The sequence below is a fragment of the Arvicola amphibius genome, chromosome 1, assembly GCF_903992535.2.
Source record: "Arvicola amphibius chromosome 1, mArvAmp1.2, whole genome shotgun sequence".
NCBI lineage: Eukaryota > Metazoa > Chordata > Mammalia > Rodentia > Cricetidae > Arvicola > Arvicola amphibius.
Genome location: NC_052047.1, coordinates 36,702,899 through 36,847,077, shown reverse-complemented (window position 1 = coordinate 36,847,077; position 144,179 = coordinate 36,702,899). Strand labels below are relative to the sequence as shown.

General features: G+C 42.0%; 1 protein-coding gene across 5 annotated transcripts; it reads left to right on the top strand.

The window, feature by feature from the left end:
• Positions 1–42,042: 42,042 nt before the first annotated feature.
• N4bp2 (NEDD4 binding protein 2) lies at positions 42,043–119,182 on the top strand. Of its 5 annotated transcripts, none has more exons than XM_038322264.2 (19): positions 42,043–42,291; positions 54,899–54,958; positions 63,530–63,594; positions 65,471–65,726; positions 69,054–70,215; positions 71,846–71,970; positions 74,476–74,564; positions 78,598–78,674; positions 83,309–83,464; positions 86,139–88,483; positions 89,055–89,140; positions 89,470–89,515; positions 91,234–91,421; positions 94,523–94,641; positions 96,294–96,432; positions 106,013–106,201; positions 107,900–108,068; positions 114,465–114,588; positions 115,676–119,182. In XM_038322264.2, exons 4-19 carry the CDS (start codon positions 65,498–65,500, stop codon positions 115,719–115,721), a joined length of 5,289 nt encoding a protein of 1,762 aa, XP_038178192.1. In that variant the 5' UTR covers positions 42,043–42,291; positions 54,899–54,958; positions 63,530–63,594; positions 65,471–65,497; the 3' UTR covers positions 115,722–119,182. The 5 variants fall into 5 exon arrangements, with proteins under 5 accessions (XP_038178192.1, XP_041910693.1, XP_041910694.1 ...); XM_042054759.1 differs by having other exon boundaries at positions 42,043–42,962; XM_042054760.1 differs by having other exon boundaries at positions 42,043–42,962; positions 65,377–65,726.
• Positions 119,183–144,179: the final 24,997 nt, after the last annotated feature.

The following is a 144,179-nucleotide window of genomic DNA, read 5'->3' as shown; positions in this document are numbered from 1 at the left end:
GATCCAGGCTTGGCTGTGCATAAATGTATTCCCAGTACTTGGGAGGTGGAGGCAGGAGGGTCAGGAGCTTAAGGTCATTTCCAGCTACATAGTGATTTCCTGTCCAGCCTGAGCTATATGACACTCATGTCAGAAATCAGACTTCTAGGCATGGTGTCTCACACCTTTAATCCCAACATTTAGGAGGCAGAGGTGAAACAGGTAGATTTCTGGGAGTTTGAGGCCAGTATGGTACTCATAGCAAATTCCAGGATAGACAGGGCTGTATAGAGAGACCCTGAAGAGAGACACAGAGAGAGAGACAGAGAGACAGAGAGAGAGACAGAGAGACAGAGAGACACAGAGAGACACAGAGAGAGAGACAGAAAGACAGAGAGAGAGAGAGAGGGAAATATGGCAGAAATTCCTGCCAACCAGCCTGGCACCAGAGGGTTAGCAAGCAACCCTACACCCCCCACCCCCCTCACCCCCACCAAGCTAGCCATAACGCCCACTGTGCCATACCTGGCCTAGCTCCAGAGTTAGCACTCAGCCCTAATTCATGCTTTGTGTTACAGATACCTTTTGTTGCCCTAGGTGAATCTTGTCTGAGAGTTTCCCATGTATACAAAGCTTAAGTAAAACTTGGTTAGGGAAACCGAAATCGTGGTACCCTCATAAATCAGTATTTGCACTTGGCATTGTAGTTTTTGAAGCTTCCTTCAGGCTGTTTTGAGATATGGAAATCTACTGACTGAAGTGTAAATATAGGGAAAATAAAAATGCCATGAGCTAAGGGAAAGAGCTTCAGTCCACCAAGGCTGGGGACCCTGCTGCTGCTAAGGCTAAATTCATTCTCAAAGTGTCTCTGAGTGGTCATTTCACAGACCCGTGTGAACCCACACACCCACGCATGACATCCCCATGACTAAGAAAAGAAGGAAGGGAGGGAGGGAGTGAGGGAGGGAGGGAGGGAGGAAGGAAGGATGAAAGAGAAATGAAAAAAGAAAAGAAAGACAAAGAAAACAAACGTGAGAACCAAATTCGGTCTTGAGCCCTGCATAAAGAAAGGAGAGAACAGCCTTCTGCAAATTGTCCTCTGACCTCACACAGAGCAGCAGCATAAACCACATACACACAAAGCAAGGAAACAAAAAAGAAGGGGGGAAAGGTAAGCAAAGATTTTAGTTAGATTTTCATTTACTCTATAAAGATTTTAGTTAGATTTTCATTTACTCTATATCTGTGTGTGTTTGTTTTTTAAATATATTTTATTCTTTGAAAATATACTTTTATACATTGTACTATAAAAATGTTTTATTTTATTAGATTTGTTCATGTATGTATGTTTTGCCTATGTGCACCACGTGTGTGCCCTAGTGTCCTTGGAGAAAAGGGCATTGAATCCCACAGAATTGAAGTTACAGATGGTTGTAAGCCACCATGTTGGTGTGGGGAATTGAACCCAGGCCCTCTGCAAAAGCAACAAGTGCTTTTAACAGCTGACCAGCCCCCACATTTATACAATGTATTTTGACCATATTCACCCACCATTACTTCCCTTTAACGTCCTCTAAAGGCCCCAAATGTCTTTTTTGGGGTGCGGTATTAGTAACCCCCGAGTCTAATGAGTGTTGCCCACATGTGCATGAGTATGGGGATCCCACAAAAGAGTGACTCTCCTTCCAAGAATGGGCACTTGAGCTCCTCCCTCATTCATGATGGGATATTGACTGTTTCAAGTCGTGTAGGTGACCCTAGTTGCTGTGAATTAACGTGTGCAGTAACCCTGCCATCTCCAGAAGCCAGCATTTCACAGCCCCCCCCCCCCGCCCATCTGCCCGCTCTCACACTCTTTCTGCTCCCTCCTCCTCAGTGGTCCCCGAGCCTTGGATGGGAACTGCTTTAAGTTTTAATAAATGTTGAACTTAGTGGGCATAATGCTGCATGCCTGTAATCCTAGGATTTGGGAGGTAGAGGCAGAAGGATCAGGAGTTCAGAGCTATCCTTGGACACACAGGGACTTATTTTATTTATTTTGCTTTGGTTTTTCAAGACAGGATTTCTCTGTGTAACAGAGCCTTGACTGTCCTGGAACCAGGCTACCCTGAGCTTACAGAGATCTGCCTGCCTCTGCCTCCTGAGTGCTAGGATCAAAGGCATTTGACGTCAGGCCTGGTGACACCGAGACTTATAAGCCAGCCTGGGTTACACAAGACCGCGTTTCAAAAGAAAGCAAGTGCCAGGCAGTGGTGATGCATGCCTTTAATTACAACTCTTGGGAGGCAGAGGCAGGCAGATCTCTGTGAGTTCGAGGCCAGCCTGGTCTACAAGAGCTAGTTCCAAGACTACAGAGAAACCCTGTCTTGAAAAATCGAGAGAGAGAGAGAGATGAGGAGAGGGAGAGAGAAGAGGGAGAGAGGAGGAGAGAGAGAGAGAGAGAGAGAGAGAGAGAGAGGAGGAGGTGTGGGACAATGGTCTGTATTTTGTCAATTAAATAAATGCTAATTGGCCAGTAGCTAGACAGGAAGTATAGGTAGGACAACCAGGCAGGAAGTAGAGGCGGGTCAATGAGAACAGGAGTATTCTGGGAAAAAGGAAGTCCTATTCTGCAGTTGTGAGCCTGCCACAGAAAAGCCAGACTTGACTGCCTCGCTGAAAAAAGGTAATTGAGCTATGTGGCTAACATAGATAAGAAACAATGGGCTAATATAAGTTATGAGAGTTAATAAGAAGCCTGAGCTAATGGGCCAATCAGTTTATAGTTAATGTAGACCTCTGTGTGATTTCTTTGGACTTAACGACTGTGGAACGGGGCAGGACACAAAACTTCAGACAACAAGAGAGAAAGAAATAAAATAAATAAATAAGCAACTCTAAGTATATAATTAAACGATATATACCAAAGAAAATTAGTTTTTTTAAAATATTTCATTAAATATTAAGAGTAAATGTTTGATTTGGATACTTATTTTACATAGCTAGATACTTTGGTCATTTTAAAATTAGTACTCAGGAGGCGCAGAAACAGGAAAAATCTCTGGAGTTCAAGGCTATCTGGTTCTACCCTAGCAAGATCCGGGACAGTCAAGGCTATATAAAGAGACCGTATCTCAAATCTAATTAATTTCTTGAATGAAAAGAGATCATGAGTGGAAAAGTTTAAGAAGGCAGCCCCTACCCTGCACCCTCAAACCACTGTGTAGCCCAGGCTAGTGTCAAACTCTGATCTTCCTGTGTAGCCTCCTGAACGCTGAGGTCACACATAAGTGCCACCCACTCATCCTCGGGTTGCACTCCGAGACCCTGTCTCAGAATCAGGGGCATTCGTTTCATGTGTTGTTGGTATCAACAAGTATCACAGAAGGACTGAGTTATAAAGAAAAGAGGTGCTGGGCCTGATGCCACATGCTTAGAATCCAGCATCAGGAGACTGAGGCAAGAGGACCAAAGTGAGTTCAAGGCTAGCCTGCACTACATAGAGTCGTCTCTCCCCACTCCCCCTCCCATAATAAACTGATCACATGTTCAAGGGTTAAGACCTCAGCTATGTAAACAAGCTTGGAGGCCAGTTTGGATTGTTTCAAGACTCTCTCAGAAGAGAGAGAGAGAGGAGGAGAGAGAAGAGGTGATGAGAGGAGGAGAGATGAGGAAGAGAGATGAGAGAGACGAGAGGAGAGGATGACGATGAGAGAGAGAGAGAGAGAACAAGCAAAAAGCAATGTTTTTGGTTATTCTATTGGTTTGTGAAGTTCTTTTATTTTGCAGGATGAAGTCTGTCTCAATTCCCAAACCATCAAAAAGCCATTAGTCTAATAAAAATGGTCATGATTTTGATGGAGAGAGACCGTTCTTAAAGTCTGTCTCAATTCCTACCACCATCAAAAAAGCCATTTAGTCTAATAAAAATGGTCATGATTTTGATGGAGAGAGACTGTTCTTAGAGGATGCCATGGAAGATACTGAGAAAGTTTACATGGATGGATTACGGTAAGGGTAAGCTAGAGCTGACATAGTGAAAGTAAGCTGAGATGAAATATAAATAAATGAATAAATAAAAGCACAAAGCGATTAAGGTGCCCAAAGCAGCTCTAAAGTGTTGATTCTGTTTATTTGAAGTTGCTTTCTCGTTTGAAATACAACTAATTAAATATATCCTATGTACCTCCACAAATATAAATAGGAATCACCCTTATATCTCTAGGTAGATAGAACTACAGCTTCTAGCTGCTGATTTGTTCTTTGGCCCTGTTTTAAAACAGGGTTTCTTTTTTTGGAGAGGGGGTTTCAGACAGGGTTTCTCTGTCGCTTTGGAGCCCTGTCCTGAAAACTAGGCTCTTGTAGACCAGGCTGGACTCGAACTCACAGGAGACTCGCCTGACTCTGCCTTCCCAAGGTTGAATTAAAGGCATGCGCCACCATTGAAATAGGGTTTCACTGTGTAGCCCCTGATCGTCCTAGAAACTCACTATGTGGACAAGCTATTGAACACAGCTTTGGTTTATTCAGTTTAGTCTGTTTGGTTCATGGAGACCCTGGTTACCTTTATATCTCTAATTACATAGAACTTTTAATCATATGTAATAAGCACCATCAAACTGAAAAAGCAAGACTTTAATTTAGTGTCTTTTCGGATATCTCTAAAATCATGCCTTAGATTTTAAAAACTTGGGGGTTGGAGATACAGCTCAGTTGTTAGGGTGCTTGCCTGCGTCTGTGGGTTCCATCCCTGGCACCACTAAGAGAATCTAAACAAACAGGTAACCTAGGAGATTGATCACGGCAGATTGCAACATCTTTGAACGGCAGACCTTTCTATAAAATGGTCCTAAAGCTTGCACACTCTCTAGGCACATGCATAAATGCTGTGACGTCTGTATCCACTGCACATTCTCCTGTATGATAAACGTGTTGCCTCAGTTTATTCTTTTTTTTAAATGATTTATTTAACTTTATGTACATTGGTGGAAGGTGTCAGATCTCGTGAACTACATTTTCAGACAGTTGTGAGCTGCCATGTGGGTGCTGGGAATTGAACTGGGTCCTCTGGAAGAGGAGTCAATGCTCTTAACCGCTGAGCCACCTCTCCAAGCCCCGCCTCAGTTTATTCTATGTGTGAGAGCATCTGCTGTGTGAGTACTGAGGCAGAGGAACTTTGTTGGTGATGTTTCTTCTCCCCAGAGGACCTCATGCTCTTCTCTAACTTCCTGGGGCAGCACTGCATGCCCCTGGTGGACAGTCACACCTGTAGGCATACAGCCATTACACAGAAAAAAAAACAGCCATACTAGAAAAAATCAGACACGGTGTTATTCATCTATAATTCCGTCAGTCCTGCATGAGGTGGGAGCAGGAGACAGACTTGTGGTGGTGTCCGCTGGAAACCTGAGTGCCTTCATCGTGCTTGTTCAGCCAGATTCAGCCTTTTAGATTCAGCAGGAGTCCTTTCTGTCTCATTTGTTTGTTAATTACTTAGATAAGGTTGCACTGTGTTGCCATAGCAAGCCTCAAACTCCTAATCTCAACTCCCCCTCCCCTTTCAGATGAGCAGCTGAGACTGCACTGAATTACCCCATGCCCAACTTGAGCTAACTTAAGGAGATTCTGATTTTTTTCTTTTTTCTTTTTTTTGTTCGTTCATGCATCCCTCCTTCTCTCGTTTTTTCCTTTTTTGGAAGATTACCCACTTAAGATTTGTTTCTTTTTATGTGCATAAATGTTTTGTCTGTATGTGTGTATGTGCACCGCTTTTGTATCTGGTGACCACAGAAGCCAGACGATGGCTCCCTGGAACTGCAGCCGTAGTCAGAACAGAACTCAGATCTTCCTCTGCGTAGAGCAGGAAGTGTTTCCTAACCGCCAAGCCATCTCTCTGGTCTCCTGTGGTTTGTTGCCGTTGTTTGTTTTTAAGGAAGGGTTTATTTTTGACTTGTGAGGCTTCTGAACTGTACTTTTTTAAAAAATCTACTTGTTATGTACTTTCCACACAAATGTTACGTGGGAAAGCTCGCTTGCCACGGTATAAGGGTCAGAGGACAACTCTGGAGTTGGTTCCTCTCCACTTTATGTGGGTTATGGGATCAACTCAGGTCCTCTCAACTTTCACAGCGAGCGCCTTCCCGCTGAGCCAGCTCTCTGGCACCCATGTTTTGTTTTTTGAGAGAGGGTTCATGTTCAGAATGGACTCAAGCTCGCCATATAGCTGACAGTGGGGTTTTGTCCTCACCAGGAGGCCCCACCCGAGAGTTATCTTCATAGGTACACACCAACATGAAGCCTCTGCCTTTGAACGAGGGTTCTAGAACACTTAAATCACTGTCTCAGAGCCAGGTGTTGGTGGTGCACACCTTTAATCCCAGCACTCGGGAGGCAGATCTCTGTGAATTTGAGACCAGCCTGGTCTACAGAGTGAGTTCCAGGACAGCCAGAGCTGTTACACAGAGAACCCCCCCCCCATCTTGAAAAACAAACAAAAACAAACAAACAAAAATCACTATCTCAGGAAACAGAGCTAAACAAAACAAAACAATCCAAAAAAGTGTACTTCTAAATAAACAAGCAATACTTTACCATTAAATAATTGCACAGTTAGCACAATGACACCCCAGAGACTGCTGTTGGTTGGCAGTCAGCCTCCACCAATGCTTGGCTCAAAGCACATGTCACCTGATGGGCAAAAGTCCAAAGCAGGATTTTAAAAGCAGTTTAGGTCATCCCGGGCTTTTCAGGAATCCCTCTCCATTTGAGAACAGCACCACCAGCAGCGACAAGAGCGGCTGGAACAGATAGTACACTACCGAGGTTAGACAAAATTGAGGAGCATTTTAATAAGGATAATCTACAAACATTTATTCGTTTATTTATTGAGATAGGCTCTCACTATGTACCCCATGCCAGTCTACAATGTGCTGAGAATCCTGGACAACCTCCACCTCCCAGCGCATTTCCCTGCCTTAGTCCCTAAATGTTAATGATAGGGGGATGTGCCACCATGGCCGGGTTATACAAAGAGCACAAATGTTACAGATAATTGTCCAATAACCAAATCATTATTTTATATTCTTTTTGTTAACTAAACATTTTTAAATTATTTGTTTAGTTAGTTATTATTAGAATGGGCAATTTCCATGGTACCAATATGGAGCTCAAAGGACAGCTTCGTGGAATTGGTGATCTCTCCCACCCCTTTATATGGATTCAAAATCGAACTCAAGTCATTGGGCTTGTGGGGCAAGCAAGCGCTCTTACTTCCTGAGTCATCTGCCAAGAACTGTTATGAGTAATATTTTCTGTAGTTAAAGTCAGCCAAATATCATTAAAATAATTACTGGTAGATTATTTTTTTTGTCCTGGAACTAGCACTGTAGACCAGGCTGGCCTCAAACTCAGAGATCTACCTGCTTCTGCTTCCCAAGTGCTGGCATTAAAGGTGTGCACACTACAGCCCTGCCCCCTAGCCATTTTAGAAACTGGTAGTCAGCACCATATGACTTATCCAAGAATATTCCAAAGATTTGTGCCATTTTTGCTTTCTGGATATTTCTAGAAAAATTCCAGAAACAGTTCTTGAAATATGGGCTGCCTAGATAAACAGTTTTGACAAAACTTCAGAGTTCATTTATGTAGATTTGTCTAGAGGCTAAAGAAATAATTAGAGCAAGAAATCTTGTAGGGTCTTGTAGGAGTAGTTGGGGTTATAATTCTTCTTTCCCCTTTGCTCTGATAATGTTGGGTACATTGCTCTGTAAATATTAATGAGAACATGTTGACTGATGATATGGGATGGACTCTTTTTGTTTTGTCTTCAAGATATGGTTCTGTGTGCCCTGGCTGTTCTGGAACTTGTCTCTATGAACCAGACTGACCTCAGACTCAGAGATATGCTTGCCTTGCCCCTGCCCTTGCTCCTGCTTCTGCCTCTGCCCCTTCCTCTGCAAGTGCTGCGGATTAAAGGTTGTGCTTCTTTAACATTCTGTTTCTTAATATTTTTTTCGAGACAGGGTTTCTCTGTGGCTCTGGAGCCTCTCCTGGGAACTAGCTCTTGTAGACCAGGCTGGCCTCGAACTCACAGAGATCCACCTGCCTCTGCCTCCCGAGTGCTGGGATTAAAGGCGTGCGACCACCACGCCCGGCCTGTTTCTTAATTTTAAAAATTACATTTAGTGATGATTGATGATTGATTGATTGATTGGGGTGGGGACTCATACCACAGCATGAATATGGAGGTCAGAGAGCAATTTTTGGGAGCGAGTTCCCTCTTTCTATAATATGGTCCCAGAGATCGAACTCAGGGTCAACTTTAACAGCAATTGTTTTAACCTTCCAGTCTGTTTTACTAACTGTGCAATGAATTCTAGAAGAATTAAGTTTTCTTTTTAACCTTTAAAAAAATTTTTTTGGTAAGTCTCCCATCTCCCAGCTGGCCTTGAATTTATGAAGTAGCGGAGGATGGTCTTGAACTTCTGATCCTCCCACCTCTACCTCTCCTGTGCTAGACTGTATGCTGTACTGGAGATCAGGACTTATGCATGCTAGCCAAGCACTGGCACTCTGCCAGCTGAACCACATCCTGGCTCTTACTTTTATTTTTTGGTCAAAGATTTTGCTAGGTAAACTATGGCTAGCCTGAAACTCATCATGTTGACAGGCTGCTTCCAGTTTAGGCAATCCTGCATTCACCTCAGCAGCCAGAGGGTTACAGGTATGTGCATGCTACAGGCCCAGAGGGACAGATGAGCCAGGTTCACACCTTTGATCCCAGAACGCGGAGGCAGAGCCAGGAAGCTCATCTGTGAGTTTCAGGCCAATCTGGTCTGGAGTTCCAGAGCATCCAGAGGTATATAGGGAGAGTCAACAAAGGAAAATAGAAAGAAAGAAAAATATGACAGACAAGCTGGGTGGTGGTTGCTCATGTTGTGGTCCCAGGATTAGGAAAGCACAGGCAGGGGGATTGCTTCAAGTTCATGGTGAGCCTGGTCTTCAACGAATGTTTTCAGCCTGCCTGAAAAGTGAGACCCTGTTTAAATCAAATAAATACATAATAATAAATAATAAAAATAAAATAAGTAGGGGGCTGGGGAAATGGTTCATCAGTTAAGAGCACTGGATGCTCTTCCCAAAGACCCAGGTTCAATTTCCAGCAATACTTGGCAGCTCACAACTGTCTGTAACTCTAGTTACAGGGACCCAACATCTCAAACAGACATACTTTAAGGCAAACATAAATGCACATAAAATTAAAATAAATAAGTTATTAAAAGATAAAAACAGCTTAAAATGAAATAATTTACTAACAGCTAGGTGTCAAAGATCATGTCTATGGAGGTAAGAGGACTGTAAATTTGAGTCCATCCTGGACTACATAGTGAAATCAAGGCTAGCCTGAGCTACGTAACAAACAAAACCCCTCTTTAAAAAAAAAAGTAGCCAGGTGGTGGTTATGCATGTCTTTAATCCCAGCACTTTGGGAGTTTGAGGCAAGGGGCTAAGTTTGAGGCCAGCCTGGTCTACAGATCGCGTTCCAGATAGTCAGAGGATACACAGAGAAACCCTGTCTCGGCAAAATGAATGAATGAGTGATGAATGAATGAATAAAGTGACAGACAGGATGCAGTTCTGTGGCAGATCATCTACTTAGCATCTTTGAGGTCCTTAGTTAAATTTCCAACATCACAAAACAAACCAAAGAAAACTGTTAGACAAAATCTGCATCTAATGAATAAAGCACCCAGAGTACTTAGACACAGCACTGCACCCACTATGTGTTTAATATGTTAGCCTACTATGTGCTCAACATAGTTAGCCCACTGTAAGTCGTACCACCACCGCCACACTTGCTGTGAGTTCACTTGTGTAAGGAACACGGGAGAGTAAGTAGTGTGAGCAGCAGCTGAGACCACAGGTAGACAGCAAAAGCCGGAGATAGTGACGACACCCTGGTGCCCTCAGAGACCCCCGGGGGGGGGGGGGGTTGTGAAATGACAGCTCAGCAGGGGACAAGGAAGAACTGAAAGACTATCACAAGGCAGTCCCGTTCTTCCCCTACAGCTTGCCTTCTAAAAAGACCTCCAAGAAGTCTGTTCTTCCCTGAAGAAAATAGGGACAGGGACTGGGCAGAAAGTCCCTGCAGGACTTGGGATTTCTTGATTCTGCTGGAATCTTCTTGGCCAGTTAGAGAGCTCCCTATCCCCACTGTGATGGCCCCCCACCACACACACAGCCATCCTCCTGGTTTGGGCTTTGAGTGAACCCTGAGTTGCCTGAGGAAAGGTTATACCTAACCTGAAGCAAACAGCCAGGCAAGACTTCAAGACCCACCTCTGTCACCATTCTGTTTTCTGGCACTGTAACCAGATTCAGAGTCCCAGCAGGCAAGGGAGCAAGTGTGACCCATGAGAAGGTATACTGGCCTTGGGAAAAAAGTCACTTGAATAATACTTTAGTGTAAATGGATACCCAGGGACCATATGAGAGAATCACTGTCAAAGGTGTCAGACAGTGATGGAAAGAACACAGAACTGAATCTGGCTAGTTTATTTCATGCGAACCCACTAAGAGATCCTACATTAATATTGTCACCATTGGCATTACCCAAGCCCTCACAGACGGGCACAGAAGTGCATGCCTCTAATTCCAGTAATCAGGCAGAATTCTCCCTGGCAAGGGAAGAATTTGTAGGCCAGTCTGGGCACTGTGGAATTTGCTATGTCAAAAAACATAGATGAACTTGTTTGTGTCTTTCCACAATGTCAGTATTCATTAACAATAAATTTATTTACAAGATACAATGATTATTTGGGCCTAAAAATTGCTACTTGTCCAAATATCCCTCAATGATTGTTGACAAACACAAGCTTTTTATCCTAATCTGTTTTTGTTTTAAAGTTTGTGTGTGGCATTCCATATGTTTGTGATGGGCACACATACGTTTGTGGTGTGCACACATGTTTGTGGTATGCATACACATGCATGCGAGTAGAAGTCTCAAGGTGGCTGTTTTCCTGGATCATCTCCACCTTTTTCCAAACAGATGTATTGGGGCTGGATAGATGGCTCAGTGATTAAGAGCACTTGTTGCTCCTGTGGAGGATCTGTGTTCAATTCCCAGCACCTACACGGTGACTCTCAACCATCTGTAACTCCCCCTGCTCCTGCTTCTGCCTCTGCCCCTTCCTCTGCAAGTGCTGGGATTAAAGTGTGTGCTTCTTTAACATTCTGTTTCTTAATTTTTTTTTCGAGACAGGGTTTCTCTGTGGCTCTGGAGCCTGTCCTGGAACTAGCTCTTGTAGACCAGGCTGGCCTCGAACTCAGTAACTCCAGTTTCAGGAGATCCAACGGGGCCCCCTGGGCACCAAACGCACACAGTACACACACACAAGTGCAGGCAAAACACGTTTTATTATTTTTCATTAGGAATATGTGCGCATCTGTGTGTAGGTGTGTGTGTATGAGTGAGTGAAGGGGCCCACTGAGGTCAGTGGTATATCACAGGTGGTTGGGGAGCTGTCTGATGTGAGCGCTGAGAACTGAATTCAGGTCCTCTGAATTGAGGTTAAGAGCAGTATGCATGCTGGGAGATGGTGGCGCATGCTTTTAATGCCAGCCACTCAAGAGGCAAAGGCAGGCTGATCTCTGTGAGTTTAAGGCTAGCCTGGACACAGAGCTAGTTCCAAGATATCCAGGGCTACACAAAGAAACCCTGTTTCAGAACACTTCTCTCTTCTCAAGCGACTCTAGCTTGTGCCAAGATGACATAAAACTAGCCATCAAGTGATCGCTCACTAAATCTGGAGCTTATGCATTCAGCTAGGTGGGCTGGCCCATGAGGTTCAGGGATTTCTTGTCTCCACACTGGAGGGTTGAGGTTACAGAGACACCATCATACTTGGCTTTTTGTCTGTGTTCTGGAGGTCCAAACTCAGGTCCTTGTGCTTATGTGTACAGTTAAGTAGGGGCAGTCACCATGACAGCGTTGGGTGTCTTCCCTTGTGTGTGTGTTTGTGTTCAGACAAGTGACTGTGTAGTGTATGTGTACATGTGGAGGCCAGAAGCTGATATCAGGTGTTTCCCTCAGGTGCTCTATTATTGTTATCATCATCATCATCATCATCATCATCATCTTGAAGTAGGATCTGACCCTGGAGCTGGCCAGCTCAACTAGTCGGCCACGAAACTCCTGTCTTTGCTTCTCCAGCACTGGGATTACAGGTGTGATGCACCATGCCTTGATTTTTCACACGGGTGTTAAGAATCAAATTCATGCTTGCATGGCACACTTTTTACCTACGAAGCCACCTCCCCAGTTCTCTGGTGCCTCCTTTTGTAGAGTTTAGGTGTCAGTTTTGTGTCTTTCTTCAGGCTGGTGGGTCAGATAAGTTCTCTAGCCTGGCCATCCTGATGTTTTCATATGCCTATATGGTTATATGAGGTCAATGTACTTTCATGACTTTATGGTACTGGTACTCTTTCAGATGGGCGAGATGGTGCAGGCTTTTAATCTCAACACTCAGGAGGCAAAGGAAGATGGACCTCTGTAAACTCAAGGCCACCCTGGTCTACATTTTTTTTGAGACACAGTCTCACTGTGTACCTCTGGCTGTCCTGGATCTTACTATGTAGATGAGGCTGGTCACTATACCCAGCCCCAGGTAGCCAAGGGTAGTCTTTTTTTTTTCTTTTTTCTTTTTCTTTTTCTTTTCTTTTTTTAAAGTTTTTTTGGCAGGGTTTTTCTGTGCAGCATTGGCTGATTGACTATACTGGAATTAGCTCTGTAGACCAGGCTGGCCTCAAACTCACAGAAATCCACCTTCCTCTGCCCCCCAAGTGCTGAGATTAAAGGCGTGTACTACCATTGCCCAACCAAGAGTATTCTTTTTTAGACTTATTTAATTTTATTTGGATGAGTGTTTTGTCTGCATGTCTGTATGTGCACCATATGTGTACCTGAGTGTCATATTCCCTGGAACTGGAGTTACACACAGTTGTGGGTACCAGGAACCAAAGCTGGGTCCTCTACAAGAGCAGAAATCCTCTCAAACATTGAGCCATCTCTCTAGCTTGAGGAATGAAGATACTCTAAAGGGACACTGTCCCTTTGACTATTAGACTGCTGAAAGAATATTCCTCTAAATAATTGAGACTTCTCCAAGAATCTCATGCCAGGAGAAGGAAAAGGCTTTGAAGCCTGGTGACATCTGTAGGAGGAACGTGTTCGGCAGGAGGATTTTAGGCTGACAACTTATCAGGTCTCTTTGCAGTGGAGACCAGAGCTATGATGGTGAGTGAGGCCAACCAAACCTTGGGCAGCACAGCTAAATCACACTTCTTGTCCTCCGTGCCCTCCGTTTAAGCCTAAACCTGGGCTAGAGAGGAACTCAGTGGATAATGGCACTCTCCAAGCCTGACAACCTGAGTCGATCACAAATGGTAGATGGGGTGAACCAGCCCCCAAAGTTATATTCTTTTTTTTAAATATTTATTTATTTATTTATTATGTATACAATATTCTGTCTGTGTGTATGCCTGCAGGCCAGAAGAGGGCACCAGACCCCATTACAGGTGGTTGTGAGCCACCATGTGGTTGCTGGGAATTGAACTCAGGACCCTTGGAAGAGCAGGCAATGCTCTTAACCTCTGAGCCATCTTTCCAGCCCCCCAAAGTTATATTCTGACCTCGACATGCATGCTTTGGCATGTGTGCTCCTTCTCACAAGCAAACAGATGTAGCAATAATAATAATAATAATAATAGCCAGGCCATGGTGGCACACACCTTTCGTCCAGCACTCAGGAGGCAGAGGCAGGCAGATCTCTGTGGGTTTGAGGCCATCCTGGTCTACAAGAGTTAGTTCCAGGACAGACTCCAAAGCTACAGAGAAACCTTGTCTCGAAAAACCAAAAAAAAAAAAAAAAAAAAAAAAAAAAAAAAAAAAAAAAAAAAGAACTGAAGCAATGGAGGAAGGCTGCTCATAGGCTTGTTCCTCAGGACTTCCTCAGCCTGTCTTATACACCCCAGGACCACCTGCCCAGGGGTGGCACCCCCACAATGATTTGGGTCTTCCTACACCAATCACTTATTAAGAAACTGCACCACAGGCCAACTTGGTGGGGGCATTTTCTAATTGGAGGTTCCCTCTTCCCAATGAACCTAGCTGTGTCAAGTAGACATAAAAGTAGCCAGCACAGTGGCTAAGCCTTGCTAGCTCTGACATTAACTCCGGTAACATTATTCCTTTTCACTGGGAGAAATAAGAAGATGAAAAGGACCAAATTTTAGGTGGCTATAAATTCAAAGATGACTTTCCCCCACCCCAGCCTTTAAGCTGACTCTGAGTCTTCGCTGAGTGGAAAAGTACTGGGTTCGCCCTGCGAGTCTGCTGTTACCCCGATAAGAGACAAAGGAGGGAAATCCTATCACTCTGCAGGCAGCTTCTTGGAACCAGCCCAGCAGCGGCACTGCGACTGATGACTTCTAGGAAGCAGCTGCTAGCTTTGTCCAACCTCGTGCAGATTCAAACCTCTAGCAATGGAGGGCCAGTCGCCTTAGTGCCTTGGCCCCTTCCTGTCTAAGAGAGGGAACACATGTCTTCGCTTATGAAATCTTTGCTCCATGTGATCTCAGCCTAAGTTTCCAAGTTCTAAGTTTTTGAGAAGTTAAGTTCTTGGAAGATTACGTTTGTGCAGGAGGAGCCTGAGCATCTCCGAAGAGCTCTGGGATCACTCTTCTCGCAGGCCGGACATTATTTCGGGAACTGTAATCACACTATTTCTTTAGAAAACCAAGTGCAGTGGGAGTCACTGGCTACCAGGGTGACAGAGGCCAAGCAGCTGCACTGGCTCACCAAAGGTGAGGTGGGTTGAGCTACTATAGACAAACAGCAGAGTCAAATCCGCGATCAGAACAGTCTGCTGCCCGCAAGAATGGCTGTTACGAGAGCCAGAAGACAGGGCGTACCGGTGAGGATGTGAATGCGTAAGAGCGCCATCGGTGGGAAAGGAAATTAAATCAGTACCGCCATATGGAAAACAGCATGGGAGTTCTTGAAAACATTAAAAATAGAACTACCATTTAATCCTACAATCCCACTACTGGATGTATATCCAAAGGAAAGGAAATCACAATGCTGAACCATCTACACCCTGGTGTTCAGGGCGACACCACTCAGGATAGCAGATGGCTGCAAACTGAAGGGCTGGCCGGCTAGCTGATGAGGGGGAAGAGAAAAATGCCCCACATAGAACAGATTACTGTGTAGCTGTGGAAAGGATGCAGTCCAGTTATTTGTAACAACTTAGGTATATTACGTTTCATTTTTTAAAATTTGCATTTTTAAAATTTAATTTATTTGCATTAGTGTTTTGCCTGCACACACGTTTGTGCGAGGGTGTCAGGTCTTGGAGTTACTGACAGTTGTCAACTTCCATGTGGATGTTGGGAATTGAATTCTGGTCCTCTGGAAGAATAGTCAGTGTTCTTAACCTCGGAGCCATCTCTCCAGCCCCAGGCCTTTTTTTTTTTTCCCTTAATGTATAAGGATTTTGAAATTTTCATTAATTTTGTTTCTTGAGTAAGAGTTTTTTGTATAACTCAGGCTGCTTCCAAGTTGTGATCCTCCTGCTTCAGCCTCCCAAGTGCTGGGATTATAAGCATGTACCATCACTACTGATAACTTCATATTTTTACAAAAAAAGAAATGACAGCTAGGCCCATTTACTAAGTGACTTAAACAGCTATAAACTTAGATTAGCCTCCCCACCAAAGACAAGGGTTCCCTGTTTGGCATTACCCTTATGATTGGCAATACTACAAAGTCCATGGACACGTGGGGAGAAGTAGTAGTTAGGATACATTTATTTAGGATTTAATGGAGTGTGTCTGTGTAGTTTACATTCCTGATAACATTATAATTTATCCCAGCATGGGAATGGCTTCCAGGAACTATACCATAGCAACTCACTAGTAAACATTCATGGACAGTCCTAAGACCCTGGGTTTGAGCTCTCCGGCACTGCAGATACAAAACAGAACAATACATAGTATTTAAGCTTTATTACTCCCCAAGAGATTTTGAAACATACAAATGATTCTGTAGGCCATGTTATTGTTGTTATTATTATTATTATTTTGAGACAGATTCTTTTGTAGCCCTGACTGTCCTGGAACTCTCTACGTAGACCAGTTAGCATCAAACTCACACAGATCTACCTGCCTCTGCTTCCTAAGTGCTGAGATTAAAAGTGTGTACTACTATGCCTGGCTGGCTTCTTTTTTATTTTAAAAGATATTTTATCTTATTATTTGTGTGTGTGTGTGTGTGTGTATGTGTGTGTGTGTGTACAAGTACCCACAGTGGCCCACAGAGGTCTGGAGTTAAAGGCATTTATGAGCTTCCCAGTACTGTGGAACAATCTTTTTGTACACTGTGAATATTTGTTGTTCTCATTATTGATTTAATAAAAGAGGAGTGGAGGAGAGGAGGGAGGGGGAACTGGGATTGGCATGTGAATAGATAAACAAACAAACAAACAAACAAACAAATAAATAGAGGAATGGAGAGATGGCTCAGAGGTTAAGAGCACTGACTGCTCTTCCAGAAGTCCAGAGTTCAAATATGTAATGAGATCTGGTACCCTCTTCTGCCTGCAGATAGAACACTGTATGCATAATAAATAAATTAATCTTTAGGAAAGAAAGAAAGGAGGAAAGAAAGAAAAGAGGAAAGAAAGAAAGAAAGAAAGAAAGAAAGAAAGAAAGAAAGAAAGAAAGAAAAGAAGGAAAAGAAAGGAAAAAAGGAAAAAGATTGACTGGCCAGTAGCTAAACAGGAAGAGGTTAGGCAGGAGAGCCAATCTGAGGGGACACTGGGAAGAAGGGCAGGGTCAGCAGGAGTTGCAGAGAAAGCAGAAGATGAACATGCCATGCTGAAAAAAGGTACCGCTGCTGGTAGAGTGTAGATAAGAAATATGGGTCACTTTAAGATATAAGGGCTAGTTAGTAACAAGCCTAAGCTATCTGATGAGCATTTGTAATTAATATTAAGTCTCCGTGTGGTTATTTGGGAGCCAGTTGGCAGGACAGAGCTGACTGTTCAAATACAGAGAAAGTCCACCAATAAATGACGCCCAATGCGGGCCAATGTATATCCATGTAAAACTAAAAAAAGCTTAAGGAAAGGTTCCAAACCTGCAGAAATAGAGCCAAACATGGCTTCCTAGTCTCACAGTCTTATACCAGAAACAGTACAGAGACACATCTCCCAGAAGAAGCACACCACAAAACTGTCTAATAACACACACACACACACACACACACACACACACGATTCACACACAATACTAATAAATTAAAAGCATAGAAATAGAAATTTAGAGTTGAGGATATAGCTTAGTTAGTAGAGTATTTACCTAGCATGCATAAAATCCCAAGTTAGATTCTAGCACCATAATAACCAAGTATGATGGCACAAACCTATAATCCCAGCACTCAAGAGGTAGAGGCAGGAGGTTCAGAAGTTCAAAGTCATTGTCTGCCACACAGCCACTCTAAGACCAGCCTGTGCTACATAAGTCTCCCATCCCATTTTTAAAAAAGTAAATAACTAAATAAAACAAAGCAAGGCTTACAAAATGGATACAGTAGAAAGCATTAGGAAGTAGAATCTGAGGAGTTGGCATGAACAGTTGATTTTGTGAGGCTGTTGACCAAGGAACGGGACACAGGGGCAGCCTGTGTTTACAAGGCTTAATAGAAGTATGTGTTTGATAATATTAAGTTTTGAGACGTCAAAGTGTGTGGCCTTGGAGTGGACGTGTTGAGATTGGAATTGAGATAAAGATCTGGAAAGCAGAAGATAAATCTTGTGTGTAGAGATAAATTTGACATCTGAAGCTGGGCAAGTGAATAAAATGACCTGGGAGAAAGACAAAGCTGGCAGGTTGGCCATTCAAGCCCAGTGCTTGGGAGGAAGAAACAAGAGGACCAGGAGCTGAAGACCATCAGCAGTTCTATAGCAAGTTCAAGGCCAGCCTGGGACGTGCGGGACCCCGTCACAAAAACATGAAATAAACAAACCATTCTCGAGTTCACAGCCAATCACTCTAGGAAACGTTTGACAGTTTTTGTTTTGTTTTCTCTTGTTTTTTAATCTAATCACTTAGCTGGGCGTGGTGGTGCACACCTTTAATCCCCGCACTTGGGAGGCAGATACAGGAAGATCCCTGAGTTTGAGGCCAGCCTGTTCTACAAAGTGAGTTCCAGGAAAGGCAAGGCTACACAGAAAAAAAAATGTCTCAATGAACAAAAACCAAAACCAAAATTCAAGCACTGAGAAGGAAGAGGCAGGAGGATTGATTCAAGTCATCCTTTGCTTCATGAAGAATTTGAAGCAAGTATGGGCTACATGAGACTCCATCTATGAAAAAAAAAAAGAGAATGGGAGAAAGAAAATAGCTCTAATCTGAAAACCACCAAAAATGTGTCTAAGGGGTGACTTGGAAGACCATGGATATTCAGTATTAAGAAGAACTCTTCTCTTTTTCCAAGGCTAAGACTGGCTGTGAACTAACTGTGTGACCTAGGCTAGTGTCAGACTCAGAGCAATCTTCCTGATTCAGTTTCCTGAACACGAGCCACTGCTCCTGGGTGGGACAATTATTATTACTTACTATTATTAGAATATACACATATATAGTGTATATAATACGTGTGTGCGTGAACACATATGCCACAATGCACATGTGGCAGTCGGAAGACAGCTTTATGGAGTGGTTTCTTCCACCTTTATGTAACTTCCAGGGATCAAACTCAGGTCACCAGGTTTGCTTCCCAAGTACATTTAACCTGCAGAGCTGTTTTGCCTGCCTTGGAACAATTGTGGGTAAAGCAATAACTTGGGGGGCTCTCAAGACATGGTGTGGAATGAGAGCCAAGTTCAAAAGATATCTACTGAGTTCTTTGACTTACAGAACTTTCTCAAAATGACAGGTTTTAAATGATATTTTATTTCTTCTGTGTGCTGAGGAATGGGTTTGGGTCAGAGAAGAAAGTGCAGAATTTGCTTCTCCTCTTCCACAGTGTGGGTCCTGGGGCTTGAGCTTCCCATTCAAGATCGACAAGCACCTTTATCTGCTGATTCTCCTCAAACAACAAATTTTAGAGATGGAAAACAGATCTATTATTTAATGCCTATCGTATTTACCTTAAGTTGAACTAAATGAGCTTGTTTTTAATTCCAGATAATTAAATATTAAAACACAGTGTAGTTAAATCTACTGGTAAAGCTGAAATGTATGTGAGGGTGGAATAGCGAGTAGACAGAGTTTTCCATCTAGACTGCCCAATCAGCCTTGTCCCGCTAGCCACTCCCCAAATAACCACACAGAGAATTATAAACTTCTGGCCGATAGCTCAGGCTTGTTTTTAGGTAGCTCTTATAACTTAAACCTTTCTATTCATCTATGTGCTGCCCCAAGGCTCACTTCTACATACTTCTCTTCCTGCTCGCTCTGCATCTCGTGGCAACTCCCCCAACTCCAACCTTCTCCCCTCCCCCAGCATTTTCTCTTCCCGAAAATCCTGCCTATCCATCAGCCAATCAGTTTCTTTATTAACACTGAGAGCAGCACATCTTCACAGTGCACAGAAGGATTGGTCCACAGCAGTAGCAGCTACTCTTCCCCTTGCTGTGATCCAATACCTGACTGAAAGCAGTTTAGGGAGACAGGATTTGCTGTGGCTCATACTGTAAGAGGGATTATAAGCAGTCTACCAGGACAGGAAGGCATGGTGGCAGGAACATATGGTGCCTACTCACACTGTATCCACAAACAGAAAAGAGAAATGAAAGTTGGTACTCAGTGTGCTTGCTTTTCACATACTCAGTGTAGGACCCCAGCCTATGAGATGGTGCCATCCACATGGGAAAAGAAACACATCAAGGTTTAGAATAGTGATTACCCTAAAAGAGAGAGAAGAAAGTGCTTAGGCTTCCAGTAGATCCATAACTGGAAATAAGCATAGACTAATTAAGAGTTACGAGAAGACTAATTTCTACACTGAGGAGAAAATCTAATAAAGATGAGACCAGATATAGAAGATCTAATAGACAGTAAGGCTAAAAATGGAGAAGTAGGAAAATCATTAAGAGACAGAAATTAGTCCAAAGGCAAAGCGTCATCCAGTGTGAATAACTGCACAAGCAAAAGTGGGGGAAAAAAACCTCACAATCAAGGCAAATAAATAGAAAACACCGATATGCAAATAAGCATTGACCAAACCAAATACGACAATAAAATGTTGAATCACCTCTGCAGAAATTGGTCCAAGAGGGTTAGGATTTCTGCCAGTGATCTGGAGTCATCCATTCAAATTCAAGACAAGACCAAAACAAATAAGCTCTCCATGCCAACCACGTAAGATGGCTCACTTCTAGTCACCCTAGCTCCAGCCTCCTCACATTCTCTGAATCTGATGTTTAATCCTGCGACACCTAATGTCTTCTCTGCTCTCACTAGATAACTTCCTGCTCACCTTTCAGCCTCTACCAAAAGCAAATGGTGATAACCAACTTGCGTGACAGACGCTGTGTGCAGTAAATGGCCTCTGTCTCATTCAAACAAGCTTCATTTACTTCCAGATGAGAATGGTTGAATTCATGGTTTTGAAGGCAGACCTCAGGAGGACCCTAAGAGGAGATGCAGAGGTGTAATGCAGAGGTCTGTGTGAAGACGGAACAGGTTAAGAACTTGGAATCGGGCCAGGTGGTGGTGGTGCATGCCTTTAATCCCAGCACTTGGGAGGTAGAGGCAGGTGGATCTCTGTGAATTTGAGGCTAGCCTGGTCTACAGAGCAAGCTCCAGGACAACCAGGACCATCCCACAGAGAAACCCTGTCTCGAAAAACACCACAAACAAACAAAACGCTGGATTCAGAAGTGGTGGGGTAGGAGGTAAATAGAATCAGAAAATTATGAAGGAAAGTATCTTTAAAAAGATTTCTGGGTAGTAACTTTGACAAGAAACAGTTGTGGGATATTTATACACTGTGTGAAGGTGGATTGCTGTGATTGGTGTAATTGAAAGCTGAATGGCCAAAAGCTAGGCAGGAAGTATAAGCGGGATTTCCAGGGAGAGAAAGGAGGGAGGAGGAGGAATCTAGGTATGTGTGTGGAAGATGCCAGGAGACACAGAGAGGGAACAGATGCAAGATGAGGGTGCAAGATGGAAGAGAGGTAATGCCATGTGATAGAATATAGAGCAATATAATTGGGTTAAGTTATAAGAGGTAGTTAGGAACAAGCCTAAGCTTTAAGCCGAGCTTTCATAATTAATATGAAGTCTCTGTGTCGTTATTTGGGAACTGGCTGGTAGGACAGAAAAGACTCATTATAAGAGACTCTCCTGAAATCCCAGCATGCATAGAGGCTGGCCACTTCAACCTTACATAGAACATTGTAAACTTGGGTTTTGGTGGCACACACCTGTAATCCCAGTATTCAGGAGGCTGGATCACAAATGTGAAGACAGCCTGGAATACAAAGTGAGTTCCAGATCACCATGGATACATGTGGACCCTGGGTTTTTTTTTTGTTGTTGTTTTTTTTTTTTTTAAAGGAAGGTGCTGGAGAGATGGCTCAGTAGTTAAACACACATGTTTTTTTGCAGAGGACCCTGGTTTAGCTTCCATTATTCACATGATGGTTCATGATAGTCCAAAACACCAGTTCCAGAGGATCCAACACCCTCATTTGACCTCTGTGGCATGCACGTGGTGCACACACAAAACATTCATATACATAAAATAAAAATAAATATAAAAACCAAATATGTGTCAGGGACCAGCCTTGACAAAAATACCTCTTACCAGGGTAGAGGCATGGGGATTTAAGAAATATTAGTAAAGAATATAAAGATGCGAAAGAAGATAATAAAACAGAGAAACATATAGGATAGTATCAGAAGGGAATTCCAGTGAGTACTTAAATTCACCCACGTTTAATTTCCAATTGCTTTAAATATCCCTGACCCCAGCCGGGCGGCGGTGGCGCACGCCTTTAATCCCAGCACTCGTGAGGCAGAGGCAGGCGGATCTCTGTGAGTTCGAAACCAGCCTGGTCTACAAGAGCTAGTTCCAGGACAGGCTACAAAGCTACAGAGAAACCCTGTCTCGAAAAACCAAAATAAATAAATAAATAAATAAATAAATATCCCTGACCCCTAAAGGTAGGGGTAAGACAAAAATCATACATTAACATGATACAAGGAAATGAACAGACCAGTTGAAGGTCATGGGCTACATTCACAGTTAAACATTCTGTTGCTAGAACAAAATAAGTCACTCTCACACCCTAGACTGATGGAGGAGAGTTATCTGTCTATGTTTCTTTCATTGGTTAATTAATAAAGAAAACTGCCTTGGCCCTTTAAGAGAACAGAAAATTAGGTAGGTGGAGTAGACAGAACAGAATTGTGGGAACAAGGAAGTAGAGTGGGGGAGACGCTTCAGGCATTCGCCTTAGTGAGTCTCCATGCTGCTCCTCTCCGAGATGGACACAGGTTAAGATCTCTCCTGGTAAGGCACACCTCGTGGTGCTACCCAGATTACTAAATATGGGTTAAAGGAAGATTTGAGAATTAACCAATAAGAGGCTGAAACTATGGGCCAGGCAGTGTTTTAAAAGAATACAGTTTCCGTGTAATTATTTCGGATAAAGTTAGCCGGTTGCTGGGAACTGGGCGGCGGGACGCAGTCCCGCCGCTTCACACTACACTAGACCAAAACACTCTGTAGGCAAACTCCCTGGGTGGAATCCAAAGCTCTCCTTAATGGAACTGGAACTTAGTTGGATCCGGAGACTTTTGTTTGAGGTAGGAACAAACCTACTCTTCTATTCCTGGAGCACAAGGTCTGGCTAATAGCAATACCTGGTAATGACAATGACCTTGAGAGAGCAGAAACTCTCTGACCTACACCTAGGTGGGACCTTTGTTTGAGGCAGAAACACAATAACCTTGAAGGAACTAGAGGTGAGTTCCAACTCTCTGACCTTTGATCAATGGTAGAAATAGGCTCACATTTTTGTGCCTCCACAAATAAGATGACCTCACTCAAATGAGGATTATACCAGGTATTTAAAAATAACAGTTGGCTATTATGATTATTTTGTATATAATTTGTTTTGTTTATATCTTATTCATTTCTGAGACAGGAGAGCCCAGGAAAGGATGACCTTGAATTTCTGATTGTTCTATTTCCACCTCTCATGTGCAGGCATGTTCTCCCACATCTGATTTTACAGACTGAACCCAAGGTTTCATGTGTGCTAGGCAAGCATTTTACCAACCGAACTACAGCACCAGCCCTTATTTATTTATTTATTTATTTATTTATTTATTTATTTTTGGTTTTTCGAGACAGGGTTTCTCTGCAGCTTTAGAGCCTGTCCTGGAGCTAGCTCTTGTAGACCAGGCTGGTCTCGAACTCACAGAGATCCGCCTGCCTCTGCCTCCTGAGTGCTGGGATTAAAGGCGTGCACCACCACCGCCCGTCTCAGCCCTTATTTATTTGAGACTGCATGTCACGTAGTCCACTCTGGCCTTAAACTTTCTGTGTAGCTGAGGCTGATTTGATCCTCCTTTCTTTACCTCCTAAATGCTAGGATTACAGGTATGTACCACCATGCCTGATGTCTGTGGTACTGGAGATTAAACCCAGGGCTTTGTACATGTCAGGCAATTGTTTTGCTAATTAAATTATATCATCAAGGGCTGGAGAGATACCACAGAAGTTAAGCACACTGGCTGCTCTTTTAGAGGTCCTGAGTTCAATTCCCAGGAACCATAAGGTGGTTCCCAACCATCTGTCATGAGATCAGCTGCCCTCTTCTGGTGTGTAGGTGTACATACAGACAGAGTACTCATATGCATAAAATAAATAAATAAATTTTTAAAAAGTTTTATCATCAGCTCCCTTAAATTTTGTGTGTGTGTGTGTGTGTGTGTGTGTGTGTCCTGGGCCATGGTGGCACGCACCTTTAATCCCAGCACTCCAGAGGCAGAAACAAGCAAATCTCTGTGAGTTTGAGGCCAGCCTGGTCTACAAGAGCTAGTACAGAATAGGCTCCAATACTACAAAAAAAAAACCTTGTCTCGAAAAACAAAAACAAACAAAAACCAAAAAAAAACCACCTTTCCGTTGGTGTGTGAGAAGGGTTGCGAGTAAAGACACGCACCACAGCTTTAATGATCTGATTCTGAGCATCAGGACTCACATGGTAGGAGGAGAAAGCTGGCTTCTAAAAGTCTTTCTCTGACTCAGCACAAGCACATACTAAACAAACAAGTAAGTGTAAACTGGACATCGCGCATACCTTTAGTCCCAGCACTAGGCAGAGGCGGGCGGATCTCTGTCAATCTGGTGCTAGTCTAGTTCACAGAGTGAGGTCCAGGTCAGGCAGGGTTACATAGTGAATCCCTGTCTCAAAACAAGCAAACGAAAGCAGAAATAAATGTAAAATGATTAGAATAACAACAACAACAAAACTGCCCCTAGCCAGGCAGTGGTGGCACATGCCTTTAATCCTAGTACTTGGGAGGCAGAGTCAGGCAGATTTCTGTGAGCTGGAGTCCAGCCTGGTCTACAAGAGCTAGTTCCAGGACAGGCTCTAAAGCTACAGAGAAACCCTGTCTCGAAAAACAACAAAAAAAAAAAACCAAAACAAACAAACAAAAACCCTGCCTCTGCCTTGATCAATTTGGATATGTCTACAGTTTACTGTGACATGTACAGTCATAGATGCTGGAATGCTCTACTATTCCTAAATAAGTACCATATCTTTGAAAACGCTTCTCTCTTGGCTGACAGTTCTTCTAGTGATTTATTTTACTTTATGTGTAAGGGTATTTTGCCTACATGTAAGTATGTGTACTACATGTGTATATATGTACTGCAGGTATGTATGGGTACTACATGTATGTATGTGTATTACATGCATGTATGTGTACCACATTATGCAGTGCTCTCAGTTCTCCTGAAGCTGGAGTTACAGAAGGTTGTGAGTCTGGCACCATGTGGACGCTGGGTATGGAACCCTGGTCCCCTGGGTGCTCTTAAGCCTAAACTATCTCTCCAGCCCTATCTGTCCACCCAAGCTGATGTTGCTGTATAGGGAAAGTAGGAGTGTATAGATGCTTGCAGGAAGAAACTCGGTGGTATTTTCCTGAGGCAGTAACATTCACTTTGTGTCCTGTGTGCTGAGTAGGAAAGAATGCTTCTTACTGTTTGTTTGTTTCTTTCTTTGCCTCTCTCTCTCTCTCTCTCTCTCTCTCTCTCTCTCTCTCTCTCTCTCTCTCTCTTCCAAGACAAAGTTTCTCTGTCTTCTCTGTAGCTTTTGGAACCTGTCCTGGAACTTACTCTGTAGACCAGGCTGGTCTCGAACTCACAGAGATCCGCCTGTCTCTGCTTCCCAAGTGCTAAGATTAAAGGCATACACCACCACTGCTTGGCAGTTTCCCACTGTTTTAAGTTGACTTCTGTACCCAAGATCATACTGGCTTGTGTATCTGTTGGAGGGAAAAGGGAATGGGGGTGGTGAGTGGGGATGAATTCATTTTGGCTTGTGGTCTGGGAGCTGCAAGGTTGAAGGTGTGCATCTGGTGATGATCTTCTTGCTGGCAGAGTCTTAAGCACAGGACATTGCACAACGAGAGACAGGAGTAAACAGGTCTATGTTATGAACATCTTTTTTTTTTTGGTTTTTCAAGACAGGGTTTCTCTGCAGCTTTTTTAGAGCCTGTCCTGGACCTAGCTCTCGTAGACCAGGCTGGCCTCGAACTCACAGAGATCCGCCTGCCTCTGCCTCCCGAGTGCTGGGATTAAAGGCGTGCGCCACCACCGCCCAGCTGTTATGAGCATCTTAACTAGTGCTGGGGGTGGAACTCAGGAGTAGAGTGTGTGCTTAGGATGCAGAAAGCCTGGGTTTAATTCTCAACACCAAAATTTTTACTATGGTTTTACAATAGGTCTTTCTTGTTAAAGTCCTTTTTTCTTCTCTCTCTCTCTCTCTCTCTCTCTCTCTCTCTCTCTCTCTCTCTCTCTCTCTCTCTCTCTCTCTCTCTCTCTCTCTCTCTGAAAGACATGGTCTCACTATGCAGCCCTAGTTGGCCTGAACCTCATAGAAATCCAATTCTCTTTGCTTCATGCCTATAATATCAGCACTTAGGAGGCTGAGCAGGAGTTTGAGGCCAACCTGGGCTACACAGTGTATTCCAGGTTAGCGTGGGCTACAGAGAGAGACCTTGTCTCAATGCGCTTTCTTCAAAACAGTGTTGGTCAAAAGAGGGTAATAGAGGAAACCACAGAAAATTTTGCTCAACAGAATTAGAGAAAGGGTTTGCTTTTAAAGAAAGGTCAGCCAAGTAGGGAACAGATTTATTCTTAGGGTTTACTAATAGCTGACAGAAGAAAGAGGATGACGTAGAAAGTGGGGGCACCGGGGACACGGCAGAGGTTTACCCAATATCAGCAATAATGAAAGCAACAATGCCGACCCAAGGAGGCACAGAAGGGAATCTGTGAGGGACAGGGCAGGGAAAGGAAGGAGAAGGAAGAGCCACAGTAAGAGTGGCTAAGAGGGTGGTGGGACGGCTGTCCATGCTGCCCTGTGGAGAAGTCCTTTTTCCCACTGAGGCTGATGAGAACTGGATCTGTTTGGGTTTCTAAGAGCTGGAACTAAGAAAAGGAAATCCGACATAGCAGCTAGGGTTATAGAGTACTTGACTATCATACACAGAGCCCGGGTTTAATTCCCAACATAGCATAAAGCAGGTGAGAAGATGCCCACCTGGAAACCAGGGTTCAGGAGGGACAGGCAGTAGGAGCAGAAGCTCATGGCTGTTCTCATCCACAGAGCAAATATAAGGCTAGTCTGGGCTACAAGAGATCCCTTCTCAGTTCTGTATTTTATTTATTTATTAACTGATTGATTGATTGTGACAGGATGTCTCTTTGTAGTTGCCCTGGCTATTCTGGAACTTGCTCTGTAGACTAGGCTGTCTGTCTCAGTATTAAAAAAAAATCTGGGCGGTGGTGGTGCACACCTTTAATCCCAGCACTCAGGAGGCAGAGGCAGGCGGATCTCTGTGAGTTCAAAGCCAGTCTCCGAAGCTACAAAGAGAAACCCTTTCTCCAAAAAAAAAAAAAAAAAAAAAAAAAAAAAAAAAAAAAAAAAAAAAACCAAAGCAAAACAAAGAAACAAGAGAGAGAGAGAGAGAAGGAAGGAAAGGAGTGAGGGTGATGTTAGCTCCAAAACTGATCAGTTATGGAATATCTGACAACCCTATTACAACAGGTTTAAAGTTCTGACGTTAGCCTTAGAGCCTTTGGGGCTTAGGGTTGCTAAGAGCCACCCTCTGGGTTCTTGCCTCTTATCTCACACACCTCACAGAAGCCTTCCGGATTTCATGCTTATAGCTTCTGGGAACAACAAGGCACTGTCACTGATTGACTGATGTGCTTGGCCTGAGAAAGGTGCCACTTTGAGTGCTGCCTAAGCGACAGCTGATTTTTGCCCTAGCCTGCTTCTTTGAGGGCAGGGGGCCAGTGGGCCAGAAGTTGCTGTTCTGGTGGATGAGTCAAAGACGGTAGGAGCTAAGATGGCTGTCAGAGTATCTTCAAGACAATCTCCAGATGTACAATTCCACCTGCATGCTAAAGGACACACCCTCTCGTACTAGGCCAGTTGCCACGCTTACCACCAGACTCATAAACACAGGGGAAGGATACAAAGTCCAAATTCCTAGAGCAATATCCACTCAACCCAGAGGAGGCATGACTATTCCCTCCAGTTATTGGCATATTCCTCCAAAGATATTTTTTCTTTTTTTTTTTTCTTTTGGTTTTTCAAGACAGGGTTTCTCTGTAGTTTTGGAGCCTGTCCTGGAACTAGCTCTTGTAGACCAGGCTGGCCTCAGGCCTCAGAACTCACAGAGATTCACCTGCCTCTGCTTCCTGAGGGCTGGGATTAAAGGTGTGCACCACCACTGCCCAACTCCAAAAAGTATTTTACTCTGCATTCATTAACCCTGAAGCACTAAGAGCTGGGGAGTTAATTTGCCGAAAGGATTTCTCTGTGTAACAGTTCAACGTGTGCCACCTACGCCCAGTCCAGGAAGTTGAGTTTGAAGCGTGTCTTTCAGTCGTGTTCCTGGTGAAGCCTGAAAGCCTCCTTCACTGTGTTCACCTGCTCCCTCATCTGGTTACTGGTTCCACAATTCTGAGAGGGAAAAAAAAATCAGGTCACTCTGGAGGTTTGTCACCACGGACTGCCCTAGTCACCCTCTTTCTAGGCTATATCAGCTACTCACAAAGAATCATAGGCTCAGTGGACAAAAACAACAATTTAGTCTACAGATTTGCTGGGCAGTGGCGGCGCAGGCCTTCAATCCTAGCACTCTGGAGGCAGAGACAGACGGATCTCTGTGAGTCTGAGCCGGCCTGGTTTGTAGAGTGAGTTCCAGGACAGGCTCCAAAGCTACAGAGACACCCTGCCTTGGAAAAAAAAAATTAGTGTGCAGGTCATTCTTGACTTTATTTACCATTCGGGAGTAAAGCTACACTTTCTTTCCCAAACACATGGTAAGTGAGTAGGTGCTGTCCGAAACCCAGGTAGAAGAATTAAAAGTTCAGGTCTTCTCAGACCACAGAGTGGTTCTTCGCCTCAAAATTAAAAATCAATAAATAATTAATAGGAAGGCTAGAAATATAGCTCAGTGACAGAGGACTTACCTAACATGCCCAAGGCCCTGTGTTCACACTCCAGTGCCAAGTACAAAAGAAAGAAAACAGAGTCCCCAGGGTCTAACCAAAGGACCTGAAGAAAAGAGGAACGGAGTGTGGACTGCCATTTCAAAGTTAACCACGGTTCTTATCAGGCCAGTGGAAACTGGCCTGTTTGGAAATTTTGGCCATTATCTCTACAATCCAGACTTCTCAAGAGGTTTGATGAAAGACTAATGAGCTTTTGTTGGTTTTTGGAATTTTGGTTTTGTTTGTTTGTTTTTGTTTTTTTGAGACAGGGCTTCTCTGTGTGTATCCTTGGCTGTCCTGGAACTCACTCTGGCCTCAAACTCAGAGATCTGACTGCCTCTGCCTCCCAAGTGCTGAGATCAAAGGTGTAGGCTGCCACTGCCTGGCTTTTTTCACCTTTTCTTTTCCTTGAGATAAGATATTGTTATATAGCTCAGACTGCCTTGAACTCACTAAGCAACTCAGACTGGCCTGGAACTGGAGGCAGTCTTCTTGCCTTAGGCTCCCCAGAAATTGGCATGAGTGACACCATTTTGGTTTTTCATTTGGTTTGTCAAGAAGCTTACTCTAAAACAACAGCCTTCCATGAGGCAGGGTCTCAGTACCAAGGCTGGCCTTGAACTCCTGACCTGCACCTCCCTGGTGCTGGAATGACAAGTGTCCCGACTTTAATTTAAAGACATTATTTCGGGCCGGGCGGTGGTGGCGCATGCCTTTAATCCCAGCACTCGGGAGGCAGAGGCAGGCGGATCTCTGTGAGTTCGAGGCCAGCCTGGTGGTCTACAAGAGCTAGTTCCAGGCCAGGCTCTAAAAAAGCTGCAGAGAAACCCTGTCTCGAAAAACCAAAAAAAGAAAAAAGAAAAAAAAAATTATTTCGGGGCTTGTTCTTCACAAAGTCATCAGACATTGACTTACCCAAACAGCAGCCTCTCAAGGACACCACTGAACTAAAGAGGTGGTGCTCCAAGGTTGCCTGTTCCAGATTCTGGAGAGTTCAGCACTTCAGAGTGCATTGTGTTCTCTTAGCGGACAAGAGTTCAGCCTGGAGCACCCACTTCAGGAGGCTCACAACCACCTGTAACTCCAGCTCTGGGAGATGCTACACCTCTGCTGGCTGTGGTAATCACCAGCACACATGTATGCAAACACGCAAACACACACACACACACACACAAACGTAAAGTAAATAAAAAAAAACCTATCTCACAAAAGTGGAGAGAATGGCGTTACCACTGATCTACCAACTGTACTTTTAAGAATTTGTCCTAAATAAGCGCATACACTAAATCCCACATGTACTCAAATACTTAAGAGAGAGGGGGAGCTGGGCACAGTAACCCCAGCACTAAGGGCATACACTAAATTCCACATGTATTCAGATACTTAAGAAAAAGGGGGAGCTGGGCACAGTAACCCCAGCACAGAAAGCGAGACGGGAGGAGCAGGAGTTTCGAGTCATCACCCGATGAGCTTGAGGACATCCTGGGCTACGTGAGGTCCTGACTTTATAATTAACTACTGTATAGAGTATTTCTTAATTATTTTACGTGCATTGGTGTTTTCCAGCTTGTATGGCTGTGTGAGGGTGTCGGATCCTTTGGAACCATGTGGGTGCTGGGAATTGAATCTGGGGTCTCTGAAAGAGCAGCCAGTGCTCTTAACCACTGAGCCTTCTCTCCAGCCCATGTACAGGATATTTTTCTGTGGATTTTTTTTCTGAATTTGGAAAATGAGCTCCCTCCTTGAGTTTCAGGAGCATATACCATTAGTACATAAATTTGTTTGTTCCTGGGCCTCAGATTATAGAAGGACGGTAGCAACTTTCTCTCCTTCTTGCTTGCATTGATCCTCTAACCAGATTCAGAAGTCTTCCCATCTTATTTATGTATTTAAATATGTATCTTATTTGGAGTGTAAGCGCAGAGGGCAGAGCAGGTAGGAACTGGAGCCCACAGGAGCCAGGTCTCTCCTTCAGCCTCCTAAGCCGGCTGGCCCTCGCCTGTCTTCAGGTAGGCTCCTGTGTGGCCTTCACCTCCACACCACTTTCCGTCCTGGTTTGATGACATACGCAGCCTTTCCTTTTTGCCCTCTTACATTGCTCAGATGTCTCCTTCAGCATCATCCCAAAAGGGGGACAAAGAAGTGAAACGTTAGGATAGTGTGTATGCCATATTCTAAGTTAAAATTACTCTTAATTCTGAAGTTTATGAGTAATGAACCATCATTATCTTTTGTGGAGAAGTTGAATTCATTCTGACTCACAAGGTTTTGCTCTCCTTTGTTCATCCCTTTGAAAGATTTTTACCTCCCCCTCCCACCTTTCCTTTTACCCAGTGTTTAGAAAATTTCGACTGGGTAATACCAGGAAGGGACAATCAGGAGGACTGTCAAGAATTCAAGGTGAGCTTGGGCTACATAGTAAATTTTAGGTCAGCCTGGCCTCAAGACAATTTTATTCCTAAAACAAGTTTGTTCCTGAGGTTCCTGAGATAGGTTTCATGTAGCCCAGGCTGGCCTCCAATTCTTTGTGTCCCTGAGGATGACTCAGGTACTCCTGCCTCCACTTCCCAGAGTGTTGACATCACAAGTGTGTGCCTCCACACTCAATTATGTGGTGGTGGTGGGGCTCCACTCGGTGTTTAGTGAAGACTAGACCCTCACTCTACCAAGGGCGCTGAGCCCAGCCCATTCCCTCCTTTCTCTTTCTTTCTTTGTTAAGTTTCTCTCCTTATCCCTCCCCTTTTCTTTTCCTTCTTACAGAATGTGAGTACGCGGATGTATAAAATTTTACCTGCAAGGATATAAACTTACTTTTCGAAATTTTTCCTCTGCTCCCTGGATTATTTTTGCTCTCTCTAAGATCTTTTATCGTTCTCCAGCTTGCTTGTTTTGGTGTTGGAAGCTTTCCTGTAAGCCTTGGAGGCCTGTTGATCCCTGGCTGTTTGTTCTGGTTCTCAGTGGACTTATTGCAATTCTGATTGGAGGCTGGGTGTGAGGGGGCAGGCTTGCTGCCTGTGAGATTTTTAGATGGAGGTGGCTAAGCAGCTTGAGTGGGGGTGTTCCCGCACGTGCCTGTGTATGTAGGTATTTTCTCTCTAGCAATTTAGATTCAGGAGAGAGAGTCACTTATCTCCTGCCAGGAAGAATAACCCCGACTTCTGGTGCTGCGGCCCAGAGAAAGGAAGGAAGGGAATATTTAGGGATCTGCCCACCCTGTCTCAGGCCAGACATTTGGTTCTCCTCAGATAAAGGACTTGTGGGGAGGGAAGCAGGGCCCTCTCTCCCTCACCCTCACATCCTCTTTCTCTCTCCCTGTCCTCTCCGTCTGTCCCTCTTTGCCTCTCTCCCAGGCTTCTTTTCTGCACCCCCTCCCTTTCTAACTTATTATGTAGCCCAGGCTACCCTTAAACTTTCAATCCTTGTGCCCCAGTCTCCCCAGTGTTGCAGTACAGGTGTACCCCATGTCCAGCTTACCCCTCCTGTTTGCAGGATCTCATTCCTAATAGAGTCTCTCGACATTCAGTTGCTGAGTCTTCCCAGGACGCGTGGTTTTCCTCTGCCCTCCTAGGAGCTGACTCCCTCTGTTTTCATGTTCATGTGGTGTAGGCTTGTGGGTACAGGTGTCTCCTGGTTTTACGGAAAGGAGGTTTGTTTCCATTTGTTTCGGTTGTGTTTCGGGGAAGTGTTTTAAAGAGAAGGTTAGGGCCAGTGAGAAGGTCCAGTGGATAACGTACTTGCCACCAACCCTGTCACTCAAGTTTGATCCCCAGGATCTCATGGCGTTAACTCTTCTTTAAAGTCTGATAGGCTGTCCTGGAACTCACTGTGTAGGTCAAACCGATGTTGAACTTAAGGCAATGCTCGTGTTTCAGCCTGCTCGGTGTGAGCCACACCATCCAACATGACTGAAATGAAAATGTGAGTATGTGTTAATATACATGGCTATAATTCATCATTTCTCGTCCCTAAGAGGGACTAGGGATAGGATAGTGAGGCCTTGTAGCAAGGAGCACACTTGGTGCCAGATCTCGGTTCCTCAACACTGCTCTTGAACTAGAAGAACCGAGGGTGCCTTGGAGAAGTACTTGATTCCAGGCTGGGACATATTGAACCTGAAAGGTCTTGCGGTACCAGGAAATAAAGACATGCTTGAAAAGAGAAGTGGAAATATCAAAAGGACTCATGAACTAATGACCTTTTCACTTCCAACTGCCAAACCTGGAACGATTTGAGAAACGAAATAAAGAATTATAATGTACAGCATAAAGTCAATGTGTGGTTTTGTGCTGCTTAGTATCATAGAAGGGTTTCCTACCACATACCACCAGCCCCAAATTAAAAATTTACATCTTCTTCAAATTAAAAGCTGTAAATTGAGCCTTTAATCCCAGCACTCAGGAAACAGAGGCAGGCAGATCTCTGTGAGTTTGAAGCCAGTCTGGTCTACAGAGCAAGTTCTAGGACAGCCAGGACTCTTTCACAGAAAAACTATGTCTCAAGGAAAAAAAATTAGAAATTGAGCTCTTGTAAATTGGGGACTGTTCAAGTCCTGATCAAATGTGCTAAGATCATGAGAGACCAAAGGAGCTATCATAGATGGAAGGAGACTAAGGATATATGACTAAGTGCAGTGTGGGATTCTGGAACAGAAAAAAGAACATTAGGAGAAAAGGGGGCTAAGTTCTGGTAAAGGGTAGTTGTTTGGCGAATTATGAAAGTTCTCCCATAAATGCATGTGTTGAAGATATGGTCACCAGCTGGTGGCACTATTTTGAGAAAACTTTAAGAGGTAGGCTTCATTGGAAGAAGTCAGTCACCTGGGATGTGTCCTTGAAGACTCTTTCTCCTCTCAGACTCCTCTCTGTGCCTCTTCTCAACTTCTTTTTTTTTTTCATTTTTGTTTTTGTTTTTGCTTTCTCAAGACAGGGTTTCTCTGTAGTCTGAAGCCTGTCCTGGAACTAGCTCTTGTAGACCAGGCTGGCCTCGAACTCACAAAGATCCGCCTGCCTTTGCCTCCCGAGTGCTGAGATTAAAGGCGTGCGCCACCACTACCCGGCACCTCTTTTCAACTTGTTGGCTGCCATGAGTTAAGTAGCCACTTCCACACCCTCCCCATGCCCTGATGTCTTATCTCAGACCCTGAGTAAAGGACCCAGTGTGTCTTAAACTGAACTTGTGAAAGAAGGCTCGGGAGATGACACAGATTTTAAGAGCACCGACTGCTTGCTCTCCCAGGGGACCTGGGTTTGCTCCTTAGCATCCACACGGTGGCTCACAACTGTCTACAACTGTAGTCTTATAGGATCTGATATTCTCTTCTGGTATACAGATATACATGCAGACAAAACACTCATACACATAGAATACATTTTTTTAAAAAAGGAACTTGTGGCCGGGTGTCTGGAGGCACAGACAGGTGGATCTCTGTGAGTTTGAGGCCAGCCTGGTCTACAGAGTGAGTTCAAGGACAGGCTCAAAAACAAACAAACAAACAAACAAACAAACAAACAAACAAATTTTAAAGAAGGAAATTGTGAAAGAAAGAGTGAGGCCAAATAAACCTTCAGTTCTTCCAACTTTTCCTCTCCGGCTTCTGTCATGGTGCTGTTGTATCTAGAGCAATAGTGTGGGGTAGTTATTACTACCTAATAGTACTACCCAATTATTACCCCATTAACAAGCCGGTTCTGAGGGCTGTGCTCATGCAAGCTGATAGTTTGTAACTTTGCTGTCTGTGGGACATTATCTCAAAAAGTAAAGGTTGTGGATGTGGCTCAGGCTGTAGAAGGCTTCCTTAGCATGCACAAAACCCCAGCACTGTATAAAGTGTGTGTGGTGGTATGTCAGAACATGATCCAAGAATGGAGTCATGTAAGGAGATTTCTGAGTGATTGTGAGAAAACGCAAAGAAACCAAAACAAGAGTCTTGTGACTTTGGTTTTTTCCAAAAACACAGAATTGCTCTTGGATTATGCTTTTGTACCCCTCCCAGCATATCAGATACGAATGAGTTTCCTTCAGATTATTCTTTACAGTTGCCTATTGTTACTTGTTTATATACCTCTGTGGAAAACATGCTTTTGCCATGTGTGGCTTTCGGCTACATGTGGCTTGCCCTTATGATTGTACACTTTACTCTGTGATTCCCCTTAACCCTAAGAGTATAAATTGTCTGTTGCTCTGAATGAAGTTGGCTATGCATGAGATTTTAGTCCACCTCTCAGGTACCACTGCCTCTACATTGGTAAACAGTGGTACGCACTTGTGATCCCAGCACTCAGGAGAGGGAGGTAGGAGGATCAGAAGTTCAAGGATATCCTCGGTTCTAAACCAAGTTGGAGGCAATTGCTCATATTGAGCAATATGAGACCATCTCAAAGGAAAAAGGGGGCAGGCGGAGAAGAGGGAAGATCCGGATGAAGATCTGGATACCAAGGAAAGAGCGGCTCTTGGAGGAATGATGCCCCTCCCTCAGAAGGGTTGGATAAAGTCTGAGTGGTCATGGGGGGGCACACTTACTGACTTGGTGGTGGAAGGCTGATACAGTTCGAGGACAGACTACAGCTGTACCCTCAATGCCAACTCAAAGACTCTTCCATTGAGTCCAGAATCAAGTGATGTTTGTTGACTGTGTTTGCGTGTGAGTCATTACTACGCTATGATTCAATCGTTAGTTCTAGCTGTGTGGCCTTAGGACAATTACTTACTCTGTCTGAACTTTAATTTCCTCTGAAAATGGAGATAATTACTCCAACTGTCGAGGAAGAGATTACTACGTATTTGATAAAATCTGTCTCTTTTTTTTTTTTTTTGGTTTTTCGAGACAGGGTTCTCTGTGGCTTTGGAGCCTGTTCTGGAACTAGCTCCTGTAGACCAGGCTGGTCTCGAACTCACAGAGATCCGTCTGCCTCTGCCTCCCGAGTGCTGGGATTAAAGGCGTGCACCACCACCTTCCGGCTCTGTCTCTATTTCTTATGGTAACATACTAGATAATGTTTGCCTCTTCTAAGTAGAGTTGCCACATAAATGATTGGACCTCAAGTTGCTATTCATCTGTGCTCGACGACTTGATGAAAGAATAGAACCTTTGACATTCATGTACCGAAACAAACTCTGATTGGTGATTAACTCTTCTTGTTGTTGTTTTGCACAGATCCTTATGCTGTAGAGTCCTGGAAGACATCATCTAGCCCAGGCTGACCTCAAACCTGCCTTGGTTGGTCTGCCTGTCTTAGTCTTCCAAGTGCTGGATTGTCCAGGCTGGCTTTGAACTCACTCTGCAGCTCAGGCATGCCTGAACTTGTGTTCCTTTTGTCTCAGCCTCCCATGTACCTTGGATTACATACAGTTGAAACCAGACCTGGCTCTTCCCTCTTTTCATGCATTCCTTTCTTCTTTTTTTCCTGGGAAGAATCTCTAAATTAGCCCAGGTTGGCCTCTAACTTGCAATCCTGCCTCAGCCTCCCAAGTGCTGGCATTACAAGTGTGTACCAACATCCCCAGCATTAGGTTTTTCTCCCTTTTATCAAGCTGAACTCTTATTGAGTCACACAGGTGGTTACAACCCAACACAAAGGTCCCACAAACCATCTTGTCAGGAAAGATGAGTTGAGCTGAGAACCTGTGAGGCTTGCCCTAGCTTCTCTTATTCTTTGGCCAAGAATAAAGGACATAGTTTGTTTTACATAGAACTAACTGCTAATGACTAATCTTTTCCGAGTTAGGATCCACAAAGAAAAATTATGTATTCTTAATTTCCTCTCATTGGATAGAATTGTAGGAAAATGATAACTGGGGAAAAATTTTGCTGGCATGTTTCTTCACCCCCTTGACTGGTCTGAAGACTGGAAACTAGGAGAAGCAGTGTAATGACAGGTTGTGCTTAGAAAATGGAAAAATTGAACCCCAGCTAATAAAAACCTACTACAAGATTGAGTCTTGTAGGGTTGTAAGAACTTGGATCAAGCCATCATGGCTCAGATTCCAAACCTGAACTTCTCAGATTCAATAATGTTTTTTTTTTTTTTTAAATTCAGTTCAACAAATACGTTGCTTGAATCTGTGGGTTTTTTAAATATTGTCTCTTAGAATGACTTGTAAACCAGACTGATGATTTATTATGTAAGAATATAAAGCAGGGTAAGTAGACTCCTGAGTAAATTTGGAGAATGGGGACCTTGGGAGAAGGTTGAAGGGGATGAGAGAGGCAGGGAGGGGAGCAGAGAAAAATGTAGAGCTCAATAAAAATCAATTAAAAAGGAACATAAAGCAGTTTGCTTATTTACCACCTACTTGAGACACTCTTCTTTTGTAGAAAAATCTTCAAGGGAAGCCTAGTCATAGACTGTTTTCTGATTAATGGCAAGCTGGAGCGAGATGACCAAACTAGGGTGAGCAAATTATGCCCCTACAGCTGGCACACCAATGTCTTAGTCAAAATGAGAGGAAACCATATAATCAGGCTCTCCCAAGATGCCTTCAGTTCCTAGTTATGATAGGGGACCACACAAAACTGAAGGCAGCAATCTTTCTAATAAGGATAGAATTTCTAAGAAATGCTTTGTTTTTCTTTTTTATTCTTTTCTTTCTCTGTCTCACTTTTTGAGACAAAGTCTTTGATAGCAGGCTTATCTCAAATTTGACTTGTAGCCAAGGTGACAAGGCTAGTCTTGAACCGTAGCTCTTCCTGTCTCTACCTCTCAAGTGCTGGGGTGCTGGGATTATACATGGTGAACTGATTCTTCTCTGTGATATTATCTTTCCTGGGAGTTGAAATCCTAGCTTTTTGCTACCTCTTCACTGATCCCAATGGAGGGGAAAGAAACGCTTACCAAACTGACAGACTCTGGAAGAGCAGCCTAGGCCTACAGGTCTCAACTCTTCTTTCTCTTGAGTAAATCTGCTATCAGGGGTACTCAATTCCTCCAGGGTCCAGAGGTCACCAGGGCCAACTTCTCCATCACCTAGACTCTGCTTAGTATATGGCATGCTGGCGACTGGTTCTGCCCACCTCAGTTCCCTGAGAGCCTACTTTTTTTGTTTTGTTGTTGTTGTTGTTGTTGTTTGTTTTTCGAGACAGGGTTTCTCTGTGGCTTTGGAGCCTGTCCTGGAACTAGCTCTTGTAGACCAGGCTGGCCTCGAACTCAGAGATCCGCCTGCCTCTGCCTCCCGAGTGCTGGGATTAAAGGCATACACCACCACCACTCTTATACTGCTGGAGTCACATTTCCTAGCCCCACCTCTGGGAATTTCTTGTGTCTGTCTGAAGTGGGAGTTTGCACCCAGTGCCTGCTGCTCCAGTGCTTGGCTGTATAGTAGGGTCTTTTAAGTGAGTCACGCCTTTGTGCACTGAGCCTACCCAAGGGAGCACTTTCTCCGACCCTATGTGGATATTCCAGCCTCCACGTTGGACACCATATGTAATGAGTCTTTCTCTGTCCTGCCAGCCAGCTCCCAAATAATGACATGGAGACTTATTAATTATAGAAGTTCAGCTTATAGTTTAGGCTTGTGCTTAACTAGCTCTTATAACTTAAATCTATCCATTTATATTAATCTACATTCTATCATGTGCATTATCACTCTTTCGTCTTGCACCTCCTGTGTCTCCTGCCCACCTAGATTCCTCCTCTTCTTCCTTTCTCTCTTCACCTGGAAGTCCCGCCTACACCTCCTGCCTACCTATTGACCATTTATTTGTATTTTTTTTACACCAAATCACAGCAGTATATTTTCCCACAGTGTACAAATAATCTCACAACAATACAGTTTTCTTCCTGGTTAAAGAATATACACATCATGGTTATCCTTGGTGGTGGTGGTGGTGGTGCACATGTTAAGCCCCTGTCATGATATGAAAATTCATAGTGATATGAAACAGATGATATAATCGTAGCAAGATTCCAATCTGAGATGTGGCTTATCATAAAAGCCCTCACAAAAATACAGAGCTTATCCCAGAAATGAGGACACTATCCTTGGTTGTGGGTTTTTTTTTTTTAATAATCTTTACCAATCCCCATTTCTCTCCTTTTAGGTTTAGTGTTTGCTGCATGCTTGCGTATGTTGAGAAACTGGATAAAACAAAGGTCTGCTTCTCAAGAGCACCTGTTCCAGCTCCATTTCTTTAAGAGTGGCTGGCTCATCATCATTGTCATGTTTCTGGGGACTGACCCCACGGTCTCATGCATCCTAGGCAGGTGCTCTACCTGCATTCCCAGCCCTCTTCACTGCTTTCGATATTGTGAGACAGGGCCCATGAAGATGCCTAGGCTGCTTTGGGCTTACGATCCTTCTGTCTCAGCCTTCCCTATAGCTGGGTTTCAGGCCTATGTTGACAAGCTGGCCTAAGTAGCAGGATTTGGAAGCACGGACTGTCAAATGCATAGATAAATGTTTCCTCCTATAGAATAAATACAATCTGGATATATCCTGAGACACTTGCCGTTAATTTGACTACTTACTTGTAGTCAAGTAAGTTTGGAGGTATTTAGTATTACAACACTCTTAAAACTCATTATCACATGTGTATCCTAAAGGCTCTGTGAACTTAAGAGGAAAAGCACAGAGCTAAAAGGAACCCTCCAGATTAACACACATATACTATTTACTCACTCGCTGATGTGGCTATTTGCAGGAGAGATCATTTCTCCACCTTCCAAGTGATCAGATTAGAGGGAGGCTGCCACATCTGCCATTTATCTGTGTCCCAGGGCTCTGAAATCTGGTCCTCACACTTCCATGGCGAACATTTTACCCACTGAGCCATGTATGTTCCCAACCTCTGACAACTTTAAGTGATCCTACCTACCTTTTATAGATAATTGTAGAAAATTAGATTTTCTTCATGACTGAGCCCACTCATATCTATAATTTATTGAGCTTCTAACGTGTTCATTATTTAATCAGAGAGCAGATACCATGAGTGGCAACTGAAAGATAAGGAGAGTTTGGAATATTGAAGCAATTCCCCGAGGCCACAAAACTACCATTGTCTGGATGTGGTAAAGAAGCCTGACACAAAACCACTAGAACTTATTTACTTTAGATAACAGCAGTGGGATCTACTATCGTTTCCACAGGCCTTGCTTAGCTTTCATAGTGCTGAGGCTTCACACACTAAGCAAGCACAGGGTGCTGTAACTGACCTACAACCCCAGTCCTGAGACCTGAAACAAGACACGGGATGTCAGTGTATGTTCTGCTTTCTTTTTAATAACATTCTAGCAACAATTCAGGGTGTAATTGGGAATGAAAACAATCAATAAGCTATCATGTAAGAAAAAAACCCAGACAGATTTCCTTTTGATTAGCCATCTGCTGTCACAGGGTGTGCTTACTCACTTAGCACATTTGCTTATGGCGCACAAGTATCTGAGTTTGGCAGTGGGGAAGACGAGGCGGGGTGGAAACGACCTATCTTCCAGGAACTGATAGTCCAGTAATGGAGAGCACACATATGTAAGTAACTGGAATTAACCAGAATGCTGTAAATCAGAATCAAAGACAGAGGAACATAAAGGCCCCACATACTACTTTTTGTTGGAATGAAATCATACTTCGGTTCTCAGGGCAAATATAAACAAGCAGGTTTAGAATTTACGCATTACATATGTTCAAAGTGGCTCTAGATAGAGTAATAGAATTGTGATGCTTTGGCAATTTTATTCACAAAAATCAACGTCATTTTTCAAAACATTTACCGATTTCACCATTTCCTTAAAGGTTAGTCTCTTGACTAAAATTTGAGGACTTACCTCATCAATAAAGGTATTAGCGAGTAGGCATTTTGCCTACTTCTTCACATTTACTTGGTATTTTAAATAATATTACTTTCCCATAATTAATTATAACCAATTATACTAGAGGCAATTGAAGACTGCAGAGGGTGGATCATGAGGAGTAGAACCCATCAGGAATTCAAAAGTCTTACATTTTTTCTTTGAAATTACAGGACACATGAGCTTGAAAGAGAATGTGACAAACAATCCATTTATTCCAATGCTGTCTTCCCTTTGAAAGATGTGTTGTACTTTTCCTATTGGCTTAGAATGGGAACCAATAGGGAACCAGGAGCCTTGTAGCTATTCATAAAGCAAGCCTGGCATTGCGAAAGCTGGTCAAGATTGCTTTGTTCTTTGCGTCTGACTTTCAGAATTTTATGGGGTTGACATTTTTCTTTTGAATAGTAAGCAAAAATAATTCAGCTTGGGTGGTGTTTGCCTTGAATATATATTCTCTAATGTTAATTCCTTTTTTATTGTTTAGACTTAAGATGTGATAAATCTTTAACAGATGTTCAAAAGAAAATCAAGAACTTAAATACAAGTTTATTATCATGTCGAACATACTCCAGGTGAACAAAATTAATATAAATTTGCTAGATTTGTTTCAAGTTTATAATTATTAAGGTTCTTTCATTTCAAAAGTGGTATAATTAGTTATTAGTCTCCTAATAGCTGCCTAGAAGCAGAGTTAATGTTAGGTTCTCAGCAATAGCTATGTATGCTTGGGATTCTGGATTATTACAATTTTTGTTTATGATAATATTTAGAAAAAGCCTGCAAGGTGTTTGTGTAGTAATTTTTCTAAACACTGAAACTCAAGATCTCTAAAAAGACAAAAAGAAAATGAAAATAATTTTTCCTTTTATATTCTTTTCTGTGTGGGAGATTTTTCAGAAAATTTATCATCCTAAGTCTCTGCTGAAATGTTCTAGTTTCTAGAAAAAAACCCACTAGACTTTTTTGAGTGTGAAAGCTTTCAAACCAGACTTAAAAGGGATTTTTTTACTTGTATTCTGTCCAAATTTACATTCAGTTTAAGTAATTGCCGTAACAGCATTGACAGATAATCTGTATCTTTGATGTACATGAATACTTTATCATGAGGTTAGTTTACTGCTGCGGGGATGGGGGTGGGGTGGGGCAGCGAACAAATACAAAGTAATTACAAAGAGAGAGGAAACTCCTGAAGAAAACAGAAAAGGCGAAGCGGTCAGTACCATCATTAATCAGAAGGCTAGTGTAAGACACTTTTGTACTCTGAAAGCACTGACCGTTGCATGTCAGGACAGAACAAATTAAACAGGGAAGAGCAGCAGAGTCCAGCAAGAAAAACATGGAGCGGGTTTAGGGGACGGGCTAATAATCCAGGATCCTAAGAGGGAAGGGAACACTGTTGCTTTTTCTTGGCACCTGAAAACTCCAGCTCCACGGGGGCAAAGGCTGCAGCTCTTTTGGGCTCGGGCCAGCGTGTGCCGACCGCACGTTGGCGGCGCGGGCCGGGAGCCGGCAGCCTCCGTCCGGGTCGCTGCGGCCGCGGGGCCCTTTGTTTCCCGCGGGGCGCCGCCGCCAGTCTGCCCCGAGCGAGCGGGGGCCCCCGTGGGGGACAGCGCGGGCCCCATCGCCTCGCCCCTCCGACCTCGCAGCTGCAGCCCGGCCCGCCCCAGCTCCCAGTTCCTCCCTCGCTGCCCGGGCCAAAAAAACGACCTTGTTTTGCTTTTCGGGAGAGAGGTGAGGGCTTGACCCGGCCGCGGCTCCCCGGGGCGTTTACTCAAGCCCCGCGTCACCGCGAAGGGACCCGCGCCCGCCTTCCCCGGAGCCCGAGGGGACGAAGGAAGCGCCGCAAGCTTCCGGGAGAGAGAGAGCCCTCGGGGCCCCGGGTCCCGGGCTGCGCCGCCCGCCAGGCCCGGGACTCACTTCTCAAAAGGGAGCCCGCGAGGTGACAGCACCGGTGGGCTGGGGTCTCCGGGCCAGCGCTCCGCCGTGGGCCGACACACCCGGGCCGAGCCCCGCGGGAACTGGAGCTGTGTGGCGGAGGTCACAGCCCTGAGTCGGGGCGGGGGCGGAGGGCGGCGATCCACCTGGCTACGTGGCAGCCATTGCGGCGGCCGCGAGACCCCTCCCCACGCGGCCGCCCACCCGCCCTCTCGCGGCGGGCTCCTGCGCACGGCGGGCTCCTGCGAGGCTGCTCTTCCCGGGTCGGACGGAGAGCGGCACTGTGTCCCCGCTCCGCACGCTCGCGGCTGCGTCTCTCCCCCACCCCCTCGCGGCCACAGCTGCTCGCCAGCCCCGCGCCGCGCCGGAGAGAGCGCAGTGGCGGCGGCGGGAAAGGGTTGCGGACCCGCGGCGCTCGCTCACTCGACGACGCGGCCCGGGCCTCGACGTCCCCGCTCCCGCGACAGGTAAAGACGGAGGCTGGGGGAAGACGGGACGGGACCCGGGGAGAAGGGGGCCGGAGGGAGAAAGAGAAGGAAGGAGGAGAGGGGGAATATCCCGGGAGCGCGGAGCCCACAGAGGAGGGCCCGAGGCCGGCGGCGAGCGACGCGGAGACCCGGGCAGGCGCGGGCCGGGCTCCGGGCGGAAGGGGAGTGAGGCGTCGCGGGAGGCGGGCCCTGGCGCGCGGCCCGAGGCCGAGAGAAGGCGGGCGCCGCGGCCGCTTCCCGGGCCTCCAGCGCCTGGCGGGCCTCCAGGCCGCGACACACCCCTCCCGCCCCTGGGGCTCTCCCGGTGCCTTCTCGCCCCGACTTGACCCCGCGCCCCCGCGAGCTCTCCGCCGGTTCCCAGGCCGAGCCTTCTGGGAACTTGGGCCGCCTGCCCGGGCACGTAGTGCTAGTAGAGGTGTTTATTTACTCACTCCCGGAGCACACACGCTCGCTTGCTCGCCCGCCGCCCGCGGGCTCGCCTCCCTCTGGGACTGTGCGCCTGCCACCCCGGCCCCTTCCCAGCTCCAACTTTCCCTCCCGCTCTTCGAGACCCAGTGCGAGCTCTCTGGACACCGGCTTCTAGAGAATGAGTCATACCGAGGGCAGAGTTTATCCCGTTGGCGCTTTTGGTTACGACACTTTGATTCCCCCCTTCCCCGAAAAAGAGCGGAGGAATTTATTATTATTATTATTATTATTATTATTATTATTATTATTATTATTATTTTAAGTCGAAGCCACATCTGAGCTAGGGCCCGCAGGTTTTAGGGAATCCTTCCGCAACTGTCTTTAGGAGTAGCAGCTGAAATTTGCTGCACCGACAGGTTTGTACACATTCCTGCCATGCAGTGGTTGTAACGTCTCCATAGCACAGTTCTGACGCCGGAGGGATTGGCTGCTTTTTCTACTCCATGCTGCTGAGCCAATCAGGAAGCGCGGCTTGCCTGGAGACTGGTTAACTCAGAAAAGGTGGGGATTGGTTGAGCTCGGGAAGAAAATCCCGGAGATAACCTGGCCTTTTAGAAAACAATGACTGATTTGCCGCTGCCTCCCCCGCTCCCACTTGTTTATTTTAATACGTTATCCTTTGGTAACAGTATTCGCTTTTTTAGTCCTTTCGCGAAATCGCTTCCACTGTTGTCTTTCAAATTAGCTCTCGACTGCAACTCATTTGAACTCGTATGGCTCAGGTTTCACAGAGATAATTTTTAGAAATATAAACATGCGTTTTGTGCATTAATAACTGTGATTCGGTTTTCTTTCAGCGGATTTTTGTTGTTGTTAATGGTCATAATTGAAGTCAGTTTTCAGTTACTATGCCAACGTATTATTTAAATGTTCTGCGAGGATTGGGGGGGGGACGACTACAGTGGTGGAGGTGGTGGGAAGAATTAGAAAGAAATGGCTGTTGCTCCTCTGCAGAGAGGCCGCGATTTAGTTCACAGGCGAAGAGAAAAGAAAACAACAAAAACCAATAAACACCCCAACCTGGAAAGGCATAAGAGAAAGGCTTAAGAGACCTGCCTCTCCTGTCTGTACTCTCCGGGTCTGTGCACCTGTTGACTTTAGTCGCTGTGAAGCGGAGACAGTGGCAGCACTGAACTTCGTAGAAAAATGGGCATAAGTTATGGTAAAGGCATGTGTCTTGTATACAGTTAGAGGCTAACTACTATCACTGGAGATGTGTTTTTTAAAAAATTTCCTTTTAAAACCATCATTAATCCTGATTATCTTTGCCTTTGGATATACAAAGGAAGCTTAATTTTATTTTTTGAGATAGGATCTTGATACGTGAAGCCTTGGCTGGCCTGGGACGTCCTTTATTGTTCATGTTGGCCTCGTCCTTTATTGTTCATGTTGGCCTCATCCGAAAGATCGCCTGCCTTTGCTTCTCAGGTGCTTAACTGGCCCCCGGACCCAGAGGGCAGTTTACTTACTAGTCAGCTTGACTTTTAGAAAAGAAATGCCCGTTTTCTTTGTCTTCCTTTCAATCTTTCATATGCAAAATAATGTAAGCTTGGGGAAGAGCCATCTGTTAGGTCAAGTAGTGAATCACAACATATATCTCTTAAATTCTGTTGAAAATGGTTTATGTAGGAATTGAGATCAAAGTTCTTTTGATACTCCCTGTGCTAGGCAGAGTAATACATTATTCCCTTTACTGCCTTCACGTTCATGGCAATCAAATCACACATACTGATGCCAGGTACTGTTTTAAGGACTTTATGTATAGTATTCACATTTAGTTCACCTTACTATGAAATTTGCATGCGTTGTTTTCAAAAAGTTTTGTTTTACAGGCAAGAAAAGTGGGAACTATTCAAATTGCTCAAAGTCACCCAAGCAAGGTATACAAGAAGGTTCAGGGAAACCTAGGCTTTTATGATTCTAACCTTTCTCTTAACATATTTCTGTGGGCCTTTGAAACTAGAACTTCATTTGCTTTTTATCTGAGATAGAGTCTCACTATGTTGCTAGCCTTGACTGTCCTGAACTCTATGTAGACCATGCTGGCCTCAAACTCATATAGAAATCTACCTGCCTCTACCTCCCAAGCTAGGATTAAAGGCGAATCCCACGATGTCTGGCTTAAATCTTTGATACCCAGAAAATAACTACATTTTCAAAAATCCATTCAACCTATTAATTATAAAATATGCTTACCATTTGTATGTATCAGTATAATAAATTTTCCAGGTAAGCTGACGTGTCATTGACTGTAGGGTCTACTACCAGTATGTATGTAATGTACAAATATGTCTTACGTGGATGAAATAAGATGTATCAGATTCTCACCTAGACATTTTTCCTTCCTTCACTTAGTTTCCCTGTGTATAAGGAGTATAAGGTTAAAGACTTTTGTTATTGGATTTCCTCGTATCTTCCTAGCCGTCCTCAGAAGGTCTTCTGCCCAGTGTAGGTTTTGAGGTGGTTAGAAGGAAGGCCTTTCAGAGCTGGGGACAGTTTCCTTCTTAGCCCAGCGCTCAGCGCTCAGAGCTCAGAGCTCATTGCCTTCCAGTGATTATTAATACACCTAGACTACAGTTAATCGATTCTATCTGAACACACAGAACTTAACAAAAGAATACCTCATTGATTTCTATGGGATGTTAAATTGATGAGTCAGCTGGATTTTTATGACTACCAATCAATGAATAACTAGTCAGAAATTCCATATAGTTGCTCCTACTGAAGCTGGTTAGTGCATGCCAGGTTCACTAAAAACACCTGATGGTCAACAGTCCATTGTTTTAAATATGGATTGCTGGTGCGTATCCTTTTATTTTTTTGACACAGTGTCATGTAGTCCAGACTGAACTTGATTTTAGTATGTGGCTAAGAATGATCTTGGGTCTTACTGCTGATAAAAGCTGCATCATCTTAAATGTACACCCACCACAGTCCCAATAGATGATGAAAGACATACAGGTGAACTCTAAGCGTCCAGAAATAATTCTGTTGTAGAACTTGAATGTAATTCAAATAGGGTTTCTAAACCCAAAAACAAGCTGAGAGTGGTGGTTTCTACCTGTAATCTCAGGACTTGGGAAACTGAGCCAGGAAGACTGCCACAAATGAGTTTAGGTTTAGCCTGGGCTACATAATGAGTTTCAGGCCAGTCTGAGCTAGAAATCCTACCTCAAAAAGCCAAAAAGTATGTCTGTGGGGTGGGTGAGGAGGCGCTGGAAAGGCGCTCAACAGTTAAGAGCACTGGCTCCTCTTCCAGAGGTCTTGGGTTTTATTCCCAGCACCCAGATGGCTAGCATCCTCCTTTCTCCTCCATGGGCACCAAATATCCATGTGTACAGTCATATATACAGGCAAAATAGCCATACACACTTACAAAAGAAAAGAAAGAAAGAATGAGTGGGCAGAGGGAGAAAGGCAACAAACGCTGATTATCGGTTTTTTGTTTGTTTTTGAGGCAGTGTCCCTTTACATAGTCCTGACTGTCCTAGAACTCAACTGTCCATCCAGGTGGCCTCAAGCTCACAAAAATTTCCCCTGCTTCTGTCTCCTAACTGCTGGGATTAAAGGTGCGCACCATCATGCCTGGTCCTCAATCCAGTCTTAAATAGGACATTTAATAAGTGCTTCCTGTTAATTAAATTTAAGAATTATTTGGGAGAGTGACATGAATAGGACTCAAGTTTTTGCTGTTGTTTCAGAGTGGGCAGTAACATTCATTTTCTAGGTGGGCATGGTGTCTCAGTCCTGTAATCCTAGTACTGGGGAAGCTGAGGCAGGGGGATCACTGTAAGTTCAAGGCCAGTCTAGTTTGCATAGTGATTTCAACTCTAGCTAGGGCTCTGTTGTAAGATGCTGTCTCAAAAAACCCCACAATAACAAAAGAGCCTCTGCTTACTGTCATCTTTCCCTATACGTTCTCCTGACACAGCTTTGAAAGGTAATGTTACTTACTGTAAAGGCATCTTCAGTCCTTCCCATACTACTGTATTGAGTAACATTCTCCAAAGGCTAGGATTGCTGAGAGGCTGGTATTGAATCTTAGTATTTTTGGCTTAATACCATTTCCAACATCCTAGACCAGTGGTTCTGAACCTTCTTAATGCTGTGATCCTTGAATACAGTTAAATTTTTTAAGATTCATTTATTTACTTTATGTGTATGAGTGCTCCATCTGCATGTACACTTTTATGGCAGAAGAGGACATCAAGTCCTTCTATAGATGGCTGTGAGCCACCATGTGGGTGCTGGGAATTGAACTCAGGAACTCTGAAAGAGCAGCCAGTGCTCTTAACCACTGAGCCACCTCTCCAGCCCTTAATACAGTTACTTGTGTTATAGTGACCCCCCAACCATAAAATTTCATTTCGACTTCATAACTAATTTTGCTGCTGTTACTAATTTTAGTGAAAATGTCTAAGATGCAGGGTATCTGATGTGCAACCCACAGGTTGAGAACCACTCCCCTGGAAGAATGTGGGTATTAAATAACTTTTAGTATGAACGACAGATACTTGATTTTTTTTTTTTTTTTGTTTTTTGTTTTTCCAGATAGTTTCTTTGTGTAGCAGCCCTGACTGTCCTGGAACTCACTCTGTAGACCAGGCTGTCAGAGCTCTGTCTGCCTCTGCCTTCTGAGTGCTGGGATTAAAAGCAAGCTCTACCACTGCCAGATCAGGATTTTCTGCTGTTACCATGTACTTGCTGATAATTGTGTAAATCGTTAGCCCAAAGCTCTTTTCCAGCACCTGGACATCTGTCTTGATGACATGCCCTTTGGATGTTCTTTCACGTGATTCGTACTCTACAGATCCCGAAGCTGTGATCATCAGCTGTCCTAGCCTCCAACCAAAAAAGTACACAGGACCGTCCATTTTCTCCTCATCTCTCTGGGAAGATTAAACTAGGTAGTGCATATGTGTATACACTGCTTGTCAGAAATGTAAGCTGTTCTTTGTATCCCTTTTCATTTTGCTTGTGATCAACCAATGGACCTCATTGGATATTTCTCAGATAATCTTTTGGGTATATTTCTTTATCCTTACTGTTGCCATTATAGCAACAATGTAGCATCATCTCAGCCTGTGTGCTTGAGTAACTTCTTCCCTGCTCATCCAGTGGTTTGTGTGCTTTCACTGGAGCTAGAGTCATCCTTCTAATACATTTGAGTTGAGTAGGTAACTTGGATATGGGATTTTTTTTGTTTGTTTTTTTCTGTTTTTTGAGACAAGTCTCTCTCTGTGTAGCCCTGGCTGTCCTGGCACTTGCTCTCTAGACCAGGCTGGCCTTAAACTCAGAAGATCTTGTTTCTGCCTTCTGAGTGCTGGGAATAAAGATGTGCACCACTACAGCCTTGATGGTTGTGGGACTTTAAAAAATTTTTCCTCTTGATTGCTTCATGAGCTAGCTTTGGCTTTCAGGATCCTTGTGATTGGACTCGAGACTAACTCGATCCTCCTGTGCCTTCCCCTTCCCTCAGGGAGCAAATCTTACACAGTTCCTTGCATTTTTCCTTTACCATGCTGAGTTCTTTCAATCTAAGCATTATTAGAGGCCCTTTTCTGTCTTGATTGCCTCCTTATTTCCTTGGTTACCACCACTTTTGTTTGCTAAGTCATACTTGTCTGCCATGTCTCCATGTGGGCGGTAGTCTACCAAAGAGCTCTTTGACACAAGCCTGGGGAACACAGGCCCCGTGTTTCCTTAGCACTCTGTGTTCTCGTGATCACACTGTGATTGCTTGCTTGTTTGTCATTTCACCATGTGCTAGGTTAAGGTATAACAAAATGCCTGAAAAATATGATCTGAGTTGCATTGAAATATAATAGAAAAAGCAATTAGATAGTAATTTGGGTGCTTACTTAGTAGAAAAAGAACAGAGAGAGACATTGGTTCTGATGAAAATTTTCCAAGCTGGAATGTAAAATAGTCTCTGACATCTAATTTCCATCTATTTGGTTTTCTTGTTATTAGTTAGGACATTTTGGAGTCCAGGTTCTGGAAGTGGCCTGTAGGGGTGGGTGTTATTGGCTCATGTGACAATATAATAGAAGTTGTATGGTGAAGGAGGCTATGAGGGTGGGAACGTGACCATGGCTGGACCTTTCCTGTACTTAAAATATATATGGACTTCATTTCTCCTTCTGCTAAGGATGGGACCTAGTTCCTGTCAGCTCAGGCTTATTTACTTAGTGTCTCATGTTAGTGGCTCTGTGTGCTATTTGATGACACTTCTGTAGCCTATGTTCTCTTAGTAGGATGCTGACCCCCAGTGGAGGAAGGGGTGGGAAATATATAAAGCACGTCCATTTCCATTCTTAGTTACTTGTCTGTATGAACTGGGTTTTGTAGGAAAGAGATTTTCTATATTAAGGACCTGGGTATTCCAGGTGCTGAACTGGTAAGTCTGCTGTTTGAAAGAACTAGCAGCATTTTTGGCTTATACTGGTGTACAGGATATTTATTGAGTTTTTGTTTGGTAAATAATACACATATCTTTCATAGTAATAGTTTAAAGTAGACACAAAGGTGTCAAGATAAAGGTGTGGCTAGGATGTACTGGCAGTTGAGTTGAACTCAGGCTTTGGGAGAGTGGATGACTTTTCTGGAAGAAAGTTAATTGATCTAGGAAGTATTGCTTTAGTGGGGTGGCGTAGCGGGATCTCTGGGTTGAGCACGTATAAGGCAGATACGTGGTGCTTCCTGACAGAAGCAAGTGTGCAGCTACAGATGCAATAGAGAACGTGTGAATTTAGGGGATTATGGTGAGGGAGCAGGTCATAAGAGTCCCTGAATGCATTACCAGCTTGATGGAACTTGATGTTGAAAACCAGAGAATCATGAAATTTTTTTTAATTTTATTTATTTGTTATGTATACAATATTCTGTCTGTGTGTATTCCTGCAGGCCAGAAGGGCACCAGACCCCATTACAGATGGTTGTGAGCCACCATGTGGTTGCTGGGAATTGAACGCAGGACCTTTAGAAGAGCAGGCAATGCTCTTAACCTCTGAGCCATCTCTCCAGCCCCGAATCATGAAAATTTTACGTTGAAGTAGCCATGGAATATTCACGAGGCAGTTTAGCTATGGAATTTGGGAGAGAATTCCTTAATAGAATCAGTTATAGTTGTTGAAGCTGTGAGCTTGGGTGAACCTAGACAAAGCGAGTAGAGCAAAAGGCTGATGATGTGACACAACCCGAGGAATAGTGGCAGAAGAGAGGACGTCTGTGCATGAGGCCGAGTGCCAGCTAAAGAAAACCAGTGGCGGAATCCCTGTTGTGTGCCGGGGGTGTATTCTAAGACCCTAAATGGAAGCCTGAAACTGTGTAGAGCACCAAACTGTTTATGGACTATGTTTATCTTTTTCTTCACTCCAGATTTATTAAAAGGTTCCCATGTACAAAGCACTCTACTGATTTTTTTTGCATATAAAATATGCTTTGTTTTCATCTCAAAGTTTAGTTAGGGAATGAATAATGGGTGAATAAGACGAAAGGGGCCGGCCAGGAAGATGGTTTAGGGGGAAAGGCACTCGCTGTCAAGGCTGATGACTTGAGTTTAATACCCAGATCTTTACTTGATGGAAAAAGAGAAGAGATTGCTTTAAGTTGTCTTCTGACCCCACCCACATGCACAGCATGGAATGCACATGTCCACATACATGCATCATACATACATATGAAATAAATAAATAAAAAAAATCTTGAAAGACAGGAGAAAGCAAGAAGTTGGAGATGTGGTTTGAAGGCGATAGTAGGGATAGAGGTGAAGGAAATAAGAATACATCCGTAAAAGAGAGGATAAGGTTAAGTGCTAGCTTCAAAGAGGATCACAGTCAGCGAAAATCAGGAACCACAGGGTGGTGATACACGCCTTTAATCTTAGTACTCTGGAGGCAGAGGCCAGCCTGGTCTACAGGGCTATTTCCAGGACAGCCACGGCTACACAAAGAAAACGCCTCCCCTTTCCCCCAAAGAAAGGTATCAAGGATTATTTTTGCTAAATGTATGGCTTGAGCCATTGGGGAGTGGAAGTACTTCATGAGATTGAGAATATTATTGAAGAAGGCAGAGGTGTAAACTACACATTGTGAAACAAACTCTGGATAGTTTTAGATATGTAGTACATTAGGAATGTAACTGGAGGTCGGGCATTATGGCATAAACTCTGGATAGTTTTAGATATGTAGTACATTAGGAATGTAACTGGAGGTCGGGCATTATGGCATGCATGTGGGATCCCTTCTAGCACTTGGGAGGTGGAGGCAGAAAGATCGTCCTTGCTACATAGCAAGTTTAGGCCAGCCTGAACTACATAAAACGTCAGAGAGGGAGGAAGAGAGAGAACAAGAGTATGTATCTGAGTTCTGGGTTCAATACTCAGTACCACTGCATATAAAAACAAAATCCCAAGTTGAAATATAAGTATAGATACCCATGTAGAAGTAATACATGCTGTACAAGAGAAAAGGACTTGGACTGGAGGTCTGCCGCCGTGCTAGAATACTTCCCAGCACGTCTTTTCCTGTGTGTATGAAACTTACACTGTGAATTAGGTACAGCAAGGGGTGAACAACAACAGTGAGTAATTAAATAGAAAATGGTAGAATGGTTCTAACAATATACTGGAATAAAAGGTATATGAGGCCAGCCTGGTCTACAGAGTGAGTTCCAGGATAGCCAGGATTACACAGAGAAACTCTGTCTTGAAAAACAAACAGCAGCAACAACAAAAAGACTATATGAATGTGGTCTTTCAAATTATACTGTTGGGGCTGGAGAGATGGCTTAGTGGTTAAGAGCACTGGCTGTTCTTCCAGAGAACCTAGGTTCAATTCCCAGCACCCACACAACAGCACACAACCATCTGTGACTCCAGTTCAAGGAGATCCATTGCCCTCTTGGGGCCTCTGTGGGCATCAGACATTCATGTGGTACACAGACATACATAAAGGCAAACCACTCGTACACATAAAAAAAGTGATTGAAGGATCACACTGTTACTTCTTGAGGTCACACAGTGCCTTAGGGGTGAGATGAAGTGAGGTGGCGGAGCAGCAGCTACTCCTTTCTCCACTCAGTGGTGAAGAGCTGTTCTTTAATACATTTATTTTTTTGAGACAGGGTCTTGCTATGCAGCCCTGGATTGTTTGACACTCTATTTTGATCATTTTGACTTCAAACTTGCAGTGATCCTCTGATGTACAGTGTCATTTCTGGCTTCCAGAGGACCGTTGTGAGTAGGGAGGAAGGGTTTATCATGTTTGGCTCATGGTTTCCAAGGTTTAGCTGGCCCAGTTGCTATGGCCTGTGATGAGGCATGGCATCATGGCAGCTGTAGAATGGGGCAGAATGTAGTTGTTCACATCATGTCAGCAGGAGGGGCCTAGAGACAAGATGCCTCCTGTGACCTGCACTGCCTCCTAAAGTTTCTGTCACCTCCCAAAATACATGTGAACCCACGGGGTATACTTTCTATTCAAACCCTGATACTCCTCCTTTTTTTTTTTTTCCCTTCGGAGTTTTGTGGTAATGGAGATCAAATTTAGGCCTTGTACACGTTAGGTAAACACTACCACTAAGCCATTTGAAATTATGTTACGATGAATAGTACCTAAAATGCAATGTATCATTCTGTCATTTTTAATACTTCTCCTCCATTTTCATGCATGAAGATTTGAGATAGAGTCTCATCATGTAGCCTAGTCTCGCCTCAAATTTGCTATGAAGCTCAGGCTGGTTTCAGACACCGACACTGCCTTAGCCTCCTGTGTGCTGGGATTATGGGTGTGAGAACCACCACACCTGACTGTACAAGCTCAATTTCTATCAACCTTTCACATAACAATGGTTTTTAGTACCAATTAGTGATTTTTTTTTTTTTAGTTTTTTTTTCTTGTGAAACAAGAAACGAGATTAAAAACTGAAGACAGGCTGGAGAGGTGGCTCAGTGCTCAAGGGCACTTGCTGCTCTTGTAGAGGACCTAGGTTTTGTTTGCAGCACCCACACAGCAGCTCACAACCATCTGTAATTCCAGCTTTAGGGGATCTGATGCCTCTTCTAGTGTCTGTGGGCACCAGCTATGCATATGATGGACAGACATATACATAGGAAAAATATTCATGCACATAAAGTAGAAATTAAAGGCAAATTAATATTTTAAAGTAAAAACTCATACATTTAAAATAATTTGTTTGATTTGCTCTTGTTTTGATTTTAGTGTCTTGACCACTTTAACAACAGTAGTCATGGGTAGGCATGGGGTAGGCTGGGCTGTGGATAGCTAGAGCGAGGGTGGATGAGGAGCCAGAGAAGGGGACCTCAGTCCTTGGACTGGGTTTGGGAAAAGGGCAGTCAAGACCATTACTTGGTCCAAGGAATATTTCAGCTCAAACTAAAACAAGCCAAGTAAATCACTGACTACTTTTTGCTCTTATTACTGATAATCTGTGAAAGTATTCTAGAATAAATGCTTAGTTCTTGCTCCAGTATTTTCACACTGTAATAGTTGCTTCCAGTGGAATCAAATGAGGTCTTCTATAGCTTTCTTTTAATAATATCACACATTTCTAAATGTTAGATCTACTTTGGATTTTGTATGGGGGGGTGGTTTTTGGGACAGAGTTTGTGTAACAGTTCTGGCTGTGGGGGGGTGGGTACTTGATGGGGGAGCTAACCAATCCCCTTGTTTGAGGGGCGTGTCCCCGGGGGGGGGCAAATACCTTTAAAACATCCGTGTGCATTTGTTTTTGCTTTTTTTGTTTTCCTGCTCTTCGCTGGAACTCTGGCTTTGTAAGTTTTTCCCCTTTTATTAAAGCTAAATATTTTATTTCAAGCTAGCCTGGTTAATTCTGTTTGTCGTTCGTTTACGCCGCTTCAGGTATTGGAACTCTCTGTAGACCAGGCTGGCCTCAAACACAGAGATCCACCTGCCTTTGCTTCCCGAGTGCTGGGATTAGAGGCACACACCAGCAGGCGAGCGGTGGTGAGGTATGCCTTTAATTTCAGCACTCGGAAGGCAGAGGCAGGTGGATCTCTCTGAGTTCAAGACCATCCTAGTCTACAAAACGAGTTCCAGGACAAGCTCCAAAGCTATAGAGAAAACCCTGTCTTGAAAACAAAAGTAAACAAACAAACAAACGAAAATCCCCAACCAAACCAAACAGCAACCAAAAAATGCACCACCACTACCCTGCTCTTAGTTTGGATTTTTATTTCATTTAAAATTATAATTTGAATGCTGGGCATGCCGGTACACACATGCCTTTAATCCCAACACTTGGGAGACAAAGGCAGATAGATCTTTGAGTCCCAGGCCCGCCTAGAATAAGATTTGGGGCTACATAGTAAGACCTCCATGCCCCTCAAATTGTAAAAAGATTATAATTGGATATGAATGTGCCTTAAAAAGTGTATCTAACATTGCATTTATTATGTTGTCCAGAGAGAAGACAGCTTCAGAGTCGCAGATGTCAACTGTGGCCTTCCTGAGCACAGCCAGACAGTAAGTACTACTAAAATCATAGGTGATGCATATTTTACACGTAAGTTTTCAAGCTTTCATGTACGTATTTGAGTGATTAAAAGAAAAATCAAGACAAAGGAGGTATGAGAAATTTTGTTACTAGAATATGTGTAAGGGCTGGCGTTGGTGTTGTGAAATAGTGTTGACTTCAACATCTGCATTATGGTCCCAGTTTTTTCATTTAATGAGTGTTTTAGTGTCTTTCCCTAAAATTTCACTTCTTGATCTTTCATATTTTATATATTGTTAGCTATCTACATATATCTATCATGTGTCTGTTTTATGTATGGAACCATGTTACAAGTTTTATGTTATGATCCATGTTCTCAGAACATGGCTTGTCAGGGAGATCAGCATCTCCAAATGAAACTGAAAGTCACCTTTGTGTGGATACCGTGGTCAGTCACTTTCTCCAGGTTCTGTCCAAGTGGAGTAGGGCACATAGTGCCTCATACGACGTGATACAGTCCTTTTCCAGTGTGTCGGTCAGCACTGTGGATTCCTCCAGCCTCTCTGGGCTCTGCAGGACAATGATGGAGAAGACGGATCATGTATAAAACAAGTCTGAAAATATTGCAGAGAATACAAGTTGGTGAACTAGCAATGGAAAGCCCTAAAACAAGCAAGATGAATATTGCAGGAAGTAGGAAAGGACTGCAGAAAATGTTGGAGGATTGTAGAGAGGTTTGCCTTCCGTCTGTTCTTAGAACAAGAGCCACATGCTGCTCAGCGCTGGTTTTACCTTAGCAGGCTGTCTCAGAGCTCTCTGGTTTCTCAGGAATACTGTATTCTTTTTCATTGGTGCATAATACTTAAAGGGTATAGTTTTTATGCTATGTAGATACATGTTAAAGATGATTAGTTTTAATTTCTATAAATACTGTCTGTTTTGGTGACATAGCCCTGGCATTTCCATGAGACTTTAGTATCTACCTTATCCCTAATCATATTGCATACATACTCTTTTAGAAAGGATTCGCAAGGTAGCCTAGATTGGGTTTGAGTTCACAATTTCCTGCTTAAGCTTTGAGTGATGGGATTGCAGGTATGTGTCATCTAGGGATTGCAGGTATACATCATCTAGTATGCTTGAAATCACCTGTTATCTTTTAGGTGACATAATCTTAAAGAGTGTATTTGTTCTTGTATTTGTTTTTGTTTTCTGAGAGGGCCTCACTATGTAGATCCGGCTGTCTTAGAACTTGCTCTGTAGATCAGGCTGGCTTTGAACTCACAGAGATCTCTGGAAGCCTGGGAATAAAGGCATGCGCCACCATGTCCAGTGAACTTCTGACACTCTGGCCTTTACCTCTCCAATGCTGGGGTTGCATCACATCCAGTGCTATATAGTGCTAGGCACCAGACCCAGAGTCTTGGGCATGCTTGGTGAGGACTCTCAGCTGAGCTCCATCCTTAGTCCCAGGACCTTAGCTCTTTAAAATCATTTTAAAAAGGGGCATTTGAGAGTCTGATATAGGATGATGTAAATTCAAGGCTAGCTTAGTCTACATAGTGAGTTCAAGACTAACCTACATAGTGAGACCCTGTGACACACAAAGATAATCTGATTTAAATTGAATTTAAGGTAGAAGTTTTGGGTGCGTATATATGCAATTTGTGTTTATAGTGTTATTAATAACTGGTTTTGTTTTTTTGATTTTTGAGACAGGGTTTCTTTGTATAATATCTCTGCTGTCCTGGAATTTGCTTTGTAGACCAGACTGACCTTAGAACTCACAGAGCTCCTTCCCCCTCTGCCTCCCGAGGACTGGGATTAAAGGCATGGCCATCACCACCCAACAATTATTTATTTGAAAAAGCCAATTTTCTCACGTTTTCCCGTAACACATCAAATCTTATCTACCCCTATCCCTATTTTCTGTATCTTTTTAGAATATATTCTCTTATTTAAGACAGCTGTTTGCAAAGAAACTACAAGTTGCTTAAATGCATGTCTTTTAAAGGCTCTCATGAAGAAAGAATACGAGATGTACAAGATTGGATGCTAAATTAGCGAAATATAAGTCACTTATAGTACAATAAATGAGACTGATGTAAATTGAATACATAAAGTAAAGCTGATAATTGAGATATTTTGTTGTTTTTATACATCAGAATTTCCCAATTGTACTAAATATTGTTTGGCCATTCAATCTTCTTATGTGATGATATTTTCCATATATCTGCACACAAAGAAGAAGAGGTGGTTTGTAAACTGGTTAAGTATAGAGGGAAGATGAGATTTATTTTTGTATGAGATAGTAACCCCCATTCTGAAAAAAATGCATATATTATATTTGAAGAATATAAAAGTAGTACATAACAAAGTAACACATAAACTATTATATATATACATATACATACATATATATATATATATATATATATATATATATCCACTTGTAATCCTTTGCCCTTCTTTATTCTCATTCTAATCCCGTTCTGTTTGTGTGGCTGTATAGATGATTTTTAGTTTGCGTCTTGTTTTCTCTTTTAACGTTATATCTTAAAAAATCAAAACAAACAACCTCCTTTAATATTATCTAAAATCTGGACTCCACTAGCTTGGGAGACCAAAGTAGGAGGATTGGAAGTTCAAGGCCTCCCTCTACTTGAGTGACTTTAAGACCAGCTTGGGAAATTTAATGAGGCTCTGTCTCAAATAAGAAACCAAAAAGAGGCCTGAGAATATGTGAGGTTATACTCTTAGTACTACAGAAATAAAATTTATCCGTAGCCCTGACTGTCCTGGAACTCTGTAGACCAGGCTGGCCCTGAGTTCAGAGATCCACCTGCCTCTGCCTCCCCAGTGCTGGGAATAAAGGTGTGTAAAGGTGTGTCTCACCACCACCTGGTTTATTCTTTGTTTTTCGAGACAGGGTTTCCCTGTAGTTTCTAGAGCCTGTCCTGGAACTAGCTCTTGTAGACCAGGCTAGCCTCGAACTCAGAGATCCGCCTGCCTCTGCCTCCCGAGTGCTGGGATTAAAGGCGTGCGCCACCACCGCCCGGCTCTGGTTTATTCTTTAAATTAAAAAAAATTACTTTAAGTAGTTTCTTGCTGTGTTGTGCATGCAGGTCTTGAGCTCGTGTCCTTGTGCTCTGTGCCCACAGTCATCCGGATGAGAGCTACACCTTCCACATTCAGCTCAAAATGTAGTGTTCAGTGGCTGCCTACTTAGTCACTGACCTGTTGTTGCGAACAAACACCATGACCCAGGCAACTCCCCCCCCCCTCCCCCCGAGACAGGGTTTCTCTGTAGCTTTGGAGCCTGTCCTGGGACTAGCTCTTGTAGATCAGGTTGGCCTCAAACTCACAGAGATCCACCTACCTCTGCCTCCTGAGTGCTGGGATTAAAGGCGTGCGCCACCACCATCCGGCGCCAGGCAACTCTTATAAAAAGAAACCATTTAACTGGGAACTTTATAGTTTCAGAGACTTAGTTTATTTTCATTGCAGAGAGCATGGCTTTGGGCAGGGGTGGTATTGGAGATTGATCCTGTGCAGGTGCATTCTTATTCAGACCACACTGCCCAAAGTTCTGTTTCTGAGTAGAGTGAGAGTCTTGTTTCTCCTTAGCAGTAAAACAACTCAATTTTAGAAGGAACAAGTAATGAAATAGGTGTTTCTTCAAAGATATGCAAGTGGTAATGTACATATAACCTTAGCCACATTAAACCTTAGGGAAATGAAAATCAAAACTAGCTAGTTAGACTAGATAAATCTAAATAAAATTGCCATAATTAAAAAGAAGAACAATAACAGGTATTGGTTGAAAGCGTAGTTAAATTGGAGCGCTTGTACACTGTCAATGGGAATTGCAGTTATGCACCTCCAGGAAAAATAGTCTAGTGGTTCCTCAAAGGGCTGCACAGTTACTGTATGAGTTAGAATTCCATTTTAAGAAATATGAAAACTGGTATCTATAAAAAGCCCATTCAGGACCATTTAGAATGGGGCTGGAGAGATGACTCAGTGGTTAGAAGCACTGGCTGCTCTTCAAGGACTCAAATTCAATTCCAAGCACCCACATGTTGGCTCACAACTGTCTCTATTTCCAATTCCAGAGGATCCAGTGCCTCTTCTGGCCTCCTTGGGCACTGCACACATGTGGTGCACGTACATACATGCAGGCAAAGTACACATGCACGTAAAAGAAAAATTTAAAAAAGAATGCTTAGAGTAAGAGTATGTGTTATAATCAAAAAGTAGATATTCAAATTCCCATCATTTGGAAAGTTAAATAAGAAACGCTGTCTCTGTACCGTAGCCTGTTGCTCAGCAGCAGTGAGTGAGAGGGGCCTAGCTGTTGTAGGCTTCAAGTAAGGCAAAGTTTGAAACTGTTCAGGGAAACAAAGCAAAAACATGATAAAAAGCTATATTGCATGGCTCCATTTATACAATGTCCCTGAATAGGGAGTCTATATAAACAGATTTGTGATTGCCAGGGATTAGAGGAGGGGACTGAGATTAAGGATTCATGGATGAGGATATGTTAGAAATTTTCTGGAATTAGATTGTGGTGATAGTTGTACAGTTCTGTAATATACTGAAAAACCTCTAAATTATATACTTCAAAATGGCGAATATAGACTAGGGGATTCTGGCTGAGTGGGAGAGCACTTGCCTAGTATAATGAGGCCCTGGGTTTACTCCTTTGTACCACAAACACCAAAAAAAAGTAACCCCCCCAAACCCAAAGAATAAATGAAAACTAAAAAGAAGAAAGAGACTGCATAGGTGTAGCTCAGCTGCTATGAGCACTTGCTGCTCTTGCAGAGGACCTGGATTTGGCTCCTAGCTCTCGTTCTGCAGTTTAAGGAATTCCGACACACTCTGCTGGCTTCTGAGGGCACTTGTACTTGGGTGGTGCACACATAGACAACCAAGCACAAACACACATATGTAGATATAAAGAAAGAAAGATGTGTTTCTCAACCTGTGAATTGTGACCCCTTTGGGGGGATTGAATGACCATTTTACAGGGGTCATCTTAGACCATTGGAAAACACAGATATTTACATAAGATTCATAACAGCCAGGGCTGTCAACAGAAAAACCCTGTCTCAAAAACAAAAAGTTATAACAGTAGTAAAATTATAGTTATGAAGTAGCAACTAAAATAATTTTATGGTTGGGAGTCACTACAGCATGAGGAACTGTATTAAAGGGTTGTAGCATTAGGAAGGCTGAGAACCACTAGATAGTTAATTTTATGATGTGTGCATTTTGTTTTAATAAAGATGATATAATAATAGATAATTGGGAGCCCATACATTTCAAAGTATGTCCAGATGGTAGCCACTGTGCCCAGCTACCAAACATTTTGAATTTGGAACTAGCAGGTTTTGCAAAGTGCTGAAGATGTGAGTTGTAAGGGAGAAGGAAGTCAAGAGCTGCTCATGTGGTCCCAGCTTCCAGTCCCAGCACTCTGCTAGGTGGAAGCCAGCTGGGCCTTACAGCATGAGATACTGTCTCACAAGGACAGCAAAATGGCTATTACATTTTCGGTTTCAGCAACTGGAAGTTACCCTTAGCTGAGATTTACACATGCCTGGCTTGGGTGTTTATGGAGCACTGTGTATCTTTGAACAAGCACTGGAGGAAAGAGCTGAAGGGAGGAAGGATTTATCAGCTCCTTGTTTCAGAGGTTTCTGTCAGCACATTGACTCCTTTGCTTCTGACCTCTGGGGGAAGCAGAGCACCATGCTTGGAGCATGCGGAGAACAGAGCAGTTCCTCCCTGGAGTAGGGAGGTCAGATAGAGACAGGAAGAACAGGGCCAGACAGACTCTTCATTTCCCACCTCTGGTAGAGTGGCCTACTTCTACACCTCCAGGTTCCTACCTCCACCAGTTCAATCATTAGTCTGTCCGTGTATTAATCTTGACTAGGTCAGAACTTTGATCATCTAATCACATCTTACCCATCAGATCTACCAGCTGAAGATCATGCTCAGTGGGGAGTTTGATGTCACGGCCAGGCGAGAATTGCTTGTTAAATTAGAACATGTTAATTTGTTAGCATGTTGCTTGAGTTTCAAGCGATTAGGTTGTCTGTCTCATCTACTCATCTACTCCTTGGTGGTTTCATTCAACCTAATCACTTGAAACCCAAGTAAGAAACCACCAAAGAGTAGATGAGATGGACAAGAAGTCTTAAGACTAAATAAGCCCTGGCTACTCCATTGTTTCAAGGCGAGAGATTAGAAACCCCAAAAGTGGTAGTGTCCTCAAGAGATTAGGTCTCGGGATGAATTGCTCAACTGTGGAAAGGTAAGGACTGAGAAATGGACTTGAGATTGAGATTTTTCTGACTCATCCTCTCCCTTTGCTCACGCCTCTCTCCTCCCTCTTCACTTTGATACCTGAGGTAGCTCGTGCTTACTGGATAAGTGTTGTACCACTGAGCTGTATCCCTAGCTAAATTCACTTTCTACTGGTTGCTAATCTACAGAAATATAGATGGGACCAGAGTAGAATTTTCTGATGCAAGCCTGGAGGCCTGAATTTGATCTGTGGGACTCATTCATGTAAAGGTAGAGGGAGATAAACAACTAACTGCACAGTCTTCTGACATCCACATAACAACAATAACCATTAAAACATGCCATCAACCTGGCTAAATTACTGATGAATTCAGTACTCCATAATGATAATTCTGTATATATAACTCTTTATCTTAGAACATTTTTATTTTTCCTGGCTTTTTGAGACATAGCCTGACTGTCCTGGAACTCACAGAGGTCTGGTCTCTCGCACCTGGCTTTTCTTCTCTAGAACTTTTATCTCCTTTTCTAGCCTAACTTACATGCTGAGTGACCTCTGGTACAGTGTAGTAGGGAAGTGATTGTGGCAAGAATCTGCTTTTCTGTTTGCAGAAGGAAAGCTGTCAGCAGTTTGCACTCAGTCTGGGGTGCTGTAATGTTTTCAGCAGCTCCTTTCTATTTCCAGTTTGCTCTCGTTAGCATGAGTGCCTCTTGTGATTGTGTCAGTTTCTCTCTCTCTCTCTCTTTTCTGTTCTCTTTTTTTTTCTTTTTGGTTTTTTGAGACAGGGTTTCTCTAGCTTTGGAGCCTGTCCTGTAACTAGCTCTGTATACCTGGCTGGCCTCGAACTCACAGAGATATGCCTGCCTCTGCCTCTGAGTGCTAGGGTTAAAGGTGTGCTGCCACCGCCACTTGGCTTTTGTTTTGTTAATACTAGGAATTGTATTGATTGATTTTTTTCAAACATTTAAAAATGCCATAGTCTTAATAAATCGATACATTGCATTTTTATGTAACTAATGTACCTTAAGTGGTTAAAGTTTACATATGAAGTGTCCAGAGGGCTCTGTGTTGGGCTTAGCTGGTGGACATAGACTTTGAGAGGTGATTAGCTCACAAGGGCTTTGTTGTAATCATTGGATCAGTTCACTGGTTCATAATTTGGCATTAACTAAAGAGGGTGGAAGCTAGGAAGCGGGTCATGGTTGGAGGAAGTAGGTGCTAAGTAGAGAGGCAGCATCCGATTCCTGGCACTCCTCAGTTCCTCCCTCCAGGACTGGCAGGAAACATCTCTCTGTTGCTGTTGCTGCTGTCTGATGTGCCTCACCATAGGGGATAGCAATGGAGCCACTCATCCACAAGCTAGAACCTGAAACTGTGACTCAGATAATTCCTCTCTTAGTTTACTGCAAGTATTTTTCACAGTGTCAAAAAAGTGTACCTTATCTGCTACTTTTTACTATACGCTTGCATTCGTGAGATATTTCTATAATTGACAAATGTAGTGTTTTACAGGTTTTTTTTTTTTTCATGGCTTGGCTCTCTGACCAGTGAGCCCCAGGGCTTTCCCATCTCTTTCTTTCCCTGCTCTAAAATTATAAGCAACTGTACTATGCCTAGCTTTTTATGGGGTTCTGGAGACTGAAGTCAGGTTCTCATGCTGGTGCCCCAAGGTTTTTACAGATTGACCTATCTCTTCAGTCCCAAGACTTGGTCTTTTTGATCTGTGGATCAGTTAAAAGTATGTTGCTCAGATTCCAAGTGTTTGAAGATTTTCCTCTTGTCTTTTATGGATTTCTAGTTTGTCTCTTTGCAGTTAGAGGCATACATACTTTGTATGCTCTCGATTCTTTGAAGTTTGTTAAGACTTGTTATGTCATGTAGGCTATGGTTTATCATGGTAAACCGTGCATTTGAAAGGAATGTCTGTTCTGCCACTGTGGAGAGGAATGTTCCATGAGTGTTGACTAGATCCCTCATTGTTGGTGTTGTTCTGTCTTCTTGGGTATTGTCTAGTTGCTCTACAAATTGCTGTCAGTGGAGTATTGAGATCTGGACTGAAGTAAGATTTGTGTACTTTCCCTTTTAGTTCTTTTAGTTTTTTTTCCTGTTTGTAGTTGTTTTTGATGCATAGATATTTAGTGTTGTTATTTTTTTTCTGGTATATTGGCCCTTATTATTACACAATGACCTCTTATTTTCCGCTGATAATCTTTTCTCTGAATTCTGCTTCTATCTGATATAATATATAAAAAGTAATTTTTAATTTTAATTAATTTAAATTTAGGCACATGTGGCTCGTGGCTGTCATTACTGGAAGGTGGAGGGAGCTATGACACAGTTTAATTAAAGGTAAATTTTATAGTATGTTAAAAGATGTTAAGAGCAATGGGGGATTAGCTAGAAACGGGGACTGAGACAGCGAGTGGGATATGTGACTGAATTGGATAGTCGGAAGAAATTCTTGACTATGACACTAAAGAGGGAACAGAATTTCAGAGTGAGAATTATACATGCTAATACCTTGTGTAGAGGACTTATCAAGGGCTGGCAGGGAGGCAGGCAAATGTATGAACCTGAGCTTTACTCAGAATGGCCTGGAAAACTACTTGAGAACTTAGAGCAGCCCCTGATCCAAGCTGACTTTGGCTTTGTAAAGATTACTGTGACTGATGTGTTGAAAACAGACTCTAGGGGACTGTGGTGCAGTGGAGACAAGTTAGGGGATAGGAATGTAAGAGCAAGATAATGGCTGCCAGACCCAGTAGTTAGGGTAGATTTTGGGAAAAATATCAAGGCCTTTAATTTCAGAGGTTATCATCTCTTTAAAACATCTGAAATTAAAGGTTATTAATTTTAGAGATGTTAAGTTGGAGATATTTATTAGACATACCCAAGCAGAGAAAACAAGTAGACTGTGGATGTACTGCAGATCCACAGGTACCTTCCCTTGTGGGACTTACATCATCCTGGATATGGATAGTAGACACACTGGTGAATAAATACAGTGAGTGGGTGACGTACTAGAGATAACAAATGGGAAGAAAATCCAGGTAAGAAAGGAAGTATGTTCTTTTGTGGAGGGTGTGGATGCTGCTCATTTAGTAGAGCGCTTGCCTAGTGTACACGAAGCCCTGGGTTTTGATCTTGGCACCACTAGAGGTGGAAGCAGGAGGATCAGAAGTTTAGAGTTGTACTTAGATACATAGGGAGTTCAAGGTCACCTGGGCTACTGAAAAGATTTTCTTGTACTGAATTAACAGTATGGTCCCATTTGAGTAATAATAAGATATCTGTTAGAAAAGTAGACAGAGGGAGCCAGAGTGTGAAGGGGCCCAGGTGGGAGCGTGGCTGAAAAGCTTGAAGAGAGCAGGAGAGCCGGGAGGCTAAATGTGCTTCCCGTGGCAAGAGCAAGGGAACAGTTAGGGGCAGGTGGTACCATGATGAATGGTGCTCTGCCCTGAGTGAGATGGGATAGAAAATTAGGGAAAATTAGATGGAAAGTGTCATCCAACCTATGGATTAACTGTCACTGCTTGTGTTAAGTAGATTGGAAGAAAAAGAATGGAAGCAGGGGGAGTGGTTAGTGCATAGAAAGTATGTGATAGTTAAGTCGGGTGATGGCAGTAAAAGGGATAAGGAGCACACCTTAGGAATTGCATTGCCAGGTTGTTTTTCCACTTGGATGAGAGGCAAGCATAATTCCAAGATTTTGACCCAAGCATCTAGAAGGGTAGAGTTATATTAACTGAGATGGAAATACCAGGAGAGCAGGTTTGAAGGGAGTGATTGGGGTACAGTCTTAGGTATGTTAAGTTTAGGATGCCTATTAGATATCTGAGTATAGGTGTTCAATAGGTATTCTGGTAATGTTTATGGGCCCTTTTATGCTTTAAAATTAAGTAAAGATATTAAAACAGTACATTTATTATTTAGAAATATGTTACACTATATTGTTATTTTAGTTTTTAACATGTTCAAATCCTGACAGCTGGAGTATTTTGGAGATAAATTGATTTGTTGTTGGCTTTGCTGTCAGAGTGGTGCTAAGAGTTAGTTACACATAGATGTTCCATATTAGAAGTGGAAGTATAATTATGTAGTCTGAGTGTTTTTACTTGCTTTCTATTTTAGGTCCTATTACTACTGGATTTGCAAGATTTTTAATATGATTTTTTTCTTTGAATTATGATTTAAATGTCAAAAATCTTTAAATTTTTTTAAAAAGGGAAATATTTTAGTTTTGGAAGTCAGAATGCCAAGGAAAAGGAAAAATCTTGGGGGAAATCCTTTGCGGAAGACTGCAAACTCTCAGGAAATTGTCGTATCCCGTGTTGCTAGTCATGAGGAGCCAACCACTACTCTCCCTTCCATGTGTGAGACAAAAATTGCTCAGGAAGAACTCTTCACCAGTATCTCAGAGATGTTTTCTGCTCTGGATCCTGATGTAGTGTATTTGATGCTTTCTGAATGTGATTTTAAAGGTGAGAAAAGTTTAGTTTGAATCCTTTGCATCTTATAAGAAGACTTCATGTTCTATACCGTGATGAATAGCAATGCAGAAAAATGATATTATTTTGTTTGTCATGTGTTAAGTATCTCCCATGGACAAAGGTACTAAGTTTGGTATCACTAGAGGTGTGTAGATAAAGATGCTTTCTACCATAAAGAAATGTACAGTTGTAGATGTAAGATGCGTGAATACAAATATGTTCTACATTTTAGTCTCTCTTACCTCCTCTAGTCAAGTTGGTGTTCTTGACATCTTTGAGTTTGTTTTCCTAAGTTGTTATTGAAAAATAATAGTATGTATTATATAGGGTAAGACTTTTTTGGTGAGGATTGAAGGTTTATTTTGTTGTTTGATAAAGACAGTATAGTATGCTATAAATTACCTGTAATAAGTTGTTTAGAAATATGTTTGCAGGCAAAGAGAACACTTAGTTGTCTGGGTGGATAAAAGTTAATGTTATTTTTGGCTATGGTTGTAAGATAAAATCGTTGTAGATTTGAAGGTTTTTCACATGCCTGGTAAGCTTGCATTCTAAGTTACTGTGTGAGCTGTGGTGTGAGCATTTCTCTCCTGTTATGATATATACCAGAACCCAGGTTTCATTGGTGCTCGGAAACAATAGCAGGGAGCGTGCTGTAAGTGACTAACACACCTGTTTCCTAATTTTGTTGTCTTTAAGTTTGATTTCTTGAACATACATGTAGAACACAGTTGAGAATTGCAGCCATGTTATCCTGTGACCTAACAAACTCATTTCTCTTTTTCAGAATCTCCTGTAGACCTTTTTTTTTTTTAATAAACATTTGATGTTATGAGTACTTTGAGTAATAGCATCGATGGCATTTTATGTTCTGCTTTTTAAAACTCATATAATGGGAAAGTTTTCAGTGCTCTTACATATTTCTCTTTATAACAAGCTTTATGTGTTTCTCTTCAGTGGTTTCTTAATGCTCCAGTGAGTTGTATTCTAATTTATTTATTTCTATATAAGTTTCTCATTAATTATTATTATTACAAAGAACATTTCAGTGAAAGTTGCCTTTTGTTTCTTTTGGCTTTTCTTTTTAGCCCCAAAGCTTTACTTCTTGAAGCACAGGTTAAGAATAGTTTTCTGGGCCTGGAGAGATGGCTCAGTGGTTAAGAGCACCAACTGTTCTTCCAGAGGACCCAGGTTCAATCCCCAGCACTCCAGGGGAGCTGACACCCGTGGCAAAATATCAGTGCACATAAAATAAAAAATAAATTAGAAAAAGAATGATTTTCTGGTCTTGGAACTATACTGCTAAATTAGCAACCAGTGAGGTATGTCAGAGCGCAACAGTACCACAGCCTTCTCAGCCTTGTGAATAATTATTTTAAGGTTTCAGTAGTAATAAGATTGTGTCTTTTCTAACTTTTTAAGATAAAGAATAGTGTTGAACATTTGTATATTTGAGGTTTTCTCATATTCTATTAATCATTTAGTTTTAAGGTCATTTTTATATTATGGTTTTAATTTTTCCAGCAATCTTTTTAATGATAATTATCTCTGTATCTTGGTATATTACTTTATACTACTTTTCATTATAAATATGCTAGTTCTCTAGTTGATTGCTTTCGGTTTATCTACCATGTTTTTTTTTATTTTTTATTTTTTTCTCTTCTGTTTGCTTTTTTCCCTATACTTTGTTTTAGTGTCTAGGGCTTCTTGTCTTTATATTGTCTATGTTCTCCTAACTGACCTCTGCCAGGCTTGCCCCTCCAACTGCTCTTTGTTTTTCTCTTAAGGGAGCATTAATTGGGTGCTTACTAGGTGCCAGTCCTCGTGCACAGCACTTCTCACGGGTTTTCTCTTAATCCCCCAACAACCTATGAGGTAGGTACTTTTATTACCCCTATCACAAACAAGAAAGTCAGTTTAGGGAAGTTAGCTAGCTTGTTTGAAATATCATATCAAGCATGTAGAGATTTCAATGATGGTGTTCTGACTCCAGAACAGAGCTGTGTCCTATGTGCTGTGCCTTTTCCAGGTTTAGCTTCCCTAAGACAAAACAATATAAAACGGAAACATAAAATAGAAAGGACCTCCAAATTTCAAATGCTTAAAAATGACTTTCTTTTCTTGTGGTGCTGATGTCAGACCCAGGACCACAAGCATTTTACCCAGGCTCTCTGCCACTGAGCACCGTCCCTAGCTCTCATGTTTGAAACCTACTGGCTCTCATTTGTGTTGCACCAAGAGCTCAGCACTGGAGTCAGACACACCGACCCGGCTCTGTTACTGTGTGACTGGGGTCTAGTTTGTAATTCTTTTTTGAGCTTCATTTTCTTGATGCTTTCTAGGATGGTAGGTTTTAAAGTATTAATTGAAGACCCAGTGAGGTGATCTGTGTAGTGCTCCTAGCCAAGTGCTGAGGCTGGTAGTTTCTCTTCCTCGCATGGCATTCAGGACCCCTCTCAGTTGTACCCAGTCTCTGCCAATTTTGTCTTCCTCCTTTATCCATTGCACAGAACCCTGTGAGATAACTCTCCAACCAACTTCTCTGAATACTTGAAACAAGTTTTATATTTTCTTTTCATTGAGACAGGTTCTTACTATATAGCCCTGGCTGTCCTGGATCCCACTATGCAGACCAGGCTGGCTTTGAACTCAAAGAGATCTGCCTGTCTCTGCCTTCTGAGTGCTGAGATTAAAGGCAGTTTTGTGTTTTCAAACTTGGCTTTAACTTTTGCCCTGTTTGGCAACGTGATTTTTAATCTTTTAAGTGCCAGGTTGTATACTACTTTATGTGAAATCTTTCCTTATTCTTCTATCACTATAGTATTTCTACGTTATTAAAAGTACACATTGTTTATATTATGATGTAATTATATTTTAATGTAGATGTCTTTATAGTTCATTTAAACTTTATAAAATCATTTGTATTAAAAATATGTCTTATTTTTGTATCAAGTATTTCTGATGCGTATTTATTTATATTGTGGAAAACATAGAGTGAACCATGTAAATGGATAGGTTTACTAAGAGAATACATACTTAAAATTCTTTATCGTTAGTAGGATATCCGGTAGGTAAATAATTGTTGGGTGAATCAACTGATTTTAGAACCTTTATAAATGACCCTAATATATATAGTCTGTTTATCAGAAATTTTTAATTGGTAGTAGTTTATTAGTTTGAAAGAACACCGTTCCATGGCTCTGTCGCTACTTCTCTATGTAGATTTTGATTTGTTAGAGTAGTGTTAATTTTTAAAAGATTGATACATTTTTCAGTGTGTGTATGTATTTTGTTGTTGCTGTTATTGTTCTCATGCAGTTGAAAATGCTATGGACTGTCTACTAGAATTATCTGCCACTAATGCCAAGATGGAAGAATCACCTTCACAAACTTCTGTTGCTTGTGAGGACAAGCCAGTTGCATCAGGAAGTGCAGCAATGGACATGCGTCCTCCTGAAGAAGACAGTGAAGATTCAAAACTGGATTCATTTTTGGATATGCAGCTAACTGAAGACTTGGATTCCTTAATACAGAATGCTTTCGAGAAATTGAACTCTTCTCCTGATGACCAAGTATATTCATTTTTGCCTTTGCAAGATGCTAAGAGTTTTAATAACCCTTCTACCGTTATGAATTCAGATTCTAGTGGTGTGACTTCTGTTCTTGCTGTACAGAATACGGATTCAAACAATGAAATTCTCCAGAATTCTGCTGCTTCACTAGGTTCAAACCCACTGACTTCACCTTCAGTTTTGAATGAGTCTGAAAGTTCTACCAAGGGTAGCACGCTGGCAGTAGACGGAGGCTTCTCAGAACATTCTCCTCTCAGTAGCTCCTTAAATCCAGCAGATGACTCTGTTGTAGGTTGTGGCAATTTTAGCCAAAGACAGAAAGATCTTTTAGAACCCAAGTGTCCTAGTACACAGTGTCCTCAAGCCCTTGTAGATTTGGGTACCAGTGAACCTCAGGCTCCTTCAAATCTTCCTCTACGAAATCCAGGGCTTGATTTACCAGGTACAGATGGGGACCGGAAATCTGCTTCTGTGCCTGATGTTTTTGTGCCCTCTGAAGGGTTCAGTTTCAAGCCACACAAACATCCTGAACTGCCACCAAAGGGGAAGGATATGAATTACTGCCCAGTTCTTGCCCCTCTCCCTTTACTCCTTCCTCCTCCACCACCTCCACCAATTTGGAACCCCATGATTCCTGCTTTTGACCTCTTTCAAGGAAACCATGGCTTCGTAGCACCTGTTGTTACCACAGCTGCACACTGGAGACCTGTCAACTACACATTTCCACCCCCCATCATCTCCCATACTTCCCCAACAAAAGCATGGAGAAACAGTGAGGGGACAAGTGCTTACCAAGTGCAAGAGGCCCCGGTGTCCCAGCCTGCCAGGAAGAAGACCACATCTTATGTTGGCTTAGTTCTTGTGCTTCTCAGAGGACTACCGGGCTCAGGGAAGTCCTTTCTGGCAAGGTATGAGGATTTATTGGCACTTTGAAGGAAATACAATTCCTGAATTTGTACTGCTAATATGAATGTACAGAACACTTTGCTAAACAGGTGGTTAATAACTCAAGTTATTTATTTACTATTTTTTCTTTTAAGATAATAATATTCAATAGCCGGGTAGTGGTAGCACACACCTGCAGTCTCAGTGGTAATGGGGTCAAACTCAGGACCCTGTGCATGGTAGGAAAGCATTCTACCAATTGAGCTACATCTCTTGCTCCAGTAATAGCAATATAAAGTAATTCAATGTTGCTTATATTTTATATAAAAAGTATTCATATAAAATCAGTTGCAGCAGTTGTTTGTGAAATGATTAGGAACAGATGTAGTACTTTAACAGGTGATAGATTGTAGAGCTAGGTTTCAGGATCAATGCCAAAGTCTAGTTTTGAGAGTGGGAATAGGTTTTTTGCCACAAAACAGGAGCTATATTGTTTGTAGAAATAAGTGGGAGTCTGGTTCATAACATTACGTTAGCATTAACATGTGATATGAGGAAAATATGATACAACAGCAAGGTTTTTGGATTCATTGGAAAGGTCATGGTTGAATTTTTTTTTTTTGTTTGTTTGTTTGTTTTTCGAGACAGGGTTTCTCTGTAGCTTTGGAGCCTGTCCTGGAACTAGCTCTTGTAGACCAGGCTGGTCTCGAACTCACAGAGATCCGCCTGCCTCTGCCTCCCGAGTGCTGGGATTAAAGGCGTGCGCCACCACCGCCCGGCTGGATTTTTTTTTTTTTTAATTAATTTTCTTATACTGTAAGGGTAGAAAGCAGAGGTTAGGAATTGATTCTGAAAGACAAAGAAGTTGAGAAAAGCTGAAAGGGACTGCATAGTGTAGTTTCACCTTTTTTTCCTTATGTACGTATGTGTTTCATAAATATAGGCCCATGTGTATTTGCAGGTACATGTGTGGGCATGTTTGGAGGCCCAAGGTTGATTTTGGGTGTCTTCCTCAATTGCTTTCCACCTTTTTCATTGAGTCAGGGTCTCTCATTTGAACTCAGAGCTTGCTATGGCAAGTCTGGCTAGCTAGCTTGCTACAGGTATCTCCTGACTCCACCTTCCAAGCACTGGAAATACTAGGGGCTGCCATACCCACACAGCAGTTCCCATATGTCCTGGACATCTGAATACTCTTCATGCTTACACGACAAGTAGTTTCTACTTGTGCAATAGCCATCATCTCCCCAGCCTGTGGTTACAGCTTTATTTAAAGATAACTCAGGTATGTGCATATTTAGACCAGGTGTGCTGGTCATGTGCAAGACCAAGTGTTCAAGGTCACCCTTAGTTAGTTTGAGGTCAGTAAGTTTGAGGCCAGCCTGGGCTGCATAAGATCCTGTTTCATAAAACAAAACCAAATTGTATTTCTGAATAATTTGTATAAAGCAAAGTAGACCTATCTTGGCTTAGGTGGTTTTTTTTTCCTCAAAGAGTTGAACTTTTGCTTAAGACAATTTCCAGTGTAATTTATTTGAATTTTATTGCTCCTTTAAATATTATTACTTGTGTTTTTATTTGAAGTATGAATATAAAAGAAGAGAGAATTCTGGAAAGAAAATTAATGAAAATAATCCTTTTTGTCATTCTTAGGACTTTGCAAGAGGATAACCCAGGTGGAGTCATTCTTAGTACTGATGATTACTTTTATATAAATGGACAGTACCAGTTTGATGTAAAGTACTTAGGAGAAGCCCACGAATGGAACCAGAATCGAGGTAAGAACAGGTATGAGGGACTACATGCTGTTAAAGTAGTAGAAAGAGAAAGTTTTCTTTAGAATTTGTTTTTTGAGAGACATAGCATTTTAAAGAACTTTGTTTACTTATGTTTTGTGGTGCTTACTCATACCACACAAGTGTGCTGCCGCTGAGCTGTAGCCAGAGGTAGAGGCAGGAGGATCTCTGCGAGTTTGAGACCAGCCTGGTCTGGCCTATAAAGTGAATTCCAGGAGAGCCAGTGGCTATGCAGAGAAACTCTGCTTTGAAAAACAAGACAAACAAACAAAAATAATTTGTAATTAAGATAAATCAGGATAATCCCAGCATTTGGGAGGCAGAGACATGTGGATCTGAGTTTGAGACCAGCCTGGTTTACAGAGTGAGTTCCAGGACAGTCAGGGCTACACAAAGAAACCCTGCCTTGAAAAAACAAACAAAAAAGAGTTTGTAATTAAAAAAATTAATATTTATGCATATGAGTGCACTGTTTGTGTGTATGCCAGCATGACAGAAGAGGGCATCAGATCCCATTATAGATGGCTGTGAGCCACCATGTGGTTTCTGGGAATTGAACTCAGGAACTCTGGAGGAGTAGGTAGTGCTCTTAACTACTGAACCATCTCTCCAGCCTGAGTTTGTAATTCTTTTTTTTGTTTGTTTGTTTGTTTGTTCTTATGTTACAATAAGAGGTAAATGAGAATTTAAAGTTATGTTTTGGGGCACAAGGACATGTGTTCAATTCCCATCCCCCTCAGATAAGTCAGACAAGGCAGTGTGTGCTTGTAGTCTTAGTGCTGGGGAGGTAAGGACAAGGACGGTCCCTGGGCCAGCCAGTCTGGCCAGATTGGTGAGTTCCAGGTTTATCGAGAGACCCTGCCTCAAAAATAAGGTAGAGAGCTATTAAGGACAGCACCTAAACTAGGCAAGGTGGCACATGCTATTAATCCCAGCACTAGCACTGGGAGGCAGAAACAGGCAGATTTCTGTGAGTTGGAGGCCAGCCTGGTCTACAGAGTGAGTTTCAGGACAGCCAGAGCTGTTACCCAGAGAAACCCTGTCTCAAAAAAATATAAAGTTCAACATGACCTCCCCTTCCCTTCCCTCCTTTCCTTTCCTCTCCTCTCCCTTCCTTCCCCTCTTTCCCCCTCTCTTGTCCTCCCTTCCCCTTTCCTCCCCTTTCTTCTCTCCTCCTCTTCTCCTCTCCCCTTTCTCTGTCCCCACGTCTCTTTCTGTCTCCATTCCTCTCTTTGAGTCAAAGTCTTGCTGGAAATCTAGGCTGACTTTAAACTATTTATCTCTTGCTTCATCATCCCTGTCCCTTTTCTGAAATGGAACTTGACTTGTTAAATATTGGTCTTCCCTAGATTGATTCCATCTGTCCAGCCATCTCCCTCCGTCCCTCCCTCCCTCCCTCCCTCCCTCCCTCCCTCCCTCCCTCCCTCCCTCCCTCCCTCCCTCCCATCCTTTTCTTCTTTTCTTCTTAACTGGGTTGAACCCAGGACCATAATATGTGAGGCAGGCTCTCTCTATTACTAAGAGCAGTAGGGGAAGACCCTGAAGTCTTGCTTTGGCTTCCTCATGAGTGCATGAGTATGCACATGCACACTTACCTGCCTCTGCCACACAGACTACATACATACATGCACACTACACACATACATACATACATACATACATACATACATACACATACCCATCTGTCCGTCCATCCATCCATATACACATGCACACAGAACAAAAAGTGTTATTTTGTAGTCAAATAACGAAGTATCACATCTGTGACTTTTAACTATGAAATTAAGATTAGATTTCTTTAAAATGAAGATTATACTTAATATTTTTGTTTTTTGAGACAGGTTCTCTCTATTGTATAGCTCTGACTGTTCTGGAACTTGCTTCTGATACAGTCTAGGGATCTTGGTTGGAATTGTTTCCTCTGCCTGTTAGAGAATAAAAAGGCAGAAAAATCTGAAGTGCCACAGGCTGCAGCAGAGACTCCTCAAGCACCCAGCAGAAAGGTGTTTAATTAGCGCTGAGGAAACACATGTAACTACAGACACACATAGAAAAAGATCCTCTGCAAAGCTGAGAGGGGACACTGGAAGCAGAAAAATCCATCTCTTCTCTAGGACTGGGGTTGTCAAGGCCTCTGAAAAGTTTTCTCCCCTAACTTAGGGTTGATCAGTTTGAAGAAAGCCAGGATGGTTGGTTGACTCAGAACTGTCCTGAACAGGCCTTGAACTGGTGAACCAGTCCATTAGCAGGGGCCTACTGGTGGCAGACAAAAGCCTACAAAACTTGGTTTTGATCTGTCAGGCTTTTGTCTCAACTCAGGAGGGTGAGGAAGAAGCTGGCCATCTTGGAAATTCATGACCTTTATTACCTAGCCATGACCTCTTTCTCTGTTTGTCTTTCTTCCAGGGAGTCTAACTCCTTGACTTTCACCACCATGTCTACTCTATTTAATATTGAAATGATGTCATTTTGTTTTGTATTTTTCAGCAAAAGAAGCATTTGAGAAGAAGGTATCTCCAGTAATCATAGATAATACAAACCTTCAAGCATGGGAAATGAAGCCATATGTTGCTTTGGTTTGTACCATAAGTTTGTATTATTGGGTTTGGAATCATTGAGGGATTCACAGGTGAATCTCCAACACTCCAGAATGTCTTGGTTTGCCTTGAACCGAGTCTTGGTCTTTTGTGGAATGGGAAGAGTAAGACAGCCAGACTGAGCTTCTCTGTGAAGCTAAGTTTACTCAGCTTTAAAGATTCTGATGTTCAAATGTTACCCTCTCTTTTCCTCTCCTCTCTGCTATTGAATCTTCTAGGTGTAGCACTGTGCTTGGTATATAGTAACATTATTGACTAAATCCGATAAATGAAGCTTTTGTGACAGCTTTTTTCCTCCCTCCCTCCCTCCCTCCCTCCCTCCCTCCCTCCCTCCCTCCCTCCCTCCCTCCCTCCCTCCCTCTTTACCAGTGAGTGATGTGTGTGATGTATCCTCCATTACTAGCACATGCCTTGCAATTGGAAGAAGAACTTCTGCTTTCTTAGTTAAGTGCATATTGGAGTTTGCTTTTACATCCTCAACACATCCAGATTGCTGTTTATCTCATTTGGTTTACTAAAGGGTCTGCAGCCACTCAGATTTGCCAGTCTCACAGTTAATAAATTTTAACAAAAAAGAGACTTTATTAAATACTGGCCAGGACCATGGATACTGCCCAGGTCCATACCCAAGTCTCATGCTTAGAATGCAGCTCCAAATTACATTAGTCAGGTTTATAAAGGCAAAACTCACAAGGCTAGTTCCTGCCTTCATGCAATCAGAGGCAAGACACATCCTTGTGTACCTCCTGCCTATATAAAGCACACATCCTGTGCAGTTGGTGCAACTAATCTTGTTTATAGATGTAAAAACACACGGCTTGATATCTTAGGTGAACATCAGCCCCCAGGATTTTAGGAAGTTACCTTGGGCAAGTGGGGCTTACAGGTTAGAGGCATTTTTGTTTTATAGATCTCTTAAGCATAGTAATTTAAACTAAAAAATGTAACATCAGCCATCATGTTTAGTGCACTTGAACTGTTTTTTAAGTACAGTTCTTTACCTTTCTGGGGAAAGTGTGTCTTGAAAGCTGTGCATGGTGCTGAAACATCTTTAATCCCAGTGCCAAAGGAGGCAGAGGCAGGTGGGTCACTGAGTTCAAGACCAGCCTGGTCAACATAGGGAATTCCAGAAGAACCAGGGCTACATAGAGAGAGACTGTCTCAAACATCCCTGCCCTTCCAGTGTGTTTTCACTGTAGAAGCAGTGGATTTGATTTTAGTTTGTTGGAAGCAGAAATATCCTTTGTTTTCTAGCTGTCTACTAAGGTGCTCAGTGTTGGGATAGGCTTACAAGACTGCTCTGTAGTCTTCCCATGTTTTCTGTAGTCCTCTTAGAAAGTTTTGTGATGTTGTCTTTCCGTATTTATTTATGCTTGTCTACATTTATGTGAATCATCTGTGTGCAGCAGTCCACAGAGTCCAGAAGGGCATTGGATCCATGGCAGTGGGGTTGCAAGTGGTTGTGAGCCACCATGTGGGTACTGAATTGAACCTGAGTCATCTCCAGTTCTCTTAGCTGCTGAGCCATCGATCCAGCCCCAGCAATTAATTTTTTAAAGTAGAAAATAAAGGGTTCCAATTGCGTTGTTTCTGATATCCCAATTCTTTTTATCTTCTGTATTTTTTTTGGATAGGTTATCAGTTCATAACCCAGGCAGCCTTGAACTATTTTGTCTGTTTTAGCCTCTTACGTACTGGAATTACAGGTGTGCTCTGCTGTACACAACTTCCTCTTTCTTTCTTTCTTTCTTTCTTCTTTCTTCCTTTCTTTCTTTCCTTCCTTCCTTCCTTCCTTCCTTCCTTCCTTCCTTCCTTCCTTCTTTCTTCTTTCTTTCTTTCTTTAATTCTTTTCCCTCCCTCCCTCCCTCCCTCCCTCCCTCCCCCCTCCCTCCCTCCCTCCCTCCTTCCTTCCTTCCTTTCTGTTTTTTGTTTTGGCTGTCCTGGAACTTGCTCTGTAGATCAGGCTGGCCTTGAACTCAGATCTGCCTGCCTCTGCTTCCTGAGTGCTGGGATTAAAGTTGTGTGCCACCATTGCCTAGCTTCCTTTTTTCTTTTATGATTGAAAATATAAAAACACTTTTTCATGCTGGGCATTACACAGAGAAACCCTATTACAAAAAAGCCAAAACAAAATAAAAAACATTCTTTCTAGTATTGATTTCTTGGCTTTTCTTAACTGTACTCAGAAGTGTATAAGAGACCCTGTTTCTCACAGAGTGTCAAATCAAACTCATTTGTTCTCTCATAAAGACTTGGATACAAGGAGATGAGGCTGGGTCTGGAGTGTTGGACAAAAGACCAATTTTCAGGCACTGCATTTTGAGCAGAGGCATGGATGAAAAGGACAGTAGTACCACAAAACAAAGAAATAAAGAAAATAAAAACTGGTGATCGTCTTGTCTTTTTTTTTTTTTTTTGGTTCGTTAAAACAGGTTTCTCTGTGTAGCCCTGACTGTTCTGGAATTCACTCTCTATACCCAGGCTTGTAGTGAGGAGCTGTGGGCAGGCCTGTTTTTCATCCCGCCCGGCTCCCGGCCACCTGGCTAGCTTATGCCCCGAAATAACAACACACAAATTGTATTCATTTAAGCACTGCCTGGCCCATTAGTTCCAGCCTCTTATTGTCTAATTCTCATATCTTGATTAACCCAATTTTAGTAATCTGGTGGCTTACCGGGAAGATTCTAGCCTGTATCCATCTCGGAGAGGAGAGTCATGGTGACTGTCTTTCGTGACTGCCTGAAGTATCTCACTAACTTCCCTTCTTCCCAGGATTCTGTTCTGTCTACTCCACCTATCTAAATCCTGCCCTATCAAAAAGCCAAGGCAGTTTCTTTATTAGCCAATGAGAGTCCTCCATCACAGGCTGACTTTGAACTCACAGAGATCCACCTGCCTCTGAAAATAGCTGGGATTAAAGGCCCATGCCATGACCTCTTGGCTACAGACTTTTTTTTTTTTTTTTTTGAACAAAAGGGATCTGGTAAATAGCTGGTACATGGGAAGTAGAATATGATGAGACAAATAAGCGGATGGTATTTATATATTATGGAATTAATTCAAAGGAAGAAAAGTTGCACAGTGTCTGAGAGGGAATTGCCCAAATCAGTTACTCCTGAGGGAGGATTAGTTACAGTGTAAAAGTGCTGTGGTTGATATGTGTACAACAGCCATGCTAGAGCTCTGGAACATGGAATAAGCTGTTGTTGGCAGCAGGTTTTAAATCATACTGCTATTGAATGAAAATGAGGACATTATTGTTCCATGGTATGGTTGAGGAGAAGGTTGCATCATCTATGAGGGAGAGAATAGCCAGAGGCACCTGGAAAAGTTGAGACTGAACTGGGCCAGCAGAATAGACCAGGGCCATGAGAAGAGAAGAAGGCAAGAGGACCAAGAGGGCACCTAGCCAAAATGACGGTCATATAGGGAAGCTGAGCCTCTTGGTTGGAGAGGTTTAGGATAGGGGGCAGGGTAAGAATTACTGAGAGGAACCACAGATACTGAGTGAGACTTGTCCCAGTTTCTTTGGAACCTGACAGACGTGTACATATTTGATAAATATCCAAACTTTAAAACAGTGCCTAAAGTCCTTTTCCTAGAGAGAAGTACCTTTAATAGTGTTTTTGAGAATCTTTCCAGATGTTTTTCATGCATGGACAAATTTGTGAATAATTTATATTCTCCCAAGTGAAAATTGTTTGGCTTACTTTCTTATCAGTTTATTTTAAGGGATGTTTCTCATTCTCTCATTTAATATAGGATTTTAAAAATGATGTGTTTGGGGCTTGGAGAGATGGCTCAGCAGTTTAAGAGCACTTGACTACTTTTCCAGAGGTCCTGAGTTGTATTCCCAGCAACCCCATCTCTCCAGCCCCAGCAGATAGATTTTTGATCTCCTGACTAGGTCATCTGTGAGGGTTTTCGTTTCTAACATGATATAGTTTGCAAACATTGCATTTAAATTTATGGAAAAATTATATGCATTCTTTTTTGTCTTTTCCATATGCAGTCTCAGAAGCATAAATATAAGGTCCTTTTCCGGGAACCAGACACATGGTGGAAGTTCAAACCAAAGGAGCTTGCAAGGTAAAACTTGGAGGTTTTTTGACATGGCCTTTTATCCCACGACAGTGACTGAAAGTTTACTGTGATTGTTTTCCCTTTATAAATGACGAGTGAAACAAACGTGATTAGATTTTGACTTGACCACTTAAAAATTGGTAAGATTTTATATTATGTATGTTTTATCTTATTTAAAAATAATTATTTTAAAGATCTTTATGTGTGTGTGTATGATGGGTGCAGGCACTCATGTGTCGCATCACTTGTTCAAGGTCAGAGGAGAACTCTGGAGTTAGTTCTCCTACCTACCCCAGGGACAAAACTTTACCATTAGGCCTTCAAGCAAGTGCCTGTGTCCACTGAGCCATCTTGGTGGCCCTTATCCCAAGTTTTATGAAAAGTTGGGAGATTTATAATACATGGCCAAAATTTCCAGTTGTCTTACATTGTCAGTTGTGTACTTCCTTGTAATAATCTAAATCTAGACCAGACCCTGGAGTTGGTACACTTGAGCCACACTTGAGCCATGCACTGGAACATCTAGAATTCTTAAAGTAGGAGGGAAAGGTTGCAGATATTTCAGTCTCCTACCCCAACTTGTTATCTAGGTGCTTGTCTTGAATTAAAAATATGTTATTTAAGAGATTAACATTTGCTGGTCCTGGTGGTGCACACCTTTAATCCCATCACTTGGAAGGCAGAGGCAGATGGATCTCTGAGTTCCAGGTCAGCCTGGTCTACACAGTGAGTTCTAGGACAACCAAGTCTCTATTGCACAGAGAATCCTGCTTCAATAAAACCAAAAAGAAAAAAAAATAAAAGATGAGCATTCATTGTTTTTCTTATGTGCTGTGTATTCTTTTAGAAGGTTTTATGTAATTTTAGGATAGTTTTTTTGTAATAATTTTCATACTAACCAAAAGACAGTCTGACCTTAATATATTCACAATGTTGTATCACCATCACTACTGTTTAATTCTGAAACATTTTCTATCTTTTCCCTCCCTTCCTTCCTTCCTTCCTTCCTCCCTCCCTCCCTCCCTCCCTCCCTCCCTCCCTCCTCCTCCTCCTCCTCCTTCTCCTCCCTCCCTCCCTCCCTCCCTCCCTCCCTCCCTCCCTCCCTCCCTCCCTCCCTCCCTCCCTCCTTCCTTTCTTCCTTCCTTTCTCCCACAAAGAAATACCCCAGCAGTTCCTTCTCTGGCAACCTCTGCTGTGTTTTTTCCCTATGGTTTTCCTGCTCTTGACCCTGTATTTACAGTGAATACATGAAGTCTTTTAGTCTAGCATCTTGCACTTACAATGTTGCCACGGTTTATCTATGTTGCATCTTGTCATACTCAGTTTCTTTTTATTGTCTTTTGATACATTAGTGGATCTGGTTTCCTATATTTGTTTGGAATTTTTGCATCCATATGGATGAATGGGGTTAGGGAACAGCATTCCCCTCCCTGACTGGCCTTGCCTGATTTTGGTTTTGTAAACTAATTGAGAAGTATTTCCTCTCAATTGGAATTTTCCCTGTCTCACTCATCCTGGCAACCCTGGAACTGCATAGATCTGCCTACCTTTGCCTCCTGAGCCCTGGGGTTTGAAACCTGTGTAACCACAACCAGCCCCAACTGTCACTTATTAAATGTTCATACTTGCTTAATGAACATGTGTATTGGAGGCTTGTGAAAAGTTCAGTAGGCAAAGGCACCTGCAGCCAAGCTTGAGGATTTGAGTTTGATCCCCTGGTTCACATGGTAGAAGGAGAGAACCAACTCCTGCAAGTTGTCCTCTGACTTCCACATGTGTGTTGTGGCATGTGTGTATTCATATACATACAGCACACATGCATACAAAACCCCACCGTGTACTGGTGATGTGTTAATACGGCTAGTAAGTCATGCTTAGCAGTTCTGCTGTGCAGTGTGTTCTGTAGCTTTCTGTGCTCGCTGTTCTTTGGCTGGTCTTGTGGGGTGAACTCTTCAGTGTGAGATAGTGTGTTGAACTTCTGTTCTATTGCCCAGAAGTTTCTGTCCGTCGCCCGTCGCCCTACCTGTGTTTGCTTTATATTTTTGGAAGTTAGTTGTTGAAATTCCTAAGAGCTTAGCATTTTTGATGTTACTCTAATTAACAAGGCTTTATCCTTTCTGCTGATTTTTCTTTTGTCTTTAAGAATAACTTTTTCTGTGAAGTCTGGTTTGTCTAATTAATAGAACTGTACTGGCATCCTTTTAGTTAACATGTGAGAATTTTTCTTTTCCTACTTTTACTTTCAATGTTTTAATATCCTTAATGCTTATATATTTAGTGTACCTAGCATGGCTGGTTTTTAAAATATTTTCTGTCTACCTTGGTTTTTTTCTTCTGTGTGTGTTGGGGGGAGGGTAGGTCAAGGGTTTGGAGGGGGTCTTCTGTAGCCCAGGCTAACCTTGAACTCCTGATCCTCCTGCCTCCGCCTAGCAAGTGTTAGGATTTCAGGCCAATACCATAGTGCTCAGTCCTGTCTTGGCTTCAGATGGTGAAGCAGCTCTCATGGGTGTTTGTTACTTATACCATTGGCCACCTTCTGTCTCACTGTGCTCTAGTTTGTTTTTTGAGACAAGGTCTCATATGTAGCCTTGGATGACCTGGAACTCACTTTGTAGACCAGGCTGTCCTCAAACTCGCAGAGATCCACCTGCTTCTGCTAACCAAGAGATGGGATTAAAGCTATGTGCCACCATGCCTGGCTTCTATGATTGTTGTTATTAAAAAAAATTATTCTTCAGTTTTTCTCTCATCATGTTTTAGAAATTTTGGATGAAATTTAAGTCTGTTTTCTTCTATAGTAATTGCTAAATTATAAATGTTTTGTTGATATTCTTTTAGTGGCCACCTTACATGTTTCATTATTTAAAGCTCAAGCCTAAGTTAAGTCATTTTTAACCTTCTTCACAAACACAAGGGCCTTAAAACAACTTCCTGTGACAGTACCCATTTGATTCCATGGTATCACTATGCGATTTACACACAAGTGTTGGTTTTTGCTCAAGTATTTCCTTTGTGCTTTCTTTCCCCATTGCAGCATAGATCTCTTTTTAATCTGAAAGTTTGTCTGCCTGGTGTTTACCTTTAATTTTTTTTTTTTTACAGTAAGGGTCTGTTTGTGTGAAACTATTGCTTTTTAAATTTTCATTCAGAAATCTTTTCATTATCCTCCTTCATAAAACACTTGCTCTATATATTCTGGGATGTCAGCAAGTGTCTATTATTGAAGGTAACATTTATGTTTTGTTTCTATTACTATGTTAAAGTCTTCTCATTCTAATCATTAGCTCCTATTTATATGACTAGCTTTTTAAAAAATTTTTTAGCCTAATGTCATCTCTTTTCTTTGGTGTGTGACAATTTTAGCATATGTTTCTAGTTGTGGATTTCTTATGCTGTTATCTTGTTTGACTCCTGAAATCAGGACATTTGTGTCATTCATCAGTTCTAGAAAATTCTCAGAATTTAATCTTTAAATTGCTTTTGTTCATCCCTTTCTTCTCTTCTTCAGACTTCAATCAGTGGTATACGAGACCAGTTTTTTTGCTCTGGCCTCTTTGTCAATGTTTCTTAACCTCTCTCATATTTTCTATCTCTTTGCTTCTCTGTGATATGAAAACCAGACAAGATCGAGGTAGGTAAATATGAAAGCCAGATTTACTCAAGAGGCAAACAGAAATATTAGCCCTGCAATTCAGACATAAAGCCTTGAATCCAGAGCAAGTTAAAAGAGTTACAGCTGAGATTTTCATTAGAAAGCAACCCAAGAGGGACTAAAGCTAATACCCCATCTCTGGCAGTGCAAATCCAGAAAGCACCCTTGGTTTGAGACCTAAGGATTCCCATGTTAGGGTTAACTAACTGTGACTTCAATAACAAAAATACACAAGTAAACAAGCAAGACTGAAAACACAAATAATAAACTTTATGATTGGATATCCAGAGACTTAATATGCTAGGAATTTAAAACTATTGTTTGAACTTACAATGTAATAAATTGTTTGTTTTGATTGGGCTGGGATCTGTTTTTTATAACAGGAAGGCACTTTGGGACATTTCCTCAGAGTGACTATAGTGGGATACTTACTACTTAGGTAAAACCTTTGAGACTTCCTTATTTTATTTATTTATTTATTGATTGATTGATTTATTGCAGAGCTTTAGAAGAACTCTTTTAAGGTATTGAAGCTTTATTTCTCCTGAATTCATAAAAGATATATGGGGGAAATCGTATAGGATGATTGATAAAATGGCAATGCATTTTATCAAAAGGGTGTGACTAGGTGGCATTCCAACACCCAAAAGTCTGAGGCAGGAGGATCCCAGGTTTCAGGTCAGCAGCCCAGGCTTCATAGCAAGACCATGTCTTAAAATGAAAACAGACCTCTAGAAACAAAATGAAACTAAGAGAAATTAGGGCTAGATAGTACATAGCATGTAAAATACCGCAGAAATGTGCCATGATGGTGCTAGGGATGTAGCTCAGAGGTCAAGTGTTTACCTCACAAGACCTTGAGTTCAATCCCCAGTACCGAATAAAATGAAAACAAATGTACTATTCTCTTGGATTTGTATGTCCTTTGTTTTTCCCCCTTGGTTGCCTGTAACATTCTTTCCACCTTTCTGCTCCCTGGCATTTTCAGGCGTAACATTCATGGAGTGAGCAAAGAGAAAATAGCGAGAATGTTGGAGCACTACCAGCGCTTTGTGTCCGTGCCGATCATCATGAGTTCTTCAGACCCAGAGAGGACGGAGCGCATTGCCTTATGTGCATACGCTTGTGAGGACCAGAGTTCTGGGTAGGCTGATTCTGCCGACAAAACCTCAGTTTGCAGCTGTGCATTGTTTTTAATGATAATTTTGAAGACGTTTGACGTCAGCTGAGGATGTTAGCAAGAGAAGTGAGAGTTCATGTGAAAGATGGTTTTTTCCCTTGGAGCTGAGGGTTTGCCAGTCTCTGCCTATACAGCAAATACACCTGTCTTCTTATTTTAGCTTTTCCCCTTTCTCTTGTTTTTGTATATATCCATATTACTTTTAGTTTGTTAGGTTTTAGTGAAGGTACTCTTAAGTTTCCCATAAAGAGTTCCATTAATGTTAAGTGTGATTTTATCTGGGAAAGCTTAATGGGAGAGCTGGGACTTTGAGGATCCCTGATATAAAGGAAGATGGTTTGACAAACTGAATAAGAAGTCATGGAAGTTGAAAGTGTGATGTTGAATTAGAAATGAATATCTATTTAACAAATGACATCTTAAATGAGAGCTTCCTTATCTGTTTCTTTAGTCTCTCTCTCCCCCTCCCCTCCCTTCCCCGTTCCCTCTGAAATTACCCAGTGCGAGTGAGAAGGAAGCATGAAACATGCAACAAACCTGCTTAGGAGTTCATTACAGGGGGTGTGTACAGGTGTGGGGAAGTTGTGTGCAAAGAGAGACAGAGAGACAGAGACAGAGAGAAAGATGGCGCGTCCAGCTTTTAAAAGCTGCCTAGCGCATGTGCACAGGGGATTGACGTGACTATGATGGGGCTCATGCTTGCTGCCAAGGGCTTAGCTGAGTCATACCTGGATGATGCAACCACACAGGCACATGGGTCACGTGGGGCCCGGGGCCATTAGGCACTTCTGCCTGAGGACTTGCTGCACATGCGTGATCCCTTAGAACCTGGAAGTGTCAGCTTTATTGTGGCTGAAATCATTACACCCTTCCCTCCCTCCCTCCCTCTCTCCCTCCCTCCCTCCCTACCTCCTCCCTTCATCCCTCCCTCCCTCTCTTTCTCCTTCCCTTCCCTTCCCTTTTCCCCTTTCTCTTCCTTTCCCTTCCTTTCCCTTCCCTTTTCTCTTCCTTTCCCTTCCCTTTTCTCTTCCCTTCCCTACCCTTCCCTTTTCTCTTCCCTCCCCTCCCCTTCCCTTTTCTCTTCCCTCCCCTCCCCTCCCCTCTCTTCTTCTCTCTCTTTCTTTCTTTTCTTTTTTTTCCAAACAGGAGGGTTTCTTTGTGTAACAGTCCTGGCTGTCCTGGAACTTGCTTTGTAGACCAGGCTGGTCCTGAACTGCTGAGATCCTGCCTCTGCCTCCCAAATGCTGGGATTAAAGGTGTGCGCCATCACCTCCTGACTCTTTCTTTGTTTTCAATTTTGTTTTCTTTTCCAGACAGACTTTGTCTGACTCCTCTGGAACTCTGTAGAACAGGCTGACCAGGCTGGCCTCGAACTCAAGAGATCCACTTGCCTCTGCTGGGTTAAAGCAGAGCGTTGAGTATGAGCGCCACTGCACCTGGCTTCTTTGTTTAATCACGCAAAATTATGTTGTATTACTGCTCTTGTTGGTGGCGTGGACCTGGGAGGGAAGAGCCTAAAAATAGGTAGACTAAAGTCTCATGCAGTAACCAGCTTTTTTCAGGACATTAGACAGTTTATATTCTGAGGACATTCTGAGGGTTTAGCAAGGTCATGTGAGCAAAGTTCACTTTAGCTCAAGTTGGATATAGATAGGCACAAGGGCAAGGTCACAGGAGTTAGGTTGAACACAGTCAAGAGGACAACCCGTGTTCAGAGACATCTGAGTAATTGGTAATGGATGGGGGATCTGAAGTAAACCCACACCTATTTACTACACCAGGAGGGCATGAAGCACATTCTAGGATCAACCCATGTGATGGAGGAGCAGAGGATACAGGATGCTTGTTTTGTAGAAATCTCACATAGCTTCATTCACAGACCACTGACAGTGTGGTCCTGTAGAGCAGTGGTTCCCAATCTTCCTAATGCTGGAACTCTTTAATACAGTTCCTCATGTTGTGGTGACTACCCCACCATAAAATTATTTTCATTGCTACTTCATAACTATAATTTTGCCAGTGTTATGGATTGCAATGTAAATATCTGTGTTTTCTGATGGTCTTCAGTGACCTCTCTGAAAGAGTTGTTTGACCCCTGAAGGGCTCACGACCCACAGATTGAGAAACAGTTGTGTAAATGAAGCTTCTTCTGTACTGCATGGCAGATGGACATGGAGGCGGTCTGTGTGCTGTGACATATGCTAAGCTGTGCGTGTGGAAGAAGCCAGCACGGGGATGTCCTCCCATGTGAGCACCCTGAGAACCTAACCTTCATAGTAATAGTCAACGCATAGCACTGTGACTGACAGCCGCAGGCTACTGTCCAACTCAGTCTGCTGTGTGGATGCTGCACCAAGTGCCAGGCGTAGGACTCAGTAAAGGATGTGTTTATGATATTTTAGGGAACGCCTAAGATTAGCTCTTAAAACACTTCTACTAGTCCGGGAAAGTGCCCTGCCTCAGCTATACTACTGACTTACATCCCCATCCCAGCTTTGGTAATTTTTGTGTAATTTATTTTTTAGTATTTAGAATAAATGGTAAATGCTGTCTGGTTGCATGCTTCTTTAATTTAAATCACAGTATTAATGGTACTGTGAAGAGACTTTCTTACCACACTTCAAAAAATGTCTTGTAGCCCAAGAGACAATGAAGCTATTACCTCTGAAAAAGAAGAGAATGTCTTATCCACATCTGTGAAGCACTTAGAGTTACCAGAGGAGAAGACGCCTGAAGTGGCCAAAGAAGCAGTGTTCCCTGAGGGCACTTCCCCCCTCCCTCGTGCCAGTTTAAACAGAGGAAGAAAGGAGATGAGCACCATGGGTCATGGTGTTCACAGCAGCCCCTTCTTGCGGGAAGCCCCAAACACCTGTTTTTCTCACTCTGAAAGCAAAGTTCAAGCCACAGACAAGAGTGAGAAAGAGCATGAGCCGATGACGTCAAAAGAGCGTGCTGAAGCAGGTGCTTGGAGTCCTGCAGAGGGAGCATCTCCAAGTGGTTACTGTGCTGAGGACAGTCAAGAAGCTGGTGAGCTTGCAAGTGCTGGGACCCTCCAAAGTGAAAATCCCCCACCTCCTGAAATACTGGAAGAAAGAACAACAGGAAAGAAAAAGACCACTGGAAAACAAAAAAGCAAATCATCTTTGGAAAAGTTCCCAAAACAGGAACCATCAAATTTTGTGGGTGACTGGCCAGTTGATAAGACAATCAGCCAGAGGACCAAAAGGAACCGGAAAACTGAAAAAGGTTTATCTGTACAAAATGACAAGAAGTGTAATCGCCCTCAGTCGCAGAAAGCATTTGATACTAGGGTATCTGTGAGTACGGATCATGTCCAGCAGCGAGGCTCTCCACATGGGAAGGATGATCTTTCAGAAGTGCCCAGTAGCTGTCAGTATGATCCTTACAAAAGTACTGAGCAATCCTCCTTCAGCATTGTGGGCGACTGGCCCTCACCTGCTTCGTTAGCTCAGAGAGAGCACAGGTCGAGAACACCAAAAGCTGGCTTACGTGAAACCAGTTTAGAATTTGGAGCTAGTGACAGCATGGGTGAAATGCCCTTGTACCCCACACACGAGGCCTATTGGGGCACAAGCCCCGAGGAACTCAAATCGCTGGGTTCCACCCTTCGAAGTTCTGGAATGCTGCCTAGTAAAACAACTCACGAGGATCAAACTTCCCTGAGCAAAACGATTCCTAGCCAGCACACACTGCCCCTTCCCTTCTCCAGTAGTGCAGCTGCCCTTCCTGGAGTTGTGGGACCTCCTCGGTCTCTAGCAGTGGGGGTGTCTGGGATTGTCTCTGGAGTAGATACAAGCACATGTGCCCAGACTGAGCCCCAAGATTTTGCTCTTTTGTGGAAACTAGAAAAGAATAAAATCAGTGTTTCAGATTCTGTCAGAGTGCTAACAGGAAAGCTAGATGGGTTTAAGCCAAAAGATTTTACTATTAATACAAAATTAAATGTTCATGAAGCAATTCCATACCGAGTAATGCATGATAAAAGTACGTATGTTGAAGAAAGTGAGCTTACCAGTGCCGATGAGTCTGAAAATCTTAACATCCTTTGTAAACTATTTGGATCATTTTCCTTAGAAGCCCTGAAAGATTTATATGAGAGATGTAATAAAGATATTATTTGGGCCACAAGCCTTTTGTTGGATTCTGAGACTAAACTATGTGAGGATACTGAGGTTGAGAATCCCCCCAAATCATATGACGAGTCACAAGTTGGGCCGTTTTCTATGGGGCTGGATTTGAAAGAAATTATTGGCCACAGAGGAACCTCAGAAGATCCTAAATGTTCTGTGTCAGAATTTAACCCTGGGGTTGGTATCAGCAACGCTAATGTACAGTCTGCTGGTGATGCAGAAAAGGGAAACTCGAAGCAAGAAGAGATAAGAGCTGTAAATCCTGAAAACCCTGAGCTCATAGCCAGAATATTTCCTAATGCTGCTGTAAACATAAAAAGTAATACTGCAGTAGGTCCTAGCACTCGGGCTGACGTGTCGGGTGTACAAAGCTTTAAGCGGCCTCTTCCGCTTACTCCAAAACCTAATGTCCTTAAAGATGTTAGTGAAATGGAGAACAATCTAGTAGCCACAGAGACTGGCGGCAATATTCATTCTTTTTTAAATTTATCTGATATTATCAACTCTGCAACAAGCACTTCAAATCCTGAGTTAAATGAAGTTTATCTTACTAGCTCTTTGGAAGTAAGGAAAAATGAGAATCTTCCTAAGGATTATGTGAAATTTGGAAACATGGAAGAATTTATCAATGAAGATAAACAGGAAATGGAGAAAATTCTACTGCCAGGAACTAGTTTGTCAGCTGGAATTAGTGAAGAGGATAAAACCGGGGTATTGAATCCCACACCAGTGATGGCCAAATCTCTGACCATAGACTGTCTGGAGTTGGCATTACCCCCTGAGTTGGCTTTCCAACTTAATGAATTATTTGGCCCAGTTGGTATTGATTCAGGTAAGGAAAAAATAAATTATCTGTGTGTGTGCGCACGTGTGCATGAGCGCATGCCAGCATGTGTGTAAATAGACAGCATATATAAGTTTTTTTTTCAGTGGCAATTATTTCATTGGCTGAATGTGTCAGTAAGTTATATCACATAATTTTACTTAGTGCCTTATATTTGGCATTTCATGTTTTTAAAGGATTCAGAACAATTAATTTGAAGTAAAGAATATTTATGTAGAATTTTATATCAGTATATCCATTAATATGTTGGAAGTTTATTTGTAAACTTTTGGTGTTATTTCAGATAGATTTAAGGCAGGAAGTAATTTCCTAGAACACAATTATGGAAATCTCAGCTAAAGGAATATATGGAGCTGAGAGCAGCCTAAGTAGATTTGTCACAAAGCTTTGTGTGTGCACCAGCTACGTATGAAAACAGTGTTAGCACATAAGAACGTTTCATGTAAATAGGAATGTGTTAGTGATGACAGTATTTGGTCTATGCATATGATAGTTGAGTGTGTTGCCTGCAAATGTACGATGAGTAACGATTGTGTTTTTCTTTTTCTCCCTTCACAAGGCTCTCTAACAGTTGAGGATTGTGTGGTTCATATAGATCTGAATCTGGCTAAAGTGATTCATGAGAAATGGAGAGACTCTGTAATGGTTGGTAGCTTCCTTATATGAAAAGCTAGTTCCTTGTGTTTGTTTTGTACATATGCAGACTTAAATACATGTACCTACATGCAGACGTAAATACATGCACAAAATTTTAAAAAATAGTGAAAATAAATCTTAAAAATCAGCTTTGTAAGTAGGGAAATATATGTAGCTATTCTTAGTCATTTCACTTATAGAGTTTTATTTTACTTAATTTTAATAATGACTTATAGTGCATGAGAAGAACTGATTTCTAGAGAAAGCTGCTATAACTTTGTAGCTTTGTTTCCCAGTGCCCCGCCCTTTGCCAATCTTTGCTCTGCCTTTGTGTGCAGGAGCGACAGAGACAGGAGGAGGTGTCTTGTGGCAAGTGTGTGCAAGGTAAAGTTCATATTCTGGCTTTCACTTTGTCTTGAGGTTGAAGCATGGAGTGTGCCTTTTTGTTCCGTTTTGTCTTTTAAGACAGGTTTCTCTGTGTAAACTCTCCGGCTGTCCTGGAACTCCCTCTATAGACCAGGCTGGCCTCGAATTTGGATATCTGCCTACTTTTGTCTCCCAAGTTCTGGGATTAAAAGTGTGCTCCACCACCACTGACTCAAGAGTGCATGCACGTCTTAGCTCATTTCAGTGTGCTTCCACAGAATATGGTACCCAAGGATTTCTAAAAGTATATCAGAAAAATTTTGTGTGTGTGTGATGGTGTATGTGTATGATGGTGTGTGTGTGTGTGTGTGTGTGTATGTGTGTGGTGTGTGTGTGTGTAGTTCAGAGAACAGTTTGTAGGTGTCTCTACCGTGGGTCCTGGGGCTTGAACTCAGGTTGTTAGGTTTGGCAGTGGGTACCTTTACTCACTGAACTCAGGACCTTTGGAAGAGGAGCCAGTGCTCTTAACCACTGAGCCATCTCTCCAGCCCCCTCCGGATGGCTTCTTAAACAGTCTCGTCTCCAGTGATTTCTGTCATGGCAGGTCTGGTGAGAAGGGCCTTCCTTTTGTCATGAAGCACTGTTAGTACTTCTTTTGTGCACTCTTCCCTGCAACCAAGGTGTGAAGCTTCAGGTTAAAGATTCTTAGGCTCCACTTTATTTCAGACCTGTGACAATGTTGTAGCTTCAACAGAGAACACTGGCCACATACCTAAGAGTGTATAGGATTGATGGACTTTAAAAAAATGAAAGACATAAATTTTAGTCCATCTGGGATGGGGAGTAGGTCTTGAACGAGATGGGGGAGGCGGGTGAATATGATCTAAACAATCTATGAAATTTTCAAAGAATTAATACAAATATTTTAAAAAGAGAGGTAAAGCTGACTGAAGGTAGAAGTGACTAAACTATAATATAGTCGGATAAATACAAGTGGCTGCAGCGACTGTGTCTGTACCCTCGGAGAGTCAGGGCTGGAGCAGAGTGTGTCTGTACCCTGGAGAGTCAGGGCTGGAGCAGAGTGTGTCTGTACCCTGGAGAGTCAGGGCTGGAGCAGAGTGTGTCTGTACCCTCGGAGAGTCAGGGCTGGAGCAGAGTGTGTCTGTACCCTGGAGAGTCAGGGCTGGAGCAGAGTGTGTCTGTACCCTCGGAGAGTCAGGGCTGGAGCAGAGTGTGTCTGTACTCCTGGAGATGTTGAAGGGTTCCTTGGTAACGCCTATCTCTGTGAACTTTGTGGATTGTCCCTTATTTTCGGCATAATTTGCTCCATATTTATAGTATGCCTCTGGACTGTTAATACTTGTCAGCATGTTGCTCTCCTGAGTTCTGTGAACAGAAGAGCGGGCTTATGAGCTTACACCGAGCTCTCCCGGTTGCTCACTATCCAGCACTTACACTTCCAGCACTGTTTTGCTGAGGAGGGAGGGAGTCAAAGTGACAGAAAAGAATGGAAACACTGAGCTGATTGGTAGTTACACCTAGATCATTGCTCATTTGAAATATTCCTATATTATCATTTCTTGCTTGTAGTTATATGGTTTATTTTGAAATTTCAAAGTCGTATTATATTTACAAGCTGAAAAGGATTTTAAAATCTCATGTTTCTTGTCTTGTGACTAATATTTAATTTATACATCAATTGCTGAAAATATTACACCACTTTATTATTCTTGTAGATCCTTTGCTGGCTGGATCTGCTGTTCTTGATAATTCTGAACAAAAATCATCTCAGAAAACAGGCAAGAAGTTATTGAAGACTTTAGCGGCAACTGAGACACCAGATCCCTGGAACACTCAAACAAAAAAGGTTTCACTGCGAGAAATAATGTCAGAAGAAATCGCCTTACAGGAGAAACATGATTTGGTATGGGTTGGCATGATACTAATCTGTGGTCTCTGCGGTGCTGTTTAGCATGTGATTTTCATTTAATTCTGTGTCTCCTGCTCTGGATGTCATATTTAACCTGTCTCAAGCCAATATTAAAACTAAAAAATGTTTTAAGTAGAATCTGGGTGAGGCTTTGTTTCCTGCTAGTTAGTACTCTGACATACACAGGTTATCTATGCTAAGTATGGGTTCGCAAGCTCTATTATTCTTAGGTTTTAACATTTACTTCTGTAATCTTTTACTTAAGAAAAAAAATAAAATGTTTCACTTGAAGATGGTATCGTACATTATTTAGTAACAATAATTGTATTGCTTTTTAAGGATGTGCCTATCTTTAAATTTTAAAACAAAAAATTTAGAGAAAAAAATTCAGAAGCTTCAGAATTTGTATTACAATTCAGTTTTCTTCCTTCTACTCTTCAACTAGAGTTCAAATAGAAACTTTATTTTAAATCTGATTTACTTTTTGCTCTTTACTTCAGTGTACTTACTTGTTTGAGGCCATTGGTTAATTAGATTTCTTTCATATTAATTTTCAACTTTTTTAATTTTGAAAGTGAGAACTGAAGAATTTAAAAAGTAAAATACTTAGTCCAGTTAAGGGCAAAGTGATTCTTAAGTGGGGACCGAGGTGTCTTCCCACTTCACTGTGTGTCTGGCTGCAGTGCACAGAACTAGGTGCATGCGGAACGAAGGTGTTCTTCCTGCTCCCATTAGCTTCGTAATTCCTGCATTGCACCCGTGCGAAAAGTACCTTCAAGTGGTATCTTACAGTTTTACTGCAGTTTTAGATAGCCTTCTTAATTTATGTGTAGTAGGCTGGAGAAATGGATACCTTCTCTCTTTATGTACAGTGTTCTGTTGGCATGTACGTCTGCAGGCCAGAAGGGGGCACCAGATCTCATTACAGATGGCTGTGAGCCACTATTTGGTTGCTGGGAATTGAACTCAGGACCCCTGGAAGAGCAGCCAGTGCTCTTAACCTCTGAGCCATCTCTTAAAAGAAATAGGAAAGCCTGATTTTAGGCTTGAATAATATAATAGTTTTGCTGAAATGCCATTTCTATTACTGAAACTTACCTTTTGTTTCTGACCTGCCTCATAATCTTTCTAGTTAACAAATGAATGTCTTTTGACTTTACAATTTAATGCATTTTTTTCTGTCAGTAATTTTTCCTTTCTTTTTTTTTTTTTAAACAAATTGGGTAACAAAGTAGACAAGAACTGGGTGGCAGTGGTACATACCTTTAATCCTGCTACTCTAGGAGGCAGAGTTTAAGGACAGCCTTGTATGCAGAAAGAGTTCTAGGACAGCCAGAGCTATGTGAGAAAAGTAGACAACTTGGTCTAAAGAATATTCTTTTAAGGAATCCTCACTTTAGATGAAGCCTCAGTAAGGGAATTTCTTGATGTTTCCTTTTTCACTATTCCAAAGGAGAAAATACTCTTTTGTATAGCTCTGGAAAAAAGAAATACAAAGCAAACATCGTGTATACTAAGGACTAAAACATGAACATTAATTGTAGGATGATGAGATCTTGAGTTTATAGTTAATCGATGTTAGAAGTCATAGTTTCTTTTGTTGTTTGTTTTTGTTTATTTGTTTGTTTTTGTTTTTTGAGACAGGGTTTCTCTGTAGCTTTAGGGCCTGTCCTGAAACTAACTCTCTTAGACCAGGCTGGCCTGAAACTCACAGATAAACCTGCCTCTGCCTCCCAAGTGCTAGGATTAAAGTCGTGCACCACTATTGCCTGGCTAATTTAAGAATCTTTATCATAATCTTAGTTTAGAATTTGAAAGAATTCTAGGGACTAGGAAGATGGCTCAGTGAGTAAGAATATTTGCTGCCGAGCATGAATACTTGAGTTCAGATCTCCCAACTGTGGAGAGCCTGTCTAAAAGGAAGAAGGTAGAAAGAGAGAGAGCCTCCACAGGGAGCATGCAGTGCATTGTGGGCAGAGAAAGAATGTATTTTAGGAAAGTTCATTTAGTCTAACAGTTTTATTTTATTTACTTATTTACTTAAATTTTAGCTTTTTGTGCTTGGATCTCAGCATACAGCCCAGACTGTCCTTGAACTCCCAGCATTTTAGGTGTGTGCTGCTCTGCCTGGCTGGAGTAGTGCTCTGGATAGGCAGCTTCATGGATTGTGAAAAATATTAATACTCATAGGTTATTTTTGAGTAAATGTATTTGTGAAAAAATTTTAAGTAATTAGGAGCTATAAGGTTTTCTCTGTCAACCTGAATTTTACAACATTTATACATTGTAGTTTCTGCCCATTGAGGAGAATGTATTTGTGAGGACGTTCACAGCAGGACACAGTATTCCTTAATGAGGACTCAGGGGAGACATTTCTCTCAGGTTTCAGTACCAGAAAGCTGTACTTCTCCTGAGTAACTGGTTTGTTTTAAATTTATGGACACTTAGAACGTTCTTTCCCTTTTGCTTTGGCCACTAAGGGGGCTCAGAACTGAATTTGTAGCAACTCTACAGGATTTTATGGCATGGACTTATATACTAATTTTGTCTGCTAGCTTTATCCTGTATTCTTGCCTTCGTTTTCTCTAATCTTTGACTTTATTTATTTATATCCTATTTTTAATAGACAGTTATACTGATTAATGACGAATAATGTCCCAAATAAAGCGTCATTAGGTGATTTGTTGTATGGATATCAGAGTGTATTTACACCGGCCTAGTATGGCCTTAAGCTGTGTGGCATAGCATACACCAATCAATATGAGGGTCCTCATTTACGTTTATGTGGTTTGTGGCTGTATATGCAGCTTCTCCTTGTTATATCATATAGTAGACTGTTTTGAGATTGTGTATGAATGTGTGTATATGCAACTATGTGTCTTTATGAGCACCTTTGAATACTTGGAAAAATGGGATATAAATAAATAGTGTAAGAATACTTATATTACTAACTTCCTCCTTTGATCAGTGAGGAAAGGCTGTGATTGCTTATAAATTGTTGGTGTTTTTGCAACAAAATAATTAGGCTTTTGTTCAGTATTGTCTGACTTATAAATTTCATCATAAGAGTGATTCTTTTCTGTTTTTTGTTTTAGAAAAGGGAGACACTTATGTTTGAAAAAGACTGTGCCACTAAACTAAAGGAGAAGCAGCTCTTTAAAATATTTCCAGCCATTAACCAAAATTTCCTGATGGACATTTTCAAAGATCACAAGTGAGTGCTAGATGGGCTGGCTGTGCTTTTACTCTGATGTCACTGGAAGTGTATCCCAAACAATCTTGTGTTCATTTTTCTGATTAAATATAATATAAATAATTAAGTTTAGATTTAATATATATAATACAGAAAGTGAAAATTTCTAGCCATTTGTATTCCTTGTTCTTTTTTTTCCTTAATTTTTTTGTTACCTTTTCACCATGAGAAAGCTGCCCAGATAACATGGGACTGAGGCAGACGGCTCTTTGATTTCATTTTTAAACTAGAACCTCATGGTGTTCGGTTTGTTACAGTATAAATACCGGCATGGGGTTATCTGTGTTTGATTTTGGAAGGAAATTGAAACTTTATGATTCCCCAAAAGATTTATGGAATATAGATGATTAAAAAAAAAAAAAAACAATGCAGCTAATGTGCCTCAGAAAAATCCAGGAGCTCAGCATGGAGGCTACAAGCACGCACTATATAAGCCTGACTCCAGAATAAATAATTAAAAGAAACTGAGTTACCATGTTACCGCCTTCTCCTCCTCCTTTGGTATTATTTGGTATTTGGTAGGGATTGAATCCAGGACCTCACACATCTTTTTTTTTTTTTTTTTTTTTTTTTTTTTTTTAATTAAAATCTACTAATGGTCTCATGTATCCCCAGGCTATCATTAAATTTGCTGTGCAGCTAAGGATGACCTTGAACTTCTGACCTTTTTCTGATTACAGGTTTCTGCCTTCATGGCCAGTTCTAAACAATTCCAGGGATGAAACCCAGGACTTCCTGCATGTTAGACAAGTGCTCTACTAACTGGGCCACATCCCCAGCTCAGTTAATTTTGACTGGTATATAAACACAAAAGTGTGCATATTAATGAGTCATAGATTGTTTTTATGAATGTGTGTACCGTGTAGTGTTTAACTAGGTTAAACATTTTTTCCAAACATCTGAGTTTTTTGCTTATTCATTCATTCAATTATTTATTGTGTATGCAAGCAGTAAGTGTGGAGGTCAGAAGATAATGTGTGAATCGTGGCTCTTTCTTTTCAACATGTGGGTCCTGGGAATCAAACTAAGGGCATCAGATGTGGCAGAAAGAATCTTTGTCTGTTGATCTATTGTACCTGCCTGTTATTATTGTTACTAAAAACTTTCTAAGTCATGGACTAGAGATATGACTCAGTGGTAAGAGCAGTGGCTGTACTTCTGAGGACCAGGGTTTGGTTGGTAACACCCACATGGCGGCTCACAACACCCACATGGTAGGTATCTCCAGTTCCTGGAAACCCGATGCCATCTTCTGCTCTCTTTCCTAGAGGTTCTTATTGAATCTTCAAGTACATTAAGTTTTCAATATTAAAAACTTAAAATAAGCCAATTTCTTACACTTTAACATTTTTTAAAAAATATTTTTTATGTATCTGAGTGTTTGCCTACATGTATACTCCTTGTGTGTCTGATGCTCACAGAAGGCTTAGAGGGCATTAGCTCCTCTGGAACTAAAGTTGCATGCTGTTGTGAAAAACTGGGTTCTCCTCAGAAGCAGCAAGTGCTCTTAACCACTGAGCCATCTCTCCAGCCCATTTTTTATATTTTTAGAAATTGCTTGAATTTATACCACAGAATTTTCATTTTCTTTTATTAACATTATATTTAAACAGCTATTCACTGGAACACACAGTACAGTTTCTAAACTGTGTTCTTGAAGGAGACCCTGTGAAAACAGTTGTCGCTCAAGAATGCGGTCACCAAAATGAGAATGTCACTTCTCATACTGCACTGAAATCAAAAGAGAAAAAGGTATGGAGGAATTGGATCTTGTACTCTTTGGGCAAATAAATGTATATTAAAATATGATTTGTTGCTGGGTGATGGTGGTGGCTCATGTCTTTAGTCCCAGCACTTGGGAAACAGAGGCTGGTGGATCTCTGAGTTTGTTTTCAAGACAGGGTTTCTCTGTGTAGCTCTGGCTAGCCTGGAACCCTCTATGTAGATTATTCTGGCTTTAAACTCAGAGATTTGACTGTCTCTGGGATTGAAGGTATGGGCCGCCATGCCTGACTCATAATTAAAATTTTGAAGAACATGGTGATGTCTATTTCAAGTCTTTGCAGTCTCAGGATCTAAGTAAAATATTAGTGAGGAAATTCTATAACCAACTGTTAATTGTGTATTGGTCAGTTCTTGCAAACCTTTCTTCCTTTATTTTTATCAATTAGAGATTATATGTGTGTTATATAATACATACACTATTTTGCAGTATTGTTGACTGAGATTTCTGTCCTGTCTGGTTCCTGCAGTTGTTAAGTCCTGAAGAAATCACACAGAGGTCTACATTAGTTATAAACTGATTGGCCCATTAGCTCAGGGTTCTTATTAACTCTTATAACTTATATTAACCCATTATTCTTGTCTATGTTAGCCACGTGGCTTGGTACCTTTTTCGGTGAGGCAGTTACACCTTGCTTGCTCTGTAGCCAGATCAGGACAGCAGACTAAGCTTTCCTCTTCCCAGAATTCTCCTGTTCTCATTTCCCACCTCTACTTCCTGCCTGGTTGTCCCACTTATACTGCCTGCCTTGCTACTGACCAATCAGCATTTTATTAAAATACAATTGACAGGCTACAGACCATTGTCCCACAGCATAGTATTACTATAAATTAAGTGGTAGACTTTAAGATTTTAAACCTGTGTGTCACTGTAGATTGTTTATAAAACAGTACGTTATAAATATAATTCTTGGTAATATTTCTAAGTGAAATGATAATTTCCAAGTTGTTACATTCAAGTAAGTAACCTCAATCAAATAATTATATCAATAAAAACATTTTTTAGAGTATTGAAAAATTATGGCTTTGTTTAGTTTTCATTTTGAATACACATAAAATGTTTATTAACTTACATAATACTTTTAATACTTTTTATATCTCTTAAGATAAAGCTAAGACTCTAGGTGGTGGCACATGTCTTTAATCCCAACACTCAGGAAGCAGAGGTAGGAGGATCTCTGAGTTCGAGGCCAGCCTTGTCTACAGTGCGAATTCCAGGATGGCCAGGGATACATAGAGAAACTGTGTCTTGAAAAAATAAAACAAGGAAAACAAAACAAAAAACAAAAAAGATAAATGATAAATCTAAGATGCAGATGGCTATTTGCAAACAGTGAAGAAAGGAATTTGGGGAGACTGAGTTGGCTAAGAGATCTCTGAGTTTCATTTGTTAAATATTAGTGTTTGATAGTCTAAAGACATTTGAATATACTGAGAATATTATCTTAAAAATAGTTTTCTTCCTTAATGGAAAACATATAGGCAGTTTGAATAATTATTATTTTATTATCTTGTATTTTACATTAGAAACTTCTATAAGGATCTGTTTTGGATAATTACATCACGTGCACATGTGGGTGCATACAAACACTTTGTTGCTGTGTTTGGATTCTGAGAGAGGATCTCACTGTGTAGCTTATACTGTTCTCAGTAAAATTGCTTGGCTTCCATGCTACTGAGTTTTTAGGTACAGGGTTTTTTCTAAAAGGTTAATGAATTTTTCTTACCACAATGGCTAATGGTAGGTTGAAACTGACTCATAATGTATTTATGATTTTTTACTATTGGTCATGAAGTATTCTTTCTTTCTCCCCCCTCCTTCTTCTTTTCATCTTCTTCTCCCTCCCCCTTCCCCCTCCTCCTTTTTTTTATGGGTCTGGGTTACCTCACTTAGGATGGCTTTTTCTAGTTCCATCTATTTGCCTGCAGATTTCAAGATGCCATTTTTTTTTTTTTTGAAACAGGGTTTCTCTGCAGCTTTTTTAGAGCCTGGCCTGGAACTAGCTCTTGTGGACCAGGCTGGCCTCGAACTCACAGAGATCCGCCTGCCTCTGCCTCCCGAGTGCTGGGATTAAAGGCGTGCGCCACCACCGCCCGGCTCAAGATGCCATTTTTTTTTAACCACTGAGTAGTACTCCATTGTGTAAATGTACTACACTTTCCTTAACCATTCTTTCGTTGGGGGACATTTAGGTTGTTTCTAGGTTCTGACTATTACAAATAATGCTGCTATGAACATAGTTGAGCAAATGTCCTTGTGGTATGAGTGTACATCCTTTGGGTATATGCTCAAGAGTGGTATTGTTAGGTCTTGATGTAGATTGATTCCCAATTTTCTGAGAAACCACCACACTGATTTCCACAGTGGCTCTACAAGTTTGTACTCCCATCATCAATGGGAGAGTGTTCCCCTTACTCCACATCCTCTCCTGCATAAGCTGTCATTGGAGTTTTTGAACTTGGCCATTCTGACAGGTATAAAGTTATAAATGAAAGTTTCTGTCCCACCTTGGCCTTTCAGTCACAAAGAAATACACAGACTCATAATAATTATAAATGGTTTGGCTTATTAGCTCAGTCTTATTATTAACTAGCTCTTACAACTTTTCTTAACCCATAATTCTTGTCTATATTTAGCCAAGTGACTTGGTACCTTTTCTCAGTGCAGCATTTTCTTTTTCTTTTTTTTTATTAAAGGGCGTTTATTACATAAATTCAATACAACACTGGGATTGGGGCGAGAGTATTCTTTGTTCTTTAGCTGGATCAATCCCCAGGATATTTCTTGCTTTTTTAAAAATTTATTTAAAGAAACTATCATTTCACTTCCTCCTCTCCTCCCGTTCCCTCCACTATCGCTCCTCAGAGAGGGTAAGGCTTCCCATGGGGAGTCAGCAAAGTCTAGCATTGCTTTGAGGAAGGACCAAGGCCCTTTCCACTATATCTTGGCTGATCAAGGTATCCCTCCAAAGAGAATGGGTTCCAAAAAGCTAGTACAAGCAGTAGGGATAAATCCTGGTCCCACTGCCAGTGGCCCCACAATCTGCCCCAGCCATACAACTGTTACCCATGTTCAGAGGGCCTAGTTTGGTCCTATGCTGCTTCCTTCCCTGTCATGCCAGAGTTGGTGAACTCCCATTAGACCAGGTAAGCTGTTTCAGTGAGTATTCCAATCATGGTTTTGACCTCTTTGCTCATATTTTCACTCCTCCCACTCTTTGACTGGACTTTGGTTTTGCTTCCTCTGTATCTGGGTGGCTGAACCTTCCCAGAATTCTCCTAGTCGGGTTGCCCCGCCTATACTTCCTGCCTGGCTACTAGCCAGTCTTTTAAATCAATGCATGTGGCAAATCTTTACAGGGACAAGACCATTATCCCACAACACTTCCTCTTTTTTTCTTTTCAAAACAAGAGCTGTGAATCTAATTTCCTTTTTTAGCTTTTTTCCTGTTATCCATAACACCTGATGGTATCTCAGAGTTGTTTTGATTTACATTTCTCTGATGACTAAGGATGTTGAGCATTTCCTTAAGTGTCTTTCAGTCATTTGAGATTCCTTTGTTGAGAGTTCTCTGTTTAGGTCTGTACCTCATTTTAAAAAATGGATTATTTGGTCAATTGATGTCTAGTTACCTGAGTTCTTTGTATAATTTGGAGATCAGTCTTCTGTTAGATGTGGGTTTGGTGAAGATCTTTTCCCATTCTGTAGGCTGTCGTTTTGTCTTGTTGACAGTGCCCTTTGCTTTCCAGAAGCTTCTCAGTTTCAGGAGGTCCCTTGTATTAATTGTTGCTCTCAGTGTCTGTGCTACTGATGTTACATTTAAGAAGTGGTCTTCTGTGCCAGTGCATTCAAGGCGACCTTCCACTTTCTCTTCCATGAAGTTCAGTGTAGCTGGCTTTATGTTGAGGTCTTTGATCCATTTGGGCTTGAGTTTTGTGCATGGCAATAGATGTCGATCTATTTCATTCTTTACATGTTGATATCCCGTTATGCCAGCACTGTTTGTTAAAGTTGCTTTCTTTTTTCCACTTTATAGTTTTAGCTTTTTTGTCAAAAGTCGGGTGTTTGCAGGTGTGTTCATTAATATCTTATTCTATTCCATTCAGTCTTCTATTCAATTCCATTGGTTCTCCTGTCTGTTTTGGTACCAATACCAAGCTGTTTCCATTACTATAACTCTATAGTAGAGCTTGAAGTCAGGAATTGTGATGCCTTCAGAAGTTACTGTATTGTACAGGATTGTTTTGGCTATCCTGGGTTTTTTGTTTATATGAAGTTGAGTATTGTCCTTTCAAGCTCTGTGAAGAATTTTGCTGGGTATTGCATTAAATCTGTAGATTGCTTTTGGTAAGACTGCCATTTTTACTATATTAATTCAAGAGATTACCTATCCAAGAGAATGGGAGATCTTTCTGTGTTCTGATGTTTTCTTCAATTTCTTTCTTCAAAGACTTAAAGTTTTTGTCATACAGGTCTTTAACTTGTTTGGTTAGAGTTACCCCAAGATATTTTATGTTATTTGTGGCTGTTGTAAAGGGTGACACTTCTCTGATTTCTTTCTCAACCCATTTATCTGTATATAGGAAGGCTACTGATTATTATTATTTTTTTTTTTTTGTTAATCTTGTATCCTGCTACTTTCCCTGGTAGAATTTTTAGGGCCGCTTATATCATATCATCAGCAAATAGCGAAAGTTTGACTTCTTTTCAATTTGTATCCCCTTGATCTCCCTTTGTTGTCTTATTGCTCTACCTAGAATTTTGAGTACTATATTGAATAGATACGGAGAAAGTGGACAGCCTTTTCTTGTTCCTGATTTCAGTGAGATTGCTTTGAGTTTCTCTCCATTTAGTTTGATGTTGACTGTTGGCTTGCTGTATATTGCCTTTATTATGTTCCTTGTATCCCTGCTCTCTTGAAGACCTTTATCATGAAGGGGTATTGAATTTTGTTAGTCTTTTCAACAACTATTGAGATGATCATGTGATTTTTTTTTTCCTTCCTCCCTCCCTTTCTTTGTTTTTTAAGGCAGGGTTTTTCAGTGTAACAGCTCTGGCTTTCCTGGAACTCACTCTGTAGACCAGGCTGGCCTTGAACTCAGAGATCTGCCTGCCTCTGCCTCCCAAGTTCTAGGATTAAAGGTGTGCACCACCGCCTCCCAGCTGTGTTTTTTCTTTCACTTTGTTAATGTGGTATATTACATTGGAAGATTTTCATACGTTCAAATATCCCTGCATCTCTGGGTTGAAACTTGCTTGGTCATGGTGGACAATTTTTTGGATTTTTCTTGAGTATTTTTGCATTGATGTTCATGAGGGAGATTGGGCTGTAATTCTCTATCTTCGTTGTGTCTTTGTGTGATTTGAGTATCAGGGTAACTGTAGCCTCGTATGAAGAGTTTGGCAATGTTCCTTTTGTTTCTATTGTGTGGAATAATCTGAGGAGTATTGGTATTAACTCTTCTTTGAAGTTCTGGTATAATTCTTCACTGAAACCATCTGGCCCTGGACGTTTTTTGGTTGGGAGACTTTTGATGACTTTCTATTTCCATAGGAGTTATAAGTCTATTTAAATTATTTATCTGGTCTTGATTTAATTTTGGTATGTGGTACTTATCCAGAAAATTTGTCCATTTTCTTTAAATTTTCCGATTTAGTGGAGTATAGGTTTAAGTATGACCTGATATTTCTCTGGATTTCCTCAGTGTCTGTTGTTATAGCCCCCTTTCCATTTCTGATTTTGTTAATTTGGGTATTCTCTCTCTGTCTTTTGGTTAGTTTGGATAAAGGTTTGTCTATCTTGCTGATTTTCTCGAAGAACCAGCTCTTTGTCTCATTGATTCTTTGTTTCTATTTTATTGATTCCAGCCCTCAATTTGATTTCCAGCCTTTATTCCTCCTGGTTGAGTTTGCTTCTTTTTGTTCTAGAACTTTCAGGTATGCTGTTAATTTGTTAGCATGGGATTTTTCAGGAGACATTTAGTGTTACTGATTTCCCTCTTATTATGCTTTCATTGTGTCTCATAAGTTTGAGTATGTTGTGTTTTCATTTTCATTGAATTTTAGGAAGTCTTTAATATCTTTGTTTCTTCTGTGACCCCATGGTGATTCAGTTGAGCATTGTTCAATTTCCATGGGTTTGTAGATTTTCTGCAATTAGTATTGTGTTGAATTCTAACATTAAGCTGTGGTGATCTGATAAGATACAAAGGGTTATTTCAATTTTTTTTTTGTATTTGTTGAGGTTTGCTTTGTTACCGAGTATGTGGTCGATTTTAGAGAAGGTCCCATGGGTGTTGAGAAGCAGGTATATTCTTTTGTGTTTGAATGGAATGTTCCGTAGATGTCTGTTAAGCCCATTTGAGTAATAACATCTGTTAGATCCTTTATTTCTCTGTTAAGTTTCTGTCTGGCAGACCTGTCCAGTGGTGAGAGTGGGGTGTTGAAGTCTCCCACATTAGTGTTTGGGACTTAATGTGTGATTTAAGTTTTAGTCGTGTTTCTTTTACAAGTGAGTTTGCCCCTGTATTTGGGGCATAGATGTTCAGAATTGATATTTCATCTTGATGGATATTTCCTGTGACAAATATGTAATGACCTTCTTCATCTGTTTTGACTAATTTTAGTCTGAATTCTTATTTTGTTAGATATTAGGGTAGCTACACCAGCTTGTTTCTCAGATCCATTTGGTTGAAAAATCTTTTTCCAACCCTTTATTCTGAGGTAATGTCTGTCTTTGAGGTTGAGATGTGTTTCTTGTATGCAGCAGAAGGATGGATTCTGTTTTCGTATCCAATCTATTAGCCTGTCTTTCTATGGGCAAATTGAGTCCATTGATATTAAGGGATAATAATGACCAGGGATTGCTATTTCCTGTTTTTTTTTTGTTTTGTGGTTGTTGTTGGTATTGTGCATCTGTTTCTCTTTTTAGGGATTTGCTGATACGGGATTATCTATTGTCTGTGTTTTTGTTGATGCAGCTAACTTCCTTGGGTTGGAGTTTTCCTTCTAGTACTTTGTGTAGGGCTAGATTTGTGGATAGGTATTGTTTAAATTTGGTTTTGTCATGGAATATTTTGTTTTTTCCATCTGTGGTAATTAAAAGCTTTGCTGGGTGTAATAGTCTGGGCTGGCATCCATAGTCTCTTAATGTCTGCACAATGCCTGACCAGGACCTTCTGACTTTCAGTGTTTCCATTGAGAAGACAGGTGTAATTCTGATAGATCTGCGTTACTTGGCTTTTTTCCTTTGCAGCTCTTAATATTCTTTCTTTATTCTGTACATTTAGTATTTTTGATTATTATATGGCTACACTAGCTTGTTTCTCAGATCTGTTTTTTTGTTCAGTCTGTTTGGTATGTTCTGTAAGGTTTTTGTATTTTCACAGGTATGTCCTTGTTTAGGTTCAGAAAGTTTTCTTCTGTGATTTTGTTGAATATATTTTCTGTGGTCCCTGTCATTCTTAGATTTGGTCTTTTCATGGTGTTCCAGATTTCCTGGATATTTTCTGTTAAGTATTCGCCGAATTTAACATTTTCTTTGACCAATGACTCTTTTTTCCTTTATTGTATCTTCAGTGCCTAAGAATCTTTTTTCCATCTCTCAAAATCTGTTGTTTATGGTTGTATCAGTAGTTCCTGGTCGTTTCCATTTCCAGAATTCCCTTGGTTTGTGTTTTCTTTATTGTCTCTATTTCAGGTTTGTTTTATTCTTTTAAAAATCTATCTGTCTGTCTGTCTGTCTGTCTATCTATCTATCTATCTAATCTATCTATCTTTGAGACAGGGTTTCTCTGTGTAGTAGCCCTAGCTGTCCTAGAACTAGTTTTTGTGGACCAGACACACCTGCCTTTGCCTTCCAAGTGCGGGATTAAAGGTGTGCGCTACCACTGCCCAGCTTCAGTTTCAGTTTTTAAGTCTTTAACGCTTTCCTTCACCTATTTAATTGCCTTTTCTTGGTTTTAAGGGATTTGTTGATCTCTTTCAATTTTTTGTTTGTCTTTTCTTCCATTTATTTTAGGGGAATTTTTCATTTCTTCTGTAAGGGTCTCATTTTCATAAAGTTTTTTTACGTATTCGGCTTCATCTGTGTCGGGATGTTCAGGTCCTATTGCTGTAGAACCACTAGTTTCTGGTGTTGCTGTATTGCTCTTTGTGTTGTTGAGTGTATTCTAACCTTGTTGTCTACCCATCTCTTCCTCCAGTTGGTTTGGGTGGAGCCTGTGCTTCAAGAGGTCCCTTTTCCTTCAGTTGGTGTGGCTTGGGGCTGTGGCTCCCTTGAATGTTCCTTCAGTTGCAGGCAGTGCTGAGCCTCTGGTGATTGTTTCTCCAGGTGTAAATGAGCCCAAGACTCAGATGTTGCTCCTCTAGATGCAGGCGGGGCAACAGCTTCGGCGGTCACTCCTCAGGTGCAAATAGTATTATATCTCCAGCTATCACTGGTCTAGGTGCAGGTGGGGCTGAGACTGAGGCTGAGGCTCCACTGGTTGGATAGTTTCTGGAGGCCCTTGCTATTACTGTGATCCACTGGACCCACAGAGAGCGGTGATGCTGTCTCCTGGCATGGCACAGACCCAAGGGGACGGTAAAACTGTCCTCCTGAGCGACCTCTCTCTCTCTCTCTCTCTCTCTCTCTCTCTCTGTTTTAATTGGCTTTTAAGAATCATAAGTTGAAAATTCTCATTGTTACATTGAAACTTTTTGTTTGTTTGTTTAAGGCAAGACATGTACATCTAGCTGACTTATACTCCTCCTGCAGTCAAGAATGACCTTGAACCCTTGCCTCTGCCCTTGAGTGCTGGGAGGATGGGTGTGCAACACTATCCAAGACTTTGGAACCTTTGGAATAGGCTTAACCACAAACCAAAACTTGGATTTCTATGCTGATTGCATTCCTACAACTCTCTCTCTTACCTTCTAGCTTTTGGCTTGATTTATGTCCTGATTATATTTTAATGATTTTGAAGAACATTTCAGTGTTTCCTAAAAGTGATTAAAGAAGGGGTAATGTTACTGACATGGAAAAGCTAGTGGTATTACGTGCTTGACTTAACGGTGTAGACACTGAGGAAAAAGATATCTAGTTGTTTATTTTGTTTTTTTCTCTTTTTCTTTCTCTCTCTGTATCTTCCTCTCTCTCTCTCTCCCTCTTACCCCTCTCCCCCTCCCCCCTTTTTGGAACTCTCCATGGACCAGGCTGGATTGTATTGGCCTTAAACTCAGAAATTTGACTCTCTGCCACCCGAGTGCTAGGATTTAAGGTGTGCACCACCATGCCTGGATGGTTTTACTTTTGTTCAGTCTCATGTACAGACTGCCTGCAGTTACTGTGTAGCCAGGTGTGTCCTGATCGTCCTGCCTGTTTATGACCATACCACCCTCAACACATCTGATTGCGTGATCTTCTTGCTTTTGCTTCCCAGCTAATTTCTAGGATTAAAGGCTTGTACCATTAAGCCTGGCTCACAGCCTAGTTTATATATGCATTTTCTGGTGATAAGACATCCATTTTGCAATTTTATTTGTGTATCACGTGTTGTGTTCTTCTAGGCAAAGAAACAGAGAGAGACTGATGATTCGTCAGGGGACTCGTCTTTCCAGGATTTTGAGTACCCCGAGTATGATGACTACAGGGCGGAGGCTTTCCTGCACCAGCAGAAGAGGATGGAGTGCTACAGCAAGGCCAAGGAAGCCTACCGCATGGGGAAGAAGAATGTGGCCACCTTTTATGCCCAGCAGGTGGGTGGAAAACTGATTACAGTTTGTTTACCAGTTCAAGTAGTCTGAAGTGCATGATACTTACACTAAGTTTTGGCTTAACCGTTGTTTGGGAAGGAATATAGAGATTATATAAGTGACGTACAAAGTGGGCTAAGACGAAAGAGTCCTGTGACTGCGATTTGCCTGCTTTGCTCAGCCCTGCTTTGCTTGTGTGGTGTAGCTTCACGAGCTACAGCCGCTCCTCAGTCACCAGTGTACGCTGCTCTCATCCAGCCTCTGTTTTGCTTTTTCTTTTCTTTTTTTCTTTATCTTTTATTTTGAGACTGAGTCTCACAAAATTATCCAGACTGGCCTTGAACTTGTGATTCTTGTGCCTTAGGTTTCCAAGTTCCTGGGAGGATGACCATTTACCTCTAGGGTGGGGAATTATGGCTTGTTCTCCTTTTTTTTTAAGATTCAATCAGATCATCTAGTGATCTCCTGAGCAGTTTGTTATTCAGTAGTATGTCTGAACATCAAGTTTCCTGAAGGAAAGAAAGCAGAAAAGTTTGTTTTAGACTGGAATCACATGAGTCTCCTTACATTGTCTATAATGTTTGGATTTTGAATAAGGCATTTTATTTGCTTACTTATTTGTGTGTGTGTGTGTGTGTGTGTGTGTGTTGTGTTATTTGTGTATGTATTTGGTATGAGCACAGGAGTGTTTGGATGCATATTCCTGTGCATACAGAGGCCAGAGGAGGACACCAGGGATCTTCCATTATCACTTTCCATTTATTACTGTAAGACAGGGTGAACTAGAAGCTTGCCCTTTGAGCTCCGGAATCTACCTGTCTCTTCCCCTGGTGCTGTGCTTAAGACAAACACAAGTATACCTAACTTTTTACATTGATACATTGACTTGAACTCTTGTCTTCAAGCTTGCTGTGCAAGCGATGTTAACCATGAGCCATCCCCCAGCCTCCAAGTATCACTTTTATGCTCACAAAGAGGAAAAGGATGTTAATATTTTTCAAGAGAATAAAATTTCTGGGCTGGGCTTTTTTTGCATGGTAATGTAAGAAGTACCTTTTTCATTTTTGTGGCTTCACATGCTTACTCTTTTGTTGACTAGAAGGTGTTAAATTAGTATAGCCCTTTGAAGCCTGACAGCAGACCTTGTGGGGCGGATAAATAGAAGAAGGTGTTGGAAGGGAGCATCAAGTTGTGGCCCAGGATTATCAAAGAATACACTTTATTAATCAAGCATTAAACCATTTGGTTCTTCCTTAAGCTAAATATTGTTAAGTTTCCTATTATGATTTTTGAGAATTTTTTATTCTTACTTTACAAACTATGATGGAGTAGTTTAAGAACCATGTTATTTAGTTACTGAATTTTTCCAAAGTTTGGTTCATCTTTATCCTTTAGCTTGTTAAATCAAGATGTTAGATGTTCTGTTTTTTTATTTAGGGCACTTTTGCTTCTTGACTGTATAAATCAACAGTTCTAAACCTATGGATCACGAATTGAAACGTGCATATCAGATATTTACATTATGATTCATAACAGTAGTAAAATCATAGTCATGAAGTAGCAAAGAAATAATTTTATGGTTAGGGGTCACCACAACACGAGAAACTCTGTTGAAAGGGTCACAGCATTAGGAAGGTTAGGATCCACTGGACTAAGTGGTAGTTATCATAAGTGGCTGTTGGTGATGTGTTACGATTAAAGGGCAGTCTTCATGAGCAGAAGATGAAAGAAGCCAATCACCTCGCTGCTGTGGAGATCTTTGAGAAAGTCAATGCCTCTCTGCTGCCGCAGAATGTCTTAGACCTGCATGGGCTGCATGTGGATGAAGCTATAGAGCACCTGACGGCAGTTTTACAGCGGAAAACAGAAGGTAGGAATGTGCTCATGTCTTAGTGTTGATAGATCTTGCCACATGCAGAGGGTCTGTCTGTGCAGACTGGGGCTATCTGTGATGTTAAGATTTCCTTCTCGGAGTTATTTATATCCCTTTGTTATATCTCTTAAAGAATGAGGTACACTGTCATGTGGGAATCTCCTGTGACTTATAAATGGGACTTGTCTTGACTATTGTCCGCAGTAGAGTTTGTTCAATACAAAAGTAAGTAAGGAGATAGCAGAATTGCTCCTACAGGCAGGCTGTCTACATGCCTGCAGTGTCTCCACTCCTTCCTTCTGCTGGTGTCTAGTCAAACAGGTCAAGAGGAAAGGTTCCACCTTTAATTTCCTAAATTCTGCATCTTTACATGGTCTTCAGCTAGAGATCTTGAAGTGTCATGTTGGTATAGCATCTTGCTTCATTTTCATTATCAGTTGGTAGTGTTTCATAGAGAGCTCAATCTATTCGAGTTATCTCGGACACTAATACTGGAAGTCATCTGTTATTACTGGAGAAATTTTGAATTATAAAGATGCCCTACATTGTCATACTTTATCTGTACATTTATCAATTCATTCCTACCACTTGTGATGAAGTAGGATTGATATAAGATTGAAAATTCATCAACTTACTCTGAGACATTGCAACTATGTTGAAGAGGTTACAGAATAATATAAGAAATGCCCACAGACCAATGAATCCCATAACAAGTGCAGGCATTTTACTGTTTCTCATTTTTAAAATGCTTCCTATTAGACTGCTCTCAATCTATTTCTCTTCCTTTCTTTTCTAATGGAAATCAACATCGTAAAATTTATTCTATATCCTTCCTACCCATTAAAATATCTCCTCTATATATGCACATACCTCTCTGTTCAGTATATACAATTCCTTTTCTGTTTCTCCATCTTATTTTTTGAGGCTCTCTTACCGACCTAGGACCTTGTTGATTTCCCCTGAAGAGGAGCCTTTTTGCTGGGCCATTTGGAAATAAGTTGTAGATGTTGTGGTTTAACTTTAAATACCTCAGCAGCTGTATCTCTTAAGAATGGATTCATTCTCCTGTGTAGCCATTACACTCTTATTTTTAAGACATTAAACCTCACCAGTAACATTGTCTAACACACAGGCCATATTCTAGTTTTCTACCTTTTGCACATCCTGTCCTACATAGCTGTGCCTTTTCTTCCTATTTCTCTCCAGGATCTAGTCAGGTATAGCATGGTTTAGTTGATTATCCTATATACTTTGCTATAATATAGAATAGTTTGTTTTTTCTTTTTCTTTTTTCTTCAGTGCCATTGATGTTTATGCATGCTCCGAGTTTATGCCCTATGTTTCAGATATGCATAATTATTTCCTTTTCTTTAGACAATTCAGTTTTAATTTAATTTAGGAGAGGCTACCCTAGGTTACATTGTAAGATATCTTTAAAAACTATATTGGTTACATTGGTAATGTGTCAGCTGTTCTTGGTGAATAGATCAGGGGACAGTCACGGCCATTTTGTTCTAATATTGAAGAGGTTGTTGGATGCCTTAGTTAAGTGAGGACTTCTATCAGATACCTCTGTAGCTGAAATATACCTTTAACTTGTTGCTGCTACTTAGTAGTCTTTTGTGGTTGATACTCTGACTCATAACCACGGTTCTCAGAATACTTTATCTAATGATTTTAGCATCTGTTGATGGCCCTTGGCCAAGTAAATTATTGCATTGGTGATTACATGATGGAGTTATAATCTTGTGTTTGTTTTTGTTTTCTCTCTGGGTAGCTGTGTTGTCCTGGAACTCTCTCTAGATCAGTCTGTCTGCAAACTCAGAGATCCGCCTGCCTCTGCCTCCCAAGGGCTAGGATTAAAGGCCTGCGCCACCATATCCATCAAGTTATAATTGTTCTTAAATTCTGCATTTGTTTGTTGAAATTGTTTTGTAGTCTTCTTACCTCAGTACTTAACTTTTTAAATTTCTTTTATGTGTATGAGTATTTTGCTTGCACGAATATGTGTACTATTTGTTCGCCTGGTCAGAAGAGGATGTGGGATCCCTTTGAGTCAGAGTTATGGATAGTTGTAAGCCTCTGTGTGTGCTGGAGTTGAACCTGGGTCCTCTGTAAGAGCAGCGAGTGCTTGTAACTGCCGAGCCATCGCTCTAGTCCAGTACCCCAGTACTTTTAATAACTAGAATCTTGGCGTTGGGAGATGGTGTTGTGTGACTCTGGGAGATAAAAACGAATGCTCAGCCCTGATAGAGAATCCATGACAGAAAAGCTACCACCTCCACCAAGGCTTACTTGGTGAGTTTGTTGGGGTTATATACAGAAGCATGGTTGAGATGTCTTGGATGAGGTGACCCTTCTCCCCTCATATATTTTGAGTCTACAATTGGTGGAACTGGGAAGGAATAGGAAATGTGGCCTTATTGAAGGAGGTGTGTCTGTGGGGGTAGGCGGTAATGTTTCAAGGCCAAACCAATTCTAGTTAGCTCTCTGGCTCTTACTGTTGGATAATGGTGGAAGCCCTCAGCTACTGCTCAGCACTATGTCTATGCTCACTGCCATGGTGGTCATGGGCTGTACGTTCTGAAATCGTAAACTCCTAATAAACTTGCTTCCATAAGTTGTAATGGTTACAGTGTCTCTGTCCAGTAGGCAGAAAAGTAAGACAATGAGTGGGTGAGGGGTTACTTTAAGAGCAAAGCAGATGCCATGGTAGTATGACTTACCCGTCACAGTGTAGCAGTGTTGATAGTTGTCACTCTGTACTTTAGATCTCAGAACTCATTCCTGCAGTTGGGAAGTTATGCCTTTTGTTTGACCCACATTCTGTTTCTTGTTCCGCCTTGAACCACTCTACTATCTTTCTAGGAGTTTGACCTTTCAGATTCCACATGTAAGTGACATCCTACAGTCTTTCCTTTTAGTCTTAGGGAAATGCCTTCTAGGTTCAACCATGTTTTCCCATTCCTTCCTTCCTGTGTGTGTGTGTGTATGTAAATAGAATGTAGTAGATCTGTTTGAGTTTTACTTGTCCATGAAGATGAAGTTCTCATACATCATACATGGATGAACTTCTAAGAATGCTATATAAAAGAAGACCAGTACAAAAAGTGACATTTATATGAAATGTCCTTAGAGACAGAAATATTAGTGATTGCTTGGGCCAGAACTGGTAATATGAAGTAACCTGACAGTCACATGGTTTCCTTTTGATAGGAGGGAGTACCGGAAGCAACAATGTTGATTGTGTAGCTGTAGCATTGCTGATATGCTAAAAAATCAAAAACGACAAACACTATCGAATAAGGGTTTTTTATTTTGTTTTGAGACAAGATGTCACTAAGTTGCCCAGACTGGTGTAGCTGAGGTTGACCTTGTACTTGTGAACATCCTGCCTTAGCCTCCCAAGTAGCTGCAACTAAGGCGTTCATCACCAGGCCCAGCTGAACTGTAAAGTTTGAAAATGAAGAATATTATGTTATGTGAATTTTATATCAATAAAAATATATAGGAGAAAAGAGATTTTAGTAACTTGCCCAGGGTAGTGTTTGTTCAGATCTAAGGTGCAAATAGTTTTCTGAAGCCAAAGCCATCTGTGTATGCTTGTGCGTGTCTACCCCTTACCACCAGATGGCAGGATTGCTGAGTAGAAGTGTCTGGGGCTGGGGAGGAGTCTGGGGGTATCCTTACATTAGTTTTAGCCGTCATATAAAAGCACTTTCTAAACTGCAGATGAATAGAGACATCTGTGCCCATGTGCCTTGTGAGTGAAGTCCTACCCACCTGTGAAGTGTTTCTACCCTCAGATAAACTGGAAAGTCGAGAGTCTGGATGCAGTTAGTAATAGGGATTCATGGTGAAGAGGAACAAGAACATTACCATGAAATACAGTCAGCAAAATAAAGACTGAGAATCTCAGATAAAGAACTCTAATTTTTAAAATTAAAAGTAAAGAAAAATAAAGGGAAAAACCCCCTTTGGGTTTATAGCTACTTAAACATAGATCAGATTGGCACAGTGGTGCATCCCTTTAACCCCAGCACTCAGAAGGCGGAGACAGGCGGATCTCTTGAGTTTGAGGATGCCTGGTCTACATAGCGAGTTCCAAGTCAGCTAGAGCTGTATAGTAAGATACTGTCTGAAAATAAAAGAAGCAAACATATCAAGTGGGACATGGTGGCTCTTGGGAGGGTGAGACAGGAGAATCACCATGAATTCAAAACCAGCCAGGGCCTATATGAGAAAAAACAAACAAACAAACAAAACAAACATGAAATGGTAATCAGCTGAATGAAGTGTTATTTCAAGTCTAATTAAAAAAAAATCGCAGCTGGGCAGTGGTGGTGCACACCTTTAATCTCAGCACTTGGGAGGCAGAGGCAGATGGATGGATCTCTGTGAGTTTGAGGCCAGCCTGGTCTACAAGAGCTAGTTCCAGGACAGGCTCCAAAGCTACAGAGAACTCCTGTCTCAAAAAACCAAAACCAAAACAACAAAACAAAAAGATTGCTCCATAACACGTTTCAGATAATTGGAGAACTGTGATTAATAAGATGAAAATTGAGTGTTATTATTATTTTTTTATTTTTTTGTTTTTGAGACAGAGTTTCTCTGAATAGCCTGGAACTCACTAGGTAGATCAAGCTGGCCTCAACCTCACAAAGATCTTCCTGCCTCTGCCTCCCAGGTGGTAGGATTAAAGGTGTGCACCACTGCCTGGCTTTTTATAATTCTTTAGAGGAGTTCTTTTTTGGGAATCATTTGAGCATTTGTAATTTAAAGTTATTAGCAATCTGAATGTACTTAAGACTAAGTTAAAGAGTGCTTCAGAGGTAATAAATAACAGCAACAGTCTGTATTCTAGACAGTAAGCATGTACATGAGCTAGACAAGTCTCTTTTGAGCTGCTCTGGGTTTGAAGTATGTGAATCATCCGCAGAGCATTTTCAGAGCAGCTGTGAACTGCTAGTAGAGAGGTGACGGGGACCGACCTGTCTGCTGAGGCAGGAGTGAAAGCGATGAGAAGGGTTCAAGAAAATTAAAATGAAAGCTTTCAGTTTGTTTCGAGTTAGGCCCTTCTTGTGTAGGCAGCCCAGGCTGGCCTTGGACTCATGACTCTCCTGTCCTAACAGCATAGCCTTTTAGAATTCCGAGCTAGTTGGGTATAGTGGTCCAGGCAGATCATTGTAAGTTTCAAGACAGCCTGGTGTCCATAGTGAATTCCATGTCAGTCAGGGCAATACGGTGAGACCCTGTCTCAAATAAGTAAATAAATAAATAAAATTATAAGCCAAGTATTGCCCTGTATATAATGAGACTTGAAAAATATTTTGGTTCCATTTTATTAAGGTAACTTAATGAACAGAATGTGAAATGTTCATAATGTTTTATATATAACTAAAGATAAAACTTAGGCAATTTATGAATGAGAAACAAATTTGTTATATTAAGTACTTTATTATTAATAGGACTTTGGTTTTGTTGTTGATATTCTATAGAGCTGTTGTTGATTTCAGGATTTATATATTTACCTTCTTGGGGTTAAATATGAAGTAGCAACTGCATACAGGAGGCAGAGGCAGGTGGATCTCTGAGATTGAGGCCAGCCTGGTCTACAGAGTGAGTTCTGGGACAGCCAGGGTTACAAAGAGAAATCCTGTCTCATAAAACCAGAGAGAGCAAAAGAGAGAGATCATTGTCATTCAGTATTTTAAAAAGTTCTCTTCTGGGAAGAATTTAACAGTGGATTATCTTTGATAGTAGGGCTATGTTAAAATTAGATTTGCTAATAGCCAGCTGTACCTGGAAGATAATCTATAAAGTAATGACTGGTATTATCTCCCTTTCCTAATGTGAAGAGAAAACAGGCTTGCCAATGGCCACACACAGTTAATTTGTGGCAGAACTGTGTTTCATACTGGTTTGGTTGGCTTTAAAGTATTTCATTAATAAGATTGTTAGAGAGATTCTAATTCACAAAAATATGTCTTGTAAAGCATTGTCTGAGTCCATGTGTGTAATAACTTTTAGATATAATTAATATTGTATTGTTATTCAGAAAGACTTGTAGAGGATAGAAATTGCTCTCCTAACTTGAGCTTACTATTTTCCTTTCCTGGTAGAGCCTCACTGTGTAGTGACTCAGACTCATCTTGTGCTCCTGGCTGCCTCCAAGTCTACACCCTATGTCTCTCAGCCTCTGCTGTCAAGTGTGTGCTGCTAGGCCTAGTCCTTACAGCTTTCAGTGATAAACTGCTTTGGGTCTCTCTGTGCTTTAAAAACAAATTTTAAATCTCCTAAAACACCATGAAAGTAATTTCACATGCTTTTGAGTGGATTTTGTACTGAGAATGTAGAAAATTACTTGAACTGTTCCAATTCCTATTTTAATAGAATTTAAGCAGAATGGCGGTAAGCCCTACCTTTCTGTGATTACGGGGAGAGGAAACCACAGCCAGGGAGGAGTTGCTCGCATCAAGCCAGCTGTCATTAAATACCTCACAAGCCACAGTTTCAGGTAAGTGCAGACTTCTATTGTGCTTATATTCAAAGCTATTAAAGTAGCTACTTAGTCCAGCTATTTGATTTCAGTCACATATCAATAATTAAAGGATAGCTTTTCTTGCTAAATTTGTTTTGTCTGTAGATGAGAAATCAAAGGAAAATAAGGCTTTTGTCAGTGATGATCTGCTAAGACTTTCTGTCATTTTATAATTTAAAATTATAAAAACAAAATCTTCTAGCATTCCTTTGTAATGTGCTACCCCATAGAACTAGATACATGAGAGAGTCTTAAGACTTGCTCAGTTTGAAAGACAGAGTGTATTTGTGGGATGTTGGCTGAAGTAGTTATAATTTGGGTATGTTTAAATTTTAGCAGAAGTTCTAAGTGAATGATATGTCCTCATAAGTTAAATGCATTAATAATTTTATTGACAGATATGAAGTGTCCCTTTTCCCTTGTAGTCTGTAATAGAAACTGACAAGAAAAATTCCAAGTATAGATTCTTTGAGAATACCACTTCTCAAGTCTCTCCCCTTTCTTCCAGTCTTCCAATTTCAATTAGTGTGACACTTTTGTATGTGCTGTGCAATGAGGTATTACTTGATGTAAGTTAGAAGTCTCTCGGGGCTAGTTCTGCAGTTGAGTTGGTTAGGCCAGAGCTGTGTCATATTAACAACTGTCTCAGCTACTGGTGCACCTCTTGAGATTGACACAGGACAGTTTATAGCCTTGCATGGCCAGACGAATGAGACTTGTCTATGTATCAGAGGGCTCCCCTTGGTGTGCTCTTGATGCCCAGAAACAATGGAATACACCATCTTCTCTTTGATACAGCAGGCTCTTCCTCATATGAAGGTCAGATTCAGGATTGAGAACTTTGGAAAAATTGTAAATTATATTGACCAGTATCTAGGAATAACCCGCAGCTTTAGGGTTGTTTTCTCTTTAACCATAAATCATTATTGGTCTTGGATGTTAATAAAAGACACAGTGTTAGCAATAAATTTAAGTATAGGTCATTTGAATTGATTAAAAGATATGTTTTTTTAAGAAGTTTGAAATGTTTACATTTTAAACAACTCTTTTCTCATTTCCACAGGTTCTCTGAAATTAAGCCAGGGTGCTTGAAGGTCATGCTAAAGTAAAATTTAAAAGCCCTGACTTAGAGGCATGAAGATTTATAGGCTGAAATTGGTTTTATCTGTAGTAATTCAGTCAATTCTACTCTCAAATGTGTTTTATTAGGAATATAAAACAAGAAAAAGGTTTCTCAGAATCTAAGGAAAGTTTTTTTACTGGATCAAATGCCAATCTATTACTTGTTAAAACATTAAAAAGAATTTTTATTGATTATAATATGCCTAAAAAATTATCACCTGCAGTTTAAAAGTCTTAAGTACTCTAGTTTGTTTTTAGGAAAAAACACAAAACAAGAACAATGAAAATGCTGCCTTTGTGTTAACCGTTTCCTATTAGAGAAGTCTGTAGGTGCCTGTGAGGGGCACTGTGCTTTCAAAACCTGGTTTCTGGCTCTCAAAGGACTGTGTTCAGAATAGTAAAGGGGGAAGATGATCAGCAGAACACGGATTCTTTCTGCTTTTGAAGCCTGTCACACAGAGTCACTTGACGTTGCTGTCCCGTCAGATGGGCCAACACTCGGCTATCCTTTCCTCTGTGTCTGTGATCTTGATCCCTTCCCTTCTGTGCTGTGCTGTGCTGTGCTGTGCATTTCCTGGGAGGACCAGGGTCTGAGACTAAGCTGCAGCCTCAGTTCAGAGGAGGAGATTGCTTACAGGCCTGCTTGTGGACCCATCTGTTCGTTGCTCCAGACTGTGCTAAGTGGCTGTGTTTTATACTTGTAACGACATTTCTAAGCTACGTGAGTTAAAAATCCTATTGATATAAGTGTGAAAACATACTTTGGTATAACTGTAAAAGAAACCCTTGTAATTAGAAAGATTTTTTACCTTTATTTTGAAAAGGAGCCAATTTTCTGAAAGAAAAGTCTCATTGGCTTCTGTTGGGCCAGTGTCCTGTTAGTATGTAAATTCTGATTTCCTTTATACAGACTTAGTATGGTGAAGTGTAATTTTTCTATAATAAGATAGTAGTTAAAATAAATTTAACTTTGGATATACAGAGTATTTTCAACATATACAGTGTTTGCAAACAATTATGTTGCTTTTTATTTGGCTTACAAAATCACCTTCATCAGGAATGCAGCATTGCCCTGCACTGAAAGAATACTGACAGACAGAATGAGCCCCCAAAGAACAGATATGTTAGCAGGAATAAAACTCAAAACCATGTTCTTACATCTTGTGAATCATGCTTTTAAAATAAGAGCCTTACCATTGAATTTTATTGCCATAAAAACAAAAATCCATGTTTATTACCTGCAAATGGTTAGTGATTACTGATATTCAAGTAGTTATATTTTTAGACTTGTAATAATTTGTTTTAAAAATTGCAGTAGTGTCTCACACTTTTTGGTAGTGCTCAGAGGTGTTATATATATATTTAAAAAAAGCAGTTCCCTTTTATAACTTAGTACAAAAACCATAATCAGTAGTTAATGAAGTAAGCTTATTTCTGTTTTCAGGTTAATACGATTTAAACAGTGAGAAACAGTATTAAACCTGCAGTTATTGGAGTGTGTACAGCTACATACTCTTTTTCTGTGTTTTATATTTCTAATCTTTTAAAAAAACTCACATTTGAGTACTTGAGATAGTCTTATTATATACTGTGATTATAATTAATAAGGGAGCAATGAAGGGAAGTACAAGCTTGGTGCACTGTGGTTAGAGGCCGAGGGGAAGCAGCTGTCTTGATGCTGTGCATGGCCTGATTCTGAGAAGTCCAGCCGTGGTTCTGTGTGATGGAGTGACCTAATAGAGACCTAATAGAGACGTCACTACGCACAGCAAGTCAGCCACAAACTCACGATCCTTCTGCCTTACCTGCCTAAACGTTAAGATTATAGGTGTGCTTTGCCATGCTTGGCTTCATATTCCTTAATTATTATCTATAAATACAGAAAGCTTGAACATTATACATATATATATGTTTGTAGTCCCAAAATTTCTCCCCACCCCTACTATCTGGTATTGTTTAAGCAGTTACAATTATGAAAGAACATTCTCTGATCTTTCTTTTGCCAATCTTTGAATCTCATGTCCCAGCCAAAGGTAGATATTTTGGGGATCATGGATTTTTTTTTCTCACTTCTAAATTTTGTATGTCAGAGGTAAAGGTGGTTTAGAAATAATCCAGGTTAGAAGAACTCTTTGTAAACCTAGTATTTTAAAGCATTTTAAAAGTACAGGATTTCTTCCAAAAACTTGGAAGATCTCGGTAGCAGCTCTAGACATTAATAGTCTGTTGTTGATGTCAGCCCCGTGTGAAAGAGAATGCACAGGACACATGGTGGGACTGCAGCGGGCCAGGGCTTCAGGCCCGTCCAGCCCGCTCCTGACTCCTGGAGACAACCTGAGCATGTCTTCTGACATTCATTAGCTCTTCATATGTTGCTGTTATTTTCGAGTTGAAGTTTTCTTCTGTTTATTAGTATTCCCGCACTACTTTTAATCCTGTTTTTAAATACGGTCTGTATTACATGGTGGAACCTAGGGCTGAAATGATTGTATTCTAACATATGGAGAAGGAAAGCTTCCAGTTCCTTTGGGTGGTTCCCTGTCCTTTGTTTGTTCTTTTTCTCTTTAAATTCAAGTGTTCTGTTTACTTTAGAAGGACACGTGTAATGACAAGGTTAGTTATTTCTGAGCTGGCAATTGGAAACTTTTGAAACTCAAGAAATTGTTCTGACAGTGTTTTAGTTGCTCTCAAGAAAATGTTTGAAACAGACAAAAATAACGTGTGCTGTTTTTTCCGAGTGCTTTTCCGTTGTGCAATGAGGTGACATTTGATAACGCTCTGTGCTGTGCTTAAATGTTGCTTATTTTTAATTACTTGTAAAGAAAACAGATTTAAATGTCTGTGTGGCCAAAACCAAGTGCCATTTAAAAGGAAAAGTAAGGTGATGTAGAATGTATGTTAATGGTGCTTATTTTTAAAGTGTAATGTAAGTTTACAGTATTTCTTGGGAATAGAGAAGCAAGGCTAGAACCTCTGTGTCCTAAGGCCTCATGACCTCAGTTAGATGATGACAACGTTCATTCATTGTGTCCTCACAGCTGAGCGGTTGACTTCTGTGGTCAGATGATGAACCTGTTGTTATTGTTGAGTTTACCCCAGACGTCTCATTACTGTGCCACACTGCAGCTAGCAGTTGAAGATAGACTATAAGCTGCTCAGACAGTATATATTAGAAGCAGTGTTTTTGTTTGTACTATAAAAACGTGATTTTTGCTGTCAACTCTGTACCTTTTTATTGAGAATGTTTATAACTTTGCTTTTAAAATTTCTTATGAAACCATTTGCAAATTACACACTTAATTTAATAAAATGCTTTAGTCACAGTCCAATGTGAAGAAATGTTTCGTTTGATGTGGTAGCTTTAGTGGCTTTTATATTAAAGAATATTTTTGCATGTATCTTTGTGATTCTCTGGGAACAGTGTCATAAAGTTTCCATTTCTGTACAACTGTGCCAGCTTGTGTTGCTTTTGTAAGTGGGTTGGTTCACATTTGGCCTAGACAAGCAGCTCAGCCTTCTCGTTTTATACCCTTGCATCGTCTGACTGACATCAAAATTAGGAGCTATTATTTATACCTGTTAGGAACACAAATAATACTCTTTACATCATCTTTATTCAGCTCAAAAAGCAGAATAATTTATCAATTATCAAGGATGTTAAAATATCCGAGTATTTATTGAGCACTTGTTCTGAAGATACAGTGTAAGACAGCGTCTACCCATAGGTTTCTTATGCTCTCACCAGTTAGTATGTGAATAGTGACTTACAGTGCCTAACATGTTCACACATGTTTACTTGTGGGTCTCTAGGGGCTCTTCTTACATAGATGGTGCTTCCCCAGTTCAACTGATAGAGACACACAGGACTAGAAGAGTTAACTGACCCCTAGTGTGTAACAGCTGCATATGTCCTAAAAAAGAAAAGTGAGCTAGGTATGGTGGTCACATCTTTAATCCCAACAGTCAGGATGCAGCATAGGCAGGCGGATCTCCATGATTCCAAGGTTAGCCTGGTCTCCATAACTCGTTTCAGAAGAGACAGTGGTGGTGAGACCCTGTCTCAAATAAGAATAATTAAGAAAAAAGACAAGAGGGCAGGGTGGCTGGTTAGAATGTTTGAAAATCTCCCATTTATGAAGTTGTCTTTATCCTTTATCTACAGAAAGCCAGTGTTTAGAGAATACCAAGTACTGCAGACAGCATCATGACTTATTTCTCTCTTGATGTTAGATGCCAACAATAAAGACTCGGGAGTGGTGTGAGCTCTCTCTTCCATGAGGCTTTCTGGAGGATTTAAGTCCTTGTAGTTTTCTGCCATACTTGGGCCTCCAACCACTTCATTTTGTTGGAAGAAGGCCGGGAAGGTACAGTAGGCAGCGCCAGCACTCTGGAAGGTTGTTTTTGGAAGCTGCTGTAGGACATCTTTGTATCTTATTAGCCAGAATGTAGTCATGTGGTCACATGTACCTTCAAGAAAGGCTGGGAAGGCACCCATTTCGGACTGCCTGCCCTATATTCAGCTAAGTTTTGAGTGTTTTCTTGGAAGAAAGAAAATAAATGTGAAGGAATGAATAGTCTCTACCTTGTCATTTTTACTATGATACATAAATAATAGATATTAGTTCTCAATGTGTTTCTTTAGCAAGCGGTTGATAATTTCTAAATACTGAAGAGTAATAAGGAAGGCCCACAATGTTAACTGTTTTGATTTTAAGTATTTTGGTAATTTTAATAATATATCTAAGGAAATGGCTTTGGGGTTCATAATTTAACTGCTAACAGGATCACTTTTGATTTGACAACTTAGTTGTAGTGACTAGGTGTAGCCACCACTGCCCGGCTCCTTGAAGCGTTCTTAAGCCTAATCATGTTTTTGGGATCGCTACACCAGCCTGACCTGTCTAATATGAGATATGTACATGTTTTGTATATACTTGGACTTCATATTGGGGGACTGGGGACAACTACAGATCTGAGTGAAGGTATTAACTCTCTAAAAACATCACATAGTTGGCAAGTTGTTAGGGTTATGCCAGAACCGGGTGATCACAACTCAGTTTTAACTTGGGGTACGAGACTGACGACAAAGCCCAGAACACTTGGGTTTAATAAGAGACACCCTCAAACTAGCACCCTAAAGGACTTTATCCTTGGCGGGATGAGAATAAATGAAACGCTTTCGTCTTCCCACTCCAGAAGGATGCAAGGAAGATTGTCTTGGCCATGAGCAGAAGTTTTAATCTTTGGTTTTCACATATCAGTAGCCTAAAGACATACAACCCATGATAGTAAAAAGCAACACCCTCACCCGCCCCCCAGTAGCTGTGAGCTGAGCTTAAGTGTTCCCAGACTGGCAGAGGCTAATGCAGATCTCACAAAACTCACCTTCATTGTGGAAGAAGAAGCCTAATGAAGCTTTTGTACCTAGCAATTTCTGGGAATTGTGGAAGACTGAACTAGCAAATCATCAGGCACAGCCAGCAAAATACAGAGAACAGGAAGCAAACAAAATTCTTCAAATCCAATTTCATGAATAAAACCACACAGATGAAGGGAGGACTTAGACATCAAGACTTGAAATGTGTTAACCGCTTGCAATCTGTGGACTTTATTTGGGTACTAGCTCAGCAAAACAAAGCTAAGTGTACTACAATAAAACACGATCAACAGTGTGAACACTGAGTGGATACATAATTACTCTGAACTTTTAATAGTGTACTACTTCAACAGTGCTTGCTCAAAAGGATGTGGTTGACATTTGCTTCAGAATAGGTGGTGGGCAGAGAACCAATGCCGTGGACTGGTGGGAGAGTCCCAGGAAGAGGGGAGGGGATAGCGAAGGGGGTAAGATGGCATGGGTATTGATTATCTACTATAATGTCTACTTTTGAATACAGTTAAAAATGTGCAGACATTTTTGGTTATGTGGGATTTTTGTTGGCTTTGATTTGTCCTGTCTTATTGAGACTTGGTCTCACTAGGTAGTCCAGACTAGTTGGTCCCATTTCAGCCTTCCATTTATGGGAACTGCAGATATGTTCCACTGTGTCCAACTGAAAACAGTATCATCATCATCATCATCATCGTTTTGGTTTTTTTCTGTGTAGCTTTGGAGCCTGCCCTAGAACTTGCTATATAAACCAGGCTGGCCTTGAACTCACAGAGATCCTCCTGCCTGTGCTGGGATTAAAGGTTTGTGCCACCACTTCCCGGTTTATTTTTTAAGTTAGTGGACTGCTTAAATAAATGGGCCATAGGCTTCTCTCTGGGAATGTGTTCTTGAATACTGCGGAATTACCCTGCCTAGTAACTACCACTTCTGCCAAACCTAAAGTTGAGGCACCAGGAAGGAAGCCACTATGGTATCACCACCACAGCCATTTTCAGTCCACCCAGAGTAGGTATCAGAAAAGTTTTGCAGAAAATTGAGGTATCTTTATGACGTGACTTCTCGACAGAGTGGGCAGTAGCAACAGGTGGTGCCCTGTACCTTACCTGCAGAGCCCAGGAGGGCCTGTTCTGCGTAGAGAATTGCATCTGTCAGCATGGTCTGGGAGACAGGCTTTCCATGCTACAACAGAAAGCTCATTAGAAGTGGAGCAGGACGATGTCCGTTTTGGCTACACTGGTAAGACTTGTCAAACCATGCACTAGAAATAAGGTTGACTGGGGCAGTTGTATGTCTGTTTAGTGCTAGCTACTTAGGGTCAGTCTGTGCAGCATAGCAAGGCCCTGAAGACCCAGAAGACGCTGGGTAGTTAATTTTCTTGTAATGAAATACCCAGCGAAGACAGCCTGAGGAGGATGGAAGGACGTATTTGGCTCCTGGTTTGAAGGTACAGTTCATCGTGGCAGGGAAGGCCTGACGTTGGGGGTGAGGCTGCATGTCACTGCACCCACAGTGAAGAAGCAGACAGAGGGAGATGAATGCTGTGCTGGTGCACCACAGGCTTCTGTTTCTTTGGTCAGAACTCATGGGAGAGGCTATCCACAGCCAAGGCGACCCTCACCCTCCGCTGAACCTCAGCACCCTCATAGACATTCCCAGAAGCGGTTTTCCATGGTAATTGCCATCAGGTTGACAACGAAGATCATGGCTGCTGGGATATACAGAAGTGTACCAGGGAACCGGATGAATGCACGCTGGCAATTCATCTAGGGGATGGGGTAGTGGCAGGAGAGTCAGGAATTGAAGCTTCAGGAGCATAAGGTCTCAAGCAGAAATACTCCAGTAAGTGGCCCGGCTCCAGGACGTGTTTCACACCCTCCCAGGAGCAGCCTCTTACCCAGCAGCAAACGATACACAGAACTATTGGATGTAGGGTTATTTTATTTTTTGGAACATTAAAACAAAAATGGGTATGTTAAGGAGAATTATAAAATTTACTTTTAATCCCAGCACTTGAGAAGCAGAGGCAGGAGGATCTCTGAGTTCAAGGCCAACCAGAGAAACTGGCTGTTAATGCAGAGAAACTGTCATGAAAAACTAAAACAACTCTCCCCCCCAAAAAAGCTAAAAAATTCTTTCCTTCAGAGTAGTGGTTTTCAAACTGTATGCACAAGAACTAGAGAATGTTTCGTTCAAAATTAAATTTTTTAAAATTTTGATTGGACCCTGAGTTTTAGTAAACTTTGCAGGCACTTAAGATGGACAGTCCCCACCAAAGACTTCATCCTTGCCTCCTACTAAGTCCCGGTCTCTACCCTTGTACATTTACCTGCAGTAACTTGCTGAGTCCTCAGAACACGTCAGTGTGAGGTGCGGGGAGGAACTGAGGTACAAAAGTGAGCACCTTGTCTAAGAAGTGATGGAGCCAGTCGGGCTTGCAGTCAGTTAAGGGAAACTCAGGACTCAACTACATGCTGGGGTTTTGTGGGGTTTTGTCGGTTGTTTGTTTGTTTGTTTGTTTGAGGTAGGGTCTCTGTGTGTAACTTTGGATCCTGTCCTGGCATTCGCTCTGCAGACCAGGCTGGCATTGAACTCACAGAGTTCACCTGCCTCTTCCTCCTGACTGCTGGGATTAAAGGCGTGCGCCACCACCCACTGGCTAACTACATGTTGTTAACAGGGCTTACTGGCATCGTGGGTTTCTCTAACTAGTCTCAAGACTGTTAAGTTTCTACTCATTTTCTAACATTTTCCAATTCCGTCCTGTTCAAATTTCAAAGCTTCCATCTGTATGCATGCACACACACACGCACACACACATGCACACACACTCACACACACATGCACACACACACATAAGGAGGAGTCTCTGATACTTTCCACCTTTCTTTTTGATACAGGGTCTCATTGACCCTGAAGCTCACTGTCTTAGCTTGGCTGGCTGGTCAGAAAGTTCCTAAGATCCCCATCTCTGCCCCCAGTGCTTGGGTTATAGGTGGTATTAGACCAGGATTGATACCAACATGGGAATAAAAGAGGAGACTGACCTCTTCCGAAGCAGTTTGTCCTTTAATCAGAACAATGAAGGGCAGAGGGGGTTTGGGGGGCTTATAGGGCAGAAAAGGAAACTTTGGGGATGGAAGATTCCATCTGCTGATCTGTTCCCACATGTCTCAGGTGGTTGGCTTGTTGATCTTACCAGAAGCTTTCTGGATCCTAACAGCCTGAAGGTGTTAGCAATCAAGTCAACTTTCCTGGCCCAAGTTTCTGACCCCTGCTGGGCTTTAGTTCACTAACCTTCAGGCATGCACATCTATGCTTGGCGGACGTGGGTCCTGGGAATGCGAACTTAGGCCTTCATGCTTGTACAACAAGCATTCTTACCCATTGAGCCATCTAGCCAGCCCCTCCCACGTTTTTAAGTCTTCAGTTTTATTAAGGTAATGACAAAAAATTGTGCCTAAGGCATAAACTTTGTGTTTTGATGTATGCATGCATTAAATGTGTACATTAGATACACATTTGTATATTCCCCACCACAACCAACCTAATTAGCATATCTGTTTCTCCACCTGGATCACCTCCTGACATGAGACAAAAACCTGGTAGCTTAAAACAGAGGCCTAGCAAACTTTTGTTCCTATCCAACCCCCTTGAAAAGCTCAAAGCCAGGTCAGGGCATGTTTAGCCTAAGTTAGGGGACAAAGACCTCTCAAAGACTCTTAAAACCTTCAGCCCTCGTGGACTTGGGCTGCTGGAGCACCTGCCTTGCCCGTGGCCTTTCTGTGCTTTGCTGTGCTGATGGAAGCCTTTCTTTACTGGTCCTCTCTGCTGTGTCTGAAGATTTCCCCTGCTATTGCCCTCAAGGTTTTTTTTTCTGCCTTTTGCTTTTTTAACTGGCAAGGAGAACAAACCCGACAGCCCCCATGAATCAACAGCTTTGTAATTCTGCCTGTTTTTCTGAATTGCCCAGAAAAGCCCAGCTTTCCCTTTGAAGCACGATTTCCCTAATGCTGTGGGCTTCCTTATTCTCTAAAGTCTCTGTCCCGCCACATGGCTTGCTGCTGGTCTGCCAAGCAGCTGACCTCCACGCTGGCTTAGAATGGCACGGTTTTGACCCCCTCCTCCATTTCTCCTTTGTGAAGCTGCCCTGGGAGTTTTCCCTACATGCTAATGACAGTGTCCTCAAGCTTGCGTTTGTTTCAGTCCATTCTTAAATTATTTTATTAGTGAACTAAAACCCCAGAAAGGGATTCTATTTCTAAACAAAGTGTCATCTGCTAAACAAGGGGTTTCCCCCCAAATTCCAATAACAGGAGCAATTCAGGGTGCTGTGTGTCTGAGGGTGAAGCGGCTGGCTGAAGTCTGTTCAGGGTGCTGTGTGTCTGAGGGTGAAGCGGCTGGCTGAAATCTGGACTGGGCAAGGAACCAAATGGGATACAGGGAAATGGAAGTTGAGTCCTGAAGACGAGGAAAGTGGGAGGAGGTGGGAAGGGAGATAATTCCAGAGTTTGAAATATTAGCGACGAGGACACTTCTGCCCCCAACAGTTGGATTTGTGGCATATCCCAGAGATGGCTGCCACCAGAGCAGAGAAGGTCAGAGAACCAATCCCAGAGATGGCTGCCACCAGAGCAGAGAAGGTCAGAGAACCAATCCCAGAGATGGCTGCCATCAGAGCAGAGACGGTCAGAGAACCAATCTCAGATTTCTGGGTCACCCACTCTCTACACATTGTTCAGAAAGGTGACAGACAGTGTGGCCGAGTGCAAGATTGAAAGCCTGCTGGGAAGAAGGGTGAATTAAAAGATGTTTTCTTTATTCGTACGGTCCCCATCTTTCACACTGATTGGGTCTGGCCAATGCAGTGGCGCTCGGAGGAAGGATTTGTTGGGACCCTTCTGTACTCAGCTGTTGTATATTCACTGGAGAGAGGAGGTGGACAGAGCGACGGGGAAGCTGGGCAGAGCGTGAGGAATGGACGTGCTCCGGTTCTTGGAATCACTTTGCAGGAGGGTGTCACTGTTTGAAGTTCCCCTTTTTCCTGTTTGTTTTCCCGTCTGAATTTATGGGAAAAAAAATCAATAAAATATACTTTAAAAAAGACACTAGAGCTGGTGGGATGACTCGGTGTGTCCTGCGCTCTCTCTCTCTCTCTCTCTCTCTCTCTCTCTCTCTCTCTCTCTCTCTCTCTCTCTCTCTCTCTCTCTCTCTCTCTCTCTCTCTCTCTCTCTTTCTCCCTCTCCCTCTCCCTCTCCCTCTCCCTCTCCCTCTCCCTCTCTCCTGATGCACTGATTTGCAATGCTGCAGTTTTACTGAGGATTCAGGTTCTCCTGTTAGTCCCTGTGCTAAGATCTGGAAGTCTGCAGAGCAAGAAGTCACTAGCTTTTTAGGCTCAGGGACAGTTTGGTTCTGTATTTCATTTATCATTGGTGTGTGGGACATTCCACAACATACACGTGGGGGCCAGAGGACAGCTTTTGGGTGTGGGTTCTCTCCTAATTTGTAGAGTTGGGCTGCCATTTCTGCTGGTCTGCTGCTTACCTCAGGCTAGCTCACCATCTTTGAGCTGCTGTGCAGTTCTCCTATCTCAAGTAGGGGTGCTGGGATTACAGGTGTGAACCATCACGAACGACTTTTTGTGGGTCCCAGGGATTGAACCTTTAGACTTAGGTAGCATTTTTACCCACTCAGACCTGGTCTTGTTTTGTGTTTTTTTTCTTTTTAGGGCAAAATTAATTTATTTCCCTTAAAAATAGTTTCCAGTAGTTAGCACTTATTAATCTGTTTTAAAGTACCTTGTTAATTTTGTATTATACTCATGGAATTATTAGCTAGAATTTCTGAGTACAGTTTCTCCCTTGGCTCTTTTATGTCTTCCTATCCTTGGAGTCTGAATCAGAGCCTTTGATTTTATTTAAGCTAACCCAAATAAATCTCTTTCTCTCTCTTTCTTTCTTTCTTTCTTTCTTTCTTTCTTTCTTTCTTTCTTTCTTCCTTTCTTTCATCTCGGAAGTAGGCAGCTGGAACATCTGTGTTTTTGAAGGGAATAGAAGCAAGGCTGGGGAGATGGCTCAGTGTGTAAAACCCTTCCTGTGCAAGCATGAAGACCAAAATTTAGATTTCCAAAACTAGAAAAGCTGGGCAGCTAGGGCAGCTGCCTGGAATGCCTGCCCTTGGGAGGCAGAGACAGTGGATCTCCAAGGCAAACCCCAGGCTCGGCAGGAGACCCCATCTCAATAAATAAAGTGCAAGGCAATCAGAAGACACCCAATGCCAACTTCAGGCCCTCGTGTGTAAGTGCACACACATTGTGCCAACACACGCACATGTGTAACCAGCACTGCTCGTTCATTTCCTGGCCACCCAGACCTGAATAATCACACAGAAACTATATTAATAACAACACTGTTTGGCCAATGACTCTAGTGTATTCCTAGCTAGCTCTTACATCTGAACCCATTTCTATCAGTCTGTGTATTGCTACGAGGCTGTGCCCGACTGGTAAGGTTCCTAAAGTTCTAGTGTGTTCTCCTTCGGCAGCTATATGGCGTCTCCCTGATTCTGCCTACTCTCTGTATCTCTGTTTGGGTTTCCTGCCTGGCTTTACTTGGCTAAGCCATTGGCTTAGAAAGCTTTATTCATCAACCAATAAAAGCAACACATATACAGAAGGACATCTCACATCACACATGCAAAACAAAAAAAAAGTAAAGAAGCAAGATGCAAAAGACAACTCACAATGTAATTCCATTTTTAAGACAAATATATGAGCAGGGGTCTGGAGAGATGGCTCAGTGGTTAGAGCAGGGGGGTCTGGAGAGATTTCTCAGTGGTTAGAGCAGGGGTCTGGAGAGATGGCTCAGTGGTTAGAACATTTGCTATTCCTCCAGAGAACCAGAACTCAAGTCCCAGCACCCACATCAGATGGTTCATGGCCATTTGTAACTCCAGCTCCAGGAAATTCATGCCCCGGACTTCTACAGGCAGCTACACTCATATGCACACATCCATGTGCACGCGCACGTGCGCGCACGCACACACACACCCCTACACTTATTTAAAACTAATAAAAATAAATCTTTAAAAAACAAAAAATACATAAGTACACATTCTAAAAAGTAGGTATTGTAGATGTATATTTTTACATATAACAAAAAATACTGAAATTGTCTAGTATGCAAATCATGTATTTTTTCTGAAATGAATTCTATTTATTTATTAATTTTTTTGAGACAAGGTTTTTCTGTGAAACCCTGGATGTCCTGAAACTCGCTCTGTAGACCAGGCTGGCCTTGAACTCAAAGATCTGCCTGCTTCTGTCTCCCTGCTGGGATTAAAGCTGTGCACCACCACCACCCAGCTAAATACATTTTATTTCTAATGGGTCTACATGGTGAATATACATATTTATAGAGTACAAAGTAAGAAATTTTAATATACACATGCTAGAATGAGGGTAAATTGTATTTCATTTTATTCTACTCCAGGATGCTTTATGACATCACACATCAGCTAACTGGTCTAGCGTCTGAAAAGATGCAGTATTTTCAGGCAGGGCATCATCTTTTCAGTCTTTATTTGCAACTGGAGCGGCTGCTAGTGAAGGGAAGGCAGGAAGATCCTGAGAGCTGAGAGTCCCAGCTGTTCCAGGGGAATACGGGAAAAGCCAGACTTGATAGAAGCATGTTTTCTGAGCTGAATAAAACCTTGCATTCACAGATTGTAAGTGTTCATTCAATTCTAGGCAGGACTGATGGGAGAAAAGTATACGTATAAACATTTTGGCAAAATTTCTGCATGTCAGATAAAAATCTCATGTTTCCAGATTGGAGAAATAAAGGACATCAAATAGTGGAATCATAGATATACAACTAAGAGAGCCAGGAAGTAACTCAAAGAGTCTTTTCCCTGTTTAGTTAGGGTTTCTGTTGCTATGAAGAGACACCATGACCCCAGCAAATCTTATAAAGAAAAAACATTTGACTATAGTGGCTTGCTTACAGTTCAGAGGTTTAGTGCCATTATTCATGGCAGGAAGCAAGGCAGTATGCAGACAGACATGGTGCTGGAGAAGAAGCTGAGAGTTCTTACATCTTGATTCACAGGCAACAGGAAGTAGTCTGAGACACTGGGTGGTATCTTGAGCATATATGAGACCTCAAAGCCCACCTCCACAGTGACACACTTCCTCCATCAAGACCACATCTACTCCAACAAGGTCACACCTCCTAATAGTGTCAGTCCCTTTGGGGGCATTTTCTTTTAAACCACCACACTCTGTGAAGCATCATTCACCTGTCTGTGAATGACAGAAATGTAAAGATTCTAAGAACAGTCATACACACTTGCCCATATGAAGAAAGGGTGAAAAGTCTCTGACCAGATTATGAGAAAAGAGATTTAAAGAAAGGAGAGAAGTGTAAAGGCAAAGGATGAGTAGGCAATGAGACTTGGGATTTTGTGTGCATGTGTGTGCGTGCATACACACTGTCTTGCTGAGGGTTTCTATTGCTGTGAAGAGACATCATGACCATGGCAACTCTTATAAAGGAAACCATTTAATTGGGGTGACTTACGTTTTCAGAGGTTTACTCTGTTATCATCATGGTGCCATCTGGTGGTGTGCAGGAAGACATGGTACTGAAGATGTACTTAAGTGTCTTACATCTTGATTCACAGGCAACAGGAAGTAGTCTGAGACACTGGGTGTGTCTTGAGCATATATGAGACCTCAATGCTCACCCTCACAGTGGCAGACTTCCTTCAACAAAGCCACACCCACTCCAACAAAGCCACACTTCCTAATAAGGCCACTCCCTTTGGGGGCCGTTTTCTTTCAAACCACCATGCACACCTACATACATACATATAAACATGCACACACATTATATACACAGATGATGTTGATTCATTGACTAGAAATATGCATTATACATGTTAAATAAAAACTCTTATGATAATTGAGACTTAAGGAAAACCTGGAAGTAAAAGTTACAGAATTTCTCAGCAAAATTCAAGAGGTAGAGTTACTGGAAAGGATTTAAGGAAAAACATTCTAGGGGGCTGGCTAAGAGAGCTTGCTGTGTAATCATTAAGACCTGGGCCTGGATCCCAGGACCCAGCATTCTTTACCATTGACCTATCTCTCTAGCCCCTCAAGTAATATATCTTCAAGGATGTGTATTGCAATAATTAATTTCACAGTACAAGAATTGGAAACAAGGGGCATCCTCAATTGAGCTATGTTATAGTCTTACTAAAGAATATTGTACAGTCACTTGAAAGTATGAACTAATTCTATTCCAGTTATCTACTGCATGTAATAAAGTTCCCAATAACTTTATTACATAAAATAAACTTTTTATTGTGTTCGTAGATTCTGTGTGCCTGGAATTTGGAGGAGACACAGTGAGATTGCAAGCACAGTGGGAGCAATTTGTTCTCCATGGTGACGGAGGCCTCATGGGAAAACTGAGGACTTGAAGCAGGATCTAGAATTATCTGAGGAGTCACATGCCAGAAAGTCTAGCACTTGGTCCATGATCTTAGCTCAAGCCATCTTCCAGAGCTCCCATACCTGGGTGCCCATGGTAGCCAGGTTCCCTCACAGCATGGTAGCTGAGAAAGATGAGAGAATATAATAGAACTGTTTTTTCTAATATGGTCACCCCAGTTTGTGCCACATGCTCTCTACATTAATGATAACTGAAGGTTCCAGATATCAGGTTCCAGAAGAGGGCAACTTGGTTCCACATGCTTGCGAGAATGTGGCTGATTCCTGAAGGATGTGGAAACATGGTGATTGTTTCTGGGCATAGACACTCCTGTAGATCTGGATCAGTTCACCGGAGGGCATTGCAGGGTGCATTTGTGTTAATAAACACACCAAAGTCCAAAAAATGCACCCAGTGCTGTTTTATAGAACAATCAGTGGCAACTCTGATAAATATTTGTGTTCATGACTTTAAAAAGAGACCAAAGGTCCGTAGAGGTAAATGGCAGGTAAGTAACACGGGGTAAGTAACACGGGGCAAGGGTGTCCACAGGCCAGAGGACAGTGTTGGGCATGGAGATGAGAGGACACTGTGCAGAAGTCTCTTCTCCCTTCCACCATGGGGTTCCAGGTGTTAGACTTTCATGACAAATGCTTATGCTCACTGAGACACTTATTGTCTGCTTCCTTTATTTCTTGAGATAGGGTTTCATGTAGCCCAGGCTTGCCTCAAACTCGTTGTCTAGCCAAGGACAGCCTTGAACTTTTGGTTCTCCTGCCTTTACCTCCTGAGGGCTGGATTACAGGCATGCACCACCCCATGCCATTTATGAGGCACTGGTGATCAAACCCAGACCTTCATGCATGCTAGGCAAGCACTCAGCTACATACACCCTTAGTTCCCAGGCCTTAGCTCTTCTTAGGCTGTCTTGGTCCCTTTGGCAAATCCCTCCAAGCCACAGGGCTGGGGCATGTTATCATAATGATGGGGACATTCTACATGTAAGCAAGTCAGAAAAGCAGTTTCATGTTATCTGATGAAATCTGGGCTTAGCTTCAGGTTATCTCTTAAATATGGGTGGTGATGGGGGGTAGGGTTCTGTGTCTCCCCCCATTCCTCTGGGGAATCCTAGCAGCATGTTAGAATGCTATAGAACTCAGGCAAGGTTAGTTTAGGGCCCTGTGCGCTCACCGGGGGAGCTCGGGCTGCACACTAAATATCTTGCCAATCACCGTATGCTCTCCTCAGCATTAACTGTCTCCTCTCCCATTCTTCTTCCTTCCCTTTCATCTTTTCTCATTCCTTCTTTCCTTCCTCCAGAAACAGGGACAAGATATACACAGCACAGATTTGTAGTTTTGAGCCATCGACTCCTTCGCTTCTTTATGACTACAGAAGCAATAAATGATTGTGAGGGAAATCATTGACTAATACAAAAATACCAGGAGACTGGGTGTGGTGGTGCACATCTATAATCCCAGCACTTGAGAAGCTGAGGCAGGAGGATCTGGAATTCCAGGCAGCCCGAGCCACATAGCGAGAACCCGTTCCCCCAAACCAAATCAAATAATGCCTCCCTATTGCTTCAGAAGGAAAAGGAATAACGAGTGTGGAAGAGAGCGAGAGGAAGGGAAGCCCTAGGACATCACTTGTGGGCGGTAGATCTGGCCAGTCATTAAGGGAAACAGCTGTAGGCATCTAAAGGAAATTAAAATGTTATTCCCACAGGACCCAGCTATCCCTCTGGCTTCTGGGCATATCCCCAAAGCCAATGAGATCACTGCACTCGCATCTCCCCGCAGGCTGGCTAACATATGGAAACGATCCAAGTGTCCATCAACAAATGAAAATGGAGACACAGAAAAAATAAATTATAAATGTACAACAGGACATTATGCAATGTTCTAAAAAGAGGAGCCCTTTGCCACAGCACAGGTGAACCCGGAGGCCATCAGGCTAAATGAAACAGACCAGACATGGAAAGGAAAACATTGTACCATCCCAGTTACGTGTGGAGTTAAAATAAAGAGGGGAAAGTGGGATTGATAGAGACAGAGAATAAAACAGTGTTGCCGTGGATGGGGTGGTGGGAGGGAAAGGAGATATATAGGCCAAAGGACACAAACCACAGAAACACAGGATGAGCCTCTCAAGCGAAGGAGCAGCATGAGTCTGTGGTTATTAGCAGATATGATCGGAATAAAACCCCTGAATCCGTGCTTAATGTTTTGCTTCATATTTTTGTGCATATAGTGTTTGATTTTTTTAATAGTAAACAATTAAAAGTGTTAATATTAACTTATTAGATGCAATTGTCTTTACTTTTCAATGAGGATTAAATAGTATATTTAATTGTGCGCGTGTGTGTTTGTGTGTGATGTATATTGCGTGGGTGCATTCAGAGTCAGAGGACCACTTTGGGGTCAGTTCCCTTCTCCACCTTCGCATGGATTCATCATGACTGTGTGGCAGGTACTTTACCTGCTGAGCCATCTTACTGTCCCTACACGCTCTTTTCTGATGCTCGCAAAAGTGATCATAATGGTTACAAATATCCTCTTTAACATGTATCACGATGTACTGGCTGGTTTTGTGTGCTACTTGACACAAGCTAGAGTGATCAGAAATGCCTCCATGAGATCCAGCTGCGGGGCTTAATTAGCAATCAGTGGGAGGAGGGCCCGGCCCATGGTGGGTGGTGCCATCCCTGGGCTGGTGGTCCTGGGTTCTATAAGAAAGCAGGCTGAGTAAGCCACGTGTAGCAAGCCAGTAAGCATCACCCCTCCATGGCCTCTGCATCAGCTCCTGCCTCCAGGTTCCTGCCCTGCTTGAGTTCCTGTTCTGACTTCCTTTGATGATGGATTGTGATCTGGAAGTATAAGTCAACTAAACCCTCTCCCCCCAGCTTGCTTTGTGGTCATGGTGTTTTGTCGCAGCAGTAGAAACCCTAAGACACTTAGCATCCTTTGTTTATTGCTGAGTCTAGTTCTTATTGGTAATGTGATGAACATCTGTCCTTATTGTCTCCAGGCCTGACTCTTAGATTCCTTCTTATGTTTATATGTCTTTTCCTTTGTTTGGACCATTGTTCAGCATCTAAGCAGTGAGAGCATGAAGTTCTAAAAACAACTCTGCCGAGGCCAATCTAAAATCACAGCTCCCTCTCCTCAACTCCAGTTAAGGACAGAAGAATTCATCAATGAATCACTGCAGTGATGGGCAGACAACACGGGTGGGAGCATCATAAAGGCCCGAGTAATAAAGATTTCACTTTTCCCCCCACAGAGTGAGCTTTTTTGTTGTTGTTGTTGTTGTTGTTTTGTTTTTCGAGACAGGGTTTCCCTGTAGTTTCTAGAGTCTGTCCTGGAACTAGCTCTTGTAGACCAGGCTGGCCTCGAACTCAGAGATCTGCCTGCCTCTGCCTCCCGAGTGCTGGGATTAAAGGCATGTGCCACCACCGCCCGGCTTCAGAGTGAGCTTTTTGAGTTCTTTGGGAGGAAGGTGTGCATTTAAAATTCCTAGTCAGTGCAGATGCTACATTGTGTTTTGGCCACAGACCACAGGGCAGGCTGACCGTCTCCTCTGCCTCCCAGAATTTTTCTCCAAGACCAGTCTGGTTGGGAGGAGGGGGTCTGGGCAGTGTCTAGGTAGTGCTCAGTGTTGAGAGTAGTACTTCCGGTGGGTGGGTTATGGAAGGGGGCAAACCAGTGGGGACTTTGGGGAGATGAGATAGCTGACTGTACAGAGCGTGGAAAGGGAGGAAGGAAGGAGGGGGAAGGCAGTTTTTGTTGCTTTGTTTTTTAAGATTTCTTGTTCAGTGAGAGCAAGGCTCGATGTGGGAATATACTGTCAGTGTGTGTGTGTGTGTGTGTGTGTGCGCGCGCACACGCACGCGGGTCAGAATAGCCTTCGCAATCATCCCTCAGATGCTGTCCAGCTTGTTTTGTTTTTGTTTTGTTTTCGTGAGACATGGTTTCTCACTGCCCTAGAGCTCGCCAAGTAGACTAGGCTGGCTACTAGGCCAGTGACCCATCAGGCATCTACCCAGCACTGGGGATTACAAGCACATGTCACAATGCTTGACTGTTGGTAGTGGTGTTTTTTTAAGGCAGGGTCTTCTTATGTCCTGGCTATTCTGAGACTCACTGTATAGACCAGGCTGGTCTCAAGCTCACAGAGACCCATCTGTCTCTACCTTCTGAGTATGGGGATCAAAGGTGTGTGCCACTGTGTCGGGCCATGCTTGGCCTTTTTACATAGGTTCTTGATATCAAATTCAGGTCTTCATGCTTGCATGGTAAGCAGTTTACTGGTAGAACAATCTCCCCAGCTTTCTAGGCTGGCTAATTGCTGGTACTTCCTCACCTTGAGTTCTCATGGCAAAGGCTAGGGCAGCATTCTCTCGAAGGAGGCCCTCAGCATTATCTCTGCTTTCCTCCAACATCTCATACAGAGAGCAGCTCCCCTTCAAAAGCCTCACGTGACATTGCTGTTTGCTAGGATCCATTTGTCCTTCGAAATTCAGATCAAATTGCCTCAAATAAGTGCTTTTACAATGAAATGAGAAGGGGCAAGACAATAATTAAGCATTTAGCTTATAGACGTATATAAACAACTTACAATAAAATAATACAAAGTATAATACAAAGTAATGTGGGCTGAGTCATTTGTTCAGAAATATGTACAACTGTTAGGCCTGATGTGTAGGTCAGGAGACTGAGGCAGGAGGATCACAAGTTTGAGGCATGGGCTGTGTCATGAATTTAAGCCCAGACTGAGTAACTTGGGGAAACTTCGTTAAGAAGATCCAGAAAACCAAAACAGCGGAGAAAAGCCGTAGTCTGCTGTTGTTTACGCGACTCTCTTTGGGGGCCTCCACCCAGCTCCCAGAGAAGTCACACACAGAGGCCTATCTTAGTTACAAGTGCCGGGCCTTAGCTTGGCTTGTTTCTAGCCAGCTTTATTTTAAGTTAAACCTTAACTTATCCTGTCTACCTTTTGCCTCTGGGCTTTGTCTTTCTTTTCCTTCTGTTTATCTCTCTTTCCTTCTTAATCCCAGCTTGCTGTGTAGCCAGGTGGCTGGCCCCCGATGTCCCCCTCTGCTTGTTCTCTTGCTCTTCTTCCTCCCTTCCAGATTTCTTTAGTTTATCCTCTGCCTGCCAGCCCCGCCTATCCTTTCTCCAGCCTCGCTATTGGTCATCCAGCTCTTTATTAGGATCATCAGGTGTTTTAGACAGGCAAGGAATCACAACTTCACAGAGTTAAACAAATCAGCATAAACAAAAGCAACGCACCTGAAAATCATGTTCTACAAACAAAAACCTGTCTCCAAACAAAACAAAACAAACAAAAACCCCAAAGCCTAAACCTCCCAGCCTTCTGTACGGGAAAGACCCAACACTCTGGGAGAGCTTGAAGAACTAAGTTGAAGAACTCATGGTTCTGAGGGCAGGGTGCGCTTTTCTGATGGGTTTCAATGATTGTTACCATGACAAGGACACATTTCCTCATTGTGAAAACAATGAGCCGTCTTCCTGTGCTGCTGTTGCTCCACAAGGACCGAGCGCTTGGGTGAACAGCATAAAGTCGCCCAAGACTAACCTCAGATTTGCAGAGGTCAGCAGGGGCTCCCTGAGGCCGCCTCCAGGACTGGGGGCCCACTGAGTGCTAACAGGAGCAGCAGATTTGTATGAGGTGGGATCAGACGGGTTTGCTCAGCTGCTGCTTGGGAGCGCTGTACAGCAAGGCTTATTATGAAGGCCCAGAATCCTTTGCTTGTGATCGTCTATTTGCTTGCAGTCTGTTGACGGTGTGCAGCTGGCTCTTGGGTTTGATTTCCTGTATGCTTCTCTTCCTTCTCATTTGCAGCCTTTGGCTCCTCTGTCATCAGACAGGGAGTTTCCTATCTAGCGAGGTGGGCAGGTAATGGGAGACTTAAGCTCGTTTCAAAGGGTTGTGTATATGATGTGAGGGACTCGGTCATGGGTTATTTAAATGCAAAAGCATTTTGGAAAACTGTCATTAAAATCACCAAAATAGTAGCTCAAACAGTAGAGCGAAGGAGATGGATGATATGCACTAATTCATTAATCTTCTCAGTAACATGTCAGGTACCCCACTTACCACTTGAGAAAAGCAAGGCATGTAAATAAAACCAATAAATTCCTGTAGAGGTTTCTACAGGAATACTTCTTGTGCACAATTCCACTCAAGTGTTACACCGTTTTCTACACGTATAATGCTTCCTACCAGCCAAAAGCTGAGCTGACATCAAGGTAGACCAGGTCAGTGAATTCAACTTTCCCCACCGTGAGATACCATGCTACTCAAAGGGTGAACCGAGTTTGTTTCCCAGAACTGGAACGACATCTGCTCTGTACCCGCTGGTTAAAATAAAATAAAACCAGACTGCAAAACAATGTGTGTTGTATGATTCTTTTTCTGGAGTAAAGGAAACACTGTGTGCAAAAACAGACGTGGCTTGGGCCCTGGGGACTGCGCTTGCCTTGTTCTCTGTACTCTTAAGTATAATTGTGGTTTTCACTTCATGGTCCGAGGTCGTTGCTCAAACTTGACCTCTAAAGGAGGATGGCTGGAAGGGGAGAACACTCCTGGCAGTGGCTTGGTGGGGAGGTGGTGGGAGGAGTGGGGGAGGTTGCTGGGGCAGAGGAAGTGGATAGGATGGGGTGGGATGTGCTCCTTACTGACTCTTATAATTCCAGACCTGTGCCACGTGGCAGCTTTCCCCGGAGCTCTGTGCGTTTGGTTGAAAATAATGTTCTGTGATTAAGGAAAGGGAGTTAAAATGTACATGAGAGCATGGGTACTTTCTTCTTAAACTGCGCATTTGGTGAGGCACTATTTTGCTAATGTGATTGATTACTATTACTATGATTAATTTGCTCATCTGTCCACTGAGTGTCCGATATCCACAATTTAAAATAGAGCCGTGCAGTTGGTACTTGGGACAGTCCTTGTCACCACAGTGTCAGGAAGAGCTCTTCACCCTGGGCGCCAGGCCTTTGTGGTGTCACAGCGTCAGGAACAGCGTCCTCAAGAGTTCTCTCCATCCTGTTATTTCTCACAGTCTCGCAGGGTGCTTCAACCTTTGGCGTCTGAGTAGTTTGTGGATAAATTCAGAAGTGTTCCTTGCTCAGTGTTGGGAATTCTTGGTCCTCCAGGGGATGCAAATGGCCTTGGCTCACTTTCCTGGGTTCTCACCATCCACAGAAGGGCAGGACATCCTTGTGGTGGGTGCTGTCCTGAACTGCCTTTCCTTAATATTGCTGTATTAATATTTCGTAGAGAAACTGGATCATCACCTCCTTTGCCCCTCTTCTGAGTCTTCCAACATGAACTGTATGGTCATGGTGTGTTTGGTTGTATCATTAACTGTTTCTTCATCAGGACTTCACAACTTAATCAAAGGCATGGCTCTTGGTCTCAAGAAGTTGGAAGGGTGGAAGCTGACAGGAGCAGGGTGGCATGCATACAAGAAGAGAAAGACAGAGGATAGGTTGCTGTTAAATTGATTTTAAATTAGTGCATAAAATATTTAAAATATGCATGTTAATGGAGTACCAATCAGTACTTCAACACATGCACATAATTGCGCTAACTATACGAATCAAGCATGTATCATTTCTTTATGATGAAAATGTTCAGACCCTTTTCTTCTAGCGTTTGAGTTGCTCTGAATTCAAGAGCGTGCACAGAGGAATGAAGTGCGAGTTTGAAGCGGCTGGGATAGGTCATGTGGTGGAGGACCAAGCTGAAAGCATGGGCTGAGGAGTTTGCCATGGTTGTAGACAGGAGGGAGCGAAATGCTTTCTTAAATTTGATAAAAATTCTTCCAGGGATTTAAAGAGGAATTTCTATCCATCAGAGCTACTTTTTGTTTTGGTTTGGTTTGTTGTTTGAGACGACAGGCTATCATTCTGTAGCCCAGGCTGGCCTGGAATTCACTCTATAGCCCAAACAGGTCATGAACTCATGGTGATCCTGCTGCCTCAGCTGGGATTATAGGCAGGAGCCCAGTTATTTGATACTTTCCAATATGAAAATGTAGCCGCTGTGGCTTACCATGTGGACAATGTTGGGGCGGCTGAACAGGCACTGTGCAATCAATCCGAGCTCCCCCAGTTCCTTTAGCGGTTCCTTGAACGTTCTGGAAGTGCTGTTGTTGCAGGGAGACAGTCTCAGTCCTGCCTCCTTTTCCTCCTCTTTCCACGTCATCTTCCTTCCCAAGTGGCTCTTATAAGGCATATGATTTTCTTAACTGTCGTGAAGTTTTTATTGTTTATTATGATTATCTGTGGTGCTCAGAGCCAAACCCAGGGGTCTTGCACGTGTTAGTCAAGCTCGGTAGTTCAGAGCTTACCTCATTGTACTACTCAGCACCTGAATAGTCTTTTTAAATGCTTATACATGGGCTGGGGATGTAGCTCAGTTGGTAGGGGGCTTGCCTAGAAGACACAAAGTCCTGGGTTCGATCCCCAGCAATAGATAAAAATCAGATGGATTGGCACATGAATGTAATTCCAGTGCTCAGGTGGTAGAGGCAGAAAGATCAGAAGTTCAAGACCATTCTTGGCTATGAGTTCAAGGTCAGCCTGGGGTACTGAGACCTCAACTCAAAACAAAACAACCAAACCTGTACAATGACCCCGTAAAATAATCCAGCTATTTCTGAACATCATTATATCTACATTGTTGGTTATTTAGGTTGGGGTTTGGCTAAATTCTTACATCTTTTTTAAAATTTTATTCTATTTAATTAGTATTTTTCATTTATTTAGTTCTTATATATTTTATGATATTGGTAGCATTGACTTCAAACCTTCCTTATTTGTTTTTGTTGTTGTTATTTTTGCTATTATAACTACGTCACTAAAGGGAATTCTGTTTCAGTTATGAGAACAAGAAAACATGACTTTGATAATTGAGCCATTTTATCATCTCAGATACAAAAAGAATAAGAAGTGGCACACAGGTCACCAATGCTAGGCTTCTTCTGGGTCTCTACAGTACTTTTGTCTTGCTAGTCCTTGGAACCCCACATCTCACGTAGCCCTCATAGCAAGAAAACAAAGTGACAGGGCCTCCTGCTCACATCCCTTGGGTTCTACTGGTTAGGAAGCAAGCAAGAAGATTTCCGACATTTCATTGTCTTGAACTAGGTGACATTGACCCTCCTTGCTGCTAGGGAAGCTGGGAAACCAAGAAGTAAAGATTCTTTTTTATCATCTTTAACTGGACAACATGATTCATCTCCTGGTATGGGGCATTTTTTTTTTTACATCTCCAAAGAGAGTTTTTGTCAGCAAGGAAAAGAATAAATGAGTACTGAGCACAGCAAGAAAAAGAAGAAATGAATCTGGGCAAGTGGTATTCTGTGTTAAACATTTAGATGGCGTAGAGATGATGAGAACCACAAGAATGGATTTTTTGGGTTGAGTTCTCAAAATCTACCCTATATGCTACAGGAACCAGAATGGAAAAACACGTTCTATAAATACTGCCCTGTGCTTATTGCATAATAGGTTTTTATTAAAAAAAGATTTAGTTTTCTCTGCACATGTGTCTGTGTGAGGGTGTTGATCACCTGGAATTACAGGCTGGTTGAGCTGCCACGTGGGGGCTGGGAATTGAACCCAGATCCTCTGGAAGAGCAGTCAGTGCTCTTAACCATTGAGCCGTTTTTAGCTCCTAGTTTTGCTTTGTTTTTATCCTTCCTTCCTCTCTCTCTTTCTCTCTCTCTCTCTCTCTCTCTCTCTCTCTCTCTCTCTCTCTCTCTCTCTCTCTCTCTCCATTGAAACCACGTCTGCTTTTTAAAAAAATAATAAAATTTCCAGGTTGGGGTGGCAGGGACAACCCACAAAGCAAAACCAAAAACAAAACAAACAAGCAAACAAACAAAAAAGTGACATAAAATGCAGTAGATCACCCCGAGAGAGAACACAGTAGATGTGGACAGCATGGAATTAAGCACGGCCGTCACCATTCGTCTTTCTTGTCATAGAGCTTGTTCTCACTAGTTCACTTAGAATGTGCAGAGTCCACAAAACCAAGAAGAAAAATGAGAGGAATTATCCTCAATATCACCTATTGCTATTCTGTATAATTATTCTTAGCCTTCAGATATAAAGATACGTTTTTATTTCCATATATAACTGGGAACTGGGGGCTGGAGAGATGGCTCAACACTTGTGAGCATGTGCTGTTCATCCATGACTGTTGTGCTGTTCTGCCTGACTCCACCTCAGTGGGAGCCAGTGCCTCTTCTGGCCTCTGTGGGCACCCAATCCACACACACCCCCAACACCCACAGACACACATGTACACATGCACACACACGCACATAAAAATCAAAATCAATCTTTAAAACATTTGGATTTTACTGAACAGATAACTTCATAACTTACCTTTATTTAGTAAAACTATGACCTCTGTTGAAGAGGTCGAAGGTCAATTTACACCTCTCTTTTTCATTTAGTGTGACCTCTTACTACAAAGAGCGAATGTGGAAAAGTTCTTTGTAGCTTTATTTTATTTTATTTTATTTTATTTTTTGTTTTGGGGAGGGCAAACTCAATAGGAGTCAGCTGGTCTCCGCAGTTTTCTCTCTCTGGCTGGGTGGTCTTGTGTAAGTTGCTCAGCCTCTCTGAGGTTCAGATTTCTTATTTACAAAATAAAGAGCAAAGGCTATAATGGTTTTCTCCAATTTATGGTGATCTTGTCAGGTTTATAAAACTGAACTCTAAATTAAAAAGTAAAGTTTTAAGGAAGCTAAAAGAAAACGTAGGGATATTAATATAATCCCATCAAGGTACTTTTTAAGAAACTTAAGATATTTTATAATTAAAAGATGAAAAGATAGGAATTAGTGAAAACCAATGTATTTTGGATAATGAGCACCACAGCGATGGGTTGTTCAAATGGTAAAAATTCATGTGTTTTTGGTACACGTTTAAGAAATGAAAGTCTTATTTGGAAAAACTATTTTAATAGCAATTTCAAAAAGAGATTTATGCTGTTAAAGAAATAAAGTGGACAGGTATTTATGTAGTCTTGAAATTCCAAGTGCAATTTAAACAGTGCCCATTTATGAGAATTACAGAGTACTTCTTTTCCTTCTACTGATGAAGTGTGCACAGCCACAGTAGCTTAGGTAATGATAATAAGTCAGAAGCGGGCTAAGTCGGCAACCCTATCGCGCTATCGTTGACTGCACCTGCCACAAACATGTTTTCCCTCAATGAGCATCAAGCATTTCCCACTACCTCTTTCTTTCTGAGCTCAGACACCGAATTAATTTTCTGGAAACCCCACTCTCTTGTTTCTGAATGCTTCTTCATCTTCCCAGAAGAAGATAACCGGCAGATAGCCCGGGAGAGTTTTGCAGCCTTGACTGTCCTCTGAAGGGAACTCTCAGGCAGGATTTCTAAACAGATTTAACCCCTGAACGTCTGGCGTTTCCCACGGAGGGAGGATCTGTCTGAGAGCTGCCATTCACATCTGGTTGGAATCATGTGACCCCAGGGAGGCTGAAGAATGGGAAGATGACTTTGCTGGACTCCGCTGTGGTTCAGCGATTTTCCTCTGAGAACCAACGGCTCTAAAATCACTAGCTGTTACGCAAAGCACGGTGAGGATGATGCAACACTAAGGGTTTGCAGAAGAAACTTAGGTAGGCTTGCTCAACGGAGTTATAAAGAATAAGAAAGGTTTAGTGGGCGTTCGTTTCAGTAAGGACATTGTGTACACACCCCTCTGTCACTAATGATTCTGTGATTTACTGGGTTGATATTGTCTTCCTGGGAGTGAGGTAATAGCAGTAGAGACTGAGATCAGCATCTTTCAGAAGAAAGTAGAGGCCGCAAGAGACTTGGTCCTTGAGCCCTTGGCGCTCCCCAGAAGTGATGTCAGCTGGATGACATACTCCTCTGTTTTACTTGGTTATGTATTTTATCTACAGGCTGATTTGCGATTATAAAAATGTACAGATGTTGTGGTACACACTTCCCTCCACAGTGGCTATATCAGCAAGGAGGAGACCAGAATTCACACTTTTACCAAGATGATTCAACATGGATCATTTATATTAAGCAAATGGGAGTCTCCATGGAGTAAAGCTAATTAGGGGAGTAAGATGTAGCCCAGTGTTTGCCTTGTATGCACAAAGCCTTGGGTTCAATGCCCAGCACCAAATTTTAAAAAGCAAATTGATTAAAAATAAAAATAAAAGTCGGGCGGTGGTGGAGCCCACCTTTAATTCCAGCACTCGAGAGACAGAGGAAGGAGGATTTCTGTGAGTTTGAGGTTAGCCTGGTCTACAAAGTAAGTTCCAGGACAGCCAAGACTGTTACACAGAGAAGCCCTGTCTTGGTAAAAAAATAAAATAAAAATGAAAAGAATGGGTAGGTTGATCTGGACTCAGTTTTCTGAAGCTCCAGACAGTTCCAGATTCACCAGAGGGTCAGACAGAAACTTTTCCCTGAAGCAAACAGAGCGGAAGGAGTCAATTGCCTGACAGGGCGAAGAGTTTATCACACATTTTAATTCGGTGAATGGAATCTGTAAAGACACAGCCTACATTCAGGCAGGGTCTGAAATCTATATGTGTTCTGGATATTAGTGTCAAAAACACTTTTTGGCTTGCTACACCTAATTAAAATACTACTGTTCAGCCAGGTGTGGTGGTGCACGCCTTCAATCCCAGTACTCAGGAGCCTGAGGCAGGTGGATCTCTGTGAGTTCGAGGCCAGCCTGATCTACATATCAAATACCAGCACAGCTAGGGATACACAGAGAAAACCTGTCTTAAACAATATATATTTATACACACACAGCAGCAGCAAACCAAGTAAAAATACTGTTTTAAACTCAGGATGTGCTCTGATTTTCTTGTGTTTTAGTTTATAAATAAATATAGATTTCCCTTTTTGAAGGTTACATGTATAAAAAGGGAATTCATATTTTTATCTAAGTGATTCAATATTTATCATTTATATTGACCAAGTGGGCATTTCTTTTATTTAAGATTTATTTTACATTATTTATGTGTGTCTAAACATGCATACGTGTGTGTGTATTATGTGTGCCCAAGAGATCAGAAAAGGGCATCATATCCCTTGGTGCTGTAGTTACAGGTGGTTGAGCTGCTCAATGCTCACCTGGCACTGGGAACTGAACTCAGAACCTCTGGAAGAGCAGTCAGTGCTCTAAACCACTAAACTGCTGGTTAGTGGATATTTCTAAGACAGGAACTTAACCTCGGGCAGGAGATTCATACAAGACGCATTTTACCCTCGAGAGCTCTACCTGTTCAGATTAGGAGAAAACAGTCCACAGCAATTCTACTTTTGTGTGACTTTTAGAAGGCAGTGATGTGCCTTGTGTGTGAACCAATGAATGCCTGTAAGCTTCCAGAACTTTCTGAGGGAGCAAATGAAGGGCGTCGTCACACAGCGGAACTACTCAGTCATAGGCGACACTCCTCTTGCTTAGCTGTATAGTGACAACAGCTCATCAGAAAGGCACCCAAAACTGAGTATGTC

What these genes read in the sequence shown, in the direction of transcription:
- N4bp2 (XM_038322264.2), top strand. Translation starts at nt 65,498, where the DNA reads ATGCCAAGGAAAAGGAAAAATCTTGGGGGAAATCCTTTGCGGAAGACT. An exon ending in TTCTGAATGTGATTTTAAAG is followed by an intron (nt 65,727 to 69,053) that starts GTGAGAAAAGTT and finishes GTTCTCATGCAG; the next exon opens with TTGAAAATGCTATGGACTGT. An exon ending in TGTGAGGACCAGAGTTCTGG is followed by an intron (nt 83,465 to 86,138) that starts GTAGGCTGATTC and finishes AATGTCTTGTAG; the next exon opens with CCCAAGAGACAATGAAGCTA.